The 144,179-nt window shown below is 42.1% G+C and overlaps 2 protein-coding genes across 3 annotated transcripts; both read right to left on the reverse strand.

Moving 5' to 3' along the window:
* Positions 1-12,932: 12,932 nt before the first annotated feature.
* Positions 12,933-44,042, reverse strand: LOC120853621 (ARL14 effector protein-like). 2 transcript variants are annotated; one of them, XM_040227586.1, is made up of 5 exons: positions 43,176-44,042; positions 41,734-41,848; positions 21,671-21,775; positions 19,133-19,272; positions 12,933-13,801 (listed from the first exon to the last, which is right to left on the reverse strand). In XM_040227586.1, the coding sequence occupies exons 3-5, from the start codon at positions 21,764-21,766 to the stop codon at positions 13,579-13,581; spliced, it is 459 nt and encodes a 152-aa protein (XP_040083520.1). In that variant the 5' UTR covers positions 21,767-21,775; positions 41,734-41,848; positions 43,176-44,042; the 3' UTR covers positions 12,933-13,578. The 2 variants fall into 2 exon arrangements, with proteins under 2 accessions (XP_040083520.1, XP_040083522.1); XM_040227588.1 differs by lacking the exons at positions 41,734-41,848; positions 43,176-44,042 and having other exon boundaries at positions 21,671-22,654.
* Positions 44,042-114,052, reverse strand: LOC120853622 (aminopeptidase Q-like). The gene is made up of 20 exons (XM_040227589.1): positions 113,364-114,052; positions 91,727-91,869; positions 90,202-90,341; positions 85,947-86,073; positions 78,907-79,061; positions 77,515-77,628; positions 70,112-70,255; positions 69,053-69,118; positions 68,894-68,959; positions 68,076-68,248; positions 66,423-66,499; positions 65,911-66,050; positions 63,627-63,682; positions 59,998-60,151; positions 58,391-58,485; positions 56,345-56,452; positions 54,978-55,145; positions 54,628-54,765; positions 47,770-47,845; positions 44,042-44,913 (listed from the first exon to the last, which is right to left on the reverse strand). Exons 1-20 carry the CDS (start codon positions 114,050-114,052, stop codon positions 44,773-44,775), a joined length of 2,970 nt encoding a protein of 989 aa, XP_040083523.1. The 3' UTR covers positions 44,042-44,772.
* Between the last annotated feature and the right edge of the window lie 30,127 nt (positions 114,053-144,179).

A 144,179-nucleotide genomic window follows, 5' to 3' on the forward strand; every position in this document is an offset into this window, starting at 1 on the left:
GACTGGGTAAAAATGGAAAGGAAGGAAGGGGAAAGAAACAAGGGTAGAGATGGTTTCAAAAAGCAGACCAGAGCCAGCAGAGTCAAATACCAAAATAAAGATGTAAAGGTCCCTGTGCTTTAACCATAGTGCGGTCCTTGGGGATCTTGCCAAGGGAAGTTTTGGCTGACTAGGGGGAAGGCGGAGCTGATAACAGATAGCAGCAAGTTGAGAAATGAGTAAATAAATGTTAGGACCAAACTGAAGTCAGGACAGGCTTTAAGGGGCAGGCTAGGCCTGAGGTTTAGTCTCTAGGAAAGCTGAGGCACTGGGAACTCTCACAGGCAGTGTAGCTCGACCAATCAGAAAAAATCCCCGTAGCCCCCCGCCCACGCCAGACCTGAGCCAATCCGGATAGGGATGCGAGGTTAAAAGTCCCGTGCATGCGTACAGTTTAACCAATCAGCTATGCTGTTACAGGAACAAAGAACCATCGGTATAAAAGTAGATGTGATTCAGAGCTCGGGGCTCTCATCAAGACTCCACTGCGCTGGATGAGACTTGAGCCCTAGCTCGAGCTAGCAATAAACCCCTTTATGCTTTTGCATTGCTGTGGACGTCTTATTCTCTCAGTTTTGGGGACTCGGACACTGGGCATAACAATAAATAACCAAGAAATAGCCGAAGTGTTGAATATTATTGCTAGAAGCTCAGTTTTGGCAAAAAGGGGAGGGGTAAACAGACAGGATGAAAGAGAGACTTTTCTATAATAGGTTTCTGCTTTGGTTTTTCTAAGAAGGGAGACATCTGAGCATGGGTAGTGCATGGATGCTGAGTTAACATGCTTGGCTTCCCTTATATCTTTTTTTGCAACAGCCCCCGATTTTATCTGAGCCAACTCCCTTCTCCCATTCTATGCTGTTTTGTTGGGGCTGCTACACTGGGTGGGCTTCTGATCTACTGGCACCCACTCCAGTATTCTTGCCTAGAAAACCCCATGGACGGAGGAGCCTGGTGGGCTGTAGTCCATGGGGTCGCAGGGAGTTGGACACGACTGAACGACTTCACTTCACTTCTGGTGGCTCAGATGGTAGGGAGTCTGCCTGCAATGCAGGAGACCCAGGTTTGATCCCTGGGTCGGGAGGATCCCCTGGAGAGGGAGGTGGCGGCCCACTCCAGTATTCTTGCCTGGAGAATGCCGTGGACGGGGAAATCTGGCGGGCTATAGTCTATGGGGTCACAGGGAGTCGGACACGACTGAGCGACTAACACCGAGATATTTATATTCTTCATTTACGTAATATGTACCAAAATTATATGGTACTAAATTATATGTCGGAAAAGGCAGTGACACCCAACTCCAGTGCTCTTGCCTGGAGAATCCCATGGATGGAGGAGCCTGGTGGGCTGCAGTCCGTGGGGTCGCTAGGAGTCGGACACAACTGAGCAACTTCACTTTCACTTTTCACTTTCATGCATTGGAGAAGGAAATGGCAACCCACTCCAGTGTTCTTGCCTGGAGAATCCCAGGGATGGGGGAGCCTGGTGGGCTGCTGTCTATGGGGTCACACGGAGTCGGACACGACTGAAGCGACTTAGCAGCATGGACAGTTCAACACTTTCCTCAGGGATTGAAAAAAAAAATGCTTAAGAGTTGATTCATCTGCACAGTGATGAGATGTCCAGCTCCTGGTTAAAAAATCTATGTTGACCTTTCAGGCCTGACTATGGGCAATGACTAGGGACTGAGGCCATGAAATTAAAAGATGCTTGCTCCTTAGAAGAAAAGTTACAACCAACCTAGATAGCATATTCAAAAGAAGAGACATTACTTTGCCGACAAAGGTCCATCTAGTCAAAGCTATGGTTTTTCCAGTAGTCATGTACGGATGTGAGAGTTGGACTATAAAGAAAGCTGAGCACCGAAGAACTGATGCTTTTGAACTGTGGCATTGGAGAACTCTTGACAGTCCCTTGGAGACAGGGAAGCATGGCATGATGCAGTCTATTGGGTCAGAAAGAGTCGGACACAACTGAGCAACTGAACTAAACTGAACTGATGGGCAATTACGAGAACTCTCCATGGATGCCTCAGGGGAAGGTCGCCCTCTGCACCTTGGAAGACAGTCAGTGCACTGCAATCTCTGAGGGTATGGCAGTCAAGAACTCTCAGACCCCCGTGCTCTGCACACTTGCATTCCTAGCTCCAGGACCTTCTTCAATCCTTATACTCTTTATCTGAGGTCTTGGGCAGTTGTTGTTATTGTTCAGTACTCAGTTCAGTTCAGTCTAGTCGTGTCCAACTCTTTACCACCCTATGGACTGCAGCACACCAGGCTTCCCTGTCCTTCACCATTGCCCAGAGCTTGTTCCAACTCATGTCCATTGAGTCGGTGATGCCATCCAACTATCTCATCTTCTGTTGTTCCCTTCTCCTCCTGCCCTCAATCTTTTCCAGCATCAGGATCTTTTCCAGTGAGTCAGCTCTTCACATCAGGCGGCCAAAGTATTGAAGCTTCAGCTTCAGCATCAGTTCTTCCAGTGAATATTCAGGACTGATTTCCTTTAGGTTTGACTGGTTGGATCTCCTTGCAGCCCAAGGGACTCTCAAGAGTCTTCTCCAACACCACAGTTCAAAAGCATCAGTTCTTTGAGTCTTCTTTACGGTCGAACTCTCACATTCATACATGACCACTGGAAAAACCATAGCTTTGACTGGTGAACCTTTGTTGGCAAAGTAATGTATCTGCTTTTTAATATGCTGTCTAGGTTTGTCATAGCTTTCCTTCCAAGGAGCAAGTGTCTTTTAATTTCATGGCTGCAGTCACCATCTGCAGTGATTTTGGAGACCAAGAAAATAAAGTCTGTCACTGTTTCCATTGTTTCCCCATCTATATGCCATGAAGTGATGGGACTGGATGCCATGATCTGAGTTTTCTGAATGCTGAGTTTTAAGCCAGCTTTTTCAGTCTCTTCTTTTACCTTCATCAAGAGGTTCTTTGGTTCCGCTTTGATTTCTACCATAAGGGTGATGTCATCTGCATATCTGACGTTATTGATATTTCTGCAGGCAATCTTGATTCCAGCTTGTGCTTCATCCAGCATTTAGGGAATCCTGAAGACATCTTTCGACTTCTATTCTTTTCACAGCTATTTGTAAGGCCTCCTCAGACAACCATTTTGCTTTTTTACATTTCTTTTTCTTGAGGATGGTCTTGATCCCTGTCTCCTATACAAGGTCACGAACCTCCATCCATAGTCCATCAGGGACTCTGTCTATCAGATCTAGTCCCTTAAACCTATTTCTCACTTTTACTGTATAATCATAAGGAATTTGATTTAGGTCATACCTGAATGGTCTAGTGATTTTCCCTACTTTCTTCAATTTAAGTCTGAATTTGGCAATAAGGAGTTCATGATATGAGCCACAGTCAGCTCCCGGTCTTGTTTTTGCTGACTGTATAGAGCTTTTCCATCTTTGGCTGCAAAGAATATAAGCAATCTGATTTCAGTATTGACCATCTGGTGATGTCCATGTGTAGAGTCTTCTCTCGTGTTGTTGGAAGAGGGTGTTTGCTATGACCAGTGTGTTCTCTTGGCAGAACTCTATTAGCCGTTGCCCTGCTTCATTCTGTACTCCAAGGCCAAATTTGCCTGTTACTCCAGGTGTTTCTTAACTTCCCACTTTTGCACTCCAGTCCCCTATAATGAAAAGGACATCTTTTTTGGGTGTTAATTCTAAAAGGTCTTGTAGGTCTTCATAGAACCACTCAACTTCAGCTTCTTCAGCATTACTTGTCAGGGCATAGACTTGGATTACTGTGATATTGAATGGTTTGCCTTGGAAATGAACAGAGATCATTCTGTCATTTTTGAGACTGCATCCAAGTATTGCATTTCGGACTCTTCTGTTGACCATGATGGCTACTCCATTTCTTCTGAGGGATTCCTGCCCACAGTAGTAGATATAATGGTCATCTGAGTTAAATTCACCTATTCCAGTCCATTTTAGTTCACTGATTCCTAAAATGTCGATGTTCACTCTTGCCATCTCTTGTTTGATCACTTCTAATCTGCCTTGATTCATGGACCTAACATTCCAAGTTCCTATGTAATATTGTTCTTTACAGCATTGGACCTTGCTTCCATCACGAGTTACATCCACAACTGGGTGTTGTTTTTGCATTGGTTCCATCCCTGCATTCTTTCTGGAGTTATTTCTCCACTCTTCTCCAGTAGCATATTGGGCACCTACTGACCTGGGGACTTCATCTTTCAGTGTCCTATCTTTTTGCCTCTTCATATTGTTCATGGGGTTCTCAAGGCAATACTGAAGTGGTTTGCCATTCCCTTCTCCAGTGGACCATATTTTGTCAGAACTCTACACCATGACCCAAGAGAAATAAATGCAAAAAAGCAAAATGGCTGTTTGAGAAGGCCTTACAAATAGCCGTGAAAAAAAGAGAAGGGAAAAGCAAAGAAGAAAAGGAAAGATATACCCATTTGAATGCAGAGTTCCAAAGAATAGCGAGGAGAGAAAAGAAAGCCTTCCTCAGCGATCAGTGCAAAGAAATAGAAGGAAACAATAAAATGGGAAAGACTAGAGATCTCTTCAAGAAAATTAGAGATATCAAGGGAACATTTCATGCAAAGATGGGCTTGATAAAGGACAGAAATGGTCTGGACCTAACAGAAGCAGAAGATATTAAGAAGAGGTGGCAAGAATACACAGAACTGTACAAAAAAGATCTTCATGACCAAGATAATCATGATGGTGTGATCACTCACCTAGAGCCAGATATCCTGGAAAGTGAAGTCAAGTGGGTCTTAGGAAGCATCACTACGAACAAAGCTAGTGGAGGTGATGGAATTCCAATTGAGCTATTTCAAATCCTAAAAGATGATGCTGTTAAAGTGCTGCACTCAATATGTCAGCAAATTTGGAAAACTCAGCAGTGGCCACAGGACTGGAAAAGGTCAGTTTTCATTCCAATCCCAAGAATACTCAAAGTACCACACAATTGCACTCATCTCACACACTGGCAAAGTAACACTCAAAATTCTCCAAGCCAGGCTTCAAGAATACGTGAACAGAGAACTTCCAGGTGTTTAAGCTGGATTTAGAAAAGGTAGAGGAACCAGAGATCAAATTGCCAACATCTGCTGAATCATCGAAAAAGTAAGAGAGTCCCAGAAAAACATCTATTTCTGCTTTACTGACTATGCAAAAGCCTTTGACTGTGTGGATCACAATAAACTGTGGAAAATTCTGAAAGAGATGGAAATACCAGACCACCTGACCTGCCTCTTGAGAAATCTGTTTGCAGGTCAGGAAGCAACAGTTAAAACTGGACATGGAACAACAGACTGGTTCCAAATAGGGAAAGCAGTACGTCAAGGCTGTATATTGTCACCCTGCTTATTTAACTTATATGCAGAGTACATCATGAAAAACGCTGGGCTGGAGGAAGCACAATCTAGAATCAAGACTACTGGGAGAAATATCAATAACCTCAGATATGCAGATGACACCACCCTTATGGCAGAAAGTGAAGAACTAAAGAGCCTCTTGATGAAAGTGAAAGAGGAGAGTGAAGAAGTTGGCTTAAAGCTCAACATTCAGAAAACTAAGATCATGGCATCTGGTCCCATCACTTCATGGCAAATAGATGGAGAAACAGTGGAAACAGTGAAGGATTTTATTTTGGGGGGCTCCAAAATCACTGCAGATGGTGACTGCAGCCATAAAATAAAAAGATGCTTATTCCTTGGAAAAAAAGTTATAACCAACCTAGACAGCATATTAAAACGTAGAGAAATTACTTTGCCAACAAAGGTCCATCTAGTCAAGGCTATGGTTTTTCCAGTGGTCTTGTGTGGATGTGAGAAGTGGACTATAAAGAAAGCTGAGCGCCAAAGAATTGATGCTTTTGAACTGTAGTGTTGGAGAAGACTCTTGAGAGTCCCTTGGACTGCAAGGAGATCCAACCAGTTCATCCTAAAAGAGATCAGTTCTGAATGTTCATTGGAAGGTCTGATGCTAAAGCTGAAACTCCAATACTTTGGCCACCTCATCCAAAGAGCTGACTCACTGGAAAAGACCCTAATGCTGGGAAAGATGGAAGTCGAGAGGAGAAGGGGACAACAGAGGATGAGATGGCTGGATGGCATCACCGATGGACATGAGTGGACATGATGAACACCGATGGACATCATCAATGGACATGACTTCGAGTAAACTCCGGGAGTTGGTGATGGACACGGAGGCCTGGCATGCTGCAGTCAATGGTGGCACAAAGAGTCAGACACGACTGACTGTACTGAACTGAAGACATCTTCCCCACTCTGACTCAATATCCAGTATTCATCCACTCCTAGTCCTCTCACACCCCATCCCAGGGCCCATAAAACTTCAGGAACCTTTTGTTCAGGACTTGTGGACAGTAAGATGCCCTCCAATGACTGCCCAGTCTACATGACCCTCCACTATGGAGAAAAGAGAACAGGGTGACGGGGGGTGGTACTTTGCTTGGTTTTAGCCCCTTGCATACTACCATCTCAGTAAGTGATTAAAGACTTAATTCTTTCCTTTTTGTCCCCTTTACTGGCTGCTATAACTCCTGACAACTCTGCTGTTTCTCCCAGCTTAGCGAGCTCCTGCCAATTGGTCCTGAGGCTACTTTCCTCTGTGTACTGCTCCCCAGCTCCACAAAGAACCTGCTCTTTCCAAAGTGGGCTCTTATACATTACCTCACACGTGGTGGATCCTTTTTCGGCTTAAAGTAGCCAGACTGTTTGCAGTTCAAAAACCGTAACAGATATAAGCATGTCTATATGCTGATCACGAAAAGCTAACAAAGAATAAGAGTGCAGAGATACAGAAAAGAAAGAGAAATAACAACAATTAATACAGTGGGGCTCCAGAAGAATCAGGGGAGATGGGGTCCAGAGGTCACACCTTTGGCAGGAGAGAAGCTAGAGGCATGGAGGCAAGAAAAGAAGTTGTAATGAAGATTTGGGGTAGGCGACATAGTCAGACTGTTAAAGTTATCTGTGTTGGGAGACCTCTATCCTTTCTAAGAGAGGGAAACATTGCTCAGATGATGAAGAGGTGGTGAGTTCAAATGGCAAGCAGCTCAGGAGCTTGTTGGACCTGTTCGCGCTGCCATGGGTACATGCAATGGCATCAGTCTGCATAACTGGTAACTTCACCACAGACAGCTTGAGAAAAAGTCACGATAAGCAGAGTCACACATTTTTATTTGAAATACTTTCTAAACTTTATGTTTTTGCTAAAGGTAGCCTGTTTTCAATTATAACTTTGAAGGAAAAGAAAGCACCAGAATAAAAATGTGGTTACAAAATTGAAAGACTGTCATAGATTTGGAAGCATTAAACGGAAAAATTGCGATAAACTTTGCAGGGGAAAAACCCAAATCTGTTTCGGCAGTGGTGCCTTGGTTTTTGTTCTCTGTGTAAAACTTACAAAGACCAATAGGACTGGCCAGCAGAGGGAGCCAAAACCAAGCATATAACTTTACAAAGCTTTTAGGAAAGAGGACTATTAAAAACTGCAAAATGCAAATGAACCTCACCTTCCAAGAATATATGCAAAAGTTGTAGAAATCCTGTAATGTAATGCTACTCTGATGCCAAGTACACTAGAGAACTTTCAAAGCTAGAAGGATTCTGAATCTCAATTAGTTCAAAAAAGCAGCATCCCTCCCTCCCTTCCTCCTTCTCCCTCTTCTCTGGGGCTCGTTTGTAGTAACTCCCCAAAGCTAGCTCATTTGTATTCTATTTCAGTGGAGACATTCTGTGAGCTGTATCAACACTTTTTTCAGCTACTGCCGCAGGGAGCATACTGGTTATAGGTGAAGAAACAGAGAGAAACGGGTCTAGCTCAGACCTCTTAGGTCAGGCTTCAGATAAAACTTAGGAAAGAGATGGGAAACATTTCTGGTGGCAGGTTTTTTTTTGTTTTTTTTTTTTTAATTGCTGCCACTAAATAGACAGTTTCCGTTTTCTGCATCATAGCTATGTGCGTTAGAATATTTATAATCCAACTTAGACTAACTTAGGAGATAGGAATTGATTGAAAGATATTGGTCTGTACCACCCTTTGAACAGTTTATAATTAAAATTTGAGGAAATATTTTATAGTGAAAAATGATAAGAGTTCATTTTGAACAAACTTATGCTCACAAATGTGAAAATTCAGATTTAATGAATAATTCCAAAATTGACATTAGGATAGACTATAACTGTTTTTACAAATGTATATATTATTAAACACCTTCTTATAAAAACCAACCAACCAACCTCAGATTCAGTGGTATCACTGGCAAGTTCCAGCAAACATTTAAGGAAACCACAGTCATCTGAAACAAAGCCTCCCAGAGAAGGAAAAGACAGAGAGGAATCCACAACTCCTTTTGTGAGATGAGCATTATCTCTGTATCAAAGACCACAAGAGATTCCCACCTCCAAAAAGATGGGGTGGACAGACATTTTCCTATTTCTCTGAGGAAGTACAGGTGAAAAAGTTAGAAACACACATACAGGAGGACTCTGAAAAACTGAGAGGAACGCAGACTGGATAGAGACCTTGGATCTGAGGAATGACACAGTTTAAGCAGCCTGTGTTTTCTTTCTACTTCATATATCCCAGGTTTATGAATTTTTTTTCTTACCTACTGTATCCTTAGCACCCAGTAAAGTAGCTTGGTAGACAGGATGTACTCGAACGTACGAATGAATGGTCACTAAGTAGTATATCTATTAAACATTCAGTTCAGTTCAGTCGCTCAGTCGTGTCCGACTCTTAATGACCCCATGAATCGCAGCACGCCAGGCCTCCCTGTCCTCACCAACTCCCGGAGTTCACTCAGACTCTCGTCCATCGAGTCAGTGATGCCATCCAGCCATCTCATCCTCTGTTGTCCACTTCTCCTCCCGCCCCCAATCCCTCCCAGCATCAGTCTTTTCGAATGAGTCAACTCTTCTCATGAGGTGGCCAAAGTATTGGAGTATCAACTTTAGCATCATTCCTTCCAAAGAAATCCCGGGCTGATCTCCTTCAGAATGGACTGGTTGGATCTCCTTGCAGTCCAAGGGACCCTCAAGAGTCTTCTCCAACACCACAGTTCAAACACATCAATTCTTCGGTGCTCAGCTTTCTTCACAGTCCAACTCTCACATCCATACATGACCACAGGAAAAACCATAGCCTTGACTAGATGGACCTTAGTCGGCAAAGTAATGTCTCTGCTTTTGAATATGCTATCCAAGGCTATTGAATTCACTATCCAAGGAATAACAATTAAAACCAGTCCCTAATCTCTCTGAATTTATTATATCTGATTTAAGCATTGGCCAACTTTAAAAGAACCATACAAAGTGAGGAGGGAAATTCTGCTGAAACTACAAACCATAAATAAAAAATGAACTACTTGTTAAACATACGTAGACAGTGGTGGTAAGAGTGACAAAGATTACGGAAAAAGCAAAATTGTAGGAAATGTGTGAATATGAAAAAGAATAATCCAAATCTAGGACTAAAATTTCGACCATGAGAAACGAAGTATGGAAACTGGTTTGACCAGATAATATATTTGGAGTACTGTTCAAAATAACCTGCAAACTAGTCTGCTGTTAAAAGACACCACAGAGAATGAAGGTAGGAGAGACAGTACAAGGGGAAAAAGCACGATGTAGGGCTATTCTTTTAATTATTTTATACAAGATAAATTCACACATCAGGGCACCTGCTATAATAGAAGAGCCCCTGTGCTGTGCTCCCGGGGGAGTGGTGGCAGTATAGTATAGCATGTATTATAATATAGTAGATATAGTATGAGTGAGTTAAGTCGCTCAGTTGTGTCCAATTCTTTGCGACCCCATGGACTGTAGCCTACCAGGCTCTTCCGTCCATGGGATTCTCCAGGCAAGAATACTGGAGTGGGTTGCCATTTCCTTCTCCAGGGGATCCTCCCGACCCAGGGATCGAACCCAGGTCTCCCGCATTGTAGACAGATGCTTTACCGTCTAAGCCACCAGGGAAGTCTAGTATATATAGTATAGTCCCCATGCAAAGCACCCCCGTGTAATAGCCTGCATGGCCAAACACTGCAGTCCTGCCTATGTGTTTATGTTTCCAAGGCATTAGAGAACAATCCACGATAACCACAGAATATCCAAGCTGGCACTGTTCACTTTCCACAACAAGTAAATAAATGTATAAAGGAGAGCTTAAGTGATTTTTCTGAGAGTCTGCATCCAGGATTTGTATTGCGGGGTGAGGGGAGGTACGGATTCTTTCTTTTACAAATTAAACTCAGATAAACTATTATGCAAATTGATGTGATATGACATTCTACTTGCATGGAATAAATCCTTGTGTAAAGGAGTAATGAGTGACTTTAAATCCTTCAGTTTATATTTTAAACAACCTATGAAATAGCTTTCCTTACAATTTCTATACATATTCATGAAGACACACTGGTCAACAATGAAGGATCACCAAGAAGAGAAAAAATCCTATTACACTGACAAGACAGTTTCCTTAATCAGATCTTTATTCCTTGTTAATCTGAATATAGTTCAGATAACTAAAGAACTTTGTTCAGTCTGTGATAGAACTAGACACTTACAAAATAAGTTTCTGACAATTCACGTCAATTTATTTTTGCAATAATCGATTGCAAAAGGCTTTTTAAAAATATATTGACTTGGCATTAGATCAAGATGAAGTAAGCTGCTTTACTGCTTTACAAAAAAGGGACTTCATCAAAGATTTTACTAGGCTTCCATAAGAGCAGTGTGAGATATCTGCTTAATAAATATGTGCATTTATTTTTTGCTTTATTTGGAAAATTTGCCAACGTAATCTGCCAACATGTTTTACATCAGATTCTCTCATCTAATGTTTAAGACAATTGATAGGACAAGAGAGATAAAAGGGAAAGACAGTTTAATGTCAATTTGCCTGATTATTTTTTAATATGAAAATGAGTTGTCACTGGACAAGATACAGATACAAATTGAACAGGGAGGTTAATATGAACCAGTTCAGTATTTATTTCCCCATTTCAAATCTTTATCATTGAACAGTAGTTTACCTTGTTCATGCTGACTCTAAGTGTTCTAAATCTGACCTTACCAAATAACGTGTCTATTAATAAAAAGTATTTTTAAAATTAAATATATATATGTGTGTGTGTATATATATACATGGTAAAGCAATGTTTCTCAGACTCACCTGATCATGAGGCCTACTTGGGGGCGCTCGTTTTAACGTGTGGATTCCCAAGCCTCCTCCCGGATGGAGGGCGCTCAGGAAGGCACACTAGTAAAAGCACCGCATGAGATTACAATCAGGCCAATTAGGGACGTATGTGATGTCATAGAAATAACCTCACTTACCTGGGCGGGTGGGCGAGCAGGCCTCCGAAGAGCGGCTGGGAGAAGCGGCGGGGAGTGGGCCCATTTGTAGGGCCAGAGGGAGGTGACTAGGGGGCGGCGGGACCGTCCGGAGCCAGGGGGAGCGCGCGGGTCGCGATCTCAGGGGTCCGAATCACTGCCGCAGGGAACTCGCGAGGGGGCCCTGCAGGCGGACGGAGGCGGCGGGGGTCGCCTGTCTCCGAGACCCTCCGTCCACGCGCAGCCCAGAGTGGAGCGACGGCCGGCGGGGAGGGCGGTGTGTGGGAGGGGATCGTTCCGGGTGCGAGTGGACGTCCTGCCTCGGTTTGTCGTCCTGCCCACCTGGAGTATGGGATGAGGTGGAGGAATCCAGGTGGGCTCGAGTTTTGCTCTCTGGGACCCAGGCTTCGGCTTCTCGGCTCCGGTGCTCTTGGCTCTCCGACCCCCGACCCTATCCTCTTTCAGGAACGCAGGCCTTCCGTCTTCCTGCTCCCTGGCCCACCCTCCCATCCTAGCCTCCCTTGCACCACTCTTTTGCCATCCGGCCACGCTAGCAGCACTTCCCCTTCCCCTTCCAATTTTGTATTTTAGCAAAAAATAGTTCTCTTGAATTCTGACCTGTAGCCGTCTAGACTACTAGTGTTTCACCCAGGACTCCAGCCCTGATGGCATACACGGAGAGAAGAGCCACAGTGGGTGGGAGATCACTCCAGGATGTGGCCTGGAGCCCCCACCCCCTGGAAATGGGAAACTGGGGGCGCACAGGAGAGGGAGAGCTGTGCACGTCTCCCACTCCACCTCTCTGTGCTTGTTCCAGGAACAGTCCCTAGGTGAGCCCCCAGAATGGCTGGGTCCAAACTGAAGAACTGAAAGGCAAACTGATCACCTGCTATCTGGGGAGGTGTGGGCATATTAGGGAGGCACCCTAAAAGGGAGAATTCCTCTGGCTATATGCCTGGATGGCTGGAAGCATAAAGCACAAAAGTTGAGTCTGGAAAACCCAGTAAATTCTGTGAGAGAGAGTCAGTTTTCCTGCTACATATACAGGAATATTGGCATCACAGCCTGACCTGCAGGATTTTTGTTACTTCAGTCCCAAAACGTACTTTTAAGTAACAAGTTCAGAACTATCATGAACCTTCCCAGGCATGTGGTCTGTGCAGTAATAACTACTTTTGATTATGCAAGAAAAAAACAAAAACCTGAAAAGTAACATTTCAGGTTACAGGAGCAGCATCAACCTCACCTTGGAATGCAAATTCCTGAGCTCTGCCCCAGACCTGACAAATGAGAAACTCGGGCTGGGGCAGAAAGCTCTACCATATAACCCGGCTTCCAGGCGATTCGGATCCACACTGAGGATGAGAACCACTGAGTCAGTAAACAGGCTTCAGAAAGACAAATTCAAAGCAAGCTGAGTCCAAGTCTCTCTAAACCTCCTACCATGCATCAGAACTGAAAAAACCCACATCATGTATCTAGTCAGTCAGGTATCAACCACTCAGTTAGCCAACACACAACAACATGCTTTCGTCGAATAACTTTTCTGCGTTTGAAAAAATATTCTGAAATACTGATCCTGAAAAGAAAAAACAATGTAAACTACTGACTTTTAGGATATTCAAGTCCTGTTTCCATGTAAAATACAAATTTTTAATACAAACATTGCCAAGTATTGACAAATTTTAATCTTATTAAAACAGTAACAACAAAAATGAGACTATGGGTGTGCAGTGCCACATCAATCCAAAGAGCAGTTCTGATCTAGAACTGATGACGTCTAAGAGCCTAAGAGTAACTATTATGAATGTATGACTCTACGTTCTATGTTAAGACAAGCTCTCAGCTACAGAATTCCGAAAATCCTCACACTCCATCTTCTAAGGTCCCAGCAAAGGGGAAAGGGACTTTTAATCTGAGAGCAGAGTAGTGATGGAGGTGCTGGTACTGATAACCACCCCGGGCCTCCCTTGTGGGTTACAGGGGAGGAATCTGAGACATCAGAGCAGGAAGGTTGGAGAAGGGGGGCGGTTCCACAGAGCTCTCTGGCTTCAGCTGAACAGAAGTCTTAAGTTACATTTTTAAACACTGTTTCCCCCAGTCCTAAAATTCACCCAGGAGACAGAAGCTGGCTTAAATGCAAAGAAGAGAAAAGCAATCGGCCTGCAGGGCTGCGTCCTAGTCGGGGATGTCAAACGGCTGCGCGCTGATGACCTCCCCGGTCTCGGTGACGATGGCGTCGTAGACCCAGCGGCGGTTGCAGCGGCACTCGGGCCCGCACTTGTTGGAGTTGCACTTGGGGCACGGGTAGAAGCAGCCCAGGCAGTTCTTCTCCAGGCAGTCGCACAGGTCCGCGTCGTTGCAGACCAGCCTGCCGCTTTTGTCGTACTTCTTCACGACTCTGCAGAGGAACAGAATGCCGCTAGCCATCTGCCCAAATAAACTCCCTTTGTTCTGAAGAAGCAGAACCCTAAAGATGACCCAGCCACATTTCAGAACTTTCAGTTCAGTTCAGTTGCTCAGTCATGTCCGACTCTTTGCGACCCCATGAATCGCAGCATGCCAGGCTTCCCTGTCCATCACCAACTCAGGCAGTATGTCCTGGGAAATCCAGTCCATACATTCCCTGACCAACACAGTCAGGCTGTCACTGAGAGTGATGCTCCATCCTTCCAGCATGCTGGAGGGCGTGACAGCCAACTGAAGCCAATTGTGAGGAATAGCTGATTGAAAGCCACTGAAAGCTTCCTTCTACAAAATTTCACTTAGAAATATAACCATTCTTGTTGGGATTTTTTTCTACTACATTACATTCCTTTTTTTTCTTTCTTAACAAGAAGCATTCCATACACCTAAAACTGGGCTTCACCTGGTGGCTCAGTGGTAAAGAATCTGCCTGCCAACGCAGGAGACACGGTTCCTTCCCTGATGCGGGAAGATTCCCCATCTTCATGGAACTAAGACGGTGTGCCACGGTCATTGAGCCTGTGCTCTCGAGCCTGTGAGCCGCAGCTACAGAGCCCGAGTGCCACAACTAGACAAAGTCCACACAGCAACCAAGGCCCAATATAGCCCCAAATAAATAAATACATCAAATAAAAGATTTTTAAAATAGTGGTCAACTTTTACAAAAAAGGAAGAAGGACTTCCCTGGTGGTCCAGTAGTTAAGAATCTGCCTGCCAGTGCAGGGGACACAGGTTTGATCTCTGGTCTAGGAACTAAGATCCTACACACTGTGGGGTGACAAAGCCTGGCAGTCACAACGACCGAGGCCTGAGCACTGTAGCGCCTGTGCTCCGCAACGAGAGAAGGCACTGCCGTGAGAGGCCCGTGTACCGCAGCTGGAGAGCAGCCCCCGCTCGCTGCGACCAGAGAAAGCCCGTGTGTTGCGGCAAAGGCCCGGTGCAGCCAGAAATAAATAGAAGGCAATGGCACCCCACTCCAGCACTCTCGCCTGGAAAATCCCATGGATGGAGGAGCCTGGTGGGCTGCAATCCACGGGGTCTCGAAGAGTCGGACACGACTCAGCGACTTCACTTTCACCTTTCACTTTCATACATTGGAGAAGGAAATGGCAACCCACTCCAGTGTTCTTGCCTGGAGAATCCCAGGGACGGGGGAGCCTGGTGGGCTGCTGTCTATGGGGTCGCACAGAGTTGGACGCAACTGAAGTGACCTTAGCAGCAGCAGAAAAAAAGAAAAAGCACTGTAGGGACACACTCACATTTCAAATGACTCAAGATAAGCATCAGAACTGTTAGTTACTATTCTGACATCACTAAGAACAAAAACAGGCAAACTGAAGACTCCTCTGCTAACCGTCTCTGAGGCCATGGCTTCTGTCCCTGTCTCGTCCCGTTTTTCACCCAGTATGGAGGCAGGAAATTCTATATGAGCGGAGAACACTAGAGATCTACCTCGCGATTTGCATCTGCTTGATGGCTTCAGCCTCTACAACAAGTCCAGGAAGCAAAAGTCTTCCACCAGGACTCTGCCACCCTCTCAAAACCAAACTGTTCTGAAATAAATCCTTCAATACGGAGCTGCTTGAAACTCTGAGAATGACAGAAGTACCTATGTAGGGCCTGTATCCATTATTCCCAGCTGAAGTCAGACAAGGCTGTGAAACTCTGACCTTCTGCACCCATGGTCCCCAAGCATTACCTCCCCTTCCTGTTAGTGGAGAAGGTCAAAGGTCACTACACAGATTTGCCTGATCATCTCAATTTAGCAGGACACCTTCCAATGAGGACTTACAGTGGAAGCATTTCATCTGAGGAATGAAAGCGCCTACCCCCAACAGGAAACGCAGATGTCAGCAGCCAAGGAGATGGAGACACTATTATGGGAACAACAGGGATGGGGAGTCACGCAGCCAGCAGAGAGGCCAGCTCAGCCTCTGTCCTCCCTGTGCCTTCACCCAAATACTCCCCACCACAACTCAGACGTCAAGACGGATCCTAGCTGCCTGCCCACCGATGCTATCCACTGTAAGAGTCAAAGCTATCACAGGTACAGAACTGTACAAGACACACATGCGTAGATCAATAAAACACACGTGCCCACTGCCCAGCTTAATGAAGGAGTGTTGCGTCTTCGACATCTTCATGCCCCACCGGCTGCATCCCTCCACTTGGCCAAAAGGAATCTCATCTCCTTGTTTTACTTTTTCTGATGCCATACGCATCATTCAGAGGCAACATTCAGAAAACTAAGATCATGGCATCCGGTCCCATCACTCCATGGCAAATAGATGGGGAAACAGTGGCTGATTTTATTTTTCTGGGCTCCAAAATCACTGCTGATGGTGACTGCAGCCATGAAATTAAAAGACGCTTGCTCCTTGGAAGAAAAGTTATGACGAACCTAGATAGTATATTAAATAGCAAAGACATTACTTTGCCAACAAAGGTCCATCCAGTCAAAACTATGGTTTTTCCAGCAGTCATGTATGGATGTGAGCGTTGGACTACAAAGAAGGCTGAGTGCAGAAGAATTGATGCTTTTGAACTATGGTGTAGGAGAAGACTCTTGAGAGTTCCTTGGACTGCAAGGAGATCCAACCAGTCCATCCTAAAGGAAATCGGTCCTGAATATTCATTGGAAGGACTGATGCTGAAGCTGAAACTCCAATACTTTGGCCATGCGAAGAACTGACTCATTGGAAGATACCCTGATGCTGGCAAAGGTTGAAGGCAGGAGGAGAAGGGGACAACAGAGGGTGATGAGATGGTCGAATGGCATCACCGACTGAATGGACATGAGCTTGAGTAAGCTCTGGGCGTTGGTGATGGACAGGGAGGCCTGGCGTGCTGCAGTCCATGGGGGTGCAGAGTTGGACACGACTGAGTGACTGAACTGACTGATAGATTGATGCCATATGTGTATGTATCTCCAAGCACTCTGCATTTTCCCTTCTGTAACATTCTTTTGGAATTCTATATCATGATTTAAGATTCATCCATGGTAGCACCTGCAGCTATATTCAAGTATTTCTACATCTATATGTATTCCACTGTACAACTATACCGGCTACTTATCTTTTCCATAATGGATAGGCATTTGGACTATTACTGCTTTATTTTCTTTGCTACAGCAGCAGCAGCATTGCAGAGATGAGTTTGTTGAACATGTATCCTGTTGTGCATGTATGGGTTTTTCCAGGATATACACCCAGGAGTGAAGGTGTTAGGTCATAAGGTACACAGGCAGCAATGCAAGCTGTTTTAAAATAGTGGCTGTCCTATTTTACACTTTTTCATGTCTCATGGCTTCATCAGCAGTGATATCAGAAGACTAAACTCTTTACCCACCTGGGCAGTGCAGCGCTTCCCATACAGTACCAATAAAGAGGCTTCAGCATCCTGAGTGTTCACTAGCCTTTTCGTGTGTGTGTGTGTGTGTCTAGTTGCTCAGTCATGTTGGACTCTTTTGACCCTACGGGCTGTAGCCCACCAATCTCCTGTGCCATGGGAATTCTCCAGGCAAGAATATTGGAATGGGTTGCCATGCCCTCCTCCAGGGGACCTTCCCAACCCAGGGATCAAACCGAGGTCTCCCGCATCACAGGCAGATTCTTTATCAGCTGAACCACCAGGAAGCCCAAGAATACAGCAGTGGGTAACCTATCCCTTCTCCAGGGGATCTTTCTGACCCAGGAATCGAACTGGGGTCTCCTGCATTGCAGGCAGATCCTTTAATGGCTGAGAAAGCCTTTTCTTCTATGAAATAAATACCTATACACTGTTTGGTTCATTTTTCTCTTAGGGTGGTTATCTTTTCCTTCAGAAATAACTTTATTCTACTGTGTGATATCTCTCTCATTATTTTTAGGGTATCTTGCAAAGGGCATTAACTCTTAATTTTAATGTAGTCAAATATATCAACCTTTTTCTTTATGGTCTTAATTTATGCCTCTGATGTGCTAGCAATAATTGAATTTATGATACTTCTGTGCCCTTCTGATACTTGAATTCATTCCTATGGGTTTATTATTTCTCCTATTTGAAAGGGACAGAGTAAAGGGACAAAGTAGGTGATTAAACTGTCAGCCTCACTAGAGGACTGTAATGAAGAAAGAAGTATGGAAGACCCCTGTAAGTTAATGATCACTGAAGAAAGCAGGCTGGCTTCCCCACAAAACCGAGCAGGCTTGCTTAGCAACAGCACCGTGTAACAAGACCATGAGGCATGCCCCCGAACAATAAACAGTGGTGGCCGAGACCCACACCCTGCCCAGGGAGCCCGGGAGGCTAATGATCCCTAGGACGTGCTCTCTGGACACACAGCAAACAGTGAGTTATGGAAAGATGGCATTTCCAAATGAAAGGCCCTCACTGCACTGAGACCGGAAATGACTTTTCCGTAGTGCCATGACAGCCCTGGCTTGATTCTGCAGGGACAAGAAAACTCCCCTGCCCCAACCTGGAGGAGGAGCTGATGAGACAGCTAAGAAAGAGGAAGAAGGTGGTCTTACCTCTTCACTTTTCCTTTGATGATAAAACGGTAGCCCACCAAGTTCTCGGGGCCTGGCACCCTCTCGCCTGCCCACACCCTTCCAAGCATCCTATTCTAATGCATCACTTCTTACCTATCACTTTGCCTCTCACTGAATTCTTCCTGCTCTGAGACACAAAGGACCAGAGTTCTTTGGAGCCCCTGAACCACCACCTAGAGGCTGCATAATGACATGTGTGTGCTTGCCACTTCAGTCACGCCCAGCTCTCTGCAACCCTGTAGACGGCAGCCCACCAGGCTCCTCTGTCCGTGGGATTCTCCAGGCGAGAACACTGGAGTAGGTTGCCATGCCCTGCTCCAGGGGACCTTCCCGACTCAGGGGTTGAACCCAGGTCTCTTATGACTTCTGCACGGGCAAGCAGGTTCTCTACCAACAGCACCACCTGGGAAGCCCTTCATAATTATATAACTGTCTTAACTTTAATCATCTTTCATACTACATCTATTACTCCGGTGCAAGGAATTCTGAAGCATGTTTTTAAAAAATTGATGCCTAATTGGGGATTACAGGCTATTTCTTGAAATTGCTAACTTCCAGACATATGGGGTGATATTGTACTTTAGAAAATACATTTTTAGTATACATGCTACTGAAGTGAACAAGGAAAATACATTTTTAAATCATAAAAAAGAGACAACCTGTAATTACTTTGTCAAGGAGAACTCACACATTTTATAATCCCACAGATCAAATATAATAAATCTTGATCTTACTTGGAGTTTACAGAAAAATACTCATTCATCTTCGACATTCGTGCTTTCTTTTTTTGCTGCCTTGTTTCAGGATTAAAGTCAGCCACCTGTGGTCCAGGATTTTGAAATGCCAAGCATTTTAACTGCCGCTCTATCTGTTGCTATGAAACAAATAAAATGTATTAGTAGTAAGAATCTGATAGTTTTATCTGTTTTACATTGCATCAAGATGAAGTTTCTGTAACTTTTACCTAACAGCATGACAGTTCAGCTCTTTTACCTAGAGAAATAAACAGTTTAATCTGATTAGTTTCAAAAGATGATGTAAAATTTTTCATATTAGGTCATTCTTTCTGAATAAACAAATACATAGTGTAAAACTACATATAACTAAAAATAAAAAAGAAGGGGGAACAGAAGAATTTCATTTAAACCTGGAAAACACCCCTTGGCGTCACAAAACTGGTGGGGATGAAGTAAAAGCCCTTCCTCCAGGCAAAGTGTCCAGAACATTGTGAGAGCACAGCAACCAGAGCCCTCCATCCCCAAGCTCAGCAGAGGGGCACCCAGCCTTTGGGGTCTAATACCCGATGATCTGAAGTGAAGCTGATGTCGTTAATAACAGAAATAAAGTACACAATAAGTGTAATGCACTCGAATCACCCTGTAACCAGTCCCTCCCCCCGCCTCAGTCCATGGATAAATTGTCTTCCATGAAATCAGTCCTGAGTACCAAAAGGGTTGGGGACTGCTGCTATAGGGATGTCTCCAAACTCACTGCCCAGGACACCGAAGTAGAATACAGCCACCTGAGGGATCCTCTCTCAGTCAAAGCCAGGTTGCAAGAAGAAAACTCTTGCTTGAATGACTTTCTAGCGTGTTAGTGGAAATTTTCAAAATACCTGTTTGGGGATATTTATAATTTGAATTGGAGAAGGAAATGGGAACCCACTCTAGTATTCTTGCCTGGGAAATCCCATGGACAGAGAAGCCTGGGAGGCTACAGTTCACGGAGTCACAAAGAGTCAGACATGACTGAGTGACTAACACAAACACGTAATTTGAAATTGAGGCTTCCCTGGTGGCTCAGCGGGAACAGAATCTGCCTGCAATGAAGAAAACATGGGTTTGATCCTTGGGTTGGGAAGATCCCCCGGAGAAGGGGACAGATACCTATTCCAGCATTCTTGCCTGCAGAATCCCATGGACAGAGGAGCCTGGCAGGCTAGTCCATGGATCAAAGTCAGACACGACTTACTGACTAAACAACAACGAACTGGAAAGGCAAGTAATAAATATGCTTCAATCAATCCTGAGAACTAGTTCTGATCATGCAGCACACATTATCAGGAGGGAAGGCAATGCTCTTTCAAAAGTTGTTAGAAGAAAGTAATCTGAGTTGCCCCAAAACACTCAGGCTAACACACATATGAAAGGACATTTCTAAACCAAGGGGAAACTTTCAATGTAACAAATTAGTAACAGAACCTCAGGCTTTTTTTAGAAATAGTCTAGTCACTCTAAAATAATATGGGCATGTTTCTTTAAATTTCATTTTGGTTGGTGTGTATGGCTTTCTTTTACAAACAACCTTCGGAAACAATTCTATATTTAGGTATGATGCTGCTGCTGCTGCTGCTAAGTAGCTTCAGTCGTGTCCGACTCTGTGTGACCCCATAGATGGCGGCCCACCAGGCTCCCCTGTCCCTGGGATTCTCCAGGCAAGAACACTGGAGTAGGTTGCCATTTCCTTCTCCAATGCATGAAAGTGCAAAGTGCAAGTGAAGTCGCTCAGTTGTGTCCAACTCTTAGCGACCCCATGGGCCACAGCCTACCAGGCTCCTCCATCCATGGGATTTTCCAGGCAAGAGTACTGGAGTGGGGTGCCCCTGCCTTCTTATTTAGGTTAGGTGTGCAATAAACACAGCTTAGCATGATCTATTATTCTCTGTAGCACAACAAGGAATTAGATGTCTCTGCTCAAACCCTGGCTCTGCCACTCTCTGCCACTCTTACTGGGGTGCTTTAAGAACATTCCTACTTCTAAGACTCAAGTTTCTCCTTTCACAGAATGGATTTTTTTTTTTTTTTTTTTGCAACCCCACAGACGGCAGCCCACCAGGCTCCCCCGTCCCTGGGATTCTCCAGGCAAGAACACTGGAGTGGGTTGCCATTGCCTTCTCCCACAGAATGGATTAATAGTATCTTGTGTTAAGGGTTAGGTGTGTTAACATGGGCCAAGTTTTAGAGCCAGGATAGCACATCATGGGGGAAAAACACAAGGATTTGTTAAATGAAAATACTTGACCATATCCTCTACAATTATTCTATTCCAAGGGTAGGACTTTACTGCACAGGACACGGGGAACTGAGAGGCCCAGAGGGGACAGGTGAGATGAGAGCAGCCTGGCAGTGAGCAGGATGTAGATGAGGGAGCAGAGATGTTGCCCATGGAATCTTCATGGGGCCACCTTCCCACCCAAATCCAAGGCAACTCAGAGACTCCAGACGGTGAGAACTCCCCAGATACCATGGAATCATAGTATCCATGTGCCATACCAGTTGCTTCTGTCCGATCTGACAGTTTTTCTCAGGAGAACTTTGACCTGCAGGTCTCTCTTGCGTGGAATTGGTTTTTCCTAATTGTTCACTCATTTCTGATCACTGCAGAGAAGTAATTGGAGAAAATAAAAACACATTATCATATATTCCAAGTAACTTAACCCTGTGACTTTCCTGCTCTCTCCCTACCATCTTACTCTCTTCTCAAAGCCAGACTTACTGGAAAAACCATTGCTTTCCTGGCTCTTAATTTTTATTTACCACTCATTCTTAAATCCTGCATCTGACTTCTCCAGAATGCTTTACTGATATCTTCCTGGCCTGGTGTTCAATGAGCAAAGTACCTTTGACAGTTCTTAGCATCGCAGACCTTGCAGGAGCAGACAACCCTGGGGCCATCCACTCCTGCTCAAGAGGACTAGAAATTCTTAGACCTGGGTTCTTCCCTCACTTACACTTACTTCCTTGAAAAACAGTAAGGTGTGTTAATATCATACACACACCCTCAGTAACTTTGCGAACATCTCTGCTCCCATGGTTTCATGATCACATCTTCTGAAATCGTTGCCCGGGTCGCCTCCAAAAGCCCCAACTTTCTCACTCAAGTTTTCTGACAAATTTCTAACACAAATTGTGGTAAACGGAAGCAATCAGTTTTCCATACAACTCAGCTGTTTACATGCCTGTAATTTACTTTGAAATACTTCAATATATGTACAAGACGTCTCTGCAGGCACACGTGTGTGTGTGTGTGCGCACGCGTGCGTCTTAGGTGACCCTAACACACAGTACCAACGACAAATGCACCCTGAGCCTCTCTGCGGTGTTCTGCCAGAAAGGACCGTGCAGCTCCCGCCTCTCTCATCAACCACCCATGCTGGGAGCAGGGCGCTGTTTCTAACAAAGGACCTGAGGTTATGCTCAGTTATGACCGGTCCATCCGCACCACCACTCTGCCTGCCAACGAGAAATCCCAATGCCACCAACACTTCTGCTTCTCCCATGCCTAGGGCCACTAGACGTGGACTGTCCACTCTTTTGTATCCCCTCTCCAGTTCCCAAGGTAGGTTAGAAGTCACGCTGACTTTCTTTCCTAACATTCCTAACATTGACTCTTTCTTTCCATTCTGTATCAGGCAGTTATTGCTGTTTAGTCACCAGGTCGTGTCCAACTCTTTGCAACCCCATGGACTGCAGCACGCCAGGTTTGTCTGTCCCTCGCCACCTCCCGGAGCTTGCCCAAGTTCATGCCCATTGAATCAGTGATGCCATCCAACCATCTCATCCTCTGAGCCCTCTTCTTCTGCCTTCAATTTTTTCCCAGCATCAGGGTTTTTTCCAGTGAGTCAGGTAGACACTACCCGAAAGACAGCAATAGTAATAGCAGTAACAACCAAGATAAGCATAATGTTCACCTCAGTCTGACTAAACTTCCGCCTTCTTCTGACTCTATGTCCTGACATCCCTTTTCTTACATCCTTTTTCAGAAAGTGTGTCATTGTGAATTCTTTCTCTACTCCATTGAGATGTAAATCTTTTCCCAGCCTCCTAAAGCCAGTTTTACAAGCCCAGAAGGTCTTTCTCAAGGACTATGAACTATCCCTTTGAAATGTTATCAGCTCCAGAAAAGACCAGGCACCCATTTGCCAGTCTCTGAGAGAAAGTAGAAGCCTAACTCACTCATTGGCAGAGTAGTGAGTGCCAGTTAGCTAACACAGGTGGCCTAATCATAGAGAAGATTTGCAAGCTTTGGAATTACTCAATGTGCTCAACACATCCCATGGATCTCGCCCCTAAAATCCTCTAATATTTCACTCCCACATCTATTTCAGTGGAGTTGCGTTCAGGCTGAGTTCTGGCTCTTCTTCTCTGTGACAGCATGGTATATACTCCACTTTGCCTGCTTCACTTGGTCACGTGCAGCTTTTGCTTTGACACTATCCAATGCAATTTCACATCTCATCAGCCAGACATTCCCAGGGAGCATTTCTCAAGCTATCTGGACATAAAACCATACGGAGCTATTTTTTAAATGATCAATTCCTTATCAGATGCCAGCCCTACTGGGGTGACCATTTGTGGAGGAAAATCGTGATGATCAGCAATAATTAATAAGTTCTCCAGATGAATCATCCTTAGGAAATTACAGGCGGTCAGGATAGGTATAATTTTCTTCACTCAGTTTTGCCATCTCATCCTATAACGACTGCCCACAATTTCTTCCTACCCTAAATTTACCCAGAACATTGTGGCCATGTTGATATTCTTAGATCAGAAACGTCTTTATCTGATTCCTATGAAGATTTCAGTGACTCCTCTCTACCAATAACATCCCACATCCCCGGCGTATCAGTGAAGGTTCATCGAAATGGACTCTGGTGACCTATCTAGGCTCACCTCCCCACATTCCTTCCCTTGGGCCAAAGCTACTGAGCTACGCACTCCTGTTAATACCCCTCCCATCGCTTACCTAATTCCAGCCTTCCCCTTTGAACTCTGGTTTATCTCTTTATTCCAAGAAGCCTCCCCATCACTCTCATCCTCAAAGAATACTTTCTTTCTTGGGCTCAGTTAGAAGCTTCCTCAAGAAAGTTGCCCCCAGAGGGGTCCTAAACCTTCTAGCTTCTTCATGTAACAAATTTTCTTCTATATGGGAAAAGTCGTGACTTTATGATCATCTTTGCAAGCAAGAACATCTTCTGAAAGAGCATCCATTTAACTGCATTGGGAGAAATGAGTATTTTATGCAAATCCTCAACCCAACATGCCTTTAAGTCCTTCATGAAATGTTTAGCTCAGTTCAGTCGCTCAGTCGTGTCCGACTCTTTGCAACCCCATGAATTGCAGCACTCCAGGCCTCCCTGTCCATCACCAACTCCTGGAGTTTACTCAAACTCATGTCCATTGAGTTGGTGATGCCATCCAGCCATTTCATCCTCTGTCATCCCCTTCTCCTCCTGCCCACAATCCCTCCTAGCATCAGGGTCTTCTCAATGAGTCAACTTTTCACATGAGTTGGCCAAAGTATTGGGAGTTTCAGCTTCAGCATCAGTCCTTCCAGTGAACACCCAGGACTGATCTCCTTTAGAATGGACTGGTTGGATCTCCTTGCAGTCCAAGGGACTCTCAAGAGTCTTCTCCAACAGAAATGTAGGTCTCACAAATAGATTAGATTAGGGTAAAACTTACTCCTTCTTACTCTGAATAAAGCAAAAGGAATTTTTAGTAGAATTCCACCAGGTCCTAAAACTGTAATTGGATTTTAGTTGGAATCCAAAATACCTGCCCCAGGAAAAGTAATAAAATGGCTCAGAACTCCATTTATTCCTCTGCTTGGCATTTCCCATGCAGGGATTCCTAACCAGAGAAGGAAAGCAAGGGGCCCTTGAACTTGGGATGAATAAAGAATATCTATTTATTTTTACTCACCTTTAAGTGAAATTCTGATATTTCCTTTTATTATAAGGCAACCAACAAACCACAATAGTGTTAATCACATTTTTGACAGAAGTTTTTTATAACTCATTATAGTTGAGAATATGTCAAAATGTTAGTGAGACTCCTCATCTCTTCAAAATGATGGTAGATCTCATTTGACACATTAATAACAAAACATATGCATGGTAAGTCACCTGAGTCTTGTCCAGTTCTTTGCAACCCTACAGACTGTAGCCCACCAGGTTCCTCTGTCTATAGGATTCTCCAGGCAAGAATACCAGAGCGGGTTGCCATGCCCTCCTCCTGGGGATCTTCCCAAACCAGAGATCAAACCCATGTCTCCTGTGTCTCCTGCATTGCCAGGAGGGTTCTTTACCACTAGGCACCACCTGGGAAGCCCCAATAAAACCAACATATCACCAACATAAATTGTTTTTTTAACATTTTGGTAAGTGTATTTCAATATAATTGGTTTTCTTTGTAACCTTATAAATTTTTTTCTGTATGATTAAAAACATCATTCTGGAAAAAAAAAAAATTCTGAGAAATGGTCCACAGATACAACAGCTGGCCAAAGGCATCCACGACACAAATAAGATTAAGAATACTGGAGAGGGTTGCTATTTTCTTTTTCAGGGTATATTCTCGACTCAGGGATTGAACCTGCATCTTCTGAATCTTTAATGAAAGGCAGATTCTTTACCACTTAGCCACATGGTAAGCCCAGTACATAGCTGCTGCTGCTAAGTCGCTTCAGTTGTGTCTGACTCTGTGCGACCCCAGAGACGGCAGCCCACCAGGCTCCCCTGTTCCTGGGATTCTCCAGGCAAGAACACTAGAGTGGGTTGCCATTTCCTTCTCCAATGCATGAAAGTGAAAAGTGAAAGTGAAGTTGCTCAGTCGTGTCTGACTCTTAGCGACCCCATGGACTGCAGCCTACTAGGCTCCTCCATCCATGGGATTTTCCAGGCAAGAGTACTGGAGTGGGGTGCCACTACCTTCTCCAGTACATAGCTAGTACTCAATAAATATTTCATAAATATCATGCTAATAATGCTACTTATTAGGCTCCTACTATGTGCCAAGCACTTTGTTAACCACCATTCTACATATATTATTTAATTCCACTACTGCACTCTGAACTAGATACTGCTATCCCTGTTCTACAGATGAGGAAACTAAGGCCCAGAAAGATCATGTAGGCCACATGGATTTAAAATCCAGATTTGTCTGACTCCCTAAACTAAGCCCTTTTCAGGAAGTTACACTGCTTCAAGCTTTGTTTTTATGACGACCACAGGGTATCATTTAGGGGTGGGATATAATCAACCTGAGCCACACGGAGCCTTTTCAACGAAAGCTGGACTAGGAACCGGGGAAGATGCATTTTTTAGATCAACTCAAGTCCGCCTCCTTCCACCTCTCTGTCCCAGCACACACCTCCAAGATGTGCTGGGAAAGGAGTCCCATCTCAGACACATGAGCCGTAACTGACCTCAGGATTAGATTCAGAAGTCAGCTGAAAAGAAGAAAGTTGCATGCAGGTAAGATTCCTCTTAAGCATCCTTTCAGAATGCTGCCGGGGAAGAGCCCTGGACAGACAGGCTCCCCTCCAGCTTCTCAGGTTAGGAATCAGATGAGGTATTAACAGCTGACTCATATGTACAGGTGGCACCAGTGGTAAAGAATCTGCCTGCCAACGCAGAGCAAGAGGGCTTTGATCCCTGGGTTGGGAAGATCCCTGAAGGAGGAAGTGGCAACCTCCTCCAGTGTTCTTGCCTGGAGAATCCCATGGACAGAGGAGGCTGGCGGGCTGCAGTGGGGTCGCAAGAGTCGGCCACGACTGAGCACACACACTAGTACTACTCTACGTACACAGGAGCCAGCATGATGGAATTATGTTTACCTTTAAACTCCAGATCCATTAAGAAAGCTGTGGTACATATACACAATGGAGTATTACTCAGCCGTTAAAAAGAATACACTTGAATCAGTTCTGATGAGATGGATGAAACTGGAGCGGATTATACAGAGTGAAGTAAGCCAGAAAAAAAACACCAATACAGTATACTAACACATATATATGGAATTTAGAAAGATGGCAATGATGACCCTGTATGCAGGACAGCAAAAAAGACACAGATGTGCATAGCAGACTTTTGAACTCAGAGGGAGAGGGAGAGGGTGAGATGATTTGGGAGAATGGCATTGAAACATGTATAATATCATGTAAGAATTGAATCGCCAGTCTATGTCCTATGCAGGATATGGCATGCTTGGGGCTAGTACACGGGAATGACCCAGAGAGATGTTGTGGGGAGGGGGGTGGGAGGGGGGGTTCATGTTTGGGAACACATGTACACCCGTGGTGGATTCATGTCAATGTATGGCAAAACCAAATTAAAAAAAAAAAAAAAAACTCCAGATCCATACACCCTGGGCAAGTTTCTCACCCTGTGGAGGCCTCCAGAGCTAGGTCACCCCAGAAACAGTGCTGGGCCCTGAGCCCCGCATTTCTGCTCACTCTCAGGCACCCATCATTGAGGGAAATGCAGTGAAATGACTCACACCATAAGCACTTAACTCTCTCTTCGGGTTGCCTCCAACACGGTATGGTTGAAGTCAGCTGATGGTATTTTGCACAAGGTAAAGTGCTTTTTCTACTTTTATCCCTAAGGATATTTTCACATTTTCAAGGCAGGAAAAGTCTTCAGTTTAAGCTCTAGCTCAAAAGTTGGTCTCTACTTTTACTCAGTAGCAGATAAAGGGGTTTATTCAGAGACACTCTCGGTCAGACACTCCTCAGGAAACATTTAGAAGTAAAAGACACACACATTTTCATTCAATGCCCTTGAAGAAGAGAGTCAAGTTATCTTAATCTCATTCTGTCTCTAGCCTCAATTCCCATTCTTGGTGAAAATGACAGATCACTGAGATAATTGACAACTGAGCCAAATTCCACCTGGGACCTATTTGGGAAAAGAAACAACTTTGGTGCTGGTGATCAATTTAGGCCATTCCCTTGCTGCTCCCTCCTGGCTTGACTCAGTTGTATTCAAAGCCACAAAATCGCTCAATATCTCCAACAAAATCTCCATTGCCCTTTGTCCATAAGAATTAAAAGTTATCTTGATCCAAGTCTTTCAGAGTGTTTTTAAAACAACATTAATGCTTTAGAAACAACTTTACTTGCAATGTATAATGATTCCTAGGAACATTTTTATTGTTGGATTTGCCACATATACACATGCAAAATGGCCCAGTATAAAATAATGTGAAAACAGCTATCATAAAGTAATGTGAAATGCACTCAGAAGAGAATATGATAAGCTGTGCGACCATACTGTTGCTTTTATTCTATTTTTTGTTAGTGCCAGGAAGGCTGCATTCTGTGGTCATTCTGAATGAAACCAAAGCCCATAAAGGGTTCACACCTCACTCATTATCTGGATTTCTTGAGTTATACATTTATACTCCTCCTTGCGATTTTAAGGATTATTAAAAAAAAAAAAAAAAAAAAAAAAGATGTCTGCCTGATGACTCTGCCCCGTCAATGGAAAGCAAAGAAAGAAGAAAATTGGTTTATGAGACCAGCAGCTTGGGCCATTTTAGCCTGATGCTGCTTAAGCATACTTTCAAATGTGTTCTGGTAAACATACTTCAGAACCACTCATCCCAAATTTCAAGTGTGGAGGTCCTTTTTCCTAAGGCCCTTGTACGCTCATTTCTTAGTTTTCGCTTTTGTTTTACGATGCTCTGCAACAGAAGCACCCCAATTTTCTTCTGCTCTTACCTACACCACATTGACTGTGGTGATATCTATTCAGAATCGACATCCTGTGGCTTGCTTTTACCTCTCCTCCGCCAGCCTCAGAGGGACTCAAGAGCATCATTTGAAAAGGAGGGTCTTTCCAGTGATGATTTTCACAATGTTGTGAGTGCCTACTTCGCAATGAGAGTTGCCTTGCCAAGCCAAAGCAGTGGGAGAGAGAAAGCACACATACCTTTATGTTTGGATGATAAAGAAGAGAAGAATAGCGGACAAAGAGAAACTACTTCCTGGTTTCCTTTGTTTTGCTGAGAAACCGCAGAACCCTCTGGGGGAAAAGTCAGAAGGCCCCTAAGGTGTTTCCACAATTTAACACTTTGTCAGAGTGGCTGAGAGGAGAGGTGGAAAAACGGAGGGGCTGGAGGGTTGGTGTAATTGTTACCTATCTCTTCCACCACGAGTCTATCTAAAATCATGTAAAATCAGGCAATGACCATTTCATTTGCTCACCCATCTTCAATCTGCAATAAGCAATGAATCTAGAATCCACAATTTAACTCTACTGCTCAATGTTATATCTCGACTTCAGATATTCAACTAATGTTAACAGTAAATTGTTTCCTAGCTATTTTTATACTTCAGTGTAAACAGCCCAATATATATATATTATAGACACATAAATGTAATAAAGGCTTCCCTGATGGCTCAGATGGTCAAAGAATCTGCCTGCAATGCAGGAGACCCAGGTTCCATTCCTGGGTGGGGAAGATCCCCTGGAGAAGGGAATGGCTACCCACACCAGTATTCTTGCCTGGAGAACTCCATGGACAGAGGGGCCTGGTGGGCTGCAGTCCATGGGACTGTGGAGTCGGACTGTGACTGAGTGACTCATGCAACACACACAGAGTAATCTTGCAAAGAACAAAGGAGGGAAACAAAACTGTCAGTTACAGGAGCTTCCAACCCATCTTGTATCTTGCAGGGATACAAGACCTGAAGGTGGTGTCAGAATTAAGTATATTTGACCTGGACTTTACATCCATTAAGTAACTGCTATATTCTTGAGATTTCACAGTAAGTATTGCATATAAATGTATATATACACATTTAAGCTAAAAACCATTTAGTAAAAAACTTGTGTTCTGAGTGCCTACTTCTCAATGAGAAACTAACCCATGTTTATAAGCTGTGCCTAAGACATACATTAATCTCTAAATTACAGTCCTCTAATCATTCTCCTCCGTCACCAGGACTCAGATGTTGTGATGTGAGTCATTAAAACCACTTTCCAGAGAGATTAACACCTGCCTCGTTCATTTCTGAATTACATGCTAAAAACCATCATTTTACTCCTAATAACTTTTGCCACAAAAACAAGGAAAAGGGAAACAAAATCTTAGTTATAAGAGCTTGCAATCCCTTTGGCAGTGATGTAAAACCTTAAGGTGGTACCAGAATTAGGTATGTTTGACCTGAATTTTATAACCATAAGGCAAAGGCTGCATTTTTGAGATTACATAGTAAATTTTGCCCATCAAAAATACGTCATCTTGTCACGAAAGAACTGCCAATTCCGTCTTGCCAGTTAAGGATTAACAATCCTCAAATCAGGTAAAAATCCTACCAGATTTTTTCACAGGCAATCACACCTTACAAAAATACGTCTTTGGTCAATGTTTGGCTTTGTTCTTACATGCATAACAGGAGAATGTACTCTTCACTGATCTGACCACACAAGACGCCACAGAAAGAACATACATCAAGGGCCAAATACAAGGGATTATCCTCTAAAACTGAAGGAAAATCCTCTAAAGGATATGGATTATGGTCAACCAAGAAAAGTCCCAACTGAAAATCTTTTTTAAAAATTTAAGTGCTAAGAAATGTGTGCCACAAGTTCAAAAGTAATTGCTTCCTCTTATTTCTTCAATTTTAAAAAGATATAAATTACACAAAATAATTTTCCTGTATAATTTTCAAGTTTCTCAAGCAAAATCTGATGATATTTTTAATAGCAGAGGGAACTATATATCTTACAATAGCTTATAATGAAAAAAATCTGAAAAAGAATATTTATGTGCATAACGGAATCACTGTGCACTTGAATTAACACAGCATTGTAAATTAACCACATCTCAATTAATAAAAAAAGCAAGACCTGCTTAAAAAAAATCTAAAGCACTGCAAACTAATCATGTAGCGAGCAAAGTTTCAGAGGAACTTTACATCATTTTTTAAACAGATAACAATGTGATTTTAAAAGATGGAAGATAATATTTTGTAAAGTTAATTATACCTTGCTAAAGTTCCTAGTCCTGAACATATTGCACTTTGACATGACTTTGACTAAGAAAATAATTTTCTCTCTTCAGATGTTCTCAAGTTTTTTAGAGCTTAAATGGAGGTAATTCAAAATTGGCTGCTTTTTTAAAATTAAGAATTCACACAGTAAAACATTTCTCAGTTACCTGTTAATTCCTGGAGTGTAAACTCCTTTATGTTCCTAAGTTATATTCCTGATCCACGGACTCCCCAGGTGATACTAGTGGTAAAGAACCTGCCTGCCAATCCAGCAGACGTAAGAAACGAGGGTTCGATCCCTAGGTTGGAAAGATCCCTTAGAGGAAGGCAAGGCAACCCACTCCAGTATTCTTGCTTCGAGAATCCCATGGACAAAGAAGTCTGCTGGGCTTCAGCTTATAGGGTCATGAAGCGTCAGACACGACTGAAGCGACTTAGAATGCAGGCACACAGATTCACGGATAGCTAAATCTGCTGGAGGTTGAATCCATGGATTCTGAGAAACTTTGGACACAGAGGAATTCTGGATATGCAAGTCTGGCTACAAGTTATGATCGGAATTTTGCCACTGTAGAAGGTCAGCACTTCAATCCCCACACTGTTCAAGAGTTCAACTGTTACTTTAAAAATAACACCACTCACAAACTTATTTATTGTAGTATTTCTTAAACTGGGAAATACTGGAATGCCCATACACATAGGAGTGGTTGAACAAAGTATGATGTAGCCACATGTACTGTAAACACAGACTACTATGCAGCTGTGAAAAATGAGGAAGATCTTTATGATGTAATTTCCAGAATATTCTATTAACTGAAAATAACATAGCACAAATGAGTATTTACCCTTCATGTAAGAAAGTATACTACCTTCATGTAAGAAAGAAGGGTATATAAGAAAATTTGTTACTTGCAGCCAAATAATTTGAATAAACCCAATGTGATACAGGATGTGGCTTATAAAGTAATTAAACAGTCACTGATTTTGAGAGTCAGGAGCATCGAGGAAGGGGCTACAGTAGGAAACTCTCTAGTTTAACTTCCTAAATGCATTAGAATCTTTCTCAGCAGCCACTGAACAGGCTTTCAGTAGGTTTATCTAAGCCTCTACTGGAAGGATCCCAATGAGATGAATCCTTGCTGTCTGGTACCATTATTGCAGGTTATCGTTTGATTAAGGTACTGTTCCGTTGTGAAACTCTTATGAGTCGTACTTTTGAAAGGACAGACTTCCTAGCGGGAATCAACATGAAGGTTCAGAAGTGAATGAAGCGGATAACCTGAACTAGGACCAGTGGCTTGAGCACTGGAGGTGCTCACCGGGATCTATTATGACTGCTCTTTGAATCACTCACATAGCAAGCATTGATTAAATACCTTACTGGCAAGGCACCCTGTGAAAGACGAAAAGACAAATAAGACGTGATTTATCTCTTTAAGAGAGTCCTATCTCCGATTTGACCTCTCATTTCAAAGAGGAATGCTTCCAATTTTTTATTTTTATTCCATGGAGAAATTTGCTCATATTTTCTGCTTCTTCATGGTGTATTTGTTCTGCTGTGTATTCTTCACCAGTTAATTTGCTTTTTTCCCCCCACTGCCTTTGCAGAGGTCCATTCTAATCATTTCTGATTATCTCTGGTCATAGCATGGAGGCCATTCTTTCTGGCTTCGCATGTGCTCCTGGCTTGCAATTCCCCTGACTTGGAATGTCCCTGGTCCTTTTACTGATCAAGCCTAGGAACTGTACGGCTGACTGCCACCCTGCCTCCCCCATCCTACCACTCCAACAGCAAGCATTGCTTCCGCGCATCTCCACACTCTGCCCCATCTTCCTGGTCGCTCAGGTGCCAAGGATGTACTGGAAGACTATTGAAGGCTTTCAATTCTAAGGGAAGGGTTTCCAGTTTCCCCTAGGGTCTGCTACTTCGTATTGGAAGGCTCCACATATTGTTAAGGATCCAACAGTGCTGTGTGCTCAGTCCCTTCCATCATGTCTGACTCTCTGTGCCCCCATGGACTGTAGCCCACCAGGCTCCTCTGGCCATGGAGTTCTCCAGGCAAGAACACTGGAGCGGGTTGCCATTTCCTCCTCCAGAGGATCTTGCTGAACCAGGGATCAAACCCAGGTCTCCTGCACTGCAGGCAGATTCTCTACCCCAAAGCCACTGGGGAAGCCAGATTCACAGAACATATATCTGCTCTCAGATTTCTTTCACAATTGGGTCCGAATTTTACTTTATTTAGCAGTAATTGGTCATGGGATGTGATTTTCTACTTTACTCTGATTCCTAAGTTCATTGAATAAGGCATTTTCATCTCTGTTTCATACTCCACACAGTTAACAGGCCAGCTTGGGGCCCTAGCCTAGTTTATCTGCCTTCAATTCTAATATCTCCACACAAGACTACCAGGGTCACCTTCCTAAAATCGCCTTACACCGTGTCACTTCCTTCCGCCACGGCGGTGGGGTTTTGTGATCCTCAGCCTTTGATACGTGACCTAAGTCTGCTCTCCCAGCCTCACAGTCACCGTTAACCTGGCATTGAATGTCACTATCCTTTCCTCAGTCCTGCTGCGCAATTAAGAGTCAGCACCCCGCTTCTATGTTTCCAAGCTTGTGTTGTAGTTGTTGTTTAGTTGCTAAAGTGAGTTCGACTCTTTGTGACCCCATGGACTATAACTTGCCAGGTTTCTCTGTCCATGGGATTCTCCAGGCAAGAATACTGGAGTGGGTGGCCATTTCCTTAGGGGACCTTCCAGATCCAGGGATCAAACCTGGGTCTTCTACACTGGCAGGCAGATTCTCTATCCCCGAGCTACCAAGGAAGCCCTGTGTCATGGTTAGTTGTCTATACACTGGTCTCTGGTACTGGACTTATCTCATTTCAAAGCAACAGATTTCTTCATTTATTTTCCTTTTTAATATACTGACAAATTTAATTAAAAAAAAAAAACTCTTGTATCTGCTAGCATAATATTCTAAATTATATATCAAAAGGCTAAAAACAAAAGAATAAACAAAAATATATGGAAACATTCAAACAAAAAACATACAGTTGGCAATCTTAATTTCAAACTTTTAAGATGAAAAGAATTAGGAAGGACAGAAGAGCATCATTTTTTTTATATTTATGAAAGATATATAGTCCCAATATAGCTATGATGATAACGGAGCTTTATGTAAATAAATAACATAATATTGACATAATACAAGAACTGTTGGAAGCAAGGAGAGAGTAAGACTTCTTCAGTTCTGCAGCATATGTCATAGTTATGAGCACACGGGGGCTCAGTACATGATCACTGCCATAAAGGGGCAGTGCCGCACTGGACTAGTAACTCAGGGAGCTGTTTCCTGGGAATCCAAGCAATAAAAGACACTTTCCCCAGGGTCTAACCCACACCTCCACCCGTGCCCCCCTCCCACGCTGCCCAGGTAAGTTCAAAGGTAATAAGATCCCTGTCTCGCATAACTCGCAAAGCAAACCTTAAGGTTCACACACAATAGAACCCAAGAGCACTCCCACCCCATGAACCTCGTATCTGCAAAGTGCCCTCTCCTTTTACTACAGCTGCAACCCAAATGAGCAGAGTGCGGATCTCAAACTTAAATTTTTTTCTTATTTAAAACAGAAACAGACTCACAGACGTAGAAATACAATTTATGGTTACCAAAGGGGAAGAGGGAGGGATAATTGGGACTTTAGGATTAACAGACATATACTATTGTACAGAAAATAGATAAATAAGTACCACCTGCTGTATAACACAGAGAACTATTTCAGAAGCTTGTGCTAACCTATAATGGAAAGGAATCTGAAAAACAATATATATGTGTGTGTATATGTATACGCTGTACACCTGGAACTAACGCAGCACTGTAAACCAACTATACTTCAATAAAAACAAAACAAAACTCGTGAAAACACAAATCAAACCTAATGATGACATATTTGTGCGCTGTGTGCTTAGTCGTTTCCAACTCTTTGCAATCCCATGGACTGTAGCCCATCAAAACTCCTCTGTCCATGGAGTTTTCCCTGTAAGAATACTAGAGCTGGAGTGGGTTGCCATCTCCTACTCCAGGGACATATTCTCATGTGTATTAAAAAAAAAAAAAAAAAAACTGCTAGATATTAGTAGTAATCATCTCTGGATCTTTGTCTTACGCTATATTATTTCCTACACTTACCCATTTCCTGTAACAAACATGCCTTTTACAATTTTTTAAAGTATTAATATTTCAAAAAATACTTCTGAGAATAAATGTTCTCTTGTAGTGTGTCAAAATATGTCCAGCAGATGGAGCAAAACCTCAATGCAGAATTAAAATAGATGAATAAAAAATGATAACCCTACTGCTTCAAGAAAGCGGGTGCGGAGGGGACGCTTCCTGGCAACCACAGATCAGCCAACGTGCGCGCTGGCTCTAGAATTTGTGCTCCTCGAAAGGAATCTGTTTGACCTCTTCTACAGCCAAAGGCAAGAAGAAGGAAAGGAAAGGAAGAAGACTATAAAGAGGGGGCGTATGGAACTTCCAGAGGCTGCAACATAAGATGATTTATAGAGTGTCAACGTGATGTCACACCTGCAAACGGTTTTGCAGGTTGTAGAGTCCCATCAGTTTTCACACATTGTTATTTATATTTTTCTCAGAGTAAACCCCAATATATTGAGCCAATAAAACTCTAGCTATTCTAATTGAAGTGGGGGTTAGGGACAAGAGCCATCCTGAGCCTACTCTTTGTCCAAGTTTCCCCACCCCGAACCCGGAGCTGCCATAATCAAGCATTGGCTATACTTAATCAATAGCTATGCAATCCATAAAATACTTCTAAGAAGCCCTAGAGAAACCCCCTAAGGGCAATGCAATACTTTCACTTTACTACTCTCCTCCTCAGAGGAGGGGAGTTTCCACTTTGAAATGGAAACATGCATAAAAACAAGCCAAAAAAAGTCACTAATTGCTTTTAAAAGAAAAAATCACTAAGGACATTCAAAATGCATCAATAAATTCAATACTCATACATTCCACACATTTGACATCTGCAATTAAAATTTATGTTGAAATAACTTTGGATTCACTTAAATCCTTTTTATGATTTAAAATCCTTTTCAATCCTTTCCATGGTTTATGCAACCTACAGGAAGTCAGCATTTCAGCTAAAGCAAGCTTTCCTGAGAAATACAACCATATTCTTGGATAAGCACATTCATTTGTATCAGTAAAGTTTACTAGTATCAATAAAATATTCTTAAGCTGTACTCTCTATACCATCTATATTGCAAAATGCAATTATAAACCATAACAAAAAGTGATTTGACAGCAAGAAACTAGGGTTTTTTTTTTTAGAACTTTTGGAATTCCATAAAAATCTGACTAAATGTTTACAAAGTAGAAATAACCTATTTAAATGCATTCGCCTAAAGTTTCTTTTCACTGCAAGTCTAAATTTGGCTTTAAGAAAGTATTTTTAGAAAGTTCCCCTTTGTTTTGAACAACATATCTACCTGAAGCACTGCTTGTTATTTCTAAGAGTTGCCTGGCTGGTTAGCTGGCTTAGTAGCTCAATCTTGTCCTCTCTGTGACCCCATGACTGCAGCCCCCCAGGCTCCTCTCTCCATGGGGATTCTCTGGCAAGAATAGTGGAGTGGGTTGCCATGGCCTCCTCCAAGGGATCTTCCCAACCCAGGTCTCCAGCATTGCAGGTGGATTCTTGACCGTCTGAGCCACGCTGTCTGGTTTTCGGTAAGGTTGTGGATTAGCGCTTCCCAGGTTGCACTAGCGGTCAAGAACTCCCATGCCAATGCAGGAGACACAAGAGGCACAGGTTTGATACCTGATTAGGGAAGACCCCTTGGAGGACGGCATGGATTCAAAGGTTTCACCTGGGGCTTCTCAGCATATTAACCATATTCCAAGCTGATATCGGGGACTTTCCTGATACCTCAGCTGGTAAAGAACCCGCCTGCAATGCGCGAGACCTGGGTTCAGTCCCTGGGTTGGGAAGATGCCCTGGAGAAAGGAAAGGCTACCCACTCCAGGATTCTGGCCTGGAGAATTCCATGGACTGGGGTCGCAGAGTCGGACACGACTGAGCGACCTTCACTTTCAAGCGGACAGTCACAACAAAAATACCGAAGTAAACAGGGTTTGGCAGTAAATGAGCTGGTCTTAAATTCTGACTTCTGGGGAGGGGTGCTTCCCTGACAAACAGGGCAGCCACCGCGTCGGCCGCGCGTGGAGTGGTTAGGCAAGCAAGGCCGAGGCTTGCCTCAGAACCGGCAGGTGTTAGGTCCAGTCCCGGTACGGCCCGGGACGCCGGTGGGCCTTAAAAAAAACACCACAAAACCGCACTGCCTTCTGCTCTCGGTGGCACAGGTGGTAAAGAACCCGCGTTCCCCACGCAGGAGACACGGAAGAGCCTCGAGTTCGAGCCCTGGGTCGGGAAGGGAATGGCTACCCACCCCAGGGTTCTTGGAGTCCCGTGGACAGAGGCAGCCTGGCGGCCGGCAGTCCGTGGGCTCGCACGGAGTTCTGAAGACGGCACTGAAGAGTTCAGTCTCAGCGTTTAGACTGAAGAGTCTAAGCCACGGCTGAAGCGGCTGAGCACACACGCCCGCCTCTCCCGGCACTGGGGCCTTCAGCCTCTGCTTCCCCGGGTGCTCACATCAGAACAGCTAGACTGACCTGAGCGGGTGTCTGAGCGTTGTCTCTCAGCTCCAGATCCACCGTCTTGCCCCCGCGAGGAGACGTTAGCACCCGGCTCTGCAGGCCACACTTTGACTCTGCCGACAGGGGGCGCCGGCGGGCGACCGGAGTCCGGCGGGGCGAGTGCGCGTGCGCCTCCGGCTGTTTCCTGTTTCTGCAGCAACGCGTTCTCCTCGCCGCAGGGGCTGTCGGGTTCCAGTTCTCAGGAACCCCCCGCCTCCGTCCCCGAGGCCCAGCCTCACGTGTCCCCGCAGAACCACCAGCACCAGCTGTCCCGGGCTCTCCCCGAGGCTGAGGAGCCAGGCCTCACGCTGGGCTCGTCAGCCAGGGGCCACGTCACGGGAAGGGGGGCCCCCGGGGAAACGAGTCTCGAAGGCCAGCGGGCCTTACTTTCAGGAAGGCCGGAAGGCCGTGGGTCACAGACTCCACTCAAAGGGCGCGAACAGAAGGGGCACTCTCGGGGACCCCGGGCACAGACAGTAACGGGAAAGCAGCCTGGGCCAGACGCACTTGCTGATCTCGGGAGAGCCTCCTGGAGAGGCAGGAGGCAGCTGGGACTCACCCTGGGGACACAAGCACTGTCAGCAGCCACTTGTGGGAGCTCGTCCCACCACGAGGACGCTGGAGGTGGTAAACCCCGTTTCAGAATCCTGCCTCCAGCTTATTAGTGCCGGTGCAGGCCCCACCCACCAGCCAGTTTGCACTGGATCTGACGGCCTGGGGCTGAGCAGCCAGCTGGGAAGGGACGCAGCCCCACCCATTAGCAGGCCGGCTGCTGAAGGACCCCCTGAACTCCCGGGGGGGTCACAGCAAGGTCAGGACACAGCCCCGCCCACCCGAGGGCCGGCACTAGCCCCCACTACCCCGGGGCACCACAGCCAGCGACCCCCACCCCACAATGTGTCCATCCGTGGACTGGCACTATCCCTGGCCCCTCCCTTTTCTAATTAGTAAAAACCGCTAATTAGAAAAGATACATGCTCCCTATGTTAGTGTGCTGTGCTTACCGGCTCACTCATGTCCGATTCTTTGTGACCCCGCGAACTTTTGCCCGCCAGGCTCCTCTGTCCATGGGGGTTCTCCAGGCAAGAATTCAGGAGTGGGTTACCGTGCCTTCCTCCAGGGATTCTTCCCGACCCAGGGATAAAACTGGGGGTATCCTGAATTGCAGGCGGATTCTTTACCAGCTGAGCTACCTTTATAGCGGCATTTTTTACAATAGCTAAAATACGGAAGCAACTGCGCAGTGGTAAAGAATCTGCCTGCCAATGCAGGAGATTCAAGAGACACAGGTTCAATCCCTGGGTAGGGAAGAACCCCTGGAGTAGAAAATGGCAACCCACTCTTGTATTCTTGCTTGGAAAATTCCATGGAGGATGCTGGCCGGCTACAGTCTATGGGGTCACAAAGAGTGGGGCACGACTGAGCTCGCACACATCCAAGTGCCCATTATTGAATGAATGGATAAAGAATATGTGGTGTATATACATATAATGGAATATTACTCAGCTACAAAAAAAAATGAAAACTTGCATTTTGCAACAACATGGGTGTACTCAGAGGGTATTATGCTAAGAGAAGGAAGTCAAAGAGAAACAAATAATGTATGATTTAGTTTAGATCGAGAATCTTAAAAAACAGGACAAATGAACCCACATAAGGAAACAGAAACAAGGTCACTGATAAAGAGAACAAACAGGTCGTTGTTGCCAGAGGGAAGGAAATACTGGAGAGGAGAATAATAGGTAAGGGTGATGAAGAAGTACAAGCTACCAGCTAGTAAATAAATGTAACAGGTAGGAAGTGCACAGCGTGGGGAACATAGTCAATAATTCTATAATATCTTCATATGGTGACATCATAACTGGACTTATTGTAGTGGCCATTTTGTAATGTACAGAAATATAAAATCACTATGTTCTGAACCAGGAACTCCCATAGTGTTGTAAGTCAATTATACTTTAAAAACCTAGCTTCCCCCAGTAGTTCAGCTGGTAAAGAATCTGCCTGCAATGCAGGAGACCCTGGTTCGATATCTGCATCAGGAAGATTCCCTAGAGCAGGGATAGGCTCCCCACTCCAGTATTCATGGGCTTCCCTGGTAGCTCAGACAGTAAAGAATCTGCCCGCAATGTGGGAGACCTGGATTCTGTCCCTGGGTTGGGAAGATCCCCTGGAGGAGGGCATGGCAACCCACTCCAGTATTCTTGCTTGGAGAATCCCCATGGACAAAGGAGCCTGGCAGGCTATAGTCATGGGGTCGAAAAGTGTCTGACTCGACTGAGCGACTAAGCATACAGTTCAAAAACAAACTAACCAACTCCTGGAAAAGAGATCAGATTTTTATGATTACCAAAGGGAGGGGATGGGGGAGAGTGGCATGGATGGAGGGGTTACCTGAAGGTATTCAAAAGATATGATTAAAAGATAAATTATCTCAACTTTCAGAGATAATAAATACTAAGGCTATTTCATGGGAAATGGATGGGGAAACAGTGGAAACAGTGTCAGACTTTATTTTTGGGGGCTCCAAAATCACTGCAGATGGTGACTGCAGCCATGAAATTAAAAGACGCTTACTCCTTGGAAGAAAAGTTATGACCAACCTAGATAGCATATTCAAAAGCAGAGACATTACTTTGCCGACTAAGGTCCATCTAGTCAAGGCTATGGTTTTTCCAGTAGCCATGTATGGATGTGAGAGTTGGACTGTGAAGAAGGCTGAGCACCGAAGAATTGATGCTTTTGAACTGTGGTGTTGGAGAAGACTCCTGAGAGTCCCTTGGACTGCAAGGAGATCCAACCAGTCCATTCTGAAGGAGATCAGCCCTGGGATTTCTTTGGAAGGAATGATGCTAAAGCTGAAACTCCAGTACTTTGGCCACCTCACGAGAAGAGTTGACTCATTGGAAAAGACTCTGAAGCTGGGAGGGATTGGGGGCAGAAGGAGAAGGGGACGACAGAGGATGAGATGGCTGGATGGCATCATGGACTCGATGGACGTGAATCTGAGTGAACTCCAGGAGTTGATGATGGACAGGGAAGCCTGGCGTGCTACGATTCATGGGGTCACTAAGAGTCGGACACGACTGAGCGACTGAACTGAACTGAACTGAAGGCTATAATGTATAATATGATAAATATAATTAACACTGCTTTATATGTATCATATTTGAAAGTTAAGAGAGTAAATGAAGAATTCTCATCTCAAGAAAAAAATTTTTTTCTACTTGTTTAATTTTGTGTCTATGTGAGACCATGGATGTTTACAACCCCATGGACTGTAGCCTGCCAGGTTCCTCTGTCCATGGGATTCTCCAGCCAAGAATACTGGAGTAGGTTGCCAGGCCCCGCTCCAGGGGATCTTCCCAACCCAGGGATCAAACCCACATCTCTTATATCTCCTGCATTGGCAGGTGGGTTCTTTACCACTAGCACCACCTGGAAAGCCGTATGTGTAAATCTATCCATTTACTGAGAACTGCTAACATCAATACCTTCAGTTTCAATCCAACAAAAAAGGGTTCATTCTAGTTTTTCATTTTGCATATCGGCAACTCCCTTCTCCAGCAATGAGAAATCTGCATCCTACTGTCATTTGTAAATTGTCTTATTTGATCCATACCCCCGTGGTAACCATGCTTCCATCTCTGCCTGCCCCCCATCCCATAGAATGCCTTCCTCTTTCTCCTCAGGCACTGATACCTTATGCTGAACCTCGATCCAATCTGAACGTCCTCTCCACCCCACAGTGGGACTCCCCGACTCTCACCCTGTTTGGGCTCTGACGGTCTGTGTCATAAGCTAGCTCCTTGCACCGTGTGACCACTCTACTCACCCTTCAAGCTGCTTCCTGCTGGCTGGATTCCCTCTTCAGCTACTCAAGCTCTTACACCCTGTTCCAGCTGCCCCTTAGCTCCCACTGATGTTGATGCCTCACTGTTAGGACTGACCTGTTTATGAAAGAAAGGGGAAAGGAAGAGTCCAGATAACTCTTCAACACATGTACAGTGAAGAACGTCTTTGCTGAATGTTGTGTAATTGGACAGAAGATCGAGCTGGAGGCAATATATGTATAGTTTCTAAAGCTGACTACTCTATATAATTCGTTTATACAAAGGAGCAGTTATATTTATTTTTAAGCCTCTCTTAAAGCTTGAGATAATCCTGCTAGAGTCTGGATGGAAAAAAAAGATAGCATTTACTGGAGTAAACAGGAAAAGTAATCAAGCAGAGCTTTTAAAAGCCCGTTTTGCTTCTTCCTTCTTCAGAATAAACTGCTGTACAAACTGGCCCCAGAGCTCTAAGTTACAGAGCATCCAGAGTCCTCAAGACCAAGGCATTTGTTCTTTCACTTAAGGTCAACAATGGAAAGTCACCAAATGGGTCTGAGGAGCAAAAAAGGATAAGATTGTAAGGAAAACTTTAATTTCTGATTGTCAAATTGAAAATAATCATGAATACATTGCATATCTTATGAACCTGTTTTAGGATGAACAGTACAAAGCAAAGTGGATGGGTCAAAAAATTGTGTTACAGTTGTGCTAGTAGATAAGCTGGCTCATTGGTCATTAAAGTATTTCTATCATTTAGACAAATCTGCCACAGTGTCACTCCCTGACTTACTGCTATCACAGTAACCAATAATTACTCCTTTTTATACTAAATATAAGGTACGATTTAATAAAATGTAATAAAATGCTTGTCTGGAGTAACTGGCTTCATCCAAGTACAAGAAAGTGTATATTGTTCAAAACTCTTGTTCATATTTAGAGGAAGGACTATCAGCAAAATATTTGGGCATTTGGTTTGAATAAGCGCTTTCAGTGCTGTGTAATGACTACAGAAGCTATACTATAATAGGACTTGGTCAACAAATGGTCTGAAGAACCAGGTGTGCTCCTCCGGTGGGCTTGGCATCACCTACTGACAGGCGTCAGGGCCCACTCGGACCCCCGGGCACCAGCGTCCAAGTACACTTGGTGGAGTGAGAGCACAGGACGGGAGGAAGATCAAGGAGAGGGGACGGGGACAGGCAGGTGGAAGGACAGCCGAGATGACGGGAAAGGGAGAAGGACAGGGGAACCCACGGGGAGAGAGTGGGTGGAAGTGGAGGAGAGGAGAGGAGGAGAGAGCATGGGGAGGATACGTGACACGGTGCTGGAGAGATGCGCCGGATGGTTGGAAGAGACACAGGAAATAGAGAATGCACATTTAAAAAAACACAGGGAGATAGTGCACAGTGATAATTTGAAGCCATGGAGGCGGTTTATTGCTTACATTTTAAATTGCCGAACTTAAAGAACAGTCTTCTGGACCCACAATCCATCAAGTCTGCGCAGACGGCTTTGGCTTGTTCTCAGGCCCCATAGTTTCCCACTCCCTTGCAGGGAGAATCTTCCTGTAAGGTGAATATGAAAGTGAGCTAAAAAAAACCCTTAGATCACATTGCCTTGAGCTTATATGACATATTTAAAGGCTTTTTCTAAAGGGCAGCTGCTATATAACACAGGGAGCTCAGCTCGGTGCTCCGTGATGACCTAGAGGGGCAGGAGGGCGGCTCAAGAGAAATGAGACATATGCATACATACAGCAGATTCATGTGGCAAGCAGAAACCAACACAACATTGTAAAGCAATTATATTCCAATTTCTTTTAAATTTTAAAAAATAGAGGCTTTTCATTGACATAATCCTTAGTCTTTACAGCATCACTCTGAGGTAGATAGGAGATGTGTAGTTTTACCCCCATTCTGTAAAAACAAAATCAAAATTAAACAAGAATTAAAACAGTAAACACACAAAGTCTAGAGTAGGGTGACTTGCCTTAGCGGTCCTGATTAAATCAGAGGTAACAAAACTGAGCTAATTCTGTACATGGGGACTGATGACAACATTTAAAGTTCTCCAGACTACAAATAAGTTCAATTTGGCCAATTGAAACCCCATTTCGAACTTAATCCCCCTGAGTGCAAAGCTGTAAAGATGATGACGCTCTGGTTAAACCGTTAGTTCTATTTCTCTTTATTTGACCATTTTCCTTTGCACCAGAGATGAGCCCATAATCGCTATTTGTCTGTTGACATCACTGTTTTTGTGGCTACACTTTGGCTGAAAGACAGTCCATCCCACAGGTGAAGTATATACAGTCCAGAGCTTCAGCAGAGCCTTGGTCTCCATCTGGTCTCCACTACAGCGATCCTGCAGGGACTTCCTGGGTGCTATGACCCTGGTCTCTTTCTGACACCAGGAGGTTCAGTAGCCAGTAAAGTGTGAGGCGACGCAGCAGACACTGGGGAGAGAGACAGGGGCAGGAGGAGACTCGTTTCTTGCCTCTGGGGCACTTAACATGGCTCATAAAATTGTTCTTTTAAAAAGTTGCATTTCGTTGGCTTTTTCTGTCTGCCAGTGAATATTATTTTTCTGGTTTCTGTTTCATTACACCGTTGTGTCATTTGCTTATTACTCTTTTCAGTATTGAACTAAATAAACCCTAGAATTGCAAATTTGTGTTTCCCTCAGAAAAGAATGCTCTCATTTACCTAATGATGTAATATTCCACTGGCCTTCACAACAGAATAAGCGAAATTTTGCAAGGTAAATTTGTTTTTCCAAGGCATTTAAAGTAAATTGTGTGGTTTGTAGCCTGACATGAAGCAAAATCTTCCCCAGAAATGCAGCATGGTTGGCCAAATCCCCAACAGTCGCTGAGCCACAGAGCCAAATGCGACAACATGGGAGGAACAGGACTCTGAGCAGCAAATGTGATTGAAATACAAACAACAAAACGTGGGGTTTTCCAGACTCAGAGAATATTGGAAGACAAAACTGTGAGCACATTATAATATGCAAGTGAAAGCCTGAAAGTCACCAGTAAATTATGTGTTTTTCCGCAGCCACGCCACTATCCTGGCACTTCGCTCTTTGTTTTTCAGATTCTCGTTCTTTATTGTCTGTAATTTGGCCTGAACTGTGAGTCTCTGGTGCTCCTCCAACATGTTACTGCAAAACTGCTGCAGCTGAAAGAACAAAATAGATGGTCAGTCCATCACTGTAGCTGAACTTCTCACTTAGACACAGCAAGACACAGTTCATGTTAGGTAGTAGCGTGATCTTGCAAACGGATGAATGGCAGTTGGAATGAGTAGAAATGTGTGTCCCTGAGGAGACTGCAACTGAGAAAATATGATGAAGAATACGCCTGTCCTGAAGAAGCCGATGTAGAGAGGAAGTTCCAGGAAGTAGAAAATTTGTCTACTTTATTTGCTGCTCTATTCTCCCAGCAGCACACAGTAGGTGTTCAACAAAGATTTCCTGATTCGTGTTGGATATTAGACCAGATTTGTGGACAGAGAGACCTTCCCTCTTCTCAAAAATAACGTAATTTCCAAAGCGCAAACCCAGTACACAGCATCTGTTTCCTTACAAATGTCATCCTTAAGAGTACTTATAGTGGATCATACATTGGCTAAACTCCTTCACTGAGTCAGGTCAAGCATTCAGTTATAAGAACATTTGTTCCAATATTACATACAAGCCAGATGCCAAGTGACGGATAAGATATATGTCAAAAGTCTGTTTCTGTGTCATTGGATAAGAACTCAGAACACACCTTACCATAAAATGATAGTGTACCCTGTTGTTTCTCCTCCTGGCAGGAGGGGAAGGGTACGGCAGAGGATGAGATGGTTGGATGGCATCACTGACTCAATGGACATGAGTTTGAGCAAATTCTGGGAGTTGGTGGTGGACAGGGAAGCCTGGCGTGCTGCAGTCCTCGGGGTCGCAAAGAGTCAGACAGGACTGAGCGACTGAACTGATCTGATCCTGTTTTTTAGTCACTAAGTCTTGTCTGACTCTTTTGTGACCCCACGGACTAAAGTCCATCAGGCTCCTCTGTCCATGGGATTCTCCAGGCAAGAATACTGGCGTGGGTTGCCATTTCCTTCTTCAGGGGATCTTCCTGACCCAGGAATCAAACTCCAATCTCCTGCATTGGCAGGGAGATTCTTTACCACTGAGCCAACACACTTCACAAAAGGTCACTTAAACTTTTAATATATTTGAAATTAAGTAACAATAGAGTTGTCATGCCTAACTATATAATGCAGAAGAAAAGTAAGGTTCTAGGAAAAAGTAGATTAAGGGGACAAAAGCAAACCTCTCTCTCTCTCCCCCACACCTGGGCATTCCTGCCAGGCAGTGGAAGCCACACACCAGCAGCACTGCCCCAGACTGGAAGTCTGCAGGGGGCGGGAGGGGAGTGTGGGTCTGGGGACTGGGGGGCGCTTCATAGGTGCTTGAGAGCATGAGAGAGGCCAGGCTCCAGCAGGGTAGAGAAGAAAGACCAGATCAAGAGATGTGAGAGTGGATAAAAACTGCTGGTACGGAGGGAAAAGGGATTCATGTGACTTTCATTTTCCTTTTTTAGTAATTATTTTTGATAATTACCATGTGAACTGATACAAACAGGACTGTTGGGCATTAACAGCTTTTTGATACGGATATTCATGGGAGCTAACTTACTTGTTTTCAAAATTGCAATAATTGAACCACTACTAAATCCATTTCTGCATTTTAAAAAAAAATGAACCATCAGTGATTGTAGACTTTTGGAACTTTGAGCAGTGCTGAAGTTATACAAACTTCACTCACTCATTCAATAACAACGGGAACACTTTTCTGACTTCTGTAGAGATAAAGTTGAACTGAGGCACTTTTGAAGAGATCAACACACAAACTCAGTTTTGCTTGTAGGAGCTGCCATTTCAGCATTTTTGGGTGTGCCCCTCACTCTCTTGTCTGGGGAATCCCTGATAAATTAAGTCCTGACAGCTCAGTCTCAGGCAGGCCGAAACTCAAGCAAAGACCATTCCTCCAGGAATTATCAGTTTTTCCTCTCTCACAGTAACAACTACATAGGATGATTTGGGTGCGTGGAGGAGAGGGTGTCAATCGGTTAATTAGAAATGTCCCAGAGTATGTGTTTGGAGCAGGGTCTAAAACGATGATTAGGAATTATCCAGCCAAAGACAGGCATGAAGAAGCCATGAGACAGAGGTAGAGTGTTTCTGAAATCTAGGTAATGTGCAGTGACATAATTTAAGAAATTTTATAAGTGGAATGGTGTAACTAAAGCAGATGTGTGCAGAGGTGCCCATGTTCTTATTCTCTGAAACGGTTCGTGAAGAAGGCAAAAATTAAGACGGAGAGTAAGGCAGCCAGATTATGAAGGATCTTGTGAGCTGGTGAAAAGGCTTCTAAATTTTTTGTGAGAACTATGATGAGCAGGGCAATGAGTAGCAACACTGTGACAGATGGGACGCAGGGAAGACAGGACCAGGGTGCTGAGGCCGCAGTCTGTTGCAATGACTCAGATACGAAATGGTGAAATCCAACCCTCCATGAATAAGAATCGGAGAAGGCAATGGCACCCCACTCCAGTACTCTTGCCTGGAAAATCCCATGGATGGAGGAGCCTGGTAGGCTGCAGTCCATGGGGTCGCTAGAGTCGGGCACAACTGAGCGACTTCACTTTCACTTTTCACTTTCATGCATTGGAGAAGGAAATGGCAACCCACTCCAGTGTTCTTGCCTGGAGAATCCCAGGGACGGGGGAGCCTGGTGGGCTGCTGTCTATGGGGTCGCACAGAGTCGGGCACGACTGAAGCGACTTAGCAGCAGTATGAATAAGAACGGTCTCTATTTCAGGAGCAAGGCGGAATTAAAAGACATTTCCTGCACAGCGATAACAGCACCGATACGGCACAGGAGGTAACAATTCAGATAAACTTATTGTTTTTAATTTTAGCAACTCCAAATTACATAAAAATGGCTTCTACATTATCATAATTCACACTATCTATACTACTTACCTCTAAGATCTGTAAATCTGTACTTATGGTTCTCCCGATTACATATAGTAGGGTAACCAATGATTGCGTTCCATACCTACAAAGCAACAAACCAATCAGGAGTGGAAAATGTTTTGTAAGACAAAGCTATACAGCAGGTAAATGCTAAGTATACAGTCCCTATTAATCCCTATCTCCCAAATCTAAGCAAAACATATATAAAGTAGTTTAGCTTCATCTTTTAATAGAAAATTCATGCTGTAGAAAAGTCTATTAGCACAAAGAAGTAATTACAGTTAAATACTGATTTATGTAACACATGGTTTTAAAAGTTTCATATAAATGTAAAAAGCTCTCCTTAAAAACAGTAACAGCAACTGCATTTATCTTTTAAAATGAAGTGGTTAGAATAGATGTCACACACCCCAAATTAAGAAAATTTAAAAGAGAACAAGGAAATATTTCAAAGTACATTCCTTAAAAATGTAGTTAATATAGAATCAGTTTCAGAAGCTCTGACTTAAATACCATGAAAGCTTATTGAAACTTTCATATTTGTGCCTTTTCAAAAGAGGATCCATATCTTCAGAGATTCTCAAAATGCTGGTGCTCCCTGATGGCTAAGTACCCTGGGTTTCCTTGAGCTCCCTCAAGAGGCCTGGCCACTGAAACTTCCCTTTTAGTTTAATGACCCTGAATGCCTGACAAGAACTGCCTGACAAACAGCCACGAAGCATTGCTGTGGAAAGACAGCAGATACATACCTGCTCAGAGTGCTGCTGTGGTTAGAAAAGTAAAGAAAGACTTTTGGATGCGTTAAAAAAGAAAGAAAATTAGAATAGGTTAATATAATGGAATGGACAAGAAAGGATTGAACTACCATTGTCTTATTCATAGTTGATTCACACAACTGACTTACTCCCAAAATGTATACTTGAAACTAAAATTTGTGAGAATTAACATTGGCATCTGTGTGATGAAGGTAGAAAAGAACAGTGCTTTCGTCCTTTTTTAAGTTCCCAGCTGTAAGGTAAACTGAATCTACTTCAGCACAGTGGAGAACAAGCAACAGTCTACATATAATTCAGGCAAGCAAACCTGTTTCTATGGGGAAAGAAGAAATGTTTCTTAGCTCTTCAGTTTTGCTGGCCACGTATTAAAAAACCTGTGAAATGACTCAAGAAATCTGACGAAATTTGCGAAGAAACTGAGTTTTAAAAAAAAGGTAGGAAATGGAAGAAAACTACTTACGTTGCTAAATGTGTGATTTTTCTACCAAATAAAGAGAAAAGCTATGCTAAGAGCTGAGTTGGGTTTGAAGACACCTATGGGGCAACTTACAAATTGTCAAAATGGGGAATCACATATAGTTAAAAGCATTGGTGTGGACATTAAATGTGATGATGTGTGTTGAAGCACCTATCAGGGTACGTGGCGCTCTTCATTCCTTCCTATTCTTGAAAGAGGAGATATTTTTGAGACAGGTGATTTCTTACTCCTGTTGAAAGGGTAATCTCTGTGAAATAGTACTCAGCAAAAAAATATATATGTTACAAGTAGTTTATCCTGCCAGGGGTGTGTTAATGTGAAGGCAGGAGCCAGTGTTTCTCAGTATGGTTGCCCCTTCAAGAAACTGATAACATTCAGGGCTGCTGCTGCCGAGTCGCTTCAGTCGTGTCCGACTCTGTGCAACCCCGTAGAGGGCAGCCCACCAGGCTCCCCCGTCCCTGGGATTCTCCAGGCAAGAACACTGGAGTGGGTTGCCATTTCCTTCTCCAATGCGTGAAAGTGAAAAGGGAAAGTGAAGTCGCTCAGTCGTATCCAACTCTCAGCGACCCCATGGACTGCAGCCTTCCAGGCTCCTCCATCCATAGGATTTTCCAGGCAAGAGTACTGGAGTGGGGTGCCATTGCCTTCTCCAACATTCAGGGGTAGCCAGGGTGATTTGGAACGTTAGTCCATCTCACCTTGCACCTTCCCCTTCCCTCCTTTCTTGCATCCATCCTCCCCTCCCATCCCTTCTCCTGTCACATCTGGCTTCCTGCAACAAGCATGGAGGCACCCAGGCATCTAGCCTGATCCAGTGACAGGCGATGGGAATGGGCCCTCCCGTGCCTCAGCATGCCACTCTGATAACATCTTAATTCTCTTGGTTGTTCCAATCTAACCCTTTCAGCTCCACGTTCCCCATCATGAAATAGAACAGAGTAAAGTGAAAATGAGTGTAAGTTTTTAAGCTTAAGACTTCAGCCAGTATAACACATTTGGAGAGAATTCCCTGGTGGTCTGGTGGTTAGGTTTCCATGCTCCCACTGCAGGGGATACAGGTTCAATCCCTGGTGGGGGAACAAAGATCCTGCAGGCTGTGTGGCTCAGCCAACATATATATAATTTATATTATTATAATTCATATATTATTATTAAACATATTTGTTATATATAATAAACAATAAATTTAAAGAAATAAACTGGAGCAATCAAAAAAAGAAAGAGAAAAGTGCTGCCAATTAAAATGGCACAAAAAAATTAAATAAGTAAATAAAATGGCACAAAGTTTTGGGAAGTTAAAAAACTTATCTGGAGAAGAAATTAAGCATTTGGTGAAGAAGAGGGTAAGATTTCTTCAGTTTGAAGCAGATGACACTTTGTATTCTATATTCACGTAAAACTAGGGTTTTCCTATAGGCCACAAAGTCTACATTGTTTTATAAAAGCCAAAAGCAAGGTAACAAGGATAATACAGATAACGTTTCTACTGCATCCAACGAAACATCACAAAAAATCGTGTTGCTTTACAGCTATTTACACGTTCTTTCATAGGTCTGTCCACAGCTACTGGTATATATAGTGACTTCTCTATAACCTGAAAGATGTCTTTATGCTTAATGGAAGCTCCTTCACTGGGATCAGGACCCCAAAGATCTCTCTCTAACAATGAACTAAATGCCCCATGACTGCCGGTGCAGAGCCCTGAACAGGGGAGTGAGAGAAGCAAGAGCAAACCATTTTGCTCAAGCAAATAGTCCTACATACACTTTCAGATCAGGCTCCCTAGGCTGAGTTGGGAACAGACGTTCCTGGACTGCTACTGGCAGTGTCTCAACTGTTTCACTTGGCCAGCCCTACCTGCTACTTTCCAGGGCCTTACGCTCCAGCCAGTTATGCAGGCCTGTCCCCAGTCAGACTCTCAGCCCTGCCCTCCCAGCGTTTACTGGTGTCCTCCTCTCCACACAGAAGGGGATTTCTTCCAACTCAAGCCCCCTTCTTCTCTCAATCCCCAGAGCCCTTTCCATCTGTCCTCTGTAACATTTATCAGACACCACGTCTTCATCACTTTACAACCCCTACAACAGCTTGAACTAACTGTGCCTTGGCATAAAAAAACTAGGACATTTATTACCAGAAAAACCTTACAGTTGATCACATACAACTTCTTCCATTTTATACAACTTTTTAACCAAGGCCTAAAGTTAACTAGTGGGCCATCAGTAAATAAAGGTTGGTCTAGTTTCAGTTCCAAATAAGAGAGTTAGAGAATTTAGTTTCTCATCTGTTTTTGTTTTGGAACAACTGATGTACTGGCAGAATGACAGTTTATGTCAGCACAGACAGTACAAAGCAGGATCACAGTGACAAGACTCTGGGCTAGATGCTAGATTTCCTTCTGAAGGGCTTCTCGGAGCTTTGTGATGCTAACATATACTGTGAATTTGAGAGAGTTAAAGTAGTTCCCAAACTGATTCGGCTATTGCCTCCCTTGTTTACAGAAGGCTTGTCAGTATCTTCCATGAATAATGCTCAGTGACTTTCAGAAAACTAAGATCATGGCATCTGGTCCCATCACTTCATGGGAAATAGATGGGGAAACAGTGGAAACAGTGTCAGACTTTATCTTTTCAGGCTCCAAACTCACTGCAGATGGTGACTGCAGCCATGAAATTAAAAGATGCTTACTCCTTGGAAGGAAAGTTATGACCAACCTAGACAGCATATTAAAAAGCATAGATATTACTTTGCCAACAATCCATCTAGTCAAGGCTATGGTTTTTCCAGTGGTCGTGTATGGATGTGAGAGTTGGACTGTGAAGAAAGCTGAGCACCAAAGAATTGATGCTTTTGAACTATGGTGTTGGAGAAGACTCTTGAGAGTCCCTTGGACTGCAAGGAGATCCAACCAGTCCATCCTAAAGGAGATCAGTCCTGGGTGTTCATTGGAAGGACTGATGCTAAAGCTGAAGCTCCAATACTTTGACCACCTCATGCGAAGAGTTGACTCATTGGAAAAGACTCTGATGCTGGGAGGGATTGGGGGCAGGAGGAGAAGGGGACGACAGAGGATGAGATGGCTGGATGGCATTACCGACTCAATGGACATGAGTTTGAGTGAACTCTGGGAGTTGGTGATGGACAGGGAGGCCTGGCGTGCTGCGATTCATGGGGTCCCAGAGAGTCGGACACGACTGAGCGACTAAACTGAACTGAACTGAAACACTCTGGAGAAACACAAGTTTCAAAGCTAACTCACAAGTGATCAGTCACATTTTAGCAAATTCAGAATAAATCCTGTTCACTTAAATATGATAAATGTTAAATTTGTCATAGCATTTGTTTACTTGAGTCATATCATTTTATGAAGACTGGTGACACACAACTATTTGTGTCAAATATAACTGTTTAATAAGTGAGAAGTAAATATTCTGCTATACAAAGAATAAGGTAAGCATCCTGGTGCCACCATTTTAATGTAGAAAACATTTGAATATTAATTTGAACTTTTATGTCCTCTTATAATCCACATACATCATTACTATTCAAAATCATTTTCAAAATTCAGCAAGATTGGTGACTATAAATTGAATCCTAAAAATAAATCTTTTAGATGTAGAAGGCAAATTTACTTGAGTCTCAAAGAAGTTTTGTAGCAGAATGGGCAAGTGAACTGAGATTAATTTATCATAAATAGAAAAGAAAAGCATCTATTTTATGAGCATAGCATTTTGTTAAAAGATAAAAAAATTTAAGCCATGGTTAAAAGTGAATCCATTTATAATTCTAAGAACTTCTCAGGGATGATGAAATATCCATTTAGAGTTGTTCTTTTAAACAAAGGAAGTCCTTCTATACTCGTGTTTAATACAGTTAGATTATTTAAATAAATTACAAGACAATGGACTTTTTAGAGTATTGCAAACATGCTTCTGTTCTCCAAATGCAGAAAAAATTCTTCTGAGGGATAAAAATTAAAACACATTTAAATTAAGAGCAATCTTTCCCATAGGTTGATCAAGCCAGTTGCAAGAGCTTCACTAGTTAGATGTGCTTTGTATGGTATAGAAAGAGAGGGAAAACGAACCGAGGGGCTGTTTTACCCCATAGAGCAGTGCTGTGCAATCGAATTCTCTCCAGGATGGAAACGCTCTCTGGTCTATACGGTAGCTACAAGGCTAGTACAACTGGGGAACTGAATTTTAAATGTATTTAATTGCAGTTAATTTACATTTAAACAGCCATATGTTAGCTAGTAGCCAGTGTACTGAGCAATGCAGCCTTAGTTAATTTTTTAATCTGGTGCCAGTTGGTTCCTTGTTAAACTACACCTGGGTCACTCAGGGGACTGTCGAAAGGTATAGATTTTGCACCTATTCTGACAGATTCTGATTTTTAGAGGAGTAGGTGGGCTTGGAAGCCTTTAGATGTATCAGACACTCCAGGTAATTACAAAGCTCTGCCTCCCGGGGGCAGGGGCGGGGGTGAGTCAGTGGTAAAGAATCTGCCTGCCAGCGCAGGCGATACAGGAGGCCTGAGTTTGATCTCTGGGTTGGGAAGATCCCCTGGAGAAGGAAATGGCAATCCATTCTAGTATTCCTGCCTGGAAAACTCCATGGACAGAGGATCCTGGAGGGCTACAGTCCCTGGGGTTGCAAAGAGTCAGACAAGACTAGGCACGCAACAGTAGAAAGGGTCAGGTTTGTACTTGTGCTCTCCTGTCTGAGTGTGGATATGACCCTGGACTGACAGGCACCATGTCACCTTCAGACACAATATGAAAGACCCTTAACACTTACAAATACACACAAGTGCCTGGCACTAGGAAGCACTGAGCCTGGGAAGTAATGTGAAGCTGGGTCTTAATTCTGGGCTTTTAAGAAGGCATGGTTAATTAAGGCTTTCAGTGACTGTGAAGCTGGGGAGATCTCAGCCCGGAGAAGGCTGTTGAATCTCATTGTCTTCCTGCCCTTTGACCGTCGCCGCAGACCATCAGTAAAATAGCTTCATTCCCTCCCCCTCCAAAAAAGAATGTACAGTTAAGTCATGTTCTAAAAAAAGCAATTATTAAAGGCAAGCTATTTGATTTGTGCATTTCAATGTCTATTTTACCTGACAGGCTATGAAGCAAGCATATTTAATCTTAAAAGGTGAAAAACATAAAATGTTCAATAATGTGGAACCCAAATATATAAAGGGAATCTAACAAAAGACGCAAGCTCAGCATCCAAGCATATGTAGTAATATGTTGCATATGGTATTTCTTAAAGATACAGCAATGTATTTCACAAAACAAAATGGAAAATGTACACTCATACCGAAAAACACGACTTACTCTAATCTGTGTCTCTGAAGACAAGATTCTTAGTGGGCAAAATGGGGAAACCGAGGTAGATAAATATCTCATGCAAAACTACATTCACAAAGAAAGCCAAAACCAAGGATAAGTGATCTTATCTTCCACGGAGCTGGTGTGTGGTAAGACTAAATGCAGGAAAAATAACCACTTTTCTAGGCAACGTGAAGGCCTTTAGGGACCTAGCCAGATTAAACCTGAGCCATTCACCAGCTGGATGACATGAAGAAAAGGGTGGTTTCACATTTGCTCCTCACCTTTCGCTCACAGCTTGCCAATTGTTGATTAAAAAGTCCTTTGCAACGTATCGGCCAACTTCAGATGCTGCAACAGCTTCGATGACATTTGTTTCATTAAAAGTGAAAGGAGACACAGTGATGGCATAATCCATATATCTGCAAAAGCGCATTTGGCAGAAAATAAATATGTAAAAATTATTCAATAGAAAGAATATAAGTGGAGTTAAAAATCCCATATGGTTCTAAGTTAGTGGTGCATAAATGTTTCATATTAATTCTCACATTAGCTCATGTCTGTTTTTCTCCTTTTAGTTTATTAATTGCATTCCTCCACCAAGAACCTTTTCAAGTTAAGTTACAATAATCACCTGTTAAGTATCCATGGATCTTTACTGCAGCTCATTGCATAAGCAAGTTGAATCCTTTCTTCTTCCTTTGTGTTATTATTGTAGATTTTTAACAAAAAATCCCACTCTTTATCATTTCCCAAGGCAATGCCATAACATAAAATAACATTTTTAATTGGATTAGGTATTCTGTAAGATACAACATGCAATGATATTTTTCATAGTAGTTAAGTTATATGTTAATCCAGGTTGTCACATATTTAGAAGTATGCTGCTGCTGCTAAGTCACTTCAGTCATGTTCGACTCTGTGCAACCCCACAGATGGCAGCCCACCAGGCTCCGCCGTCCTCGGGATTCTCCAGGCAAGAACACTGAAGTATAAATCTAGAAAAAATGTCTGCGATCTCAGATATGAGTATCAAAAGCTGGAATCTAGAAAAGCAACTGTGAAAACTGTCATTCACACTAATATCTTGAAGTCATCAAATTAGTTTAGAAACTAAGGAGATTTGAGGGAGAAACAAATTAGAATAGTACAGTGTATGTTGATAATTCTGTTTGATTTCATAAATTATTATCACATTTTCTAAGAGTCCATCTGAGGGCATATATTCAAGGTAATATAATAACACCAAAATGACAGAGAGTATTGGTCTCAGCTGTCAATGAAGCTGAAAACTTAGAGATGTGCTGATGCACTTTTATGTGTATGAATAAATAACCATAAAGAACAACCTAAATAAGCACAGGTGCTTATTAGGGAATGCACTGGTAATGAGAGGTCCTGGGTGAGAATTCAGTGTATAAATTCTGATCTATTTTGAACTGTGGTGTTAGAGAAGACTCTGGAGAGTCCCTTGGACTGCAAGGAGATCCAACCAGTCTATCCTAAAGGAAATCAGTCCTGAATATTCATTGGAAGGACTGATGCTGAAGCTGAAACTCCAATACTTTGGCCACCTGATGGGAAGAACTGACTCATTTGAAAAGACCCTGATGCTGTGAGGGATTGGGGGCAGGAGGAGAAGGGGCCGACAGAGGATGAGATGGTTGGATGGCATCACCGACTCAATGGACATGAGTTTGAGCAAGCTCCGGGAGTTGGTGAAGAACAGGGAGGCCTGGCATGCTACAGTCCACAGGGTCGCAAAGAGTCAGACATGACTGAGTGACTGGACTGAATTGATTGTTATGCACAGACCTTCATAAGACAATTCTGTGTGTGTGTATCTGTTTTTAAAGGATATTTGAAAAAAAATAAAAAGAGAAAGAGATTATGTAAGTAAAAACAAAATGTTCCTTTCCAGAGTAAAAGCATCAGACATTGAGAGACACTGTTGGTGCTGAAAGAGGGCAAAAAGAAGGGCAATTACAATATGACTCTTACTCATTCTCTGGATGGTTCATCCAGTTTCTGAAGAGTTCTCTGGACAGCTGAAGACAGTCCTCAAGACCCAACCAACATGCAGTTCCAAAAACTTTTTCCAGTGATATTCTTGAAGGAAAAGTCAAAGAACATTTATTTTTCATCACTACATTTATATTTTTCTGCTTCCAAAAATATGTGTTTCATAAAAAGATGGGTATTTTAAAAACATCCTTCCAATAATATCAGGTTTGTTAAAAAATAGCCTTTGTGGATGGCAACTATATTTAAGGTTCAGGGAAATATTTGCTGAGACGCTCTCAGGCACCAAATAAGCTCTCAGACTGGTATTTTTTTGAAGGTAAGAAATAAATTACTGCCATCCTTCATCTCCCTCAAACACACACGGGTGTACACACACACCACATCTGTTATCAATTTATTTTTTCTCTCTCATACAACAACTGGCTTACAGATTTTAAAAAATGACTTTAGAGTATCTGATATAATACACTTAAAAATAAAGTTCTTTCTCTACACATGAAAACAGAGGGAATGGTTTATTTCTCTCCTCTGACGCTATGCCTTCCCTCACTTCAGCTTCCATTTTTCCCTCTGCTCCTCCTGGCTATTAATGTCATCCCCAGAAAAGGAACAGAGGTTTCTGTTTTGTTTTTATAGTTGAGCAGAGGTGTGTGTTATGAGCAGCATATGTGTTATGATTGCAAAGAAAGTAGGTTCAAAAGAACATGGAGAGGAACAATGATAAATCCAGGTAAGTGTGACATGTGACTCCTCACACTCTGCAGTTTGGAGTCAGAGGTAAAGGAACTCAGAATGGTCAGAAGTTTTCCAGAAAATACAAGAGCCAAATCTCCTTTGTTCCACCCTCCCTCTGGTTTGCTCTCTGCCTGGCCTGACCTTCTGATAAGCAGTAGTAGTAAGACCAGGGGTGGAAGGCTTCTGAGAGACAGCTCTGACCACTCACTACACATTCACTCCTCTCTCCACCCTTCCCAAGCTGGCAGCAGCAAGAAGGAATTCTCTGGAAGCACAATCTAACTCCCGAGGTTGGCCCCAGGATGCTACAAAAAACAGGTCGTTTCAGGCCAGTGTAGGAGAGCCAAGGCCACAGATGGTTAACAAAGGTGCTGCCTGGTTGGGCCTTTCTGCTCGCCTATCCACTCTCCATTCCAGCTCCTCCCCCTGTCTTCCATCCATCTGTAAATCCAACGCCATGTCCTTCTAGTCACACTCTCGAGGCTAAAATCTCTCCCCTTTTAGAAGGGAACTCATGAGAGAGAATAATCACCTTTTGTATAGTTTGTATTTTTTGCTTGGTTTAACTGACTTCAGCCTGATATTGACTAGAGCTATAGATGGAATTCCTGCACTGTTCACCGTTGATCACAAATCCCCTCTCCAAATCTGGAAGCCCAGCCTACCTTCTGTCACAGGCTCCTGCAGCCCTGTCTTGCCTTTCACCCCCTTCCCAGACTAGCATTATGGCTTACTCCCCCACCAAACCAATGTCATTCACAATACTTGCTCATGCTCACACACCGATGATTGATACAGGTCACTGTAAGATGTTTGATGATTTGATCACTAGTCATCAACCTCCCTCATCATATTTACATAATGTTAGAATTTCTGTTTGACATACATAATGGAACTTTTCCCTGTTTCATCAATAATACACAGAGTGGAATGTTTTCTTCTGTGACCTTCCGATACCCTTCATTTGTACTAGCTGGTTTTGCTTAGCACAACTTTTCACCAAAAGTACAACTTACTTAAGATTTCAACCAGTAGCATAATAGTTGAGAATATAAAGCTATAAACTCCTGTGTGTACACGTATGTGCTTTGCAGGTAAATTAAGATCCCTAACTACTATTTCCCATTAAGATGTATGTAGCTCACCAATCTCAAAGCTACTGTTCTCAAATTGCACACAAATCTCTCAGTGAATCGTTAACTATTAGGATCTTATTTTATGAATCTGGAAACCTATCCATTAATAAGAATCATTTAATTCAATTGTCACTGTTCAGAAAGTACATACAGGGCTAAATAGTCCTCCTGCAAGGCTGTCACATTTTCACGAATCATAGTTGAGTAAGTATTCCATATTGAGATAAGTCTCTTCAACAGATACTTCTATAAACAATAAAGAGAATATTAGTTAGTTCTGCTCACAACACTCAATTTGCCCTGCTTTTCCCTTGTCTGAAAAGACACTAACAGAGAGGTGACAGATATTTCTTCAGAAATAAACTTCATTTGTTACTAAATGTTTAATTGATTTTTTAAAATATTTTAGGTTCACTTTCTTCATACGAAAGTGATATGTAAACAACATGATGTGTGTAAGCACAGTGCCTGGCACAGAGTAGGGGCTTAATCAGTATTAGCCACTCTTATCGCTTACTATCACCCCAAAAATTTTAGTTGTCTTTAAAAGAGAGGGAAAAAAGGGAAAAAATATTAGGCAAACGTTCTACCTTGAAACTTTTAAACTTTCATGCATATATATATATATATATATATATACACACACACACATATATATATGTATATATATACATATATTTGAAAACAAGGAACACTGATTTATGCCTTGGACAAATGTAAACCCTGGATCCAAAATAAGATTTCTTCAACTGAGCTATTGGCTGGTAAATAACAGCATTTTTACAGTCATATATTTACCAATACATACCTCAGAACAGTATTATTCATTGAAATTCTTTAAAAAAAGAAATAAGTGTGAGCTTTTACTTCTTTACTCATGGGCCAAGATCAGATGTCATCAGTGAGCCACCTCAACCCCACAGACATCCAAGCGCCTTCTATTGGTCACTATGTCCACATTCAAGTACATTTACATCAGCACTTTACACATTAGATAAAAGAAACTCTGGAACTCCAAGGTGCTTGTGATTTTGCTCTCAGATGGCCCTGGAAACTCACTTGAAATCCTTAGCTAACACATCTGCTGTTTTGTTTGTGGTCCCCAAATCTCCGAGGGGCTGCACCCAAACTTAGGCTTTTCCTATGCCATCTATCTTATGATCACCGGATCACTGTTAAAGACCTAATAATGGAAACTTCCTGTTTTATTGATGCTATTTTCCCCTTTTATAAGGACAAGATGGCGCAGTCATTTCTTCATTCATTAACTCTAATTTCCACATCTCTCTTCCCAATATCAAAAGCAGCTTCAAAATATCTACTTTTCTAGAACGTGGCTCTCTGGTTTCAAGTGCTGGCCCTATAAATCAGAGTATATAAATTGTGGATATAGAACTGTGAAAAGTTATTCTGTTTACCAACAATCTTTTAGGAAAACAGTTGTTAATAGACACTATCCTTTCTTTATATAAAAAAGAAAAGTATATCGCTTCCATACACTTCTGGTTTCTTAAGACACACTGACACCTCAGCAAGAACACAGTACCTTCTCTCACATACATCTCCTAGGGCAGATCTATGACCAAGGTGTTTTCTTTTAAGAATAAGCAACTGTTCCTAAGAAAATGAATATATACAGAACTAACAGGCTCTTATTTTGGGAAAGACTAGTTTCACAGGTGCTACCTAAAATATGGAAGGAAGATGAAACAAAAGAATTATTTTTAAAAAAAACCATCTCACAAAGAATGAATTTACCTTTAACAATGGATATATATCGTGGTTGTTCCCATCAGAAACAAGATCCCTGGTTACTAGGTTCATCAAAACTGCATGCCACACTATGATTTCATCTTCTTCAGCAAGGTACTTGGTTAAATCAAGTGCTGTTTCAATTTCGATATAATCATTTCTGTTTGGTTTTTAAAAAAACAACAGAGATTCAAAAAAGCCTTTCTTTGCTAAATGATCTGCACACTTTCCATGTTTGTTACATGATTCAGTGCCTGATTTCAAGAAGGTATATGAAATCAAGAAGCTAGAGGGCAAAGGTCCCATCTCGTTGATAAGGTGGAACCCAAGCGATGTTGACAGGCTCTCCATTTCAATTTGATAGATTCAAGGTCAATGAATACAATAAAGTAGCAAAGAAGAAAAATATAGGTATGTGATCAGAGGGTCAGGGAAGGCTTTCTGGAGGAGGAACTTGAAAAAAGAATGAAGCAAGAATAGGACTGGAATAAGCAGAAAGATAGAGGAAGGCAGTTAGGACAAAGAGGGGGTTCGTGGCAGACCAACTGAACCAAGGCAGGGAATTTCTTCTGTGTGTACTGAGAGATGGGGACTAACAGATAATCAAAAGTGTGGAGAGGGTTGACTATCGGAATAAAGAATTTACATTTGGTGGGAAGGTATTTAAACAATCAGGGTAACATCATGAAACTGATGCCTTAAAATTTTGTTTCAGTTTGTGCTGCAGAAGACAGAATAGAATTCTTAAAGGACTAACAGCTAGAAGCTAAGGTGACAGGCCAGGCAAAGGGTGATGCAAATTTGACTTAGCAAGGAAACAATGAAGGTGATGAGTGAGGTGAGAATCCAAAAGACATTCCCCAGATCCCCAGAATGAATAGATAAGACACAGTGACTGGATGAGAGATGGAGAGAGACAGGAGGGTCAAGGATATCTCTAATGTTTCAAGTGGGGGAGATGGGAAGAATAGTAGTACCTTTGACAAAGAGAGAGTGATAGTAGCAATTTAGAGGCCGAAATAAAGTTCAGTGCTTTGGGTACTGAATTTAAATAACCTCAGGATGAACAGAAGACAGGAGGAGACAAGTAAATACATAGATTTAGAAGTCATCAACATATCCTTTATAAACATTTATTGAATACCTTATATCTGGTGGGCACTGTCCATATACATAATAAAATGACCACTGAAACCATAAGAAAGCAAGAATTACTCAGAGGAAAGATAGAAGAAAATAACATAAGCATGACTGGTCTTAAAGATGCTCAGGGCAGCTGGAAAAAGAAGTCAGATACTGGAGGAGAACCACATTTGCACACTGTAGTCTCAGGAAGTCAAAAGAGAAGTTTGCAGGAGGATGTGGTTAACAATACTAAACTCATGGTAATCTCAGAGAAATATTTCAGTGAAGCAGTGGGTGGGGAAATGTGCTCTACGTCAAGAGGGGAAAAGTAGGAAAAAAAAGGAGGGATAAAATACGCAGACATTCATTCAAGAAATACAACAGGTGAAGGAAAGAGAATACACTGGATAATTTATTATGTGTACTCCTTAACTTTATTGTCTAAAAATTTAAATTCTAAACATACATTCATTTCCCTGGTTAGAAACTTAGCAGTAGAGTAAATCCACTATCAATGAAATCAATAATTCTATAATACATTAGAATATAGGCTCATTAAAATTATACATACAGGCATTACCTTTGGGTAACAAAAATCACTCAAAGGCCTAATTGATAGTCTATTTATTTCCATAAACTCTTTATTTTGGATAAATCAGTTACTTTATTTCCTTAACTTCCAATATCTTAGAATGATATGAAAATATCTTTCATAATCTTCCTAAATTTATCCATTTGAACATTAACAGTCTTTACAAATGCAAGTCTGAACTTCGTGTATGTTACCTAAGTTTTCACTCTTGATCTAGATTTTAAAATGATGATTCTTGTACCTTTTGTAATAATCCTATAAATATTTAAACACTATTACTTTTTCCTGTTTACATCATCTCTACTGCCTCCTTCTAAAGGTTTTCCTTTAAGGGCTTCCACCCCCCCCCTTTTTTTTTTATCATGGAAAAGCATTTTATTTTATTTTAAATATATTAGTGTGTACATGTCAATCTCAAACTCCAGTCTATCCCTCCCTTCCGCTCAGGAGTTCCCTTTAAAACATTAAATTTTCTTTGCTGCTCCTTCAAGAGCCTTTCAAAATTTCTCCATGATCAGTTTAAATCTTATTTTACCAAAGTTAATTTAATCAAAAATACATGGGACTTTCATATAATTAACCACCAAATTTTGACCTGACAAAGAACATATATTCCTTCTTGGCAAATTGTTATAAAAAATATTGTGTCCTGTGGCTTTCATTTTTATTAGTAGTAGATGTTATTGCTCTTTCCTGATGATGACCTTTTTGAATTGTCTTTTTTTAAATTTTTTATTGTTGCAAAATACACATAACATAAAGTTTGTCTTCCTAACCATTTTAAAGTGTACAGTTCCCTGGTATTAAATACATTCATATGTATAACTGATTTATTTTGCTGCACAGCAGAAACTAACACTGTAAGTCAACTGTTCTCCAATAAAATTTTCTAAAAGTACATTCATAATGTACAACTATCTTCACTAGCCATCTAGAGAACTCTTCTCATCTTGTGAAACTGAAACTCTGCACCCCTTAAACAGTGTCTCCCCATGCCCCCCGCCCTCCCACCCCAGCCCTCGGCAATCACCACTCTTTCTGTCTGGGATTCTCCCGCCCCAGTCCTCGGCAATCACCACTCTTTCTGTCTGGGATTCTCCCGCCCCAGTCCTCGGCAATCACCACTCTTTCTGTCTGGGATTTTCCCGCCCCAGTCCTCGGCAATCACCACTCTTTCTGTCTGGGATTCTCACCACTCTAAGTAGCTCATATAAATGGAAACATACAGTGTTTGTCTTTCTGTGACTGGTTTATTTCATATAACATAATGTCCTCAAGGTACATCCATGTTGTTGCATATTCCATTAACTTAAAAAAAAATTTTAAACCTTTTCTTTTGTATTGATGTATAGCCAGTTAACAACGTTGTGATAGTTCCAGGTGGACAGCAAAGGGATTCAGCCATAAATATACATGTATCCTAGGTCCTCAAAACTCCATCCCATCCAGGCTGCCACATTACACTGATCAGAGTTCCATGTGCTATGCAGTAGGACCTTGTTGGTTACCTATTTTAAATATAGCAATGTGTACATGTGTGTGCCAAACGCCATATCTCTTCCCCTCATCCTTCCCCCTGGCAACCGTTAAGTTCTTTCTCTAGGTCGGTGAGTCTCTTCCTGTTTTGTAAGTAAGTTCATTTGTATCATTTCTTTTTAGATTCCACATGTAAGGGATGTAATATGATATTTCTTCTCAGTCTGACTTACTTGACTCAATATTACACTCTCTAGATCCATTCATGTTGTCCAGCAACTTTTATATCATAAAATTTCATAATAACCACAGAATTTGACCCTAATCTTAATAAGTTAGGGCTTGTATAAACTAAAGAGCCAGCTTCATAGGGATGAGGTTATTATTTTTGTAAATTTCTCAAGCTACACTGTTAAATGACGAGAGAAGAAAATACACTCACTTAGACAAGGAAAAGGCATCATCAACCAGCTGAAGTCTATGAATAACAGGAATAGCCTGCAGATGAGATCCAAAAATGCTCAGGAAAAGATGAGAACATTTTTAGTAGAAAAATAACTTTCAAAATAATAACAACATTTCAAGATCATTGCTGCTTACAAAGCACTTTCATGCGCATTATCTCATGTACAGAAAAATGATCATTTCTAAGGATAATGTCCATAATTTATTTATTATACATCTGCTTTTGATAAGCGATCCCTTTGGACATCAATCATATGGCTTCAATATGGCTGAGAGTTCTGCCAAAATACTCTGTGAAAAACAGCATGTTAAAAAATAAAACAGGAAGCCAAGTTTAAAGGGCCTCTCCAAAACAAAAAGTATACATTAATTGTATCACAACGTCCAAATTGTTGTCAGGGGACTTTTTGGCATAGAAAGCCTTAAATAAATATTACTTAGCACTATTTTGGCACTGCTGAGGTGCTCTTTTCAGTGGTATCTCTCTTCTCAAGAGTTTAGTAATTCAACACAGTACCACCAACACAGCCCTCTGAATCCTGAAAAGGAGTCAACTGCCAGCTTAGCTTCTCACGCTCCTGTTTGAGCTCCCCGGCACTGCCAGGCCACAGGACTGTCTCAGCTTGTGTCCCAAGGGTCCCGAAGTTTCCTACAGCATTCCTTCAACAGCAGCACCCCACCCCCCCACCCCCGCCAAGTATATTCATATATGTGGTCCCAGAAGATTTATCTTCACAACATCCCTCTGAGCATCTGAACAAGCCAAGCTTAATTCTTTCCTTGGCAGTAGTCACATATCTTTTCTGGCGGTAATAATAATACTTACATTTTCTAGATTAATATTAATAGTAGAAATGTTTTGTTTGCTCAGCAATTATGTTGTAGGAATAACTGATTTCACTTTTTCAATAAGTAAAATCTACAAGGGCTTCAAGAAATCATTGCTATAATGGCATGACCTAGTGTTTCCACAGCTAAGACTGCCCTTAGAAATTTTAAAAAATTTAGCTACTCTGAAAAAGATTTTTAAACAAAGTATTACTACAGCTGGTTTTTGTACCTTTATTCAAAAGCCCAATGATAAATCTTTTAAAATTACTGATCATGTTCTGAATGCCTGAATTGGGTTAGGCTTCTGTTAAACATCATACATACATCATCTTATTTAATCTTCACAACAAGCTTTTAACATTGGTCCATTATACCCATTATTATACAGACAAGGAATCCAAGGCATGACTGGCTAAATAAGAGGCCCAAGGTCACACATCTGGTAAATGATGATCAAAAATATGAACACAAGTTGATCTGACCCAGAAGCCAAGCTCGGCCAGCTCTGTGCACTGCCTCTTTTTGCCAGACTCACTGGGCGGCTCACAGAAATTCTGATGACAGAGACGCCTAAGATATCTTTTAGTTCAACACACTAGTTTTACAAATGGAGTCTAAATGAGCTGCCCCAGATTCCACAGCAGAGCCAACTCTACAGACTTCTAAGCCAGCATCCATCTCCACTAATGGAGATTTGGTTTAATTCAACCAAGTCAAGTCTGACTGATAAGGGCTAGCCAATATTTTAATTTTTATATATTGTATAATAATTTAGTTATTTGATAATTTAAAGTGATATTGGATTATTATTGATATCTTGTGAATTAAATTATCTCCTTGGCCAGAACATGAAAATACAATTTTTAGAAAATTAACATTTTCTAGCATTTATGTACTGGCACCTATTATGGGCTTAGAAAGTTTTTTGTTTTGGCCACACCAGGTGGCATGGGGGCATCTTAGTCCCTGACCAGGAATTGAACCTGTGTCCCCTGCATTGGGAGTAGAGTGTCTTAACCATTGGACTACTGGGAAAGTCCCTAGACAATTTGTTTACTTACATTATCACTAATTCTCATAAGGAATAAGAAAGATATGATATTATTCCCATTTTAAAGTGAAGAAATTGAAGCAGAACATTTAAGAAACTTGCCTAAGATCACAAAGTTAACAGTTAATTGGAAATTCTTTTGATTTTCATTTAGAAAGGCAAAATTATTGTGGAAAAGTGAGAGAAATGTTCAAAAACACAATACATTCAACCAAAACCTCTTTTTTCTAAGGAAAAAAAAAAAATCCAGCATGCCTTGGCATGAGGGGTGGTAAAGGGGTCAGGTTTCCACCAGTCAGGTTAATAAAAGCTCAGCCTATAAATTCTAGAGAGTACAGTATTAATGACAGTCAATAAAAGGTATAAAAATAAAACTTACCTTAGGATCTTTTTCAAGCTGTTGATTTAATTTCTTCCAACCTAATTCATCATAGTTAACTCTATAGTATCCGGTCATATTCAAATTTAATATCACCCAGTCATGATCAGAATCTGAAATTTGCATTTCAGGAAATACTTCTACAAAGAAATACATGAACAGTTTGAACTGGTGCATTTTAAAAATATTTCACTACATGTTTTACTTTGCCCTCTTAATTCTAAACAGCAATCCAGTAAAACAAAAAGTAAAGATATTCCAAAATATGTATTGATCTTACCATATATTTTTTCACATACAATGACTTTTGATTAGAAATGTTTCTTTAAAGCTCTATGTTCAACAAGAATGATATAATATTTTAGTTTTAAATAAGCTGTTCAAAAGCTAGACATTTTAATATTTTATTCTCTGCTTTTATATATATGTGTGTGGGGGTGTATATATATATATATACATACACATATATTTGCATATATATGTGAAGGTATTTTTAAAAATTTGTTACTTACTGCTGCTTTTATCTAGCCAGACTAAAGACTGTGTAGTTCCATTCTTTATCCAAAGAACAGGTATAATCCATGTGTTACTTTTTGGAAAAAAAGTGGAAACTTCAGTTATTGTTCACACATAAGAATAAAAGCTTTGAGCCAATATTAAATAAGATGATAAAATAAAAGAACTCAAATTCTTCGGTCATTCCTTGTGGATATACAGGACGTTGCTCTAGAATTATCCACTGTTGTTTTACAAGCCAGCTTTGGCTATTTATTTATTCTCTTGTGCCTCACAGATTTGCTTCTTCTTGCAACTCAGGGTAGCTTCTAAGGTTCTCCTGTATCTGAAACTTTCAAGGCCTGTTTATATTCAATTATAGCCATCTGGCCTTACTCAGGGGTCATTCAAATGCTGCAGACATACCCAAGCTATCTGTGCCAAGAAAACTGAATAATCATTTAAGAAGAAAAAGCATGACAAACATTTCAAAATGCTTTTCCACCTCAAGTTTTCTCCCAGTTTGAAAAGTGTTCAACAGCAATCAGCCAGATTATTCATATTCACTGAATGCTGGAACTTCCCCTGTTGGTGGATGTGACCTGGATGAAGTCATTGACCACGAGGGGGACATTAGTCATCTGAAGACACACATTCCTCGGAATTTAGACAGTATTTCCAATCTTGCTCAAGTGCTCGCACGTCTGGCTTCTCAGACTTTGAACTGAGAGTCTTTGTTCATATGATAGCTAAGGCCACCTCTTCTCAAAAGTCATGAAATATCACAGGGAGAAGGGACCTGCAGGTCTATTTCCTCCCCTGGAGTTTTAAAGAAAGAGTGGGACGACCTGAAACTTTTGGTGTTGGTACATGGAAAATAAATTACTCATTTGTGCTTATACTTAATACAATGTGATCTGAGAATCAACCCCTTTATCAAAAGCAGTTGAAAACTATCTAACAAGTTAAGGAAGAAAAGGAAACGGAAGGAGAAAGTGATGCATGCTAAGCCACGGTATACTTACTATCTCATTTCACTTCTACAACAGTCCCCTGGGGTTTGTATTATTACATTTTGCTTTATAGACAAGGAAACTGAAACTCAGAGATTTTAAATAAGATTAAGGTTTGAATTTGGGATCTATAACTCTAATATTTTATGTATGGTTACAAAAGCACACATTCATGTGTGGGCACACACGCATGGAATTATTCCTCAAGGATATGGTCACCATACAGTTCCATTTCTAGAGAAGGGAAGACGACCTGGCAACCAGATCCCTTTTTTTTTCTTAATTAACATAAGGCCATTCAGATTCTATTTCACTGGCTTTCACACACAATTCTGAGTAATTCACTACCTCTGTCTAAATGACAAAAAAGAATGCCTAGCACTCACACTCTGGTTGAGGGTGTGGCCCTAAATCCCAGGGGAGGGACACTGCAAGAATTCCCTAGGGCAGGTCTCTGGCCTTGCTCAGGGCCTCAGGGGCTCTGCCCCATCCTAGCACACAGCGGCATCCGGCATGGAGCACTGCGTCACCATCCCCAAGTCATCTCATGGAGGGGTGTGTATCCAGTGGGGGTCACGCTTCCTCATCCATAGGCTGGTTTCCTTTTGATCAGAGCTCAACCCCAGGGAAGGTGAAGACAGGAGCAAATCTACCTACTTGTGGGTTAGAAGAGTCTGATTTTTAACCTTTCCGAGATAAAATGGCTCCTGTTTCATGACGCCCGTGGATACATTTAAGGTGATAACTGGAAAACCACTCTGGTGTGTCCAACTGTCCATGATGCTTTTTACTGTTGCTGGCAAAAGAATTTTACTCTGGTCATCTATGGCCTGTTTTTTTTTAAAAAAAAAAAAAAAAAATCACAAAAGCGGTTATTTACCATCCAAATCTTTTGAGGTAGCCAACTCCTAAAAGAAACTATCAATACATAGCAATTGTATTTCTCATTTACAGAGTAAAACTCAGTGGGGAATTTCTGGACCAAAGTTAATTCTGTTCATCTCTGTATATATGAGTGGTTCCTTAGTTCATCCTTTCACTCATCCATTCAATCACTGAACACAATTTTTATGGATCTAATACATGCAGGCTCTATTCTGGGCACTGGAAACATAGTGTGTGTGTTAGTAGTCGCTCAGTTGTGTTCAAAATGCCGTGGACTATAGCCCAGCAGGCTCCTCCATCCGTGGGATCTTCCAGGTAAGAATACTAGAGTGGATGTCCATTCCCTTCTCCAGGGGACCTTCCCAACCCAGAGACTGAACCCAGGTCTCCTGCACGGCAAGCAGATTCTTTACCTTCTGAGCCACCAGAGAAGCCTGGGAGTGCAGTGGTGAAGACTAAAGAAGTAACCTCTGACTTAAAGGAGTGTCACAGACAAGGGAAGGGGGTTTTCCTGTGGCATCAGCATACACACGTGGCCTCACGATCTTACAGCACAACACAGCAAACACACGGCAGAGAGGGAGAATTACCATTTGAAAATGTCTCCATAGATCGTCTTGCTCAGCATTTGAGTAAGAAAAAGTCTCCAAATATGACTGTTAAAATAGAAAAGGTAAGGTTAAGATGAATAACCTGCCCAAGCAATTCATGTTTACTGTCTTTAGGTAACAACGATTTTGTAAACTCACCTTAAGTGCCCTGATAAATATTTTCTCATTCAAGAAACTAGAAAGCATCCGGGCCAGAGACGCTCCCTAAGACATAAGAAATTGTCCATTATTTGAACAAAATTCACTATCTAAATACTGACACATTCCATTTTGGCACTCAAGATTTGGGGCTGGGCTCCTCATTGCATTGTATACCTCAGTTGAATGTCTGGGTTAACCCAAAATGTGTTAATAAAATAAACTGTCACTAATTAATAGATAAAAGATGAGAAAATGTCCTACGTATAAGAATTCAGGGTACAGAAAACTTTTTAAATTGAGATACTCACATGACAGGTATAAATAAATACATGTTGCCTGTTGTTCCAGTTCTACAAGGATCAGCAATTAGCCACTGTGGTTGCCTACTGACGACGTCCCTGGGTGGGTGTAGGGGGCGGGCAGGGGCGATTCAGGATGGAGAAAACTAGGAAGCATTCTTTGTTTTGAATATACGAATGCCAAGATAGTTCAGATACATATCTAAAGAAAATTTTCAATGACCCCAGATTCTGGCATCCTTCCATACACAGAAAAGCACTGAAAGTATTCACTTGGGATGTTCCTTGGCACTAGCAGTCGTCTCTTTATACCTGACTGGATGTTTTTCCCAGGAACAACACAAAACCAAACCTTCCGCTATATCCTGGCTCCTCCCTTATCTCTTTGGAACAGTTTCTCGGAATACTCTGAGAGGCTGTCTCCTGGGCTAGAGTCCTCAGTCAGGCTCCTGAATAACACAGCTTTCATGGTGTGTGCTTTTCTTTCAGGGACACAGGACCAATTTCCACCAGGCAGAGGGGTTCACCTTAAAAGTGTCCAGCTGTCTGTCTATATTAAAAAAGGTAGATGGTATTGAGCACTTGTTATAGATTAACATTTACTAGATAAGAACGGATTTAACCACATTTTCTGAAATCCATCTAAGGTCTTTGTACCAAAATTGTGTAGTAGCACATTAGTCTAGAACCCAAAGAACCCGTTTTATGTAGCTTTCCGCAAGAGTGCAGCACGAATATAAATGTGAAACTGTTTTACCTTGCTGTAAGTAAATAAGTCAAAGAGCTCATTTATTTCATTGGTTTCTGCAAAACTTTCCACATTCACGGAGACGGCTCTAGACACCAGGGCATGATCTTCTCTGAGCGCACCATGTAAAATGTTAAAAAAGAAGATCTCATTCTAAAAGGAAAACATTGAGACACACTAACTTCTGAGGCATCACAGAAACAGGAAGTTCAATGTTCCTACAATATTTTCAGAAACTATCATTGAAGAGGGGAAGAAATCAATAATTGAGAAGTAGCCCTTAAATGGCAACGCACTCCAGTACTCTTGCTTGGAAAATCCCATGGACGGAGAAGCCTGGTAGGCTGCAGTCCATGGGGTCGCAAAGAGTGGGACACGACTGAGCGACTTCACTTTCACTTTGGGCTACAATGTGCCAAATAAGTCAGGAGTCCTTGAATAACAAAACTCTGTGAAACTTTCCTTCCCATTTGTTTTCCTTTTTTATTTCAATTTGAAAAATCAATTACAAAAGTTAATGTGGTTTCCAAGACAGCCATCTATTGGATTGGCCAAGAAGTCTGACTTTTCCATAAGATGGAACAAACTTCTTGGCCAACCCAACACATTCCTTACACAAGGAGGTCCCTGACAGGTCCTCTAGGGAACAGCATTTCTAGGTGGTTTTAATCCTCTAGAGTTTTATTGGTAACTTTATTAGTAATCCCTTAAAATGTATCAGTCTCTTATATGGACATTTATAAACCAAAAGCAATGCCAAATTTACAAATTCACAGTGATGATGATGTAGTGATATTAGTTATTAGAAATAAATCAAAATAAATCTACTAACTGGATGCTGTAATTTATAGCTCATGCATTAGGATTTTTTTTTTACTGTAAAAATGTTAGTTGCTCAGTCATGTCTGACTCTTTGCAACCCCATGGAACTTCAGCCTGCCAGGCTCCGCTGTCCATGGAATTCTCCAGGCAAAAATACTGGAGTGAGCAGCCATACCCTTCTTCAGGGGATCTTTGCTATCAAGGGATCAAACCCCAGTTTCCTGCACTGTAGGCAGATTCTTTACCCTCCGAGCCACCAGAGAAACTGGCAGTTATTTATATTTTAATAAGGTCTAGAACTGTCCAAAAGATTCGATCTCTCTTAAAAACATGACAAGGGCCATTTCTTTCTGAAGGAAAGCTAGAAGGAAGACCAAAGAATTGAGAGGTGCGTGCAAAGACAGAGCCAAAGAAGGGGCCGTGGAGACGCCGCAGGGGTAGCAGAGGCATACCCTGGCGAGCGTCTGGAAACCACGGGAAGTCTCAGCTCGCAGGGCATTCTCACTGTGGCCCCAGGTTGACTCCCTCACCCTCAACAGTGTCAGACAAGCTTTCAAACTCTGCCCCACTGCCATCTGCCAATGTTTCAACCAACCCTCTCTAGTTAGCATATTATGTTTAGATTTATGAATACTTTGGTTACGTTATCATCAAACTGAGCTTTTCTCAAAATGAGAAAACCTGTCATTTAGAGAAATGCAGGTCAAACTTCACTGTCCATAAGGATCCCCTGGAGACCTTGTCAAATTGTATTCTAATTCAGTTGGTCTGTGGTGGGGTTGGGCTTTTTTTTTTTTTTTTTTTGGCAACACCTTGAGACATGCAGGATCTTAAAAGCTCCCCCGACCAGGGATGGAAACTCATGCCCGCTCCAGTGGAAGCATGGACACTCAACCACTGGACCACCAGGAAGTCTGGGGTCTGTATTTCTACTCAATGAACAGGTGATGCTGATGTTGGTATATAGCTCAAGAACCACACTTTGAGTAGCAAAGATTTACAAGAGACATCTGCATAAAGTCCCACCTTACTCGTTAAGTATAGGTTTTATTAATTTAACACCTAAGAGCTCTTGAGAGTGTGCACTGTCAACCCCTGTGTTCATATAAACACAATGAAGAAAATAGCAAAAATAAAAAACACTCGTAAGTACACACCCTGCAATAACTCCCATTAGAATGCTGTTAATCCGGCTCTTTCTAATCTTTTCCCCCATTTATTCATTCTTACAGTTGTAAAATCTTTTTGTCTTGTTCATTTACTTATTATCACATTCATTTAGAAATTTTGCTATCTTATCTTCATAACTATTCCTAATAATGGCTGCTGTATTATAAATGAAACAAATACAAATTGGAAAGAAATAACCCCAAACTTAATCATGATTCTCACAGGGATATAACTTTTGCAAAAGCAAAACACTAAAATAAACAAATGTACAGCTGCATAATACCCCTTCAGGTTGATGGACTATAACTGACTTAGTCATTGCCCTACTGGGTAGGTGTTTAAGTTGTTTCCAGTTTTTTTTTTTTTTTCTGTTATAGACAATGTATTAATGAATACCTTTGTACACATAACCTTTTCCATATTTTTCTTTCAGAATGGATTGTCTCTCTTGCGCCTGCCTAGCATAAGGTTTATATAATCTTCTTGGTTTCTTCCCAATCACACAAGATAACCGTGATGAATGAGGCGAACACCTCTTACTCAACATTCCTCGGTTTTTCTACTCTGGGCCTTCCATAAGGTGATGCTCGTCCCAGTCTGTTCCGGTCTTGTGGAAGGGAAACTCTACGTAAAAAGCAATATCAGCTTTTAAAAAAACATTATCTAGCTACTGCATATAATGATTGGATAAAGTGAATCCGTATACTTTCCATTTCTTTCTTCATGTAAGCTGTGAGATCCCAGAAAACAAACCTATTTCTATCAAATCTATGATTATCCTAAGAAATGTAACAGTATTTATTATGAAATTTGTATGGACTATCACTGAAGTTGAAAGCACAGGGTCTGGAGTCGAGCTACGTGGGTCTGAATCCTAGTGCAGCCTCCTAGGGATTGTTTGACTCACAAAAGGCAACTAACTTCATCACTCTGGAATTCAGTTTCACCTCTGAAAATGGGATGAACACTGTCCTCACTGGTTTATTATGAGGTCTAAATTAATTTACATAGAATTTTTAGCACTGTGACTGGCAAATAGAATATGCTCAATAAGGGTTAACCACTTCTGTAATCATATCATCATCATTAGCTCTTCAGAAGGGTGAACCAGATATTGTACATAATACACTCTAAGCACATAATGAATGCTTAGTAAATGATGGCTGTCACAATAGTGCCCACTAAATACTCAACCTATTGAATGACTGCATGAAACTTTATCTTACAGGTGAGGAATGAATGCTCCTATGTGTTTGACTACTTGCCTCAGCTTACAGTGATCATAAAAACATAGCGAGACCTGACTGGTTGCAAGGCCCCTACATGCCCTTTCCCTTCATGAGATCTGTTGCCTCCTTAGACCAGTCAGAAGAGGGATGCAGAAAAGTCAGTGAGTAGCAATATTAAAGCTGGAGCTTCAGGGGTCAAGAAACCAATTGGAATGTTCTGAATCTTTGACCATGACCCATTCATCTTGTATGTTAATAACTTTCAGCTGAAATTAGACCAGAATTAGAAAAAATGGAAATCTGTTTCTGCATATGTTTCTTTGATGCTCTTTACTTAATTTCAATCTAACGACTGATTCAAAGGAAGCTAAAGTTCTGATTTCTTAAAGACCATTGAAACAAAGCCTTAAGCTTTTCAAAAACAAAGCTCATGGCAATTTTTTCAAGCTCCAAGATCTGATACTCTTCTCGCAAGGGTTATGGTTCACTCAGCTCTACAAGTGATTGAGAAATGTACACTCAGAAAACAGTGATTAAGAACCAATAATAAAAAAATAAAACTAAATGGTATGAGACAATAATCTTACCATTTTAGCTTCAAAAACATTGTTAACATGTTTTCATCGCTATTTCCCAGAAATGATAATACCTTAGCCATTTTTGTTGCATTAAAAGTTGACTCACTGGCAAAGACTTTGATGCTGGGAGGGATTGGGGGCAGGAGGAGAAGGGGACGACAGAGGATGAGATGGCTGGATAGCATCACTGACTTGAAGGACATGAATCTGAGTGAACTCTGGGAGTTGGTGATGGACAGGGAGGCCCGGCGTGCTGCGGTTCATGGGGTCACAAAGAGTCGGACACGACTGAGCGACTGAACTGAACTGATGGATATTTTTAGTATAGTCTATAAAGGACATACAGGTGAATCTAATTGTTTCAAGGACTGGAATGTCTTTCCATATTGACTCTCAGCACAGGGGTAATTTGGGGTACAACCAAATGCTTTCAAAAATAGTTATAGATAACACCAACCATGTGTAGATGCTACTTTATAAAAGAGAGATATGAACAATTTTGTAGATGTAGCATATATGGAAGGACTAAGACTTACTATGTACATATATAGTTCGCATATATGAAAAGCGTCACAATGAACACGCTCACACACAGCATAAGCCCCTTGAGAACGAGCACACTACCAAGTGTTTTCTCCCTAGGGTTAAAGGCACAGATTTTGCAGCTAGAGAAACTTGGGACTGAATCTCATCTCTGACCTTTAACGACTATGAGATCTTGAACAACTTACCTAGTACTTATACCCTCAGTTTCCTCAATAGAAGATAGAAAAAATAATAACTATACTCATAGGATTATTTTGAAGATTGATTAAGATGATATATAAGACTCACACTACCAGGCAGTTAAGTCTCAAGTGCTCAGTGAATGGTATTAAATAATATTTTTGATTATCTATTAATATTTATTATCATCATTATCCTCATCTTCAGCCTAGACCCAGATCACTGGAATGTAATCACAGTTTCGCCTCAACCAGGCAAATGACCTTGGGCAAGTCAATTAACCTTTCAGCACTTCATTCTGCAGATCTATATAATGATGTCTAGCCCAGGGGAGGAAGAGCAGAGGTACCGTAGGGTGGCTGGACTGTGTGACGGTGGGCATTTTATAGGATGCTCACAAAGGGCAGAAGGAAAATTCTTAAAGAGACAGAATACCAGACCACCTGACCTGCCTCTTGAGAAACCTGTATGCAGGTCAGGAAGCAACAGTTAGAACTGGACATGGAACAACAGACTGGGTCCAAATAGGAAAAAGGAATACGTCAAGCCTGTATATTGTCACCCTGCTTATTTAACTTATATGCAGAGTACATCATGAGAAACGCTGGGCTGGAAGAGGCACAAGCTGGAATCAAGATTGCCAGGAGAAAGATCAATAACCTCAGATATGCAGATGACACCACCCTTATGGCAGAAAGTGAAGAGGAACTAAAAAGCCTCTTGATGAAAGGGAAAGAGAAGAGTGAAAAAGTTGGCTTAAAGCTCAACATTCAGAAAACGAAGATCATGGCATCCGGTCCCATCACTTCATGGCAAATAGATGGGGAAACAGTGTCAGACTTTATTTTTGGGGGCTCCAAAATCACTGCAGATGGTGACTGCAGCCATGAAATTAAAAGATGCTTACTCCTTGGAAGGAAAGTTATGACCAACCTAGACAGCATATTAAAAAGCAGAGACATCGCTTTGTCAACAAAGATCCGTCTAGACAAGGCTATAGTTTTTCCAGTGGTCATGTATGGATGTGAGAGTTGGACTATAAAGAAATCTGAGTGCTGAAGAATTGATGCTTTTGAACTGTGGTGTTGGAGAAGTCTCTTGAGAGTCCCTTGGACTGCAAGGAGATCCAACCAGTCCATCCTAAAGCAGATCAGTCCTGGGTGTTCATTGGAAGGACTGGTGCTGAAGCTGAAACTCCAAATCTTTGGCCACCTGATGCGAAGAGCTGAGTCATTTGGAAAGACCCTGATGCTGGGAAAGATTGAGGGCAGGAGGAGAAGGGGACGACAGAAGAAGAGACGGTTGGATGGCATCACCAACTCAATGGACATGGGTTTTAGTGGACTCTAGGAGTTGGTGATGGACAGGGAGGCCTGGCGTGCTGTCGTTCATGGGGTCGCAGAGTCAGACACAACTGAGCGACTGAACTGAACTTGCAAAGTGGCATGGAACTGGGGCAGTAAAAGACTGCTACATCAGTGCTCCTCAGAAGCTACAATTTCACAGACAGGTAAAAAAAGCTTTTTTTTTTTTTAAGTTTCTGTGTGGCCAAGAGAGGTCTGTCAATTTTTTTTTTCTGCCAACTTTTTAATAAACAAAAGATAAATATCATCTACTTACTATCTTCTTCCTTTCATAAAAGAGGGAAAAATTTACAAACAATATATTAATGGGCTTCCCTGATGGCTCAGACAGTAAAGAATCTGCCTGCAATGAGGGAGACCCTGGTTCGATGCCTGGGTTGGGAAGATCCCCTGGAGAAGGAAATGGCAACCCACTCCAGTATTCTTGACTGGAGAATTCCATGGACAGAGAAGCCTGGCAGGCTACATAGTCCATGGGGTCGCAAAGAGTTGGACACGAATGAGGGACTTTCACTTTCATAATAATAGAAAGAACGATCTTAGATTCTCCTTCAAAGTGAATAAATTTAGCCTGTGAATATTTGACCAGTGGAAATCAGCATGTCAAACGTCAACACACTCTAATGAGCAAGGGTATGGAAAGGAGAAAAGAGGCTAGAAGTAGAGCCTTGGAAACACTTGGGAGGGGAGAGGAGAAAAAGATCTGCAAAAAGCAGCAGAAAGAGCAGCTCTGAGCATCAGAAGGATGGCAGGAGGCAGGAACAGAGAGGAAGGAAGAAACCTTGACTTGCTGTGAAGAAATGAGGTCTGTGTCAAAAGATCATGTTAAATCTAAATATTTAAACACTTAAATCAATTTAGCTTTATCATGCCATTCTGAAAGCATTACCTAACTACTCTAAATAAAATATTGGAAATATAACCTTCAATTCAGATTTGCATACACATAATTTTCCATGTTACTATTTACTCAACATAGCAAAAGATTATCAGCTATAATAGATGCAATGTCAGCTATGAGTATCATATGCAATATCAGCTACATTATGGGTAATATAACATAGCATATTACTTATCATTAAAGTTGTAGATTACTGATTGCAAGTGCTTTAAAATTCAGTCTAGGTAGAAATAAATGAAAATAACCTAAAATCTAACAGTAGGGAAATATATACACACACACATATACACACATCTTATAAAGTTATATGATAAAATACTAGGCAACCCTTAAAAATCTTATTTTCAAGGATGATCTAATGACCTGTGGAAAAGCTCTTGATATAGTATGAAGTAGAAAGGGCATTACACATTTCTGTGTAATTTTCACTTCTAGGAATATTTACAATAATAAAAGCCTGACAAAAGAAAACAAATCAAAAAGACAACATTGATCATCTCTGATATTACAGATAATTTATTATCTCTATATTTTTCTGTATTTTATACACTTTCAACAATGAAAATTAACTACTATTATAATTAGAAGAAAAATTATAAATTAATTTAACAGACATACTTACCCTTGGGAATTTAGGAATGAAGTGGTTAATTATCCCAAATTCAAAATAAGATGCAAAACCTTCATTGAGCCAGATATTATTCCACCAATTCATGGTAACCAAGTTTCCAAACCACTTTTGGAGTTGGGGATAAAAAGAACAATCTTAACTTCAATTTAAGTAATATTTATTATGATTACATGTTAAAGAAATGTAAGGTCAAAGATAAAATTAAATGTAATTTGCTATCAGTGATAAAACTTGAAAACAGGACTCCAAAGTCATGTTGTTGTTTCATTAATAACATGAAGTCATTTATTTTTTTCTGTAAAATTTCACATCCAATGACTGGAAGCAATTTTTGCTTTAAAACTGTGATGCTCAGAAATAAAGTAAGCTAGAATAGCATTTCTTAAATTGCCCACTTTACTCCAAAGTTAAGTTAAAGGAGAAGGCCTGAATGTCCACTTAACACCTACTAATGACAGCATCTTATACTCTAAACAGACTACATCAGAATTTTGCTGTAAGCAGTTGATTATGTTTTAAGGACATAATTTGATCTGCACCATGTAAGAATCACTCAAGTATTCGTTTCTGCAAAGTGGTCCAGTTATAATTATTTTCTATTGGAGCTTAACAGAAGGAAAATGGCACATGATGATGAATAGAATCAGGAAAGAAAAACACAATATTTTCCAAAACCAACAAATCCACACCCTGGTTTTTAACCAAATTCTTATAATAGCTGTGATGTACTAAGAGTTAGCACCCTATTTTCCAAAACAATGTGTCACTTAGGCTGTAATAAAAAATGACACTTTGGGTGATGATCAAGACTTGTGAAAGTATGTGTTGACTGTGTAACAGGGTATAATTTAATCACAGTAAATCATTCCTCTCCAACACTTCTTAGGGGTCCATATAACAAGAAGATAATTTCACAGTTTAGATGGTTGTCACCTCAGTGATACTAGTAAATTGACTATAATCCTTTAACTTGTAACTTCTCGCAAAAGAAAGAAAAGTTTGTGACAGTCTACTGATGAAATGGAATATCTCCTGGTGACTCTTTTGAATATCTCTATTTTAAGATGGAATGAAAAGCAGATAATCATAGGTCTGCTTGGTTTACTTTTCCTGAAGAGAACTTTGTGCCACACAATTCCTCTTTGAATATACGACCTGCTAATGTTCTGAGGTTTCTCATCACTATGATCTATCACCAAAAGTTCAAACCCACCCAGGATCTGATTACATAGATCCTTCCTTGTTTTTTCACTCACTGGACCACTTTTCAAGCTATTTTTTAAAATTTGCTGTATGGTAGAGTTTGAGGAGTTTTTGCTGCTTTTGGTACAGAAGCTGGAGAATATTTTCGTGTGAAATAAGAAAGAACATTTTACCACATGCCTGATGTCCGATTTCGTGGGAGACAGTAAAGGAGACCACGATCTTTTTTTCTGTTAGTTTATCATTTGGTTGCAGCAACAATAATGACTCGTCAAATATCAATAGTCCCCAGTTTTCCATTGCACGGTTGTCAAAAGTAGGCAAAGCAATTATATCTAAGTGGATTTAAATGGAGGGAAAAAAAAGACTTGAGAGTTCCAGATACAACATCTCAAAATGAAATCATAAAATTACTGAAAGAAAATGCAAGTGAATATCTATAACTTAAGGGGCAGGAGAAAGGCATTAAAGACATAGAGAAGACAGGGTCAGAGAACAAATTGTTTTGACTATATGAAAATTAAATACTTTTGATTAAGGACCTATATCCAAAATATACAAAGAACACTTGAAACTCAAAAATAAGAGAACAACTTTACAGAATTAGCAAAAGATCTAAAGAGACACTTCACTAAAGAGACACTTCACTAAAGAGACACACAAACGGCAAATGAACAGATAAAGATATGCTCAACACCATATGTCATTCAGTTCAGTTCAGTTCAGTCACTCAGTCGTGTCCAACTCTGTGCGACGCCATAGACGGCAGCCCACCAGGCTCCCCCGTCCCTGGGATTCTCCAGGCAAGAACACTGGAGTGTGTTGCCATTTCCTTCTCCAATGCGTGAAAGTGAAGTCGCTCAGTCGTGTCCGACTCTTCGAGACCCCATGGACTGCAGCCTACCAGGCTCCTCCATCCATGGGATTTTCCAGGCAAGAGTGCTGGAGTGGGGTGCCATTGCCTTCTCCAACAACAGAGTACTATTTAGTGATAAAAAGAAATGAGCTATTAAGTTATGAAAGGACATGGATAAAACTTAAGTGAATGTTACTAAGTGAAAGAAAAGTGAAAGTCACTCAGTGGTCTCCGACTCTTTGCGAGCTCACAGTCCATGGGGATTCTCCAGGCAAGAACACTGGAGTGAGTTGCCATGCCCCCTTTCAGGCAATCTTCCCAACCCGGGGTCAAATTCAGGTCTCCTGTGTTGCAGACAGATTCTTTACCAGCTGAGCCACCAGGGAAGTCCAAGAATGCAGGAGTGGGTAGCCTATCCCTTCTCCAGTGGATCTTCCCAACCCAGGAATCTAATCCAGGTCTTCTGCATTGCAGACAGATTCTTTACCAGCTGAGCCACCAGGAAAGCCCAAGAATACTGGAGCAGGTAGCCTATCCCTTCTCCAGGAGATCTTCCCAACCCAGGAATCTAATCCAGGTCTCCTGCATTGCAGGTGGATTCTTTACCAGCTGAGCTACCAGGGAATCCCACTAAGTGAAAGAAGCCGGTAAGAAAAAGTTACACATGGTATGATTCCATTAGTACCTAACATTATGGAAAAGGCAGAATTATATAGACAGTACAAAGATCAGTGGCTGTCAGGGACTGAGGGAAAAGAGGGGATGAGCAGGTAGAGCACAGGGGATTTTTAAGACAGTGAAACTGTCGTCTGATACTGTGATGGTAGACACATGTCATTACTGTGTACTTGGTCAAATCAGTTGAGTCCGACTCTTTGCAACCCTCTGGACTGTAGCCCACCAGGCTCCTCTGTCCACGGATTCTTCAGGTAAGAACACTGGAGTGGGTTGCCGCCCTCCTCCAGGGAATCTTCCCGACCCAGGGATCAAACAATCCCATGTCCCCTGTGTCTCCCGCACTGCAAGAGGATTCTTTACTGCCCAGTCACCGGGGAAGCCCTCAGCACTGTATGCATTTGTTGAAATTCACAGAGCTGTACAACAAAAACCGTGAACCCTAATGTAAGCTATGGACTTTAGTTACAAAAATATATCAGTACTGATTCATCAACTGTAGTTTTTAAAAATCCACACCAATGTACGATGTTAACAAGAGGAGAAACTAGAGAGAGGTGGGGGCAAGGGGAGGGAGAGAAGATATATGAGGACTCTTCACACTCTGGGCACACTTTTTTTTGTAAACTGTTCTAAAAAAATTAACTCTATTTAAAATTAAATGTTTTAGTGCACCAAGAAACACCACAAACAAATTTGAAAGGCAAAACACAGACTGGGGTAAATATCTGCAGCCTATATCACAACTAGATACTATTTTTTCAATACTTAAAGAACTTTGATGAATCATAAAGGAAAAATGTGAACAATTCAATAAAGAAATAATTCAAACACCCAAAAATCTTATTTAAAATTTTCAGCTTCATTAGTATCAAAAACAAAAATTAAAACAATGATATAACTTTCAAATGTATGAAATACATTTTCAAATATAATAATTAGTATTGGCTAGAATTTATAATTAGGTATGGGAAAACTGACACATAGCCTATTGGTGAGGGTGTGAACTAGTAGTTTTTCTGGAGCAGACCAGCAAAATGCTTCGTAACTTTTAAAAATGTTCCTAGCCTTTCAAATTTTGCAATTTCTACTAAGGCAAATAGCATGGATATTTGTAAACACGTTTCTTTCGTGTTTTAAAAGCAGCCCCCTCCCCATCAAGAAAGAAAAATCAGTCCAAATTTTCAACCACTGAAGATTTAAAAAATTATTTTGTCAAATTGATATGTAGGCAGCCTATGAGTTAAAATGACAATAAAAAAAGAACAGTTACCTGGATCATATTGCTTTACATTGTTCTTTTTTTTTTTAAAAAAATCAATGAATAGTATCAATTCCATGGTGTCATTTTTGTTAAAAACAAAGAAGCAAATACAGAGAAAGATGGAAATTGAGACAAAGACAGATACCGGGAAAACTAGACATCAAAATGTTACCCATGGTCATCTCTGCATGGCAGCATTCCAAGAGATTTTGCTTCTCTTTTTTGTGCTTTCCTTATCTTTCCAAATTTTTTACAGTGTGATCATTTGTTATTTCTAAAACTAGAATGATACGAGTTTTAAAATTTTCCTTTGCTAGTGAAAGAAATATCATCGCTATAGTCCATGATACATTTGCCTCATGAATGCTTTAGCTATGCTATGCTCAGTAATTTAGTTGACTTTACACTTGGTTGAAGCTGACAGTGTATAGTTAGAAATATTCAGGTCATTACAGAGCCTCAACAGGTAATGCTCCATTATCTTTCGACATACTTAGTTGCCTTAGCCTGAGTTTCCCATTCTACTGGATAGTTTTCGCTGTGTGAATGACCCATATCCATTCTATCAGTGACCACTTTGGTTGCTGTTAGTTTAGCACTAGTGTGAAAACTGTAGCTTTAAGCATTCTTGCACATTTCTTCTGGCATGTATGTGCTCAAATTCCTCTTGAAGATATATCTAGGAATGGAATTTCCGGGTTCTAAGGTATTCTGATGATCAACATTATAAGACAACAAACAGCTTTTTAAGTTGTAACAATTGATACTCCTTTCAACAGTGTCATTTTCTAACACTTGTATTTGTGAGAATGCCTACTCTTTGACAACAGAGTAGGTTGTCACTGTGACCTTGGATACTCATTTCTCAGACTGCTTAATAAGCTTAAATATTTCTTCATAAGTTTGTTAGCCACATGTGTTTCCTTTTCTGTATAACATCTATTCATATATCTTTTACTTGTTTTTTTCCTATTGTATTTTTCTTATTTATCTGTAGGTGTTCTTTATATATTTGGGGTACTCCCATTACCACTTATTGTCTTTTCTTTTTTGCTTAACTGTTTCTTTAAAATTTATTTATTTGTAATTGAAGGACAATTGCTTTACAATACTGTGTTGGTTTCTGCCACACAGTCCTCTTTCTGCTGAGACTTCATGCTGACTTTATGAGTCAGTGCTATCTCCTCCTTCACAATTTGTTTGCTTCTGTTTTTAACATGTAGATGCTATCTGCCAACGGAGAAGGCGATGGCACCCCACTCCAGTACTCTTGCCTGGAAAATCCCATGGATGGAGGAGCCTGGTAGGCTGCAGTCCACGGGGTCGCAAAGAGTTGGACACGACTGAGCGACTTCGCTTTCACTTTTCCCTTTCACGCATTGGAGAAGGAAATTTCGGCAACCCACTCCAGTGTTCTTGCCTGGAGAATCCCAGGGATGGGGGAGCCTGGTGGGCTGCTGTCTAAGGGGTTGCACAGAGTTGGACACGACTGAAGCAACTTAGCAGCAGCAGCTATCTGCCAAACTCAGCTACCTGAACAGAGCCTCTGCCATCTACTGCTTCTGCATTCAGAGAGCACCTAGAAAAGTAGTAGGTGGTTCTCATTTACTCAGGAGATTCTCACTAATTATGGTAATTATGTCACCGCTTTATGATTTATAGAGTACTTGAGTTTTATTGCTTCAAAAATTCAAACTTTGCTGAGATGTACCATATACATCATTAGCCTGCTATGGTTACAAGTTAATAAAAATGAGAACTTAAAAGGGAAGTTGCTATTTTAAAAGTCTGCAAATCTTAAACACCCATGTGAGTGAAATGAAGTCGCTCAGTCGTGTCCGACTCTTCGAGACCCCATAGACTGCAGCCTACCAGGCTCCTCCATCCATGGGATTTTCCAGGCAAGAGTACTGGAGTGGGGTGCCATTGCCCATACTTACTCCTAAAAGCATCAAGATGTCACTTTTTCTTTTAAAGCTTATAACAACCTAAACAGCCAACTCCACCAGCGGCTATAATAGTTTTTTTGTTTTGTTTTTAAATGACTCAACCAAAAGTCAAAGTAATTAGGAGACATTAGTTCATCTTTCTCTTAAAGATCCAGTAACAGAGGAACTCTATTGTAATCATCTATCCATCAAAAGGCAGTTTTGACTAAGCACCACCTACACGTACTCATAAAGCAACACTGGCTCAGATGCTATGAAAGATACAGAAAAAAAAAAAAGTGCCAACATAACCTTGACTTCCAGGAGCTGGTAATCTAGACAGAATTTACATGGAATTACGGAACTTATTGAACATATTTTTCCCCCCACTAAAAAAAAAAAATGTTTACTGTTTACTAGTTTGAGAGAGGGCCTTCCCTTGTGGCTCAGTGGTAAAGAATCTATCTGCCAATGCAGGAAACGTGGGTTTGATCCCTGGGTTGGAAAGATCCCTTGGAGAAAGAAATGGCAACCCACTCCAGCATTCTTGCCTAGAGAATCCCATGGACAGAGGAACCTGGGGTTGCAAAAGAGTCAGGCATGACTTAGCAACTAAACAAAAACTCTGAGAAAAGCAGCATCACAGGCTCAGAAGGTACTTAAAAAAGGACAGTCCAGACCCTGACCCTCAACTTGCCCTTGACCTAATCCAGAAATGATTAGGATCTAGCAGCTCAAGAACTTGAATACAGGGATGCACAGGATGCTGGGGAAGCTTGGGAGAGAGAGAGTCAGGGAAGACTTCCTGGAGGAGGAGGCACTGCATTGAGAAATATAAGAATCAACAAGTTGGGTAAAAGGAATGGCAGGATGTGCAAACTGAACATGCAAGAGCCTGACCAAGAGGAGAAGAAGAAGAAAGTGTAGAAGAGGACAGAGATGCTGCTAGAGCAGCCCTTCTACTCTGAGAAACAGTCAAAAGCCCCGAGAGGTTGTCAAGAGATGCACTGTTAAAGATAGGGTGTGAACTTTGGACTTTATCCCCAGGGCATTGGGAAGCCACTGAAGAGTTTTAAACAGGGCAGTAACACGATCAGATTTTGCTTTGGAAAGATCCCTCAGGCCTCAATGTGGAAGATGAACTGGAGGAGACAAGAGGGACGGTGGTCAAACTAAGCAAGGTCAGTTGTGGTCGAGACTTTGGTGATATGAACTAGGGAGAATGAGAGGGATGGGGAAGAAGTGGGTGGAGGTGGAGATAATAAGGAGGTGACTAACTGGATGGAGGAGATGTTTTGACAGACGAGGATATCAAGAATAACTCTGGACTTCTCCTTATCTAAATAAAGATAAAGAGAAATTTTCTTGACTAGACAAGGGTCATCTTGAGATCTTCCGGCCACAGAAGTGCCAGAAACTTGGTTTCCATGCTCAGATTCCTGTTGCTGCCAACTTTCTTTGCTTCTTTCCTTCTTTTTCTAGTTTTTTTTTTTGGCCGTGCTGCGTGGCAAGTGGGATCGAGGATCTTAGTTCCCTGGCCAGGGATTGAACCTGTGCCCCCTGCAGCAGAAACTCAGAGCCTTAACCACTGGCCTGCAGGGAAGTCCCTGCCTCCAACTCTCTAAGTGACAGGTATAACCTCTGGGATTCACAAGCAGGCCACGGCTGGCCCCCGTTCCTTCACTCCCCGTCCCTCCTCAGCCAGAAGGCTTGAGCGGCAGAGGCCCTGGCTACGCAGCATTCGGGAGCCTGGAGCGCCCTAATTTTTACTCCCCACCTTCTTCCACTGTCTGCCAGTAAAGGCCAAGCATACTTTCCCCCAAAGACTTCGACTAAATAACCTTTCAGAGGAACAAAACACACTGACAGGATACCCTCAAGCGAGAGAGAAAAAACATGGAACAACTTTCTGAGCTGAGCGGCTCACATAATTTTAAGGGCATTCCATACAGATCTACGAGAAATAAAATGTTTACATAGTCCCTCGAGGATCGTATTCTGTTCACACATGATTCCAATTTTATACAATAAAAATTCACTGATGGGACCCCCAAGTTCTAATCCAACGACTCACAGCTAAAGAACATATGTTGAAAAAAACAACAAAACCTTCCTAAAGGGAACTGGAGTAATTCATGCAAGCGGTTAGAAGGATCCAGAACATTGCATTGCATGCTTGCAGTATGAGATGAAAGGACAGAAAGCCAGGGAGAAGGCAAGGTCTGGAGGAGGTAAGCCGCCAGTGAGCACCCAGGAGGAATCTGAAGCCGGGAGCCCTCTGAGCACCAGCTAGTCACGCGGCACCATGCAGAGAAGGAGCAGACAGGCCTCTGCGTGTTTAGGAATGTGTAGGACACAATGATAGGAAGCCAGCGGGGCTGACTCCAAAACAGCAAAATGCCAACGGGTCCTTGGAGGCCCATCTAGGTATCTTTTGATCTCAACCTGGAGCACCCATAATAGGAAATCAAACCCATTGTAAGGGAAGATACCTCACCTGTTTTTGGAAGAGGGTAACTGATATTAAATAAATCCTCCAGAAAAGAGAAGATGGGACCTGTGATGTTCAAAGCAAAGTCTGCGTTTCCCTCTGCGATGGCGTCTTTCCGGGCCCAGATGCGTATCTAGACAGAAACAATTAAGCAGTGATTAGGAAAAGCAATATGTACAGTGATGTTTGAAAGTGGCAGCCTGCTTGCTCCGATTTCCTGATGCTCTGGAGCCAAAGGTTATCTTTTCAGAAGAAGTTGCATGACAAAATGTTTACATGTGTCCATGCGAAGAGAAAAGCCCTGGAGGCTATTCATTAAGTTGGGAACAGTGACTCTCCAGAAAGTGTGTTATTTCAATCTTTTGCAATAATGTGTAAAACTTCTATAATTCAAAAATAATCCTGGTTGCGGGGGGTGGGGGTGGGGGTCTTCCCTGGTGGCTCAATGGTAAAGGGTCAGCCTGCCAATGGAGGTTTGATCCCTGATTCAGGGAGAGCCCACAGGCTGTTGAGCAACTAAGCCCGTGTGCCACAGTCACCGAGCCTGTGCTCTGGAGCCCGCGAGCCGCACTAGAGGCCGTGCTCCATAACGAGAGAGGCCACAGCGATAAGAAGCCCGCACACCACAGCGAGAGAGCAGTCCCCGCTAGCAGCAGCTAGAGCAAAGCCTGCATAGCAACGGAGACCCAGCACAGCCAAAAATACATAGAAAATAAATTTAAAAAAAAAATCCTGGGGAGTGGTATCTACCCCCACAGAAAACATGGATTCTATATTAGAGTCAAAGGGCTCTTGGGATGCTAGCTTCCCTTTTCAGGACATATTTCCAGTGATTCAAAACAGAGTTGTGCAGTTAGTAGGGGTTACACAGTATAGAACATAGGAAACACATGTGAATCATGCAAATTTAAAATGATTTGTTAATAAAAAACACGAACGCAAGTGTGCTCAGTCATGTCCAACTCTTTGCAACCTCATGAGCTATAGCCCACCAAGGCTCCTCTGTCCATGGGATTTCCCAGGCAAGAATACTGGAGTGGGTTGCCGTTTCCCACTCCAGGGGATCTTCCCGACCCAGGGACTGAACCAGCATCTCCTGCACCGGCAGGTGGATTCTTTACCACTGTGCCACAAGGAAAGCTCCCAAAACATGAATAGTCCCATCTTATTTTCAAAATTTGAAATAAGGTTAATTTCCTTAATTTTAAAAAGTTCATCAAAAGTCTCATGACTTCTACATTATTGAAGTAAGCAAATTATATCCTCTGGATATGACACTTCCATGTTAGTAGTAGATGGAAAGAAAGCTCTGCCACGTTTCATTAGTTTGGCGTGACTGTATTGTTGTTTGGGTGCTTGAACTTGTTTGTGTTATTTGGGTGACTAATTTGATGTTGTTTTACCATCCACTGGCATTTTATTTTGAAATCATGGTCCTCCTTCAACACCACCATCTGAGCACTTTTAAATGGAATTGCTGGTGTCAGTGCTTAAAAACACGTCTGAAACACCTAACTCTAGAATGAAAGTTAGTGAGGAGGGAACTAAGATAATTGTCCTGATTGTGAATGCAGTTAATTTGAGAAAAAGCTCCCTACAAAACACAAGAGACAACGTGAAGAAAACCAAAAGCATCACAATATCTGCAGATTGCTGCCCCCAACCAAACGCTCACTTGTCTTTGCTTTTATTTCTGCTGGAAAGTTTGTCTTGCGTTTTGTGACTTTTGAATGACATGAGGTCTTCGGAATGCTTCCCTTTCACAAAATGCAACCACCTGTTTAAGAAGCCTCCTGCCTGGATCCTCTCCTTTCTTCCAGCCTCCTCCCACCCCAAGGCCTCAGTCCTGCCCCTGCACTCCCAGTACCTGCCCCGTCTCAAGCCCTCACCTCCAAGGCAAGGTCAGGAGGACATCTAAGCCAGAGCCCACACTGCTGAGCGGAAGCAACAGTCACCATGTTCAGGATAATACGCGCATATTAACTGCAGCCTTTTGGGAGGGAAGGCAGTAATAAAGTGTGTATATAAATTTCCAGTTTATAAGGCTCCTCCCACAAATGACCACTCTAAGCCACGGTGGAGGCAAATGATGACTTCAAGCTGTGGGGGAGGGGCAGGGCAGTGAGGATCACAAATATGTGCGGAACACGTTGAAGAAAGTTCCTTCCAAATCACACCTAGCCCACCAGTGTGTCCCTGTGGTCCTGCTTAGACCCAGCAGACCTCAACCTCTAAAGGAAAAATATCTTTACACGTACACGTGTGTGATAAATTCTACTCAAAATGTTATTTCTGAGAAACAGAATATTTCCTGCTGTATCAGGAAACGAAGATGTTACAGTCGTCAATGATTGCAGCCCTCCCGCACGAGCCGAGGAGCCCCGAGAGTACACAGCAAGGTAAAGAGCACCTGGCCACTAGCAGCCATCAGACTATAATCACTCCCCATGGTGAGCAGCCCCAAGGAAGCTTAAGGTGTGAAAACCACAGGGTACCGGTCCCAGATAGCTGAGGGTTCCCGTCCCTTCATGGCTGCCATAACTGTCGAGTAAAAAAATAGAGCAACCTAAGAGTTGAGAGTTATGGCAGAAATTTTTAGGGCTTCAAGCCCGGGAGACAGCATCTCAAGCAACCAGAGAGAACTGCTCTGAGGAGGCGAGGGGAGGAGTGAGTCCTGAGCTTCCTTGGGGCTCACCCTAGGGAGTGATTGTCATCTAATGGCTGCTAGATGACAGCTATTCTTTTCCTTCCTGAGTTCCCTCAGGGCTCACCAGCTCACACTGGAAGGCTGCAATCGCTGATGACTATGACATCCTTCTCTATTGATATAGCAGAAAATATTCCATTTCTCATTTCCAACCTTAGTTATGCGTGTCTTATATTTATCCTCATGCCACGCATGAACCACATTTTCAACTTTGCTAAATTTTTTCTCTTATTTAGGGAGTCCTTTTTGTAGAGTCTGGGTGCTATTCCAAGAGTACAGTCTGGTTCCCTGTAGAGTATATGGTGAATTCTTTAGCTTTCCAGAACTGAGTCATAGCCAAACACAACATTCCACTGATAAACTCATCCCAAATTTCAATTTTCTGGCTAAGACCATTACTTTCTTAGGCATGTTTCATTTTCTCTTTGCTTCCATGGCAGCTTTCTTTTCACGGTGACCTTTCATGAAGAAACAGATACAATCCGTTTATAAGAATTATTCACCGTGCAGCAGCAGCATTGAGAGCAACAAGCCAACGGAGATGAGGATGCTGGCAGCCATCTCCATCGCTCGCGAGCTCCAAGTCACTCCTTCATACCAGGTACAAAGCATAGGCTTCCACACCGTGTCTGAGTGGATTTATCAACACATGTCATGGATGTTTGACTTGGCCCAAGCTCTGTCTGTGAATATCAAGGATCTACCGGTGATTACTCAATAAGGGAAATCAGGCTGGAGCCAACAGCTGAGGGTGATAATGAGCTGTCCTTTGCATCTGGTGCATTCATCCTTCGGAGGAGGAACTCTGAGCAATTCTCCCCTGGTGATAAGAGCTGGTTCATCCACAGCTTGCTTATCTGCACAAGCCAAAGGCACAAGTTCACAGGCCCAGGAGACAGCCTTAGCCTGATGAGGTCCATTTGATTAGAAAGAACTGGGCCTAAGGCACTGGCCCTTACCCCCACTTTCTAGCATAGGGAGTGAACCAGCCCATAAAATACTGTTACAATCACCTTGATATTTTCCCAAAGGATTGTTATATAACAAGTGTACAACTGGGTGAAAACTAGGTGTTCCAGGACAGAGCACCTATTTCCACAACTCGGGGGAAGTGTTCATTCCCAGCGGGCCCGGTCCTTCATAGGGACGGTGCTTAACCTGCCTGCATTTCAGCCAGAGCAGCTGCCTCAGCTGGCATCAGAAGCATGTAGGCAGGGTACACAACACATAACCTGAGCTTCAAGAAGCTAGCATGGCCCCTTTCCCTCTTCTCTCTGTGCTCTGAAAGGCAGCGAGGGCCCCGGAAGAGGGGGCTCAGAACCGGCCTCTAGGGGACGTGAGGTGCAACCTTTTCATAGAAATCCTGCCGCAGAGCCCCAGCGGGAAGGGCTGCGCTCGGCTCTGCAGCGTTTCGCTCAGAGCAGTGACAGGGCTCGGGGAAGAACCAGGAGAGGTCCGTGAGGGGTGCAGGCCCAGCCCCTGAGGCGAAGGAGTACGCGAACAGTCCGCAGCCAGCACAAACGTCCCCGCACCTGGAGAGTTTCCCTCACTCACCTCCTTGCCCCTCTCGATCCTGCTGATGTGTTCATAGTCACAAATGACAAAGGCAGCTAAGTAAGTGGGCATGTGGGGCGTGGTGTGAAAGGTGGTAACAGTCCACTTGCTTCCGTTCACATCTTCTTTCTCAGACTGACCTAAAGAAATTGATTTTAGTCCAAATCATTGTAAATAAGCAATAAGGAACACAATTATCTACCTTTGAAACAATTTGCCAAGTTTGACGACCATTCAACTATGGTCTTCCCAACTACGCCCCACGATTCAGTGGCTTGGATTTCTCTACCTTCGAGCTATCTATTAGGAAGGCCTAAGGACAGTGTCGGGCTTCTCTCCTAGCTCCATCAGTAAAGAATCTGCCTGCAATGCAGGAGACTCAGATTCAATTCCTGGATCAGGAAGATCCCCTGGAGAAGGAAATGGCAATCCATTCCAGTATTCTTGCTTGGAGAATCCCATGGACAGAGCAGCCTGGTAGACTACTGTCCATGGGGTCGCAAGAGTCGCATACAACTCAGGGACTAAACCATCACCGAACCAAGGACTGGATTCCTGGTTCTGAACTAGCACCATGAATAATGTGGTCTGGGTGGAGGGCAAATCCACGAGCAGCTGTCAGTCAGGCCCGTGAGCTGCTTTCTCTTTCCAGCCACTGCTGTTTCCTACTCCAGCCCGTCTCTCTCAGCACTTAATCTAGAGTTTCCCAGACCCATGGCAGGTCAACAAGGTACAATTCTGCCATTCTCAGGTTTGGGCAGGTCCTCAGTGGAGTCCCGCTGGGGCCTCTGAACCTGAAATCACAAACTTGAAGGCCTGTATGGGCCAGGTGCTCAGTGTGAACGGGCTGATGTCCATAACAGGCGGGGTGGGGACCACAGGGGACAGCCTCTTCTCACCTGCACCCAAACTGGCAGGTAGGAAGTGCAGGGCCAGTGCTGTTAGGTGGTCTGAGTTTCCCCAAAAAAACAAGAATTTTAACTTTTATGAGAAATATCAGAATTTTTTTAAGTTGCATACTAATTCAACCAAAAGGAAAAAAAAAAGTGCTGTGAGCTAACAGCAAAACAACAACAACAACAAAAACCTTGAAACAAGAAAAAAAAAAAAACCTGAAACGAACAAAAAACCCACATCTATGTACCAGATTTAGACTAAATCCACTAGCTTGCTATTGTTAATGATTACGAGACTGAAACCCAAATTAATGGGCAGACAGGATACCAGTGTATGAAAATAGTACAATGTTCCCAGCTCCTAATACAAAAAGGATCAGGATTTACCATCACCAAGATGTGGGTGCTGACACATATCCTAGGTGACCGCCCTCTCTGGTTATAATATACCGTAATTAAAATACATTCTCAATACACTGCCAAGAAAATCTACTGTTGTAAAATCTATTACAGAGTTAAACACACATACACATATATAAAACATGTAATACACAAATATATGTGCACATTAAAAATATGTAATATATAAATAAACATATAGATACAAGATGATAGAAAACATTACTTACTTAGCTTTGGCATGTTAGAAAGGGCCACATAACGTGGATGATGAATGACTGTAATATTAAAAGTTGCCTTCAGAGCTGGCTCATCAAAACAAGGAAAAACATTCCTGGCAAATGTTGGTTCCATCTGAGATGCTAACAGGGCCCTGAAACACATTTGGGGGACAAATCTACTTATTTTTATCTTAAACCAGTGGAAGCAAATGTGTATATATACATATGTATATATACAGAGAGAGAGAGAGAGAGATGGATTATGGCTTAAAATTATCTGAAGAAAGGAGCTGGAATGTTTTCCCCTCATCTTCCTTATTCCCCTTCCCATTATATACACAAATTCCAGTTCTCACTACCCCTGAGATTTCCTGTAAGACCTAAAATACAAAAGAACTCTTTAATTTTCAGCCACAAAATAACATTTACTTCATTACATCATAGGCCTTTAAACCCTTTCACAAACAAAATAGGAACAAATATGCAATGCCAGGCTTTTGAGAACCAAAGATTTTTTAAGCTAGGATTAATTCTTTGGGGATGGCCTATTGCTTTAATTCCCCACCAAAGTGCAAGTCAGAAGAAGAATGTCTATATTTTTATGTTTTTCTCACATGTTCCTTCTTCTTCCTGGTTGGAAATTTTAAAAGGTTTTATTTTGCATACCCTTGGTGCTAAACAATATAGACATATCCCAACTGAACAAAACAACTTTCATTTGCATGTGGGTGGATTTGTCGAATCCCTCATCCTCTGCTGCCTTCTTCTTCTTCTGCCTTCAATCTTTCCCAGCATTAGGGCTTCTTCCAATCAGTCAGCTCTTCCCATCAGGTGACAAAACCACTGGACTTTCAGCTTCAGCATCAGTCTCCATCAGTCAGAGGATGCCATGGGTAGATAGTGTCACTGACTCAGTGGACATGAATCTGAGGTAACTCTGGGAGATGGTGAAGGAAGGGAAGCCTGGCGTGCTGCAGTCCATGGGGTCGCAAAGAGTCAGACACGACTTAGCGACTAAACAAGAGTAACAATCGGATCCTTACTGCTCCTTCCTGCATCTTCACGGAAAAATTCCAAAGGGACATTATCCCACAATGGATTGGTGATTTACAGGGAAAAGCTTAGGAACAAGAGTACCCTGAGGAAATATGGAGGTTGCCAGTTTCTCCCTCTGTAAACACTGCTGGAGACAAAACCATGGGTGCTTTCTCCTCCAAAGAAACCTGCAGTCTCATTAGCCCATTTTCAAGACTCTGTGACCTGGGGATTGCTTTTAGGTGACAATTACGGATGCTAAATTCCCTTTTTTCTCCTAAGGTGCTGAAACTTAATGTCTCTCATTCTAATGTCACTCTAGCTTCAGGCCCAATTCTTCTTCTTCTTCTTTTAAATGTGGACCATTTTTAAAGTCTTTAAGGAATTTGTTACTGTCAACTACAAATTGGCACTTCCCAAGAGCACCTCCTAGCGAGTGAACAACAAGAGGATTTGCCAAACGCCTCTGTGGAGACTGAACCCTGTGCAGCTGCAGCTGCTGACCTTCAGCAACTGCTGAGGGAGTTCAGGGCGGGGTGAGGCACTCTGTGCTCCAGGGAATCTGGTGGAACAGATCTTTCAGTTCAGTTCAGTTCAGTCACTCAGTCATGTCCGACTCTTTGCGACCCCGTGGGCTGCAGCATGCCAGGCCTCCCTGTCCATCATCAACTCCCAGAGCTTCCTCAAACTCATGTCCATCAAAATGATGATGCCATTCAACCATCTCATCCTCTGTCGCCCCCTTCTCTTCCCACCTTCAATCTTTCCCAGCATCAGGATCTTTTCTAATGAGTCAGTTCTTCATATCAGGTGGCCAAGGTATTGGAGTTTCAGCTTCAGCATCAGTCCTTCCAATGAATATTCAGGACTGATTTCCTTCAGGATGAACTGGTTGGATCTCCTTGCAGTCCAAGGGACTCTCCAGAGTCTTCTCTAACACCACAGTTTAAAAGCATCAATTTTTCAGCATTCAGCTTTCTTTATAGTCCAACTCTCACATCTATACATGACTACTGGAAAAACCATAGTTTTGACTAGACAGACCTTTGTTGGCAAAGTAATGTCTCCACTTTTTAGTATGCTAATTTGGTCATAGCTTTAGTTATGATAGTTTAGATCTTTAGTTAGATATTTTCGGGAACTGATTTCATGATCCAAATCCTTGCATCTCTTTGTATCTAGAAAATAACTAAATCCCTTCATAGTGACATCAGCTCCTCACGACTAGCAAAGCCTTTTGTAAAGTAAGTGCTTGATTGTATTGAACTCTTCCTTCACTAAAATCTTATATACTGACCTTCCACCATTGCCTCTTTGGAGCAGTCTCTCAGAGCTCTCTGATGTGCTGTCTCCCGAGCTGTAGTCCTCATTTTGCCCCCAATAAAACTTAACTTGCAACTCTTCAGTTGTGCATTTTTTAGTCGACATTATGATACGGTCTTTGTGTTTTGGTTTTTAGGGCATTAGGCATGGGGGGTCTTAGTTCCCCAATCAGAGATGGAACCCACACTCCCTGCCTTGGAGGACAAAGTTTCAACCAATGGACCCACTGGGGAAGTTCCAGACCAATTTTTAGATAAATAAAAGGTGAATTCAAAACAGATAGCTTGAAAGCACAGCCCACCCATCATCCGCCTCTGTAAATCCCTCCTCCACCATGATAAGGGCCCTGTTCACATGAAACTTCACACAATTTTCGGAAGAGCACACAGAACAGGGGCACGTTCAAACGTTTCACATCAGCTGGTTTGATGGGCTCCCAACGTCACAGTGACAAAACTGTAATTTTCAACAGGCCTATTTTGCTTTATTTGCTTTTTCCAACTTTACTACACTCTTACTTTCATGGGCTGAAAGGATTTGAGGCTCTGACAGCAGCCACTTCGGTTCCAAGACTCTGCTCTATGTAATGATAACCCTGAACTAGTTATGTGCCCTTGCTGAGTCTCAGTTTCCCCTTCTAGAAAATAATTCCACTAGCTCTGTTTCATTATTAATTGAGGCTTTATATTATTAGTAACTGAATTTAGCAATAAATGATCTGTGACTTCTCCTCTATTCCTTCTACTCTCACAAACTGTTCTTGATATAAATGAACTACAGAAGAATTCAAGGAGGGATAAATTACAGATTAGGGGTGAAGAGTTGGAAATCACTAATTACAAATGTGTCTAAAAAGGTTCCATCATTTTCCCATACAGCAGAAATTAAACATAACATTATAAATTTAAAAAAAAAAAGGGTTCCAGAGATCATAGGTGGCCAGAAGCTGAATATAAACCATGTTTGTCTCCCCAGTTAATTTTAAACTACCAGAAATTAGGGATTATTTTTCTTTTGTATGATTTTTTAAAACTTGGCAAAAATATGGGTTCACAGAAACTATTTTCTCAGCCTTGGAGTTACTATAAAGGAAGCTTGATATAAGTATATACAGAAGAATATGAAATATTTTGGTGGAGTTCGCCACATGCCACACTGGCATTTATTTGCTTTGTAGTATTGGTTGGTATCTGTAAAGGGGATGGGATAAACTTTAAAGAGGATGGGAGATATTCGAGTAACGAACAATACAGTAAAAAGAAAAAAATGAGCAGAGGATTCAGCAACCTGAGTTATGGCTCAGGACCTGCTGTGTAAACATAGTGGTGTAATGTTGGAAAAGCTGCTTACACTCTCTGAACATCCATGTCTGTAAAATGCGGGGATGGGACTAGATGAGTCTGTAAGTCCACTTACAGCTCTAAAACTGATTCCAACAGAGATAAAGACTCCAAAAGGAGAGAAAAAAGAGCCCATGAGGTGGCCGTGACTGAGCCATCTGGGGTGGTGACAAACAGTCCCCTCGGGAGTTTTCACACATGACCTTCAGAAGATCTATGAGCCTTCTGAAATAGCAGGATACTTTGTACAAATGGTGATCTGTCAGCATGAAGAGTCAATGTAAGGTGAGAAAGCACATTCAACTATGTAATACATGCTTATATATTTGGAAAGCCAACACATGCCTGTAGTTTTTGTAATGGAAACTATAGAAAATACAGCTTGGTAACATCTTTTCTGCTGCCATGACTTCCCAAAACACTCACATCTCAAGGAGGTGGCAAGGTGGGGAGGAGGGAGAAACTCAGACTCTTCAAGGAGGTGGGAAAATTTCATGCTCACCCAAAGGAGCTGCAGGTTCAAAAAGACTAGGAGACACAAGTTTAGGGAGTCACTGCATTAACAAATCCATCAAGCGAGTCCTTCCAATTCCGTGATTAAGGTCTCCAGAGAAGTGAAATAAAAGAAAAACACTTGGGTTTTACTCAATTATTTCCCTCCCTGGTTTCATACAAACAAACAAAAAGGGGGAAAACCCTACAACATAGAGCCATTCTGGCTAATTCTTAACTGCAAAGGTCAGTGCCAGCCAGCACCACACACAATCTTAGGTGTGTGGTTATGCCGCATTAGGACCCAAGGTTGATATTTATTTCCCTTCTCTCTCTGCTTCAGATTCAAGCAACCCTGTGAAGATATCCTGGTCTCAGAAAATAGAACCTCCACCACCCTCTCCTCCCTGCAAATGTTACTGAACCATGTAATTATGGTGCCTGTGAAGTCTGGGTTTAGAGTGGTCAGCTGGGGAGAGAGTTAATTTTGGAGAATTTATCTCCCAGTGGCTCAGTATTGCAAAGCCACTCTCCTGCCCTCTTGTATAGCCAGAGAATTGTGGACTCACAATTGTGTTCTTATGCTGGAAAAAGTCTTAGCAGGCAAGACACGCAACGCCCTTGGGGATTCATCTACTCTCATAGAAAACACACCCATTCAGTACAGTATTTCACTCCAAATTATTTCATGAACGCTGTCTGCCTACAGCTCTAGTTAAGAAGTGCTAAATAACATGGCTGGTTAAAGATTAAATAAGATGCTCTGGAGCATTTTCCCCCAGCCCTGATTTTTTTTTTTTTTTAAACACAGTAACAACATTCAGAAACCAGAATGTTTAGTAAAGACAGATGGTACACCACTGGACTGTGGTTGAAGGATTGGCCCATGAATCATGTTTGTTTATTACTTATGTAATACGATCTTAAAACTGAAGGTTCCACCAGACGACAAAACATAATAGATGTAAAATTCCAAAGAAAGGTGCCAAACCATGTTATGAAGATTTTGAAAGTAAATGGCCTCAAGAACCTCCGAGCCAATCTTGGGATTCTCAGCTACACTGAGGACACAGAAGAAGGGTCAGGGAACAGACAAGAGTGATCAGAGAAAAGATTCCTTGATGGGGAGGGACATTGTGTTGCCAAGTCGTCCTGCATTCAGGCAGCTACTCTTTAAGCCTGAGCTAGGCAGAAAAAAATCCCTCAGAGAGCAGAGAAAGTGCTTCCCAAGGCTGAGAGACTTAGAGTGTGTGTGTGAGTGTGTGTGTGTGTGTGTGTGTGTGTGGAGTTTCTCAGTCATGTCCAACTCTTTGGAACCCCATGAACTGCAGCCCACCAGGCCCCTCTGTCCATGGAATTCTCCAAGCAAGAATACTAGAGTGGGTTGCTATTCCCTTTTCCAGGGGATGTTCCCAACCCAGGGATTGAACCCAGGTCTCCTGCATTGCAGGTGGATTCTTTACCCCCCAGGAAAGCCCTGAGAGAGGGACTAATTCACTCTTGAGAAAGCTGAGATTGACACTGGCTGGAGTCAAACTCCTATCAGGTAGGAATCTATACCGACTGTTTTGGAGGCAAACCCAGGAGAGTGTTGTTGTCTGCCACCCACATCAGCCTCGGAAAAGGGATGTATGAGTGTTCCTTGGAAGAGCTGTGGTCCCTGACACACACAGTGAGCCAGTATGAAAACTGCCTGGGTTCTGTCCAATAGAGCCACTTGGAGGAGTTTGAAGAGGCATTACTGTGTGTCTAGGGCCTGAGGAAGGAGTCCCAAGTGACCATCAGAACAGAGAAATAAGAGAAGCATGCTGCAGGGACAAGAGAACTGTAGGAGAAAAAGAAACAGTGCGAAAGCTCTGAAGAGTCTGGGAACATGACATCTCAAGGGAAAAAAGCATCTGCTAGACCAGAGTGAGAGCAAACAAGGAGAGGCCTGGTTTGAGTGAGAGCTGCTCCATGCGTTGCCTCTTCCCGTCTTCCTCCCAGGACCTGGTGGGGTTGAAACAACAGCTCTCAGGACGGAGGTGGGGGACTCAAAATAGGAGGTGGAGGGAAGGAAGGACCACCGCTCTCTTTCTCACCGCAGGCTTCCATCCTGAAGTCAGCCCAGGCTCCGAGATGTAAGGTTGGAGAGAGAAAAAGGGAGATTTAATAGTGACTAAAGTTCAGCGTTTTGAGTATCATCCAAGACTGGATTTTCTAAGTTTTTTGCATCTGGATAATGACTGTAACTTAGTGAACATAGATCTTCTGTTACTTAAGAATTAGTAGACAATTATGGGTTGCTAGAGCATTCATCAGAGGAGGCAATGGCACCCCACTCCAGTGCTCTTGCCTGGAAAATCCCATGGGTGGAGGAGCCTGGTGGGCCACAGTCCGTGGGGTCGCTGAGTCAGACATGACTGAGCAACTTTACTTTCACTTTTCACTTTCATGCATTGGAGAAGGAAATGGCAACCCACTCCAGTGTTCTTGCCTGGAGAATCCCAGGGACGGCGGGGCCTTGGTGGGCTGCAGTCCATGGGGTCGCACAGAGTCGGACACGACTGAGGCGACTTAGCAGCAGCAGCAGAGCATTCATGCGGGGCTTCCCCCACGGCTCAGTGCGAAAGAATCCACCTGTAATACAGGAGGCACAAAAGATGTGGGTTCAATCCCTGGGTCAGGAAGATCCCCTGGAGAAGGAAACAGCAATCCACTCAAGTATTCTTGCCAGGAAAATTCCATGGATAGAGGAGCCTGGCGGGGCTACATTTCACGGGGTCACAAAAAGTCAGAAATGATTGAGGATACCTGCATTTTCATATATATAATATTAGAGGATTCAGGCAGGAGATAAAACTGTAACGAGAAAGTGAGAGAAAAATGACTGCATTTTTGCTGAAATATGAGGTATGCTTTTTCAATATGCTAGTTACACTTGTTTTCAAAAATACAAGCTCTAAAACCCTGCAGAGTAAACCATCTCCCAGAGAAAACAACTCAGCCACAGAAAATACATGGGTTTAACACCTCTATAAGATAATGAACTGACCTCTTTTCTCTGTGACACCAACGATATCATGTGCCTGGCACTTGTCTTGAGACTTTTAAATTCTTCCCTAATATTACTCAGTTTCTCTCTTGTGTGTCACACCCTGAGGACTGTGCCAGATTTCTTAGCATAAAAAGCAACTGGAGTCTTTTTCAATTCACTGTTCACTCTTTAATAAGACACCTGCACAAAATGATGGATTTTGATCATGCTATCCTCATCTTAATTTGTCCAAATAAAGATCTTAATTTTCTATTGTGAAGGCAGCCATGAAATTAAAAGATGCTTGCTTGCTCCTTGGAAGAAAAGCAATGACAAAACTAGACAGCATATTAAAAAGTAGAGACATTACTTTGCCTACAAAGGTCTGTAGAGTCAAGCTATGGTTTTTTCAGTTGTATGGATATGAGAGCTAGGCAATAAAAAAGAGTGAGCACCGAAGAATCCATGCCTTCTAACTGTGGTGCTGGAGAAGACTCTTGACAGTCCTTTGGACTGCAAGGAGATCAAATCAGTTAATTCTAAAGGAAATCAGTCCTGGATATTCATTGGAAGGACTGAAGCTGAAGCTGAAACTCCAATACTTTGGCCACCTGATGTGAAGAACTGACTCATTTGAAAAGGCCCTGATGCTGGGAAAGACTGAAGGCAGGAGAAAGGGACAGCAGAGGAAGGGATGGTTGGATGGCATCACCGACTCAATGCACATGAGTTTGAGCAAACTTCGGGAGACGGTGAAGGACAGGGAAGCCTGGCGTGTTGCAGTCCATGGGATCAGGAAGAGTTGGACATGACTAAGCAACTGAACAACAACGCATTTGTAGTTAAAAACCATCCCACAAAGAAGCTCCAGGCCCAGGTGGCTTCATTGGTGAAAAGCAATGAAGCATTTAACAAAGAAATAATACCAATCCTACATAAATTTTTCCAGAAAATTAAAGGAATACCTCCAAATTTATTATTTGAAGCCAGTGTTACTCTGATGCCAAAACCAGACAAAGACATTGCAAGGAAAAAAGGCAACATAAAAACCACAAGTCTACATGTCTCATGAGCAAAGACAAAAATCATAAGCAGAAGTTTAATAAACTGCAACAAAGCATACAAAGGATAATACATCAAGACCAAGTGGGATTTGTCACAGCAGTAGAAAGTTAGTTTAATATTAGAAAGTCAATCAGTCAGCGTAATTTACCATATTAACAAATTTAAAAAGAAAAATCATATGATTATCTCAGTGAGCAAATCTTATACAGAGGAATAAAAATTAAAGTTTCTAGACTTCTCTTCAGAAATTATTCATAAGTCAATGAAGTAACATCCTTAAACTGCTGAAATTAAAAACAAAAACCTGCCAATTTAGAATTCTATACTGAGCAAAAATATCTTTCAAAAATGAAGGAAAAATAAGACATTTTCAGACAGACACAAACCAAGAGAATTTATCACCAGTACACCTAAACTTGAAGAAATATTAAAGCCTTCTGGGTGGAAGCAAAATAATACAACATGGAAACTGAAATGTACACAAAGGAATGAAGAGCCCTGGAGATGGTATATATGTAAGTAAATAAAAAGAATGTTTTTCTTTTGTAAAAATTTATCTTAAAGCAATTTACTGTTTAAAGGAAAAGCAGTAACAGTATATGGTGGGGTTTATAACCTATGTAAAAGTAAACTGTGTAGCAGCTATATCCCAAAGTAGAGGATGGGTAAAATGAAAGGATATGCTTCTAAGATTGATACATAATATGAGAAGTAATTTTATTTGACTTTAGCCTGTGTTAAGTTCGGGACACATATTATAAACCTTAGAGCAATCCTCTTTCCCTAATTCCCACCTCAACCACATACAAAAGGACATAACTAATCAGCTGAGTTAATATTAAATGGAATACTAAAAACTGCTTAATGCAAAAAAAAGAGAAAAACAGAATTAAAAAACAGTTTAGACAATAAAGAGCAAATAGCAAGATAGTTGATTTAAGTCCAATCAACTCAATAACTACATCAAATGCAAACAGTCTAAACACCCCAATTATAGGGCAGAGATTGTCAGACTTTAAGACCCAGGAGAAGGAAATGGCAATCCACTCCAGTATTCTTGCCTGGAAAAGTCCATGGAGAGAGGAGCCTGGCGGGCTGCAGTCCATGGGGTTACATGACTGAGCATGCGTGCAGAGGGTGGAGGGAGAGGGGTTGGTAACAACAAAGTGGTAGAATTAAAAAAACAAAAAAAGGACCCAATACTAGGTTTTGATAATAAATTCATTTTTATTATTAAGACACATATAGGTTAAAAGTAAAACTTTAGAAAAAGATGTATCATGTAAATAGTAAAGAAAGCTGGAACGGGAATACAGGAAGATCACTGGTATATGGCCCATGTAGGGCACATTCTCTCAAAAGTGCCATGAGCAGATTAAGCAAGGGTTGTCATTTCTAACGTAGATTTGACCTTCAGATTTTTTTCAAACAAAAGGGGGCTATTTTCTTCACAGTAAACTTAAAAGATTTTATTTGTTAAAAACAAGATAACAGATGCGGAAACAGTGGAAACAGTGTCAGACTTTATTTTGGGGGGCTCCAAAATCACTGCAGATGGTGACCGTAGCCATGAAATTAAAAGACGCTTACTCCTTGGAAGAAAAGTTATGACACACCTAGATAGTATATTCAAAAGCAGAGACATTACTTTGCCGACTAAGGTCCGTCTAGTCCAGGCTATGGTTTTTCCTGTGGTCATGTATGGATGTGAGAATTGGACTGTGAAGAAGGCTGAGCGCCGAAGAATTGATGCTTTTGAACTGTGGTGTTGGAGAAGACTCCTGGGAGTCCCTTGGACTGCAAGGAGATCCAACCAGTCCATTCTAAAGGAGATTGGCCCTCGGATTTCTTTGGAAGGAATGATGCTAAAGCTGAAACTCCAGTACTTTGGCCACCTCATGCAAAGAGTTGATTCATTGGAAAAGATTCTGATGCTGGGAGGGATTGGGGGCAGAAGGAGAAGGGGACGACAGAGGATGAGATGGCTGGATGGCATCACGGACTCAATGGACGTGAGTCTGAGTGAACTCCGGGAGTTGGTGATGGAGAGGGAGGCCTGGCGTGCTGCGATTCATGGGGTCGCAAAGAGTGGGACACAACTGAGCGACTGAACTGAACTGAACTGAACAGGTCCCAAATGGAGTCACTGTCCTATGCCCACATTACCTTGAATACTTAATTATAGTCTCAGCCTCTCCCAGGAATGGAATTTTAAACCATTCAGCCTGAAATTACCCTAGTTATCACTAGTGAGGTTATGCGTCTGATAGACCCTAGCTGATACCTGGAGAAAGATGACCTTGCCGTAAACAGTCAGCTCTTTGCCAGTATCACTTCTCTGTGCTGCCCACTTCTGCCAGTACACCTTTCATTCTTTAGCGCTCCTGCGGGCACTTCTCTATCTGCCAGATGGGATACTGCCTGATTTATGCATCACTGAATAAAGCCACTAACATCTTTACATTTATGTAGTTGAATTATGCTCTTTAAACACATTTAAGCCCTCTCAATCTACTTATGCTAATAAGGAGATGGCTCTTGTACTGTCATGGTTTTAAACTGCTTTTCATGGAGTTAGATTCCACGCTTCTCATGTCCACCCTATCCTAACATAAATCTTGCACACAGTAAATGAAGAGATACATATTTATAATTCTCATAACTAGTAATGGCAAAGGGTGTATATTTATTAATTGGAATTAGTGATTATGGGCAAGCATCTCAGGGAAGGCCAAGTTCATCTTCAAGAGGTATAAGTGGAACATGGTCCCCTAATATTCTCAATACTGCTGTAGCCAATTTTACCCTCAGAAAGACATTTTAGAAAAGACCAGTTTACATCTTTAAAACAGCCAAACACAACCTGTTAGCCATTCTGTAGTCCAAGGCCATTTGAGTGACTCATACTTACCAGGAAAGAAAAGAATATGTTTTTTATTTTAATTTTCATAATATGTCTGCTATCAGATGGCTAAGTAAAGCTTCATGAGCTGAGAAACTGGCATTTAGCCTAAGTATTCTCTGCAATAGGTTCCAAAGGTCAGAAGAAACTGGTATGAAATATTGTTTTATGGAGAAGAATGGTTTAGAAAGCTTGGATGAGTCCAAACGTTATAAGCTCTACTTATTCATGTTGGAGGAAACCTTTATTTTACACGAAGGGAACTAACTGTTGAAATTTACTTACCAAAACTCAGATATGTACAGCAATCTTGTCCTATGACTTCATACTCTGGGACCCCTATACTCAAAGTTGGTAGAGGCAAAAAATGCAAGTTTGCCAATTAGAGGTTACTCATTGTTACTGATTTTAAAACAGTCTTGTTTGCAGGGACAGTCATTCAAAATCCAAATTACCTTCCAGGGATCTTTTATTTCCTAAGTACATGAGAACTAAGATGCTTTCTCCTACACCCGAATGTCAGCAGAGAAAGAGGAGATCTCTTGAAAGGAGAGGACTTCTTGGATTTACCATACTGGTTTAACTGCATTCTCTTGACTGGTATGACTTGTAAACAATTCCTTCAGGACAGTCAAGGTCCAGTAGTTCTCACTGATAGCATGGTGCTCATTTGGGCTCTTGCTCACAAGGCTAGTCCTCTGAGCCTGGCTGCAGCTCCCTCTAGAAGTTTGTGCACACCTTGCACAACCACTCCACAGCATTCACTGCAACACAGTTACTTTGATCCCTGGCATGGTGGCCCCTCTTTAGCTCCCTAGTCAATATCCTTATCCCATGTAAAAAATTCTACATCCCCTCAGGTCTCAAATAAATCGCAAAGATAACTTGCACAATCCAGGGCCCATTGGCCTAAGCCATTTCTAGTATAGAAATTAGATGCCACATTGACTGCCAACCATGCTCACCATAAAGGGAGGAAGAAGGGTCTTGCTCTGAGATCTTCCTCAGGTGTCCTTTTGCTAATTTTGCTGGATGCTCCATTATCCATTACGTTCTGTCCTGTGACAGCTAATGATAATGTGTGACAAAATCCAACACCTGTTCACGATTAAAAGAAAAAAAGCAACCCAGAAATACTATGACTCAACAGGAACTTTTTCATCTTAATAAAGAGCACATATAAAAGGCTAAGGCTAAGTCACGTCAGTCGTGTCCGACTCTGCAACCCCATAGACGGCAGCCCACCAGGCTCCGCCATCCCTGGGATTCTCCAGGCAAGAACACTGGAGTAGGTTGCCATTTCCTTCTCCAATGCATGAAAGTGAAAAGTGGAAGTGAAGTCGCTCAGTCATGTCCGACCCTCAGCGACCCCATGGACTGCAGCCTTCCAGGCTCCTCCGTCCATGAGATTTTTCAGGGAAGAGTACTGGAGTGGGGTGCCATTGCCTTCTCTGGCACATACAAAAAGTTCCACCTAAAATCATACTTAATGGTAAAACGCTAAAAACTGGGAAAGAATCTCCAGTCTTTCCACTTTTATTCAACATAGTGCTGGAAATTTCAGCCAGCAAAGTAAGATAAGAATGGAAAAGAAATGGCATATGTATTGGAATGGTAGAAATAAAACTGCCTCTATAAGCAGATGATATGATGATCTATACAGAAAATCCTAAGAAATCTATTAAAAAAAAAAAAACTTCCTAGATATTTCAAGTGAGATCCCCAAGTCCTCTGATATAAGATAAGTACACAAAACTCAGCACTTCTATGTAGGAGAAACAGATACATGAAAACTAAAATTAAATGTACAATACTGTTTATAATTGTTCAAGTAAAAATAAATACTTAGGCAAAACTCTAACAAAACAGGTATAAGATTTATATGCTGAAAATAAAATGCTGATGAAATAAATTAAAGATTTAAATAAATGAACAGTTATTTCATGTTCACAGATTGGAAAACCCAACATAGTAAAGAAAAGCAGAAAAATAGAGGAAGACAAAAATAAGTATAAAGAACATGGGCAAAAAATAGAAAAAAGTAACACTTATGGTATATATTCATCCCATTATATCGATACCAGTATCAGAAATGAAAGAGGAGACATCACTGCAGAGCCTATGGACGTTAAATGGATAATAAGGAATGAACTGATTTATGCCCATAAATTTGATAATCTAGATGAAATGGACCAATTCCTAGAAAGAACCAAGCTACCAAAACTCATACAAGAAGAAACAATCTGAGAAAGCCTATATCTATTAAAGAAATTGAATCAATAATTAATAACCTTACAAAACAGAAATCACCAGGCCCAGATGGATTCACTGGTGAATTCTACCAACATCTAAGGAATATCAATTCTTTTACAATCATTTTCAGAGGACAGAAACAGAAGGAATACTTCTTAGCTCATTCTATGAGGCCAGCCTCTCCCTAACACCAAAATTAGAACAAAACATTATAAGAAAAGAAAACTACAGGCCAACAGCCCTCCTGAACACAGATGCAAAAACTCCTCAACAAAATATTAGCAAACCAAATCCAGCAAGGCATACAAAGACTTATGCTCCACAATCAAGTGAGATTTATCCCAGGTATGCAAGACTGCTTTCAACATTAAAAAAATCTATTGGTATAATGCATCACATCAACAGACAGAAAAATCACATGATCACCACTTTATAGAGGCAAAGAAAGCATTTGCTGAATTCCAACACCCATTTATAACTAAATTTCTCAGTAAAGTAGGAATAGAGGGGGACTGCCTAATTTGATGAAGTCAAAGTGTTAGTTACTCAGTCCTAAAAATCTACAGCTAAGAGCACAATTAATGGTGAGAGTTTGAAGTTTTCCACTAAGATCAGGGACAAGACATGGATGTTTTGCCACTTTTCAACACTGTACAGGAGGTCATTACAAGTGCAATGAGTCAAGGAAAGGACATAAAAGGTGTATTCATTGGGAAGGAAGAAATAAAACACTCTTATTTGCAGATTACATCATAATCTGGGTTTTCTACAAATCCAAAAGAATTTACAAAATCCTCCTGTAACTAATAAGCAGTTATAGAAAATTTGCAGGATACAAGGTTAATACACAAAAGTCAATTTGTTTCCTATATACCAACAATAAAAAAAAATGGAATGTGAAATTAAAAACACAATACCACTTACACTGAAAAAGTAAAAGTGTTAAGTCACTCAGTCCCTATGGACTGTAGCCCATCAGGCTCCTTTGTCCATGGAATTTTCCAAGCAAGAATAGTGGAGTGAGTAGCCATTCCCTTCTCCAAGGGATCTTTCTGACCCAGGGACTGAACCTGGGTCTCCAGCATTGCAGGCAGATTCTTTATTGTGTGAGTCACCAGGGAAGCCCAGCTATTTACATTAGTGCTCCTAAAAATGAAATACTTAGGTATAAATCTAACAAAATATGTATAAGATCTAGGTAGAGAAAAAAATGGAAACCTCTGATGTGTGAAATTTTAAAAAGAACTAAACAAATTAAACAAATTCATATTCACAGATTTGAAGACAATATTATCAGCATATCAGTTCTTCCCAACTTGATCTATACATTCAATGCAATCCCAACTCAAATCCTAGCAAGTTAAGAACAAACTGATTCTAAGGTTTACAGTGAGATGCAAAAACAAACAAAACCTCAGAATACTCAACACAATGCTGAAGGAAAATAACAAAGTTGTAAAATTTATACTACCTGATATTAAGACTTACTTTAAAGCTACAATAATCAAGACAGTGTGGTACTGACAAAAGAACAGACAAATAGGCCAAGGGCATAAAATAGCCCAGAAGTAGAAACAAAAATACTTCTAAATATTTCTGGGCTTTCTAAAATAGAGAGCCCAGAAATAGACCCACATAAATATAGTCAACTAACCTTTGGCAAAGAGCAAAGATAAAACCACGGAGCAAAGAAAACCTCTTACTAGACAACCACACTCCAAAAAAGAGAATCTAGACTCAGGCCTTACACCCTTCATAAAAACTGACTCACAGTGTTCATAGATCTAGATGTAAAATGTAAAATTATAAAACTCCTAGAAGGTAACACCGAAGAAAATCTAAATGACCCTGGGTATGGTGATGACTTTTAAGATACTACACCAAGTACAAGATCCATGAAAGAAATAACTGATAAGCTGGACTTCTCCTGGTGGCTCAGAGGTTAAAGTATCTGCCTCCAATGCGGGAGACCTGGGTTCGATCCCTGGGTCGGGAAGATCCCCTGGAGAAGGAAATGGCAATCCACTCCAGTATTCTTGCCTGGAGAATCCCATGGACGGAGAAGCCTAGTAGGTTACAGTCCACCGGGTCACAAAGAGTCGGACATGACTGAGCGACTTCACCTTTCACCTTTCACTAAAAGTAAAAAACTTCTGTTCTGTGAAAGGCAATATAAAGAGAATAAGAGGACAAGTCACAGACTGGCAGTATTTGCAAAAGACACATCTGAAAAAGGACTGTTATCCAAAATCTACATAGAACTCCTGAAAATTCAACAATAAAAAAACAAGGGGGAATTCCCTGATGGTCCAAATGCTTAGGACTCACTTGCACTGACTTGGCCTCGTTTCCATTCCTGGTTGGGGAACTAAGGTCCTGCAAGCTTCTCAGCGAAGTCCCTCCCACACCCAAGGAAGAAAAAGAAAACAATTCCATTCTATGTCTGTGTAACTGAATCACTTTGCTGTACTGCAGAAATTAATACAGCATTGTAAATAAACTATACTTGAATAAAATAAATTTTAGAAAGGAAACAAAAAACTCAGTTAAAAAATGAGCCAAAGACTTCAACAGATAACTCACCAAAGAAAGTCTACAGAGAAGCATAGGAAAGGGTGCTTTACCTCATATGCCATCAGGGAAACGTAAATGAAAACAACGAGATACTAGAAAATAGGCCAAAATCCAGAACACTGGTGCATCAGATGCTGACAAGAATATGGGGCAAAAGAAACTCTCACTGCTGTTGGGAATACAGACTGCTACCTCCACTCTGGAAGACAGTTTGGCAGTGTCTTACAAAATTAAACACATGCTTACCATGCTGCTGCTGCTGCTGCTGCTAAGCCGCATCAGTCATGTCCGACTCTGTGCGACCCCATAGACGGCAGCCCACCAGGCTCCCCCGTCCCTGGGATTCTTCAGGCAAGAACACTGGAGTGGGTTGCCATTTCCTTCTCCAATGCATGAAAGTGAAAAGTGAAAGTGAAGTCGCTCAGTCGTGTCCGACTCTTAGCGACCCCATGGACTTCGGCCCACCAGGCTCCTCCTCCGTGGGATTTTCCAGGCAAGAGTGCTGGAGTGGGGTGCCGTTGCCTTCTCCGCATGCTTACCATATGACCCAACAATTATGCACCTTGGTATTTACTTAAAGGAGTTGAAAATGTATGTCTACACAAAAACCTGGCCATAGAGTTCATAAGAGTTTCTTTTTCGTGATTGCCAAACTTGGAAGCAGACAAGATGTCCTTCTGTAAGTCAATGGATAAATAAACTGTGGTACATCCAGACAACAGAATATTATTCAGCACTAAAAAGAAAGGAGCTACTGAGGCATGAAAAGACATGGAGGAACCTTAAATGCATCCTGCTAAGTGAAAGAAGCTATGCTGAAAAGCTGATATACTGTAGGATTCCAACTATGTGACATATGGAAAAGGCAGGACTATGAAGGCAATGAGAAGATCTGTGGTTGCTGGGCAGAGTGGATGGTGGGCAGATGAACAGGCAGAGAACAGGATTTTCAGAGCAGTGAAAACACTCTGTATGATAATATAATGATGGATATGTCATATATTAGATCAGACATATAGCATGCACACCACCGAAAGTGAACCCCAAGGTAAACTATGCATTTCTATAGATGCAACCTTAGTTTAAAAAAAAAGTGTCACTTTAATGATTGCCTGATCATGGCAATCTCCCCTCCCCAAGGGGAGGGCGGGGAGAAGGCAATGGCAACCCACTCCAGTACTCTTGCCTGGAGAATCCCAGGGACGGGGGAGCCTGGTGGGCTGCCGTCTATGGGCACAGAGTCAGCCACCACTGAAGTGACTTAGCAGCAGCAGCAGATCATGGGGGGAGGCTATGCATGTGTTGGGGCAGGGGATAGATGAAGAATTTCTATACTTCCCTCTAAATTTTGTTCTAAACCTAAAACTTCTCTTAAAAAAAAAAGTATCTCTCTTAAAAAAAAAGAATTCTTAGACATGACACCAAAAGCATGTTCTATTAAACATTTTTGATAAACTGGACTTCTTTAAAATTAAAACTTTTTGCTCTCTGAAAGACCTTGCTAAGAAGATTAAGAGACAAGCTACAGACTAGGAGAATGATATTTGTAAGCCATATATCTCACATTGGACTCAGATGTAGAATATATAAAGAAATAACAGAACTCAACAGTAAAGAAACAAAATTCAATTAGAAAATGGACAAAAGATGCAAAAAGCCATTTCACTGAAATGATGTAAAGATGGCAAATAAGCATGAAAAGATGATTATCTGCAGCAATTGCTAAAAAATACAAATTTCCAGACCCTCACTCAAAACTCACTGCTCTAGAAATTTTTGCTTTTGAAATTTTTAAATGGTCAAAAATACACATAACATAAAATTCACCATCTTAACCATTTTAAAGTATAGCACTGAGTGGTGTTAAGTACATTCACATTGTTGTACAACCAGTCTCCAGAATTCTCATCTTGCAAAACTAAGATTCTATATTCATCAAACAAAAACTCTCCATGCCACCAGCCCCTAGCAACTACCATTCTACTTTATGATTGTATAAATCTGACTGTTCTAGGTCCTTATATAATGTCCTCAGGATTCATCTGTGTAGTAGCATGGGTCAGAATTTCCTTCCTTTTTAAGGCTGAAAAATATTTCATTGTGAGTATATACCACATTTTGTTTCTTCCCTTCATCCATAAATTGATACTTGGGTTCCTTCTACCTTATATAGCTCCTGTGAAAACAGTTGCTATGAACATCATCATACTGGTCTGGCATTTTTGAGGGTGTACCCCTGGAATCTGCATGTTTAACAAGCTCCTCTGGGGCTTCTGATGCACCTGGAAGTGTGAACCACACTGCAATGCAAGATTTCCCAAAGCATAGAAGGAGAAAATTTTTTGGTAACCCTCAGACACATTATTACATAGATCAGGCTCACACATGATAAAGTCAGTCCTTTTTCAGTTTTACGAATCATTCTGATTTGGTCAAGAGAAAGCATTGGCTTGGTGTTATTTGTCTTGAACAACTAATTCTAATTTCCCTTTCTAACAAAGAGACAACAGTCTTCCTATTCCAAGCCTTCAGATCCTTCAGCAGGCAATAATAATAGGTTGAACATATTAACAATGTTCTGTTTTGTTGTATATGTGCCTATTCTTTCTGTAAATTTCAAGTGGGTTTTCATCTATAATAATGATACAGAGTGGCTTCAATAAATCTATTTAACATTTATGCTTAAATCAAGAAACTTTTTAAGCAAATAATACGGCCAGAGATGGGCTTCCCTGGTGGCTCAGCAGTAAAGAATCTGCCTGCAATGCAGCAGGAGATACAGGTTGGATCCCTGGGTGGGGAAGATCGCCTGGAGGAGGAAGGCAAGGCAAACCCACTCCAGTATTCTTGCCTGGGAAATCTCGTAGACTGCGGAGCCTGGTGGGCTACCGTCCATGGGGTCACAAAGAGTCAGCTATGACTGAAGAGACAGCACACACCGCCAGAGTTATGTGAATACAGCAAAATCTGAACACATCAGATGCCAGCCAATGAAGCTTGGGAAATACTGCTTAGAGGGACGTTAACGTTTGGATCTTGCTCTCAACCTTCCACACGTGGAAGACGCACCTGTCCAAGGCATCCAGTAGATGGATCCTATGGCACAGACGTAAAGTCACCTGTCAAATAAAGGCTGAGAATGAGGAGAAGGCATCCCCAGCAACTTCTGAAGCTAGAAAATCGTTCCCTAAACTTTACAAGTGTCAAATAGTGATGCTCTCTGTATTTCCTGGATTGACTTTCTGTCTTTCCTTGTGTGTGTGTGTGTGTGTGTGTTCACTAAGCTGCTTCAGTCGAGTCAGACTCTTTGTGACCCCATGGGCTGTAGTCCACCAGGCTCCTCTGTTCATGGGATTCTCCAAGCAAGAACACTGGAGTGGCTTGCCATGCCCTCCTCCCAGGGGTTTTCCTGACCTAGGGAAAGAAGCTGCATCTCTCTTCCCTTAGAGTTGAGTAAAATTATTTAAAAACATTAGCCTGTCTGGACTGTGATAAGAGACCATCTAGGAGCAGAAGTAAGCATGTCCCAACCACTGTGACTGGAATTAGAGACACCCAAGAAAAATGTGAAGACAGTAGGCAACTTCTTCACATGTAGAAATAGTCTTAGAATTTTATCCACCAGTAACGTGGCAGGTTTCATGCTTAGATAACAGGAGCCTGTGCCTAATAATAACACCCGAGCTAATGATAGTGGCCACCACTACATAGCTTATATACCAGTCAGGATCCCCCTTTTCCATTCAACTCTCACATTCTAAAGGCTGACAGTTATTATGTCTATTCCACGAATGAGGCAACTCAGAGAGGTGAAGAGACTAGCTCAAGTCACACAGTTAAGACTCAAGCCTGCTGGGCTTCCAAACTCTGCCCCATCACAAGTCATCGTTTTGTTCAGGTTCTTTGTGACCTTCGCTTCAAGCGCAACTGCAGGTTTCTTTTCTTCCTGGTTTCAGAGGCAGAGACTCAAGAACAACTTCCAGGCAACTGCTCCTCCCAGATGCCAGAGTCCCGGAGCCCCACCTATAGGTCTATGAACATCTGTAGGACTTCATTAAATTTTCTGCTTATTTGAATTTGAATGCTCTCAAAATACGGTTTCTAGTTACTGCTAGAGCTGGCAGCACAAGAGAAAAATGAAAAGGGGCTTTCCTTTCCTGTGTCTGCTAGGGTCGTTTGTCCTGGCCATAGCCTCATGAAGACAGGAGGAAGGAAGAGAGTGGTGAACAGCTGAAAATTTACTGACAGCAGAAAATACTGGCAGATAGGTGTGTAAAAAGCAACCCCTTTTCAGTTATTTCAAAAGGTTTCCAGAGCCCCCGTAAGTACGGGAACGCATGACCCTCAGGAGAAACTTCAAAACTTTTCCTCGAGCACGGATGCATTTTTAAGGAAAAATCAAGCATGCTGTCCTAAAAAACAAAATTTACAGATTACACACCCACCTAGGCCAGCTTGTTAAACTTATTTTAAACCCTCGAAGTTTTGAAAATAGTTCAGAAGATTTAGGGGGTAATTTAGCGGGTTTCTTTCCCTCAGAGAACATCTGAGAACATTTTCTTTAATAATAAAAGGGAAAGTACATGCAGTTGTATAAACCGCAAATGCTCCACGAGTACGTGAGTGAAGCAGGAGCTCACAAGTTTGAAAAAAATCAGTTTCCCTGGTGCTTGCTTGAGGTCAGTGATGTGGTCCCAGAGCGTGGCAAGAGGCAATTCTTGAGCTGGAAACATTCCGTGTGGGAGACACTATCGCAGAAGAGTGTAAGAGAACACATGTACACTCTGTGGGCTTGCAGGCGCAGAGGGGAAGTCCCCGTAATTGCTTTTACTTTTCTTGAACGCTGGCACAGAGCCGGTCAAAGAGCAGGCGATGTCCGCTGCTCACCAGCAAAACGACTCGCACGGCCGGGCAGGGGTGGGAGGGCAGGAATGAAAGGTGATTCTGAAGTTCTGGGAGAACCTTGGCAAAAAAAAGAAAAAGCGATGACACAAACAGCCCGGACGTGTGTCTCTGTTGCAAGAGCAGCAGTTAGGGCGCCTCCAGTTAACAGAGGCAGAGCAGGAAAAGCGTAGAAGGACGCTAAAGAGGAAGAGCCTCAAGTTGAAGTTGAAGCTCCGAGCTTCAACTCTAACGCCGGCGGATCACCCGAGGACCTCCGTTAAAATGCATATTCGGATCCCCTTGGGCGATGTTGGGCCCACGCGTCTGCGTTTCTGACAAGCTCCCAGTCTGTACACCTATCGCTGGTCCGTGGACCAAACTTTGAGTAGCAAGGGGTTTACTCATTGCCGTGAGCATAATCTGGGTTAGAGAACGTCCTGAATTAGAGGTAAAGGGGTTCTCTGAAGAGAACAAGAAAATTAAAAGGGACAACGATAGGAACAATCTGGATGGGCAAGGATGGGGGCTGAAACCTGGCCGGAAGAAGCACCACCGTCTCCAAAGCCTTTTATTCCGAGCAGTTTCTGGAGGGATGGGAGGAAGGAGGCGCTCACCCTCTGACTCTAGAAGAAAACGTCGCGAGGGCTGGGCTGGCGATCTTTGCGAAGGGCCAAGAGATGCGCCCCGAGGCAGCTAGACCCGCAGCCTGCGCGGGGGCCCTCGAGCCAGGGATCGAAGAGGCCTAGGCCGGTCTGCCCTTACCTGCGCTCACCCTGGTCCGTGTAGAGGTTAAGGAAGAGGCCCTCCCTGGTGTCCTGGCTCACTGGGCCGGAGAAGCGGAGCCGCAGCTCATAGAGGCTCCCGGGCTGCAGGGCTTCTCCGAGCTCCAGCACCAGGTACTGCATGTCCACCGCGAACCACATCTCCACTACAGATAACCGGCCCGCGGTGGCGTCTCCAGCGTCCGGGGACAGGGGTCCGTGCACCTCCGCGCTCTCACAGTCCAGGAAGAGGCTGTGTAGTAGCAGCCGCGCGGTGGCCGCGGTGCAGCGCACCGTGATGTTCACGCGGCCAGTGAAGCGCAACGCCGACGCCGAGAAGTCGTCCGGCCGCAGCCGGGGCCACAGCTCCAGCTCGTAGTGCAGCGGAACGAGCCAGGGCGGCAGGCGCAGCTGGTCCCAGGGGCCCGGAGGTCGCCAGTTGGGCTGGGTGGCCGCCGCGTCGGGCTCCGGAGTGGGGCCGGGCTGCGAGGTCGGCTCCTGCTTGCCGGGGAGGGAGGGCGCGGCAGCCGGAGCCCCACGGTCCCGAAGCTCCGACGGCGGGACGCGCGCGCAGTGGCCGTACAGCGAGGCGAGCACGGCCAGCGCCAGCAGGAGCGCGGCGGCCAGCCCCGCCAGCAGCAGGGCTACGGCGCGGCTCACGTAGAAGCCGGACCTGGAAGGGGGTCCCATGGCCGCGGCCCAGGGTTGGGGAGACGTGAGCGTTCAGACCCCCGGGCCCGAGCGCTCAGTGATGGGACCCCTGCCCCTCCTCTCGAGCACCGTCCCTCCCTCCTCCTCGAGGACACACGAGAGAGTGGTTGGGACCACAGCTTCCCCTCCCAGCTAATCGGATCCAGGTCCTCTGCCCACCCACCCTCCGCCCCCTGCCAGGGCCGGGGGAGGAGGCGGACGCGCGCAAAGAAGCGCGCGCGCCTCTTGGAGTCCGCAGCGAAAGACGCCGCAGAAGAGGCTTTTAGAATCCGCGCGGTCGGACCAGATTGGAAAGGGGGCATCTCTGACGGGGGTATCTGGATTCATGGGATTTGTTGAGGCTGCCCCGGTGTGGTACCGAGTGCTGTCGCAAAAGAGACAGTTACAGAGGGTCCTCAGTTCCCTGACAGTAGTGATGCGCTTCGGGCTGCACACCTGCCGCCCCCCACCTGGGGATTCTAGAGCTAGGCGCCGAGGTAGCGACTTAAGGACCGGGACTTTGGAGGATACGCTCTGAGATGATCCTCCAAGAGACAGTCCCTCAGTCTGAACTAACTTCCGGAACCAAATTTTTGGCCCTAAATTAGCTTTCTAGATAAGTTCGGGACTCACGCGGTCCAGGCAACAAGTGCGAGGTTGGAAACAAAGTCCAGGGTGTCCCGGAGCCTCTTCCCAGCTTGGGAAGTGGGGCGGGAAGAGGGGACAACAAACAGACGAACGAGCGTGGCGTCTGCGTCTCCAGGTGAAGGCTGCTTTCCTTCGGGAAGAAACCAGGCGTAAAGCTGTGTCTTGGCTCTGCAACTGCCAGTGATGGGCTTTCAGTACTGGAGCTCGGACTGGCTCCTCACACCCTGCCTGGGGCAAGAGGGCGCCCTGCTTTCAAAACCCACTGGTTTCAAGTACAGGGAACGGCACAGTCCAGCGGTTAGCCTTTCCACTTGAAAGCAGCCGGCTGGAACTCGTTTCCAGGCGGTGCTTTGGTCAGTGAGGTCTTTGGCGTCCTGGGCATCTGTTTGCTATTTACCAGATGCTTCCGGGGGAGTTCGCGTGCTGTTAGCCGGGTTCCCACCTACGTGCCGCACTCGAGTGAACTGGGAAGACCCAGGAGGCGCTGGGGAAGAGTGGGGAGAGGTGGGTGAAGATTCTGCTCCGGACATACCCCATCTTTAGACTCCTTCAGTGTTTTTGTGTTTTCAGAATGAAGAGAATTTTTTTTCTTCGCAGCCATTAAAAAGTCTTCGCTTTTCTGCTTGGAACCGTATCTCCATTCCAATGAGGAAGCCCTTTCACCAGAGGTCAGAGTCGGGGTAACCCGAAGTGATTCTCCTGGGCCTTGTGATCTTCACAGTTCCTCGAACTGAAATTAATCACATTAACAAAAAGACCTCTGGAACAAGACGGGGGAACTTAACACCAAGCTTCTGCAATGGTTGTGCTGTGATTACAAGTGGGGTTTGCTTTCTTCAGAGAGGGAATAATCATATTTAAAATTAATTAGGATCACGCACACCACTCTCAGAAGATTCTGGGAAGCGGTGAGGGAGGAGAAGCTCCGTTCCTTATCCTGGGCAGGACCTACTGCCATCAGGCTGTCAGAATTGCGAGCTACTGAGCTAGGAAGTGATGGGACCAGATGCTATGATATTCGTTTTCTGCATGTTGAGCTTTAAGCCAACTTTTTCACTCTCCTCTTTCACTTTCATCAAGAGGCTTTTTAGTTCCTCTTAACTTTCTGCCATAAGGGCGGTGTCATCTGCATATCTGAGGTTATTGATATTTCTCCCGGCAATCTTGATTCCAGCTTGTGCTTCTTCCAGTCCAGTGTTTCTCATGATGGACGTTAGTTTGAGTGAACTCCGGGAGTTGGTGATGGACAGGGAGGCCTGGCGTGCTGCAATTCATGGGGTCGCAAAGAGTCGGACACGACTGAGCGACTGAACTGAACTGAACTGTACTGAGCTAGGAAGGCCCTCTGGGTGTAGGTCATGGCCAGATGAGGATCGCCACAGATATGGAGCTGATTAATTACTGGCCTTACCACTCACTGGACAATTTCTTGAAGTATTTTGATGGATTCCAGACTTCCAAGGAAAGATTAAGAAACCAAGGATAGAAAAGAGAAGAAAGGAAATGGAAAGAGTAGAAAGAAAAAGAAAAAGAGTCAGTAACAGAACTACTTAACATTAGAGCTGTCCCTCCCCTCATTTTTAAATTAAAAACCCTACTGAAAAGTGTCTACCTGGATCTAATTATTTAATTCCACTTCTCTAATATCATTGAAGAAATAGATTGGCTACCACACAAAAAGCTTAAAAGTGATAAAATCATGTCAGGTGGTTGAGCAATTTAAATATCTTATTAAAGGGAAAATGGTTCTGATAAACCATTAATGTCACTAAAAAGAAGTTGCAAAATAACATACTGATTGAGTCATGCTTATGTTAATTTTTAAAGGACTGGAAAATACTATTATATGCAATATTTGACATTTCCATGAAAGAGCAGTTTTGGGACACAGATCAACTGCTGGGAAAACAGTTACTAGAAAATTAAAAAAAAAAAAGTTGTAATGAGTTGCTCAGAAAATCAGCTAAATCAGATCAGCTAAAGCAGTCATTCATAACTGGGGGTGCTTCTGGTGTCCCCCTTCCCTGGACATTTGGCAATGTTTAGAGACATATTTGGTTGTCACAATGTTTCAGGGGTGGTGCTACTGGTAACTAGTGGGTAGAGGCCAGTGATTCTGCTAAACTTCCTAGGCACAGGACAGTCTCCTCCAATGAAGAAATACTCCACCCAAAATATTGTCAGTGCTGCCTTTCAGAAATCCCAAGCTAAGCAAGAATCCAAGCCTTTTCTATGCCACCCAAGTGAAACTTCTCCCTTGTATCTGTGTCTCCGTTTACTTTCGTTATTTATGTTTATTGTTTGGCATGTCAATTATTTTTCCATCTTTTTTTTTCTTGGTATTTATTATAGGCCTCCGTAATACTTTATTATTCCCCTTGGGTCACATGTTCAGTTCAGTTCAGTTCAGTCTCTCAGTCGTGTCTGACTCTTTGGGACCCCATGAATCACAGCACACCAGGCCTCCCTGTCCATCACCAACTCCCGGAGTTCACTCAGACTCATGTCCATCGAGTCCGTGATGCCATCCAACCATCTCACCCTCTGTCGTCCCCTTCTCCTGCCCCTTCTCATGAGGTGGCCAAAGTACTGGAGTTTCAGCTTCAGCATCATTCCTGACCTAGTTTTTATTTTCCTTTTTTCTTTATTTACTTTGAAATTTTAATTTTTTGAATGGGAATATTCATAAGTTTCAAAATCGAAACAATATGAAAATTGTATCTTGCTTCCATTACTTCCATAGTTAATCATTTAAATAGGTTTTTTGTATTCTTTCATTATTTCCTTATGCAAATCAAGCAAATACAGTTATATACCCTTGTATGTCTCCTCTTTACTACATAAAAAAGATAGTATACCAAATATACAGTTCTGCACCTTGCATTTTCATTTAACAGTATATCCTGGATGTCTTTTCATATCAGTCCACAGATATCTTTCATGTTCCTTTCTATAGCTGCACGCTATTATACTGTATGTACATACCATTGCCGATATCTCCCAGTTTGGTCATTTGAAAGGATTCACCAGCTTTCACAGAGTACTTTCATTTAAGCTTTTATTTAAATGAAAAATAATATGGTGCAGGAAGAAAAAGAGAAGAGAGGCAAGCATTGGAATTCTGATAGACCTCCCATATGCAAGCTCCTCCAGGGCCCTTATTTGCCTACGTGGGCCATGGCATGTCACCAACTAGAACCACTAAGGTCTGTGAAAGGAATCTTGTTTACAGAGGGCTCAAAGGAGAAACTCTTTGGGAGGCTCTTGAGATAATCAAGCTAGGTTAGTCAGACCATAAATCCAGTTGTAAACTGTCAGTAAAGAAACTCACCCTAAGGGTCTCCCGGGAAAATTTTAGACCTTAATCAACACATCATAAATTGATCAAGAGTCAAAAATCAGATATCCAGAAAGAAGGCAGGGCCAGGATCGCTGAAAGTCTCCTCCATGAAACCAATGTGAACACTGGAAACAAGGTCAGAATTAACTATTTCAGAACTCAAGAAAGTAGCCAAAAGCTTGCAGCCATTAAGAGAGGGTTTGTTCAAGAAAAACTGCTGAATTTCAGTTAAAAAAAAAAAATCAGTGAGCTTTATGGCATTTTAACTTGCTTTATTCTCATTTTCCTCTCCTCAGTTCTGCAGTAGACTTAAAAATCAACAACCTGGTATCGGGGTGAAAACCAGCAGTCTGGCAGCCATCAATGTTAAATTCCTTTAAAGCCTCATTCTGAGAGAATTGTCATTTATTTGAATCATCTGGTGGTGATTCCCTGGAAGACTCTACTGTCGCGGCTGTCTTTATTGACCTGACTTGGGGCTGATTCAGTGCAAACAGCCTTTCCCCAGGGGCAGTGGTTGACAATAAAAATAGGCGATTGTTTAACATTGCAACTGCCTGGGTGGGCAAACAATTGAGGCAAACATTAAGCTCAATAGAAAGCCTAAAAGAAAAATTCAAGAATTAGGCACCTACAGGGGGCTCTGAAAGCTCCAGCATATTCCTGAAAATCTAGAGGGCACATGCGCGTATTCAGCTGTGCACATGACCACGTTCAGACAGGAAATGGAAAGGCCCTGAACACTCACATCTGGCTAAGCTGGAGGCACTGCTCTCGGCAGTTGTGACGGCTGTGCCTGAGTGTTAAAGGGATGCCTCGACACACACAGAGAACCCGTTGGCAAAAACTGGGGAGCGCACCAATTCTAGCTTTTCAAGGAAACCTCTGTCCAGCTATCAGCTGACCAAAAAGCTTACTGAACATAGATGTCAGTGGCTACTTTAACAAAGAATACAGACTTTACTGAATTAGTTTAGAAAAGTCTTTAAGCAAACAAATGACAACAGCAGCAGCAAACCCTGAAGAAGCGAGAAAATATTTTTTTCAGAGCTTTCACATTATTTAAAATATATTTCCGACAAAAAAGTTATGAGAAATCCAAAGAAACAAGAAAATATGCCCATACACAGGGGTGAAAATGGTCAATAGAAAATGTTCCTAAGGACTTTTAAACTTTGGCCTTAAGAGACAAATACTTTAAATTAGCTATTTTAAATATGTTAAAAGAACCAAAGGAAACCATGTTTGAAAAACTAGAGGAAAGTATGGAAATGATATCTCATCAGATAGAGAATGTCAAAAATGAGATAGAAATTATTAAAAAACACAAAATAGAAACTTTGAAGTTAGAAGTACAATAACTAAAATAATAAAAACTTCACTGGAGGAGTTCAAGAGCAGTTTTTAACCAGGAAGGAGAAAGAATCAGTGAAATTAAAGATAGGTCAAATTAGATTATCCAGTCTGAATAAAAAAAAGAAGAAAAACAAACAGGGCCTAAGAGCCTTGTGGGATACCATCAAGAAGGCCAGCATACAGACTGTGAAATACCAAAAAGAAAAGAGGGGGGAAGGGACAAAGAAATTACTTGAAGATATAATATATAAAAACTGCCCCAAATTTTTACAAGATATATTTCTATAAATTTAACATGCTCAGCAGAGTCCAAATAGGATAAACTCAAATAAATTCACATTAACATGTATTATAATCAAACTGTCCACAGCCAAGGACAAAGAGAGAATCTTGCAAACTACAAGAAAGAAGTGCTTCGTCACATACAAAGGATTTCCAATAGGATTCTCACCTGACTTCTCATCAGAAATCTTGGAGACTAGAAAACAGTAGGTTGACATATTCAAAGTACTGGGGGAAAAAAAAATGTTTTTGTGGATATAGGCAACAAAAACTGTTGCTGTAGACAACAAAAACTATCGATATCAATAAAAACTTTTGATATAGACAAAGAAACTGTCTATATCAACAAAAACTGTCCGTCAAAACTGAAGAAGAAATTAAACATTCCCAGATAAACAGAAGCTGAAGGAGTCTGCTGCCATTATATGTGCCTGTAAGAAATGCTAACAGGAGCCCGAGTTAAAATGAAAGAACAGCAGGCAGTGACTCAAAGCCATTTGAAGAAATCAAGATCTCTCAAAAAAGTGAACACATGGGCAATTACAAAAGCTGATATTATTGTAATTTTGGCTCGTACCTCCACTTTTTATTTCCTATGTGATTATGGCCACACAGTATATAAAGATGTGACATCAATAACAGGAAGGTAGGGGGAAGAGAATCAAGCTGTGTAAGAAGAGAGTCTTTGTATGCTTTTGAAATTAAGTTGGTATAAATTCAAATTGGATTGCTATAACTTAAACGTAACCTCTTTTGAGATTTGTAATCAGCTTTTTTTTTACTTTAATAACGTTTCATAGACTTCTGTTTTTAATTATTGCTTCTTCTGTTTCATTTTTTTCTCCTTTATCGGATACATCCATAATTCTTGCATTGAATCTCTGTCATATTTTTCTTCTTTAACTATTATGCTCTTTCTCTTTATTTTATCTTAAGTCATTTTTCTCTTGAGTTCTTGGAGAATCTATCAAGTATTTCCTCCTCACGATAAAGATGCACAAAAGGAAAAATTGATCCACTCTTGGGACTTGGACAAGCTGCCAGCTGAGCCCTGAGGAAGTCATTTGCCCGAGAGTCCCACACACCATGATGATGAGGGTGGCTGTAATGCAGGGATCCACGGGGCTGAAGTGAGGTCTCCACTCTCTGCCTCCCCTACCAGTGGCCCCGCTATCTTCTCCATCGCTGCGTATCAGCTCAGGAAACTCTAATGCCCAAAGGCTTCACTGCCGCTTGTCTCTGTTCCCACTTGAAAAGCGTTATCTGTGGCAATAATACTACCTCAGATGCAACATGTCATTCATTGCCTGCATACCTTCCTCAACTCGTTAAATCCAATGTCATAAAGACTTTCTCCAAGGTTTTCTTGAATGAGTTTCATATTTTTATGAAATAAGATGAGTTTATGAAATGAATGAGTTTCATTTTTCTTCTGTTTATGTCTTTGATGCATTTTGAGGGTTTTTTTTTTTTTTTCGGATATATGTTGTCAGGTAAGAGTCTCATTTTGTCCTGTTTGCACGTGGATCTCTAGGCAGAGCAGAGGGCTTCTGGTGTGTTTCCAGGCAATGAAAGTTGCCCTGTTTCTGACATCATGGAACTAGTCACTAGAAACTCCTCCAAATGCTATCAGTAGTCGTTACTCCCAGTTTTTGGTGGTGCTATATTTAACCTTTTTAAAGCTCTCCTGAGAGGCTGGTTTAAAGAAGCCTTAACTCCATTATTCATAGCTTTACATAAGACAAGTGCAAAGAGCTCTCTTCCCTTCTATATATTAAAGGCCTTTCTCATAGAAACTATGGCTCGAGTGTTAAAGAAACATTGAGTCCAGTACCCTCACAGCACAACATAGTCAATAAAATGTTTGTGGAATGAGAATGGTCAAATTATCAGTTCCCAAGCATTTTATTTCTTCTACTCTGTCATATCAAATATTATATTTTAGTCACTTTCACTAAGCTAATGTGTTTAAAATGAAAATCAACTGTATGTAAACCAACCCTCTTGCCTATGGGGAGGTGTACACACCACATGTGTATACCCATGGTGGATTCATGTTGATGTATGGCAAAACCAATACAATATTGTAAAGTAATTAGCCTCCAGTTAAAATAAATAAGTTTATATTAAAAAAATAATAATAAACACTAAAAAAAAAAAGAAAATACACTTCCTGACTTTGACAGTTCACGTAGAGTAGCTGAGAACCACTAAGAAGAGGCGGATAAAGATGTGTGTTTTCTTCTCTGTAGTCTCTTGCACACAACATAGTGTGGGAACCATACATATGGAAAATAGTGATTTTTTCAAAGGAGAGGAAAAAAACACATGAATGAAAAAACACATGAATAAGAAAACTGTCCTAGAAATAATACTAAAAAACACACATTAAAATAAATGTTCATTTCTGTTTTCAGCTATCCATTTAAGCACGTAAAACTAATACAAAACCTCCTTGTCGATAAAATATTCTGTTTGGTCACCTGTTCATTTAGATGGGAAGCTAGGGCTTACAGGAGAGTTTCTCAGACAAGTTTGCACAGAACAGCCCATTGTCATGGGTAACTTTCGGAAAAACCCTGATGTATCATCACTTAAGGTTCAGGCTAAACTGCTAATAACAAGGGAATTCAAAAACACAGTGGCTCAGCAAGGCAGAGATTTATTTCTTCACATGAGAGCCAGTGGTAAGGCTGGGACCCTTAGGACCCTAGGTGGGCAGGTGGTTCTCTCCCATAGCGTCATCCGTCCCCTGAGGGGTGGCCTTTGTCCACTTGCTCTCACGGCCTCACCAGCTCCACAACTGCACCCTGGCCCTGACCAAGGAAAAGGCAGAAAGTGGAGGGCAATTGTTTCTATCTAGGAAAATGATACAGATGTGTTGCACATGTATTTTTTGTCCATATTCCAGTGGTAAGGAAGTCATGTGGCCATATCTGGCTCTAAGGAAAACTAGATTTGTTTCTAATATGCTATGTGGTGATTTCTAGTACTAAAAGCAAAAAAGAATGGACGTTGGGAGACAATTACTAGTCTTTTCCATTCTTGAAAAAAAATGAAATAAGAAGGAAGCTACCACAAAGCTAAACCTCAGGGAGAGTGTTGTGTATTGCCAAACGTTAATACTTAAGGTTGCACAGAAGGTTCTCTCAGGGTAGTTATTATTTGCCACACCACTTCTGAGCCAATGAAGCTCACCTGAAAATGGGCCTCAGACCTGCCAAGAGCACCTTTAATTTTCCAGGGTTCCCTCTAAAAGGACAGCACCATTTCCTGCGCCTTGAGGAGGTGGGGGCTTCCCTGAGCCCCGCCCGGTTACTGGCATCTTGCTCAGCCTGCTCAGAGGCCACAGTCCTCTCACTGGCATCCAGTGAAGCTCAGCCTCTGTGTAAATCACCACGCAAAAGGAAGACGGGGGAAGTTCTGAAGTTCAGGTACAGAGCTGAACAGCAGGTAGGAGCTGGAAAATTCCACTTCCTTTCCTGTTTCTACTTCTGCCTCACTGAGAAGCTTTCCCATGGACTGACAGTATCAAAGTAAGATCAGGAATTGTTTTTTTTAAATTCCCACATCCTGGGAGCATCCCATCTGTCATCATCCTTGCTGTTCAGTCATTAGGTGGTGTCCCAGGGCCCACAGGCTGTGGTCGGAGCTCTGTGTCTATCTGACCCAGTGAGGAGAGCCTGCAGCGGGAGGTGCGGCCTCCCTTGGTGACAGCTTTTAGGCAAAGCAACTGGGGCCTGGGCTTACAGGGTGGCTCTGGGACTCCCAACAGCCTTATCAACACTTCCACCAGCCACAGGGCAGTCCAGGAAACCTGTACCCAACTTTCTTTCCCTCTCTCCTTCACTCAAGGTCAAATTTACGTTGAGGTCTGATGACACGACTGAGCAACTTCCCTTTCACTTTTCACTTTCATGCATTGGAGAAGGAAATGGCAACCCACTCCAGTGTTCTTGCCTGGAGAATCCCAGGGACTGCGAGCCTGATGGGCTGCCGTCTCTGGGGTCGCACAGAGTTGGACACGACTGAAGTGACTTAGCAGCAGCAGCTGATGACTCTCCCATTTTCCCCCCAACTCCCCTCCTATTTTCTTCCCCACAGGCATTTCCCCTAATAAAACCCTGGCACATTTCATCTCATCTTGGCATTTGGTGTTTGCTCTTGAAGGATGCAGACTGAACACAGAGCTGTGACTTTGTTCTGACAGACAGATAACTTACTTGTCAAGTCAGCTGGAACATCTGAGGCTTGTTTTTAGGCTTAGGTGGGCCAGGTCTCAAATAGCCTTTTCTTCTAAGGTTAGTCAGCCCTAAAGCCAAGGAGTTTACTTTCTGGGGTTTCTGATTAAGTGCCTCAAAGTACAGCAAGGACTCTTCACTCTGGCTGGAACCTGAATATCCTCCAGAGTTTTATAAACTCTGGAATTAATCTTCTTACAGCTTCCTGTTTTTTGCTTTGTTTTGTTTTCTGGCTAGCTTCATGGCATTTTAGCCTATGCACGTGCAGCTAAGTATGCGGCAGTTGACCAAGGGAGTCCTGTGCTGAAAGGACAAGAGGAAATGGTTTTGCTGACTCAGTGGTAAAGAGTCTGTGTGCCAGGACAGAAGACACAGTTTCGATCCCTGGTCTAGGAAGATACCGTGCAGAAGGAAATGGCAGCCCACTCCAGTATTCTTGCCTGCGACATCCCTTGCACAGAGGCGCTGCTTCTCTCCAGGAACCACACCTCTGCCATTTCCTATTGGCCTCTCTTTCTGCAGGGAAACTAAGAGCAAGTAGGTTAGTGGGATGTCCTGTAGTTCCTGACCTGGCAGTTGATCTCAAGGCCACAGCTGAAACTCAGCCCCTCCCTCCTCCACCATTTCTGCTGAATTCCCTTCACTCTCAGCAGGTCTAGTGGCTTATCTGATAGCAGGAACCAAACCTTCATTCCCAAGGTTGATCATGTGATGATCACTCGATCGCCACACCTTTCTCAGTCTCGGGTTGGTGTGCATGTCCACTCACAGTTACAACGGGGCAAGGAAGTACCTCAAGGTGCCCAACTGGATCATGACACTGTTCTCACTGCATAAAAGCATCTGCCTCTCCCCACCGATCAGGGTCAGCTAGCCCTGCCAGCACTGTAACGCCTCTGTTTGCTGGCTAGTCCCCGAGCACAGTGAGTCCAAAGTGCTCTGTAGTCGCCATAGCAATGGCTCAACAGTACCTTTGCTGGGTCCTCTAGGAAGAATACACCCACTTAAGGCACTGGAACTTCCAACCACACATAGAACCCAGATTGCAGAGATGAGAAACACAAATTTCCCTATAAGATCCTGGAAGGAATAGTAGGTAGGGCCATCCTGGTTTTGTTGTTTTCCATACTGAACCCTTCCAACTGGGGAAGCAGCACATTAGAGGGTCTCTGATTTAATAACTCAACTGCATTCTGAAGGGTGAGACCCCATTCTTTCAAAGTTTCCTTCAAGGCAGCAGCTGAATTACACCTTAGATGGCCTTTTCCACATCTTATTATAAGGGATATTATGTATCCTAATGCAAGGTCAGGATATTATATATTCTAAAATAAGGTCAGCTGCCTCTGGATATTGCAATATGTGCTACAACCAGTGAATCCCATAGGCAGAGGCATCTGCCACGATCTTGTTACTGTAAAGTGGGTCCCCACATTAGATGCTACACTGTATGGGATTCTGTGTCTATGGATCAAGCGTTCCCACAGCCCCTTGCTAATGGTTCTAGCCAAGGCTTTGTGCAGCAAAGGCAAATCCATACTTCAAACAGGTTACCTATCCTTGTGAGAATGGGCCACTGGCCTTTTCAAAATAATCGTTCACGAATGCCATTGGTGCTACTTGGTCAAATCTGCAGTAGTCTAGTCATTCTCTAGGGTTCATCTGGTTTCTGTAGGAGCCAGACTGGAATTACATGACGATATGATAGGAACCACCATCCCTGCATCTCTCAGGTCTTTAGCAGTAGTATTATTCCCTGCCATTCTCCTTGGGGTACAGGATTGTTCTGATTTACTATCTAACTGGGGAGGGAGGTACAGATTCAGAGGCTCCCGTTTGGTCTTTCCCCCTGTGATGCTCTTTACTTCACAGACAAGGGTCTCAATATTAGGGTTATTCCAACTACCAAGTGTAACCATGCCAGCTGTGTGCACTCAAGGACTGTGAACCAGACTTTAGCCAGGACTCCATTTATTAGACTCCATGGCTCCAGTCTAACAACCACCCATGAAGACACTTTAGGTCTCTCGTATTTTGTCAGCTCAGATTCTGTGTCCAGTACCCTTCAAAATTGGTTATTTCCCTTTTCCCAATGTAAAGTCACCGAAGTAAAGGGTCGCATATCTCTTTGCAGGACAGGAAGCATCCTGTCAGTAGACACTAGTGAACATCATGGTACCCCTTCTATAATTACTTCTCCAGTCAGTGTGCTTCAGATCTAAAACTGGCTTGAGCCTGGAAATAGAACAAAGACTTGTGACTTTTCATTGGGATGACCACCCTAAGCCTCCTGGTCTTCAATTTTAACTTGCTGTTTAATAGATGTGAAGGAGCAGCCCTACTGGCTGCCAGGATACTTTGATCCTAGAGACACTATATTCTCATAACTGTCTCTATAACTCCTGGGGCTTCCCAGGCGGCACCAGTGGTAAGAACCCACTTGCAAATGCAGGAGACATGAGACACAAGTTCGATCCCTGGGTCTGGAAGATCCCCTGGAGGAGGGTATGGCAACCCTTCTCCAGTGTTCTTGCCTGGAGAATCCCATGCACAGAGGAGCCTGGTGGGCTACAGTCCATAGGGTTGTAAAAAGTAACACACAACTGAAGCGACTTAGCACATGCACGCACACACAACTGCTGGTGGGTTAAGCCCTCTCATCTACAAACAGTAAGCAAAGCCCTAGGGAGACTCAGGTGGAGTCATCAATAGTAAGGTTTCTAGAAGAGCTCTCTTTAGAAGGGTTGAAAGGGCAAGTGGAACTCAGAAGGGTGGTTGCAGGGGCAGCTCCTAAGTAGCCAAGCTTCGATCCAAGTTCCAGAAAAACAAACCGTGAAGTCAAACAAAATTTAAAGGATAAGTAAAAAAGAGAAAAGATCTAAAGTTAATACGGAATCAACATTTAAGAAGTGATTGACTCAAAATTCAGAATAAAAAGAAATTTAAAAGAAAAAGGAAAAAAGATAAAATTCTAACCAAAGAAAAGAATCTTGTCAGTTTAAATTAAGAATATAAAATAATGGAAATTTAAAACAAAAATAAATCATAAGATTCTTAAACACAAAAGATTAGAAAAATAGAAGGATTTGGAAAAATAAATGATGAGATCATGAATAAACATTTAAAACTGTCATTAGTAAGATAGAAATAAAAATAGATTTAAGAATATAAGAATTTTAACCTATAAAGGAAAATAATCTGAAAAGGAATATATTTATATATGTGTGTGTATGTATTTTCCACAGGACTGGAAAATATAAATATATTTATATATTTATAAATATAAATTTATAAATTAATATAATTATTAAACATATAAATTTATATGTTTATATGCCCACACACAGATATGTTTAACTGAAACACTTTGTCTTATACCTGAAACTAATGAAACATTGTAAATCAACTACACTTCAATTAAAAAAATACAAGAGTTTAAACGTAAAGATTAAGTATACAAAAATAAAGGAAAACAAGGCAGAAACAGGAAGACAAAGATTAAAGACAAAGATTCCTATTAAATTAGGAATAAATGGAGCAAAGGATGACTCGTATGAACTACCACAAAACCTCCAGAAGCTGTACAGATATAGTCTTCGCTAGTTGCCTTGATAGCAGGTAACCTGTTATCTCCATAATAAAGCTTTCCTCTACGTGGCACTGCCCAAACTGTCCCCCACTCCCAAAGAATACAGGAGTGGTAACTTGTTTAAAAATTGTGTCAAATGACTCTATCTCCAGCCACCTTTTTCTGAAAATTCTCAGTGATGGCAGGTAGGTAGGGAGGTCACACCCCAAAAGAAGAGAGACAGGTCTAATTAATTCTACGACTAGCATTGCTTTCACTGTCATATGAAGCTGCTTTTAAAAACTGCTCCTGTTTATTTTTGTGTGTGGTGTTAGAAAGTGATCTAGTTTCATTCTTTTACAAGTGGTTGACCAGTTTTCCCAGCACCACTTGTTAAAGAGATTGTCTTTACTCCATTGTATATTCTTGCCTCCTTTGTCAAAGATAAGGTGTCCATATGTGTGTGGATTTATCTCTGGACTTTCTATTTTGTTCCATTGATCTATATTTCTGTCTTTGTGCCAGTACCATACTGTCTTAATGATTGTGGCTTTGTAGTAGAGCCTGAAGTCAGGCAAGTTGATTCCTCCAGTTCCATTCTTCTTCCTCAAGATTGCTTTGCCTATTCGAGGTTTTTTCGTATTTCCATACAAATCTTGAAATTATTTGTTCTAGTTCTGTGAAAAATACAGCTGGTACCTTGATAGGGATTGCATTGAATCTGTAGATTGCTTTGGGTAGTATACTCATTTTCACTATATTGATTCTTCCGATCCATGAACATGGTATGTTTCTCCATCTATTCGTGTACTCTTTGATTTCTTTCATCAGTGTTTTATAGTTTTCTACATATAGGTCTTTAGTTTCTTTAGGAGATATATTCCTAAGTATTTTATTCTTTTCGTTGCAATAGTGAAAGGAATTGTTTCCTTAATTTCTTTTTCTACTTTCTTTCTAACATCACACACAAAAATAAACTCAAAATGGATTAAAGATCTAAACGTAAGACCAGAAACTATAAAACTCCTAGAGGAGAACATAGGCAGAACACTCTCCGACATAAATCACAGCAGGATCCTCTATGATCCACCTCCCAGAATTCTGGAAATAAAAGCAAAAATAAACAAATGGGATCTAATTAAAATTAAAAGCTTCTGCACAACAAAGGAAAATATAAGCAAGGTGAAAAGACAGCCTTCTGAATGGGAGAAAATAATAGCAAATGAAGCAACTGACAAACAACTAATCTCAAAAATATACAAGCAACTTATGCAGCTCAATTCCAGAAAAATAAACGACCCAATCAAAAAATGGGCCAAAGAACTAAATAGACATTTCTCCAAAGAAGACATACAGATGGCTAACAAACACATGAAAAGATGCTCAACATCACTCATTATTAGAGAAATGCAAATCAAGACCACAATGAGGTACCACTTCACACCAGTCAGAATGGCTGCAATCCAAAAGTCTGCAAGCAATAAATGCTGGAGAGGGTGTGGAGAAAAGGGAACCCTCTTACACTGTTGGTGGGAATGCAAACTAGTACAGCCACTATGGAGAACAGTGTGGAGATTCCTTAAAAAATTGCAAATAGAACTGCCTTATGACCCAGCAATCCCACTGCTGGGCATACACACTGAGGAAACCAGAATTGAAAGAGACACATGTACCCCAATGTTCATCGCAGCACTGTTTATAATAGCCAGGACATGGAAACAATCTAGATGTCCATCAGCAGATGAATGGATAAAAAAGTTGTGGTACATATACACAATGGAATATTACTCAGCCATTAAAAAGAATACATTTGAATCAGTTCTAATGAGATGGATGAAACTGGAGCCAATTATACAGAGTGAAGTAAGCCAGAAAGAAAAACACCAATACAGTATACTAACACATATATATGGAATTTAGAAAGATGGTAATGATGACCCTGTATGTGAGACAGCAAAGGAGACAGAGATGTGTAGAGCGGACTTTTGGGCCCTGTGGGAGAGGGAGAGGGTGGGATGATTTGGGAGAATGGCATTGAAACATGTATACTATCATGTAAGAAACGAATCGCTAGTCTATGTTTGATGCAAGATACAGGATGCTTGGGGCTGGTGCACGGGATGATCCAGAGGGATGGTGTGGGGTGGGAGGTGGGAGAGGGGTTCATGTTTGGGAACTCATGTACACCCGTGGTGGATTCATGTCAATGTATGGCAAAACCAATACAGTATTATAAAGTAAAATAAAGTAAAAATAAAAATTAAAAAAAAATAAAAATAAAAACTGCTCCTGGTGTATATACTGCCCATTCTCCCAAGATGTCCTATTTATTTAGATCCTTGCATAGGCCTCTCTGGTTCTTGAAGAGTGGAGGAGCTCGGCCAGGCCCCATGCTGGGAATCTCAAGACTGCAACTCTCAGGGGTCAGCTCTCTCTCCTCCCACACAAGGCACCCTCAAGCACCCCAATAGCACTGGGTCAAGCATAACCAGTGACTCCAGGGAGCCATGCCACACGTCTTCTAAAGAAGACCACTCTGCTTGATTCCAAAATGCCACACACATCCTTCCAGAGGATGGCTGATGTTTGGGCATTTATTTCTCCAGAGAAGAGGTAACTAAAGCATGAGTTGAATCCATATTCAGGTGCCTTGACAGAATATCCATTCCATTAATGAAATGAGATATTGAGATACACAACACACACCAGATAAGGCCTTAATATAAGAATATAATATAATGTAAGCCCTTCAGTTCAGTTCAGTTCAGTTGCTCAGTTGTGTCCAACTCTTCCCAACCCCATGGACTGTAGGATGCCAGGCTTCCCTGTCCATCACCAACTCCTGGAGCTTACTCAAACTCATGTCCTTCGAGTCAGTGATGCCATCCAACCATCTCATCCTCTGTCGGTCCCTGCTCCTCCTGCCTTCAATCTTTCTCAGCATCAGGGTTTTTCCAATCAGTCAGTTCTTTGCATCAGGTGGCCAAAGTATTGGAGTTTCAGCTTCAGCATCAGTCCTTCCAATGAATATTCAGGACTGATTTCCTTTAGGATGGACTGGTTGGATCTCCTTGCAGTCCAAGGGACTCTCAAGAGTCTTCTCCAACACCACAGTTCAAAAGCATCAATTCTTCAGTGCTCAGCCTTCTTTATAGCCCAACTTTCACATTCATACATGACTATTGGAAATTTTGACTAGACTTTATCGGCAAAGTAATGTCTCTGCTTTTTAATATGCTGTCTAGATTCATCATATAGCTTTTCTTCTAAGAAGTAAGCATGTTTTAATTTTATGGCTGCAGTCATCATCTGCAGTGATTTTGGAGCCCCCCCAAATAAAGTCTGTCACTGTTTCCATTGTTTCCCCATCTATTTGCCTTGAAGTGATGGGACTGGATGTCATGACCTTAATATAATATAAAAGCAGAATAGAAAAAGAACATCTAGGACATAATTAATGAAACCCAACTATAAACAGGCCAAGAGTCATCTCCTCTGAAATTCCTACTTAACTATTTCTCCCTATTTTGGGGCCTTGAATAGAAAGGAAGAGGCAGAAAAGAAAGCTGTCTTCCCTGGAGCCCATGCTGAGGGACATGGAGTCCCTGTGACTGGAGTGCTAAGGCCGCATCCCGCCCACACACAACTCAGCATCATTAGATTGGCGGGTCATCACGTCACAGAATCCAAACCCAGATAACAAACCACTGTTGCCATTACCTGCTGAGGTGCTGAGCATCACAAACCACATTACTGGAAAACCAGTGTTTTGTACTATGTCTCACAAGGGGGTGCTATTTATTTTCCACTGATTGTACTTGGACATGCTGAAGAGATTCTGAAGAAACACTGATGAGCCCTTCGCCTCACGTGTGTCTAGAGCAGTAGGCTTATTTTGTACCTCCATCGTATATTTCCAGAAGACTAAGATGGACTGAGAAAAATAAATGTAACAGAGCAAAATGGCTGTCTGAGGAGGCATTACAAATAGCTGAGAACAGAAGAGAAGTGAAAGGCAAAGGAGAAAAGGAAAGCTATACCCATTTGAATGCAGAGTTCCAAAGAATAGCAAGGATAGATAAGAAAGACTTCTTAAGTGAACAATGCAAAGAAATAGAGGAAAACAACAGAATGGGAAAGACTAGAGATCTCTTCAAGAAAATTAGAGATACCAAGGGAACACTGCATGCAAAGATGGGCACAATAAAGGACAGAAATGGTATGGACCTAACAGAAGCAGAAGATTTTAAGAAGACGTGGCAAGAATACACAGAAGAACTGTACAAAAAAGATTTTCATGACCCAGATAACCATGATGGTGTGATCACTCACCTAGAGCCAGACACCCTGGAATGTGAAGTCAAGTGGGCCTTAGGAAGCATCACTATGAACAAAGCTAGTGGAGGTGATGGAATTCCAGCGGAGCTATTTCAAATCCTGAAAGATGATGCTGTGAAAGTGCTGCACTCAATATGCCAGCAAATTTGGAAAACTCAGCAGTGGCCACAGGACTGGAGAAGTTCAGTTTTCATTCCAATCTCAAAGAAAGGCAATGCCAAAGAATATTCAGACTACAGCACAATGGCACTCATCTCACACACTAGTAAAGTACTAGTGTGTAAAGTACTGCACAACTGTGCTCATATCATATGAGCAATTGCGCTCATATCATAGCAAGGTACTACTCAAAATCCTTCAAGCTAGGCTTCAACAGTACCTGAACCAAGAACTTCCAGATGTACAAGTTGGACTCGGAAAAGGCAGAGGAACCAGAGATCAAATTGCCAAAATCTATTGGACCATCGAAAAAGCAAGAGAGTTCCAGAAAAACATCTATTTCTGCTTTATTGAGTATGCCAAAGCCTTTGACTATGTGGACCACAACAAACTCTGAAATTTTCCACAAAACTCCACAAAATTCTGAAAGAGATGGGAATACCAGACCACCTGACCTGCCTCTTGAGAAATCTGTATGCAGGTCAGGAAGCAACAGAACAGGACATGGAACAACAGACTGGTTCCAAATAGGAAAAGGAGTACATCAAGCCTGTATATTGTCACCCTGCTTATTTAACTTATATGCAGAGTACATCATGAGAAACGCTAGGCTGGAAGAAGCACAAGCTGGAATCAAGAATGCCGGGAGAAATATCAATAACCTCCGATATGCAGATGACACCACCACTATGACAGAAAGTGAAGAAGAACTAAAAAGCCTCTTGATGAAAATGAAAGAGGAGAGAGAAAAAGTTGGCTTAAAGCTCAACATTCAGAAAACGAAGATCATGGCATCTGGTCCCATCACTCCATAGCAAATAGATGGGGGAACAGGGACAGACTTTATTTTGGGGCTCTAAAATCACTGCAGATGGTGACTGCAGCCATGAAATTTAAAAACGCTTGCTCCTTGGAAGAAAAGTTATGACCAACCTAGACAGCATATTAAAAAGCAGAGTCATTACTTTACCATCAAAGGTCCATCTAGTCAAAGCTATAGTTTCTCTAGTAGTCATGTATGGATGTGAGATTTGGACTATAAAGAAAGCTGAGTGCCAAAGAATTGATGCTTTTTAGCTGTGGTATTGGAGAAGACTCTTGAGAGTCCCTTGGACTGCAAGGAGATCCAACCAATCCATCCTAAAGGAAATCAGTCCTGAATATTCATTGAAAGCACTGATGCTGAAGCTGAAACTCCAATACTTTGGCCACCTGATACGAAGAACTGACTGATTGGAAAAACCCTGACGCTGAGAAAGATTGAAGGCAGGAGGAGCAGGGACCGACAGAGGATGAGATGGTTGGATAGCATCACCAACTCAATGGACATGAGTTTGGGTGATCTCTGGGAGTTGGCAATGGACAGGGAAGCCTGGTGTGCTGCAGTCCATGGGGTTACAAAGAGTCAAACATGACTGAGTGACTGAACTGAACTGATTGGATCATAGAGAAAGCAAGGGAATTCCATAAAAAGAACTACTTCTTCTCCACTGACTATGCTTAAGCCTTTGACTGTGTGGATCACATCAAACTTTGGAAAATTCTGAAAGAAATGGGAATACCAGACTACCTTACCTGCCTCCTGAGAAATCTGTATACAGGTCAAGAAACATGGAACAATGAACTGGTTTCAACTTGGGAAAGGAGTACATCAAGGCTGTATATTTTCATTCTGCTTATTTAACTTCTATGCAGAATACATCATGTGAAATGCTGGGCTGGATGAAGCACAGGCTGGAATCAAGATTGCTGGGAGAAATATCAATAACCTCAGATATATGGATGACCCTAACCTAATGGCAGAATGTGAGGAGGAACTAAAGAGCCTCTTGATGAAAGTAAAAGAGGAGAGTTAAAAAGTTGGCTTAAAGCTCAACGCTCAGAAAACTAAAATCATGGCATCCAGTCTACTGCCACTTCATGGCAAATAGAGGGGGAAACAATGGAAACAGTGACAGACTTTATTTTCTTGGGCTCCAAAAATCACTGCAGATGGTGACTGTAGCCATGAAATTAAAAGATGCTTGCTCCTAGGAAAAAAAGCTATGACCAACCTAGATAGCATATTAAAAAGCAGAGTCATTAGTTCACCAACAAAGGTCCATCTAGTCAAAGCTGTGGTTTCTCTAGTAGTCATGTATGGATGTGACAGCTGGACCATAAAGAAGGCTGAGCACCAAAGAACTGATGTTTTCCAAATGTGGTGTTAGAGAAGACTCTTGAGAGTCCCTTGGACTGCAAAGAGATCTAATCAGTCAATCTTAAAGGAAATCAACTCTGAATATTCTTTGGAAGGACTGATGCAGAAGCTGAAACTCCAATAATCTGGCCACCTGATGTGAAGAACTGACTCATTAGAAGAAACCCTCATGCTGGGAAAGATTGAAATCAGGAGGAGAAGGGGGTGACAGAGGATAAGATGGTTGGATGGTATCATTGACTCAATGGACATGAGTTTGAGCAAGCTCCATGAGATGCTGATGGACAGGGAAGACTGGTGTGGTGCAGTCTCTGGAGTCACAGAGACTCAGCAACTGAACAGCATTCTCTTTCTTAGGAAGCCAGTGAAAGATGTGCTTCTCCACACACTGAAGACAGATGATGACGTGGGGCTCAGTCGTCCATCATCCCTGGGGATGGAAGCCATGTGACAGACCTAGAAAGAATCTGTCTAAGAGGGTGAAGGGCCATATTATTTCCAGGTCAGAGGAGGTGTGGGAGTGATGGTGAGATGATCTGAGATGTTCTGTTTTTGAGAAACTTTTTTGCCGAAAGTTTGACTGATCATTGGACCCTTTACAGAAAACTGCAATGCATACGTGGAAATAAATGGATACAAACAAGTGAAGTCCCTTGGACTGCAGGGAGATCCAACCAGTCCATCCTAAAGGAGATGAGTCCTGGGTGTTCATTGGAAGGACTGATGTTGAAGCTGAAACTCCAAAACTTCAGCCACCTGATGCGAAGAGCTGAGTCATTTGGAAAGACCCTGATGCTGGGAAATATTGAGGGCAGGAAGAGAAGGGGATGACAGGATGAGATGGCTGGATGGCATCACTGACTCAATGGACATGGATTTGGGTGGACTCTGGGAGTTGGAGATGGACAGGGAGGCCTGGCGTGCTGCGATTCATGGGGTCGCAAAGAGTCGGACACAACTAAGCGACTGAACTGAACTGAACAAGTGAAAAAACAAGATAATTACTAACTCCAAGAAGAAGGAAAAAATTATCTCAGAACAGAAATATACTCACAGCTACATTATTGGTTTATCAGTGAATTATGGGCATTTCAGTCATTATTGATATGAATTAAACTGTGACAAAACTATTAGGAGGATGGGAAGAAAGAGATTGAAAGGTGATGCTATAGAAGATAGCTTAATTCATAATTTTGATTTAATAGAAATCAAAAGATTTCTATTAAAGTGTCAAAAGATACTTTCTAAAAATGACAGTGAAAAATATCTGTTTGTGCATAGTATTTTGAAATATGGAAGTATATAGTCAAGGAAAAATTGAAGCGGGTACAGGGATGTGTGGAGAGGGGTGTGGTAATAGATGGCTATATTTTATTATAAATTTTTTAGCATTGTTTGGTTTTCATTTAAATGTGTACATATTACTCTGATGAAAATATAAATTCATTTCAGAAGTAAGTAAGCAGATGAACACATATAAATGACACATGATCATTAAGAAAAATACATAAAGGGGCCTCTCTTACGGTCTTAGTGGTTAAGAATCAGCTGCCAGTGCAGGGGACATGGGTCCGATCCCCAATCCAGGAAAATCCCACTTGTTGTGGAATGACTGCGCCCATGGGCCTGCGAGCCCTGGAGCCCATGCTCTGCAACAAGAGAGGCCACTGCAATGAGAAGCCCGCACCCCACAACGAGAGAGCAGCCCCTGCTCACCGCAGCGAAGACCCAGCACAGCCAAAAATAAAAAATAAATTTTTAAAAAGTAGTTTAAAAAAGAAAAATTTAGAAAATAACAACAAAAAAGGGGGGCAGAGGAATCAACCAGTTTCATAACCCAAATCAAATACTGTTGATTTTATAAAAATGGTATTGTAACTAAAATTTTTATATAATTTAAATCCTGTGTTTTTTAAAAAACTTTATATCATTCCAAAGCATTTTTGTCAACCATTTGACAAACATTCCCCTGATCTGCCTCTCTTTTGATTCTTTGTCCTCACATGCAAAGGATCTCCAAAGAAGAGAGGACTGAGGAAGTAGGGGCCTCCTTTTAAAAACTGAAATCTTGCATCAGGGAAAAGCCCTTTTGAAAACTCAGTCCAAACACCCTCAAGGAAAAAGGGAAACTTACTGGCTTATGGAACTGGAAAGGGCAGGGTATCATTCCAGACATTGCTGGGTCCAGGGATCAAACAACATTGCCAGGAAGACCTCTCTTGCTCTCCATCCTCAACAACATTTGCTCACTTAGTGAGCTTTTAATTGGTTCTTCATCATGGTTGCAAGATGGCAGCAGTAGTTTCAGCCTTTCTTTCTCCCAGGAGGGCCTCTTTCCCTGGCCCCCCCAGGCACAGAGACAGCTAATGGATAAATTTATGATAGTGGGAACTCAGGAGTGTACCCAGGGTGATGGACGGTAAAAGAAACACCCCAACACTCATGGCTGATTCGTATTTTCTTCTTCATACTTTTCTCTATCTTACTTTTGCTGTTAGCCAAAGCAAAACAGAAGGTAACATACCGGGCAGGCTGGTGACAGTATAAACCCATGGTGACCAGCCTCTGCTGGGTCCTCAGTTCTACCACTTTTTTAGAGCCAAGATACTTTAAAAAGTGAGGCACTCTATTTTCTCTCCTGTTACTCAACTCTCCAAATAACCGCATTTGGAATTCCAAACTCATCTGCTGGAACTGCCCACTCTGCGGTCGCTAGTCTGTGCATAGCGCTGAACCGAAAGTCCTGACCTCACTTGGCGTCTCTGCAGCAGGGGTCACAGTCAGCCACCCTCTTCTCTTTGACCTCTGGGACCTAGGCGGCTCTCCTTGGTTTCTTCTTGTCTGGCCCTTCGTGATACCTTTACCCAACCTTCTCTTCCCTCCAGATATTAAATATAGCAGTTTCCCCAAGGCTTGGTTCTGGGTCCTATTTTCTGACTCTGCTGATGGACCCTACATCTGTGTGCAGTGTCTGTGGTCTTGACCCATGTCCCCATCTGCTCCATCTTCACTGTCTCACAGGCCCCTCAGGCTGAACTGGACTCATCCTTTCTCCCACCGTCTTGTCCCGCATCTGCTCCTCTTCCAGAGTTTCCCTCTGGGAAATGATATCACCACTCCCAGCCCTAATTGTTGAAGCCAGAAAATCGGGAGTTAGCCACACTTCCTCCTTCTTCCTCACTTCTTGCATTCAATCAATCAGCAGATTTAGGAAGTAATCGATGTTTCCCCTTTGTCTCTACTACTTACATCCAAAAAATTGCCAAGTTGCCTCCAAAACATCTCTCTAGTTTTCTCTCTATACACTTCCAGGCTGACATCACGCTTGACCTGAAGAATTGCAAAAGCTTTTTAGTGGTCACTTGGCGTGCAGCTGCTTGCTTGAGGTCTGTTGTGTCTACTGGACTGTTTACTCCATACAGGCAAAGATAAGGCCTGTCTCACGCACCACTTTGTTTATAATTCCTATTTTACTATTTGGCATAGTATAAGCCTAATAAATCTATAAAAACTACTGAAGAAATATAAGATTCTTGAATTCCAATCAACTACTATATCACTTTGAGCAAACATCTTTCACTCAGCCCAAAATCCAAATGTAAGAAAAATATCCTCCCAGCTGTGATAGAAATAGATGTCACAAATTCAGGTACTCTGCTCACCAGCAGCCCTAGGACAATATCTTCAAGACCTAGAGACAGAGGGGGGATGGGAATCCATGTGCCTCACCCTCACCACACAGCTGGGTGGTAGAGGAGTAGTAAGCTGCTACTACTAAATAACCTACTACTTATTTACTTACTAAGTAGTAAGTAGTAAACTACAGCTCCCAGCTTCTGGCTCCCATTCTAGCTTCACATGGCCACAGTCAAGACCTATTAAGGCAGCCTCATACATAAAAATTAATCTCACTGCCCTAACGTTTACTTATCTAGCTTCCCTTGGAAACCTTGGAATTTTTGTAGGTTATAACCATAGTTCATAAGGAGCAGCTGATTATAAAATGCTAGGAGTGGAAATGTAAGTTCACACCCTGAGAAGTAAGGAGATTACAGAGCCATCAAACATTGTGCCCACTAATATTCTGGAAGTTACATGCAAACAGTCCAATACTTTCATAATTCATTTGACAAACAGTTAGCTCTTACTGCATGCCAGGCATTGTTATAGTTGCTAGGGATGTGGCAGTGAACAGAACGGTCAAAGTCCTGCCCTCAAGAAGATGATATTCGAGTCGGGGAAACAGTAAACAAGAAAACAGATCAATAATATTGGGGTGAAATAAATGTTTTAGAGAAATAGAAAGTCAGTAAAGGAAGAGAGTCATGGAAGTGGGAGCAACTGCCATTTTAGACAGAACAGCTAGAGATCTCTCTGAAGAAGGGACATTTAAACAAGTGAGAGAGCAAACCACACAAAGACCTGGGAAGAAAGTGCTCCAGGAAGGAGCAGTAAGGACCCTGAGGCGAGCGTGTGCCGAGTTTCAGAAACAGCAAGGGATGTGGCTGGCACAGCGTGAACAGTGAGGGCAGGTGAGGCCAGGGCTGGACCATCCAGGGCCAAGTGAGGACTCAGGCTTTCCTTCTCTGTGTGATGGGAAGCCAGTGCAAGATTGCGAGCAGGGGAGGAATACAACCAGGATGACCCTGCTGCTGATGGAGACCAGTTAGGAGACAATCTCAAGGCAACACATGATGGTGTCTTGGACCTTGATAGTATCAAGTTGAAAGTGTTGAGAAGTGCTTAGATTTTGGTTATATTTTGAAAGTAGAGTCAAAAAGAATCTGCTAATGGAAAACACATGGAATATGAGTGAAAGAGCCAAGCCAAGACTGACTCCAAAGCTTTGACTCCTGTGAGAAACAGGATAAGTGGAGGTGTCATTTATTGACATCTAGAATTTTGGGCAAGGATTAGGCTTGTGGTGGAAAATCAAAGTTCTGTTTAAATCATTGATTTTTACATGTCTGTTGGATATTCAAATGGAGATAATAAGTAGGCTGCCTGGAATCTAGGAGAAACATGAGGACTGTACATGTAAATCTGGAAGTTATCAATAGTTGGGATCTTTTTATGGCTTTGGCCATATGATTAAGTGAAGTAATATAGGAAACATGAATGCATGGAGAGGATATTGTACATGCCAATATTTAGATTTCAGTACAATGAGGAAGGACAAAGGACACAGAAACGAGGATGCCGGTGAAGGGAAAAGCAAGATGAGTGCAAAATCTTGGAACCCAAGTAATGACATGTTTTGAGGAGAGAGTGATCAGTTGTGTTGAATGTGCTAAAGAGTTAAGGCAGGTGAGGACATGGATTTAGCTATAGCACAAGGTTTTGAGCAGAATCCCGTAGTTGACTAGAACTAAAGGATTTCATTTCTTGAAGAACCTTAGAAACCCATCCCTAATTTTAAATGTGAGAAAATAGACTTGGATAAAGTGATTTGTCCAAGTACTAGAATTAGTTATAAATAGATCTCCTGATCCTGTGTTTTTTCTAATATATCACTGCTCTACTTTCCAGATATTCTAAATGATCACCCTGAGTTACCCATATCCAAGTCAAAAAAGGTTTAGCTATATTCTATTTACTTTGCTTACTGCTACTACTGCTGCTAAGTCGCTTCAGTCATGTCCGACTCTGTGTGACCCCATAGATGGCAGCCCACCAGGCTCCCCTGTCCCTGGGATTCTCCAGGCAAGAACACTGGAGTGGGTTGCCATTTCCTTCTCCAATGCATGAAAGTGAAAAGTGAAAGTGAAGTCACTCAGTTCTGTCCGACCCTCCTCGATCTCATGGACTGCAGCCTACCAGGCTCCTCTACCCATGGAATTTTCCAAGCAAGAGTACTGGAGTGGCGTGCCATTGCCTGGAAGCTGAAAATGTAAGACTGCCTCACAGAAATAAAGTTTTTTTTTTTTAAGTTTTCTTGGTTCTTGCCTACAGAATCTATTTAGGTATTGCAGCTTGTTCTCTGGAAATACCTGATAAATTACAAGTTATTGTTTAAAGAAAAAAGTTGCAAATTTGATGAACAATTTTAAACAGTTCTGATTTTCCTTCTATGTTCTACACTGTTTCCATGGAAGTTACATCCACTAGCACAGAATTAGCATCAAGGATGTTACTACTAAGGCCAAGAATAATTTGCAAAAACTAGAAAGCTGTGGAGGATGAAATTATTGCATATAATTTAAACATTCTAATCCAAACTAAATCTGCCTTTCAAGATGAAATCAATGGTCTATGATTTCCGGTGTATTTTGACTAGGGCTACGTAACCAGTTTTCCAACTCTTATCCAGTGGCTTTATACTTACATTATACAACTGGCTGTTGATTTTTATTGCAGGCTATTAAAGCTTGTTGGTTTAGATCACAGGGTTCATTTTACCCCATCTCTTTTATTTTCAGCATAATATAAATTCACCATTGCTTCAAACAGTTTTTTGCTTTCTGGGACAGTTAGCTTTCCTGACTTCAGATAGGCTTGAGTTAGCCAGAATTAAAACTGTTAGAACTGTATTGAGGTCATATAGTACCTACAGTCTGGGCAGTCTTTACTTTACTTGATGTACTTAGACTGCAATTCTCTTTGAAAGTGGCAGCTGCAGCCAATCTTACAAAAGATGCTTCTGCACTGCCATGAACACTTTATTTAAAAAAAAGATGCTACCTTTAAAAATGTTTTTTGTCATAGAAGCCCTTCTCCCTAATCTTTTAACTTCCTTTACAATCTCTCTTTGCATCAGACATACTAAATCTGTCTTATTCACTTCAGTTCAGTTCGGTCACTCACTCAAGTCCGACTCTTTGCGACCTCATAAATCGCAGCATGCGAGGCCTGCCTGTCCATCACCAACTCCCGGAGTTCACTCAGACTCATGTCCATCGAGTCAGTGATGCCATCCAGCCATCTCATCCTCTGTCGTCCTCTTCTCCTCCTGCTCCCAATCCCTCCCAGCATCAGAGTCTTTTCTAATGAGTCAACTCTTCGCATGACGTGGCCAAAGTACTGGAGTTTCAGCTTTAGCATCATTCCTTCCAAAGAAATCCCAGGGCTGATCTCCTTCAGAATGGACTGGTTGGATCTCCTTGCAGTCCAAGGGACTCTCAAGAGACTTCTCCAACACCACAGTTCAAAAGCATCAATTCTTCGGCACTCAGCTTTCTTCACAGTCCAACTCTCACATCCATACATGACCACTGGAAAAACCATAGCCTTGACTAGACGGACCTTTGTTGGCAAGGTAATGTCTCTGCTTTTCAACATGCTGTCTAGATTGGTCATAACTTTTCTTCCAAGTAGTAAGCATCTTTTAATTTCATGGCTGCAGTCACCATCTGCAGTGATTTTGGAGCCCAAAAAAATAAAGTCTGACACTGTTTCCACTGTTTCCCCATCTATTTCCCATGAAGTGATGGGACCAGATGCCATGATCTTTGTTTTCTGAATGTTGAGCTTTAAGCCAACTTTTTCACTCTTCTCTTTCACTTTCATCAAGAGGCTTTTTAGTTCCTCTTCACTTTCTGCCATAAGAGTGGTGTCATCTGCATATCTGTGGTTATTGATATTTCTCCCGGCAATCTTGATTCCAGCTTGTGCTTCTTCCAGCCCAGCGTTTCTCATGATGTACTCTGAATATAAGTTAAATAAGCAGGGTGACAATATACAGCCTTGACGTACTCCTTTTCTTATTTGGAACCAGTCTGTTGTTCCATGTCCTGTTCTAACTGTTGCTTCCTGACCTGCATACAGATTTCTCAAGAGGCAGGTCAGGTGGTCTGGTATTCCCATATCTTTCAGAATTTTCAACAGTTTGTTGTGATCCACATAGTCAAAGGCTTTGGCATAGTCAATAAAGCAGAAATAGATTTTTTTCTGGAACTCTCTTGCTTTTCCCATGATCCACCAGATGTTGGCAATTTGATGTCTGGTTCATCTGCCTTTTCTAAAACCAGCTTGAACATCTGGAAGTTCATTGTTCACGAATTGCTGAAGCTTGGCTTGGAGAATTTTGAGCATTAATTTGCTAGCATGTGAGATGAGTGCAATTGTATGGTAGTTTGAGCATTCTTTGGCATTGCCTTTCTTTGGGATTGGAATGAAAACTGAACTTCTCCAGTCCTGTGGCCACTGCTGAGTTTTCCAAATTTGCTGGCATATTGAGTGCAACACTTTCACAGCATCATCTTTCAGGATTTGAAAGAGCTCAGCTAGAATTCCATCACCTCCACTAGCTTTGTTCATAGTGATGCTTTCTAAGACCCACTTGACTTCTCATTCCAGGGTGTCTGGCTCTAGGTGAGTGATCACACCATCATGATTATCTGGGTCATGAAGATCTTTTTTGTACAGTTCTTCTGTGTATTCTTGCCACTTCTTCTTAATATCTTCTGCTTTTGTTAGGTCCATAACATTTCTGTCCTTTATCAAGCCCATCTTTGCATGAAATGTTCCCTTGGTATCTCTAATTTTCTTGAAGAGATCTCTAGTCTTTCCCATTCTGTTGTTTGCCTCTATTTCTTTGCATTGATCACTGAGGAAGGCTTTCTTATCTCTTCTTGCTATTCTTTGGAACTCTGCATTCAGATGCTTATATCTTTCCTTTTCTTCTTTGCTTTTCACTTTTCTTCTTTTCACAGCTGTTTGCAAGGCCTCCCCAGACAGCCATTTTGTTTTTTTTGCATTTCTTTTCCATGGGGATGGTCTTGATCCCTGTCTCTGTACAATGTCACAAACCTCATTCCATAGTTCATCAGGCACTCTATCAGATCTAGTCCCTAAATCTATTTCTCACTTCCACTGTATAATCATAAGGGATTTGATTTAGGTCATACCTGAATGGTCTAGTGGTTTTCCCTACTTTCTTCATTTAAGTCTGAATTTGGCAATAAGGAGTTCATGATCTGAGCCATAGTCAGCTCCTGGTCTTGTTTTTGTTGACTGTATAGAGCTTCTCTACTTTGGCTGCAAAGAATATAATCAATCTGATTTCGGTGTTGACCATCTGGTGATGTCCATGCATAGAGTCTTCTCTTGTGTTGTTGGAAGAGGGTGTTTGCTATGAGCAGTGCATTTTCTTGGCAAAACTCTATTAGTCTTTGCCCTGCTTCATTCCGCATTCCAAGGCCAAATTTGCCTGTTACTCCAGGTGTTTCTTGACTTCCTACTTTTGCATTCCAATCCCCTATAATGAAAAAGACATCTTTCTGGGGTGTTAGTTCTAAAAGGTCTTGTAGGTCTTCATAGAACTGTTCAACTTCAGCTTCTTCAGCGTTACTGGTTGGGGCATAGACTTGGATTACTGTGATATTGAATGGTTTGCCTTGGAAATGAACAGAGATCATTCTGTTGTTTTTGAGATTGCATCCAAGTACTGCATTTCGGACTCTTTTGTTGACTATGATGGCTACTCCATTTCTTCTAAGGGATTCCTTCCCACAGTAGTAGATATAATGGTCATTTGAGTTAAATTCACCCATTCCAGTCCATTTTAGTTCGCTGATTCCTAGAATTTCGACGTTCACTCTTGCCATCTCCTGTTTGACCACTTCCAATTTGCCTTGATTCATGGACCTGACATTCCAGGTTCCTGTGCAATATTGCTCTTTATAGCATCGGACCTTGCTTCTATCACCAGTCACATCCACAACTGGGTATTGTTTTTGCTTTGGCTCCATCCCTTCATTCTTTCTGGAGTTACTTCTCCACTGATCTCCAGTAGCATATTGGACTCCTGACTTGGGGAGTTCCTCTTTCAGTATCCTATCATTTTGCCTTTTCATACTGTTCATGGGGTTCTCAAGGCAAGAATACTGAAGTGGTTTGCCATTCCCCTCTCCAGTGGACCACATTCTGTCAGCCCTCTCCACCATGACCTGCCCATCTTGGGTGGCCCCATACGGCATGGCTTAGTTTCATTGAGTTAGACAAGGCTGTGGTCCTAGTGTGATTAGATTGACTACTTTTCTGTGAGTATGGTTTCA

This window comes from Oryx dammah, unplaced genomic scaffold, assembly GCF_014754425.2.
Source record: "Oryx dammah isolate SB20612 unplaced genomic scaffold, SCBI_Odam_1.1 HiC_scaffold_26, whole genome shotgun sequence".
Lineage (NCBI taxonomy): Eukaryota > Metazoa > Chordata > Mammalia > Artiodactyla > Bovidae > Oryx > Oryx dammah.

What these genes read in the sequence shown, in the direction of transcription:
- LOC120853621 (XM_040227586.1), bottom strand. Translation starts at nt 21,766, where the DNA reads ATGAGTGAACAATTAGGAAAAACCAATTCCACGCAAGAGAGACCTGCA. An exon ending in AGATCGGACAGAAGCAACTG is followed by an intron (nt 19,273 to 21,670) that starts GTATGGCACATG and finishes TTTGTTTCATAG; the next exon opens with CAACAGATAGAGCGGCAGTT. An exon ending in TATTTTTCTGTAAACTCCAA is followed by an intron (nt 13,802 to 19,132) that starts GTAAGATCAAGA and finishes GTTCCTCTGCAG; the next exon opens with AGTCGTGAAGAAGTACGACA.
- LOC120853622 (XM_040227589.1), bottom strand. Translation starts at nt 114,052, where the DNA reads ATGGGACCCCCTTCCAGGTCCGGCTTCTACGTGAGCCGCGCCGTAGCC. An exon ending in TATTTATCAGGGCACTTAAG is followed by an intron (nt 68,960 to 69,052) that starts GTGAGTTTACAA and finishes CTATTTTAACAG; the next exon opens with TCATATTTGGAGACTTTTTC. An exon ending in TGGCAAGCTGTGAGCGAAAG is followed by an intron (nt 47,846 to 54,627) that starts GTGAGGAGCAAA and finishes GTTGCTTTGTAG; the next exon opens with GTATGGAACGCAATCATTGG.